General features: G+C 48.0%; 12 protein-coding genes across 23 annotated transcripts in view; 5 read left to right on the plus strand and 7 right to left on the minus strand.

Annotated features, from left to right (window-relative positions):
* arhgef18b (rho/rac guanine nucleotide exchange factor (GEF) 18b) overlaps window positions 1-11,936 on the plus strand; it is a 29,197-nt gene extending 17,261 nt beyond the window's left edge. For all 3 annotated transcript variants that reach the window (XM_029148999.3, XM_029148997.3, XM_029148998.3), the window contains 14 exons: window positions 1-86; window positions 237-313; window positions 517-695; window positions 820-893; window positions 1,107-1,292; window positions 1,481-1,627; window positions 1,889-2,004; window positions 2,483-2,551; window positions 2,724-2,771; window positions 2,870-3,151; window positions 3,282-3,431; window positions 7,109-7,469; window positions 7,801-7,938; window positions 8,466-11,936. The exon at window positions 1-86 is cut by the window's left edge and continues 169 nt beyond it. In XM_029148999.3, the coding sequence (XP_029004832.1) occupies window positions 1-86; window positions 237-313; window positions 517-695; window positions 820-893; window positions 1,107-1,292; window positions 1,481-1,627; window positions 1,889-2,004; window positions 2,483-2,551; window positions 2,724-2,771; window positions 2,870-3,151; window positions 3,282-3,431; window positions 7,109-7,469; window positions 7,801-7,938; window positions 8,466-8,791 (2,239 nt within the window). In that variant the 3' untranslated portion in view covers window positions 8,792-11,936. The remainder of the gene's footprint in view (window positions 87-236; window positions 314-516; window positions 696-819; window positions 894-1,106; window positions 1,293-1,480; window positions 1,628-1,888; window positions 2,005-2,482; window positions 2,552-2,723; window positions 2,772-2,869; window positions 3,152-3,281; window positions 3,432-7,108; window positions 7,470-7,800; window positions 7,939-8,465) is intronic.
* A 6,602-nt stretch (window positions 11,937-18,538) lies between these two features.
* Window positions 18,539-26,765, minus strand: enc3 (ectodermal-neural cortex 3). Its single transcript, XM_029146675.3, has 4 exons — window positions 26,445-26,765; window positions 24,459-25,493; window positions 23,634-24,385; window positions 18,539-19,980 (listed from the first exon to the last, which is right to left on the minus strand). Exons 2-3 carry the CDS (start codon window positions 25,479-25,481, stop codon window positions 23,639-23,641), a joined length of 1,770 nt encoding a protein of 589 aa, XP_029002508.1. The 5' UTR covers window positions 25,482-25,493; window positions 26,445-26,765; the 3' UTR covers window positions 18,539-19,980; window positions 23,634-23,638.
* A 2,513-nt stretch (window positions 26,766-29,278) lies between these two features.
* On the plus strand, window positions 29,279-31,067 carry timm13 (translocase of inner mitochondrial membrane 13 homolog (yeast)). Its single transcript, XM_029146681.3, has 3 exons — window positions 29,279-29,535; window positions 29,656-29,724; window positions 29,918-31,067. Exons 1-3 carry the CDS (start codon window positions 29,416-29,418, stop codon window positions 30,014-30,016), a joined length of 288 nt encoding a protein of 95 aa, XP_029002514.1. The 5' UTR covers window positions 29,279-29,415; the 3' UTR covers window positions 30,017-31,067.
* On the minus strand, window positions 30,007-36,900 carry tmprss9 (transmembrane serine protease 9). Of its 2 annotated transcripts, none has more exons than XM_029146674.3 (16): window positions 36,456-36,900; window positions 35,775-35,932; window positions 35,569-35,696; window positions 35,426-35,493; window positions 35,165-35,340; window positions 35,017-35,061; window positions 34,820-34,930; window positions 34,551-34,716; window positions 34,195-34,469; window positions 33,901-34,043; window positions 33,159-33,447; window positions 32,934-33,047; window positions 32,687-32,855; window positions 32,344-32,609; window positions 32,133-32,269; window positions 30,007-31,730 (listed from the first exon to the last, which is right to left on the minus strand). In XM_029146674.3, exons 2-16 carry the CDS (start codon window positions 35,881-35,883, stop codon window positions 31,569-31,571), a joined length of 2,358 nt encoding a protein of 785 aa, XP_029002507.1. In that variant the 5' UTR covers window positions 35,884-35,932; window positions 36,456-36,900; the 3' UTR covers window positions 30,007-31,568. The 2 variants fall into 2 exon arrangements, with proteins under 2 accessions (XP_029002507.1, XP_029002506.1); XM_029146673.3 differs by lacking the exon at window positions 36,456-36,900 and adding an exon at window positions 36,290-36,430.
* Window positions 36,901-37,441: 541 nt separating this feature from the next.
* Window positions 37,442-38,887, minus strand: lsm7 (LSM7 homolog, U6 small nuclear RNA and mRNA degradation associated). Its single transcript, XM_029146680.3, has 4 exons — window positions 38,763-38,887; window positions 38,417-38,507; window positions 38,255-38,326; window positions 37,442-37,874 (listed from the first exon to the last, which is right to left on the minus strand). Exons 1-4 carry the CDS (start codon window positions 38,766-38,768, stop codon window positions 37,732-37,734), a joined length of 312 nt encoding a protein of 103 aa, XP_029002513.1. The 5' UTR covers window positions 38,769-38,887; the 3' UTR covers window positions 37,442-37,731.
* On the plus strand, window positions 38,507-40,993 carry LOC114853370 (kelch-like protein 23). The gene is made up of 3 exons (XM_029146676.3): window positions 38,507-40,048; window positions 40,181-40,592; window positions 40,666-40,993. The coding sequence occupies exons 1-3, from the start codon at window positions 39,079-39,081 to the stop codon at window positions 40,967-40,969; spliced, it is 1,686 nt and encodes a 561-aa protein (XP_029002509.1). The 5' UTR covers window positions 38,507-39,078; the 3' UTR covers window positions 40,970-40,993.
* A 45-nt stretch (window positions 40,994-41,038) lies between these two features.
* LOC114853371 (ceramide synthase 2-like) lies at window positions 41,039-48,897 on the minus strand. 3 transcript variants are annotated; one of them, XM_029146679.2, is made up of 11 exons: window positions 48,762-48,897; window positions 47,754-47,930; window positions 46,583-46,700; window positions 45,428-45,546; window positions 45,296-45,353; window positions 45,124-45,174; window positions 44,456-44,548; window positions 44,031-44,159; window positions 43,159-43,265; window positions 42,791-42,947; window positions 41,039-42,708 (listed from the first exon to the last, which is right to left on the minus strand). In XM_029146679.2, the coding sequence occupies exons 2-11, from the start codon at window positions 47,927-47,929 to the stop codon at window positions 42,508-42,510; spliced, it is 1,209 nt and encodes a 402-aa protein (XP_029002512.1). In that variant the 5' UTR covers window position 47,930; window positions 48,762-48,897; the 3' UTR covers window positions 41,039-42,507. The 3 variants fall into 3 exon arrangements, with proteins under 3 accessions (XP_029002512.1, XP_029002510.1, XP_029002511.1); XM_029146677.3 differs by lacking the exon at window positions 48,762-48,897 and adding an exon at window positions 48,570-48,733; XM_029146678.3 differs by lacking the exon at window positions 48,762-48,897 and adding an exon at window positions 48,038-48,510.
* A 12,715-nt stretch (window positions 48,898-61,612) lies between these two features.
* On the plus strand, window positions 61,613-102,681 carry fbn2b (fibrillin 2b). The gene is made up of 65 exons (XM_029148775.3): window positions 61,613-61,771; window positions 64,018-64,304; window positions 69,339-69,421; window positions 69,529-69,636; window positions 73,872-73,967; window positions 74,286-74,381; window positions 79,495-79,692; window positions 80,938-81,063; window positions 83,496-83,621; window positions 86,028-86,180; window positions 86,281-86,511; window positions 86,625-86,768; window positions 86,963-87,082; window positions 87,161-87,286; window positions 87,360-87,482; window positions 88,084-88,359; window positions 88,446-88,499; window positions 88,591-88,716; window positions 88,826-88,951; window positions 89,037-89,156; window positions 89,865-90,002; window positions 90,082-90,132; window positions 90,235-90,360; window positions 90,437-90,664; window positions 90,791-90,916; window positions 90,991-91,119; window positions 91,206-91,331; window positions 91,423-91,548; window positions 91,633-91,755; window positions 91,845-91,970; window positions 92,117-92,242; window positions 92,331-92,453; window positions 92,540-92,662; window positions 92,751-92,876; window positions 93,013-93,135; window positions 93,210-93,332; window positions 93,406-93,567; window positions 93,657-93,725; window positions 93,814-93,939; window positions 94,034-94,159; window positions 94,246-94,395; window positions 94,478-94,549; window positions 94,638-94,763; window positions 95,179-95,304; window positions 95,392-95,517; window positions 95,601-95,717; window positions 95,844-95,972; window positions 96,047-96,166; window positions 96,259-96,384; window positions 96,471-96,623; window positions 96,710-96,781; window positions 96,866-96,991; window positions 97,383-97,502; window positions 97,590-97,712; window positions 97,800-97,931; window positions 98,015-98,140; window positions 98,237-98,443; window positions 98,529-98,654; window positions 98,749-98,871; window positions 98,948-99,064; window positions 99,144-99,272; window positions 99,418-99,537; window positions 99,622-99,853; window positions 99,931-100,084; window positions 100,173-102,681. The coding sequence occupies exons 2-65, from the start codon at window positions 64,126-64,128 to the stop codon at window positions 100,548-100,550; spliced, it is 8,667 nt and encodes a 2,888-aa protein (XP_029004608.1). The 5' UTR covers window positions 61,613-61,771; window positions 64,018-64,125; the 3' UTR covers window positions 100,551-102,681.
* A 55-nt stretch (window positions 102,682-102,736) lies between these two features.
* Window positions 102,737-112,353, minus strand: LOC114854472 (cortexin-1-like). Of its 4 annotated transcripts, none has more exons than XM_041070430.2 (3): window positions 112,192-112,353; window positions 104,679-105,015; window positions 102,737-104,074 (listed from the first exon to the last, which is right to left on the minus strand). In XM_041070430.2, the coding sequence occupies exons 2-3, from the start codon at window positions 104,694-104,696 to the stop codon at window positions 103,748-103,750; spliced, it is 345 nt and encodes a 114-aa protein (XP_040926364.1). In that variant the 5' UTR covers window positions 104,697-105,015; window positions 112,192-112,353; the 3' UTR covers window positions 102,737-103,747. The 4 variants fall into 4 exon arrangements, with proteins under 4 accessions (XP_040926364.1, XP_040926362.1, XP_040926361.1 ...); XM_041070428.2 differs by adding an exon at window positions 109,314-109,468 and having other exon boundaries at window positions 102,737-105,015; window positions 112,192-112,351; XM_041070427.2 differs by having other exon boundaries at window positions 102,737-105,015; window positions 112,192-112,350.
* A 9,268-nt stretch (window positions 112,354-121,621) lies between these two features.
* Window positions 121,622-126,541, minus strand: timm44 (translocase of inner mitochondrial membrane 44 homolog (yeast)). The gene is made up of 13 exons (XM_029148864.3): window positions 126,369-126,541; window positions 125,839-125,943; window positions 125,439-125,651; window positions 125,255-125,335; window positions 124,995-125,144; window positions 124,655-124,791; window positions 124,326-124,411; window positions 123,726-123,818; window positions 123,437-123,561; window positions 123,230-123,280; window positions 122,982-123,071; window positions 122,594-122,704; window positions 121,622-122,244 (listed from the first exon to the last, which is right to left on the minus strand). Exons 1-13 carry the CDS (start codon window positions 126,396-126,398, stop codon window positions 122,125-122,127), a joined length of 1,392 nt encoding a protein of 463 aa, XP_029004697.1. The 5' UTR covers window positions 126,399-126,541; the 3' UTR covers window positions 121,622-122,124.
* A 97-nt stretch (window positions 126,542-126,638) lies between these two features.
* Window positions 126,639-133,280, minus strand: hnrnpm (heterogeneous nuclear ribonucleoprotein M). 3 transcript variants are annotated; one of them, XM_055508061.1, is made up of 15 exons: window positions 132,995-133,280; window positions 132,204-132,385; window positions 130,053-130,776; window positions 129,793-129,886; window positions 129,474-129,719; window positions 129,221-129,374; window positions 129,076-129,125; window positions 128,934-128,991; window positions 128,591-128,713; window positions 128,459-128,506; window positions 128,177-128,245; window positions 127,978-128,079; window positions 127,290-127,852; window positions 127,149-127,200; window positions 126,639-127,055 (listed from the first exon to the last, which is right to left on the minus strand). In XM_055508061.1, exons 4-15 carry the CDS (start codon window positions 129,856-129,858, stop codon window positions 126,892-126,894), a joined length of 1,695 nt encoding a protein of 564 aa, XP_055364036.1. In that variant the 5' UTR covers window positions 129,859-129,886; window positions 130,053-130,776; window positions 132,204-132,385; window positions 132,995-133,280; the 3' UTR covers window positions 126,639-126,891. The 3 variants fall into 3 exon arrangements, with proteins under 3 accessions (XP_055364036.1, XP_055364035.1, XP_055364037.1); XM_055508060.1 differs by having other exon boundaries at window positions 128,171-128,245; XM_055508062.1 differs by lacking the exon at window positions 127,978-128,079.
* Window positions 133,281-133,593: 313 nt separating this feature from the next.
* LOC114854449 (DNA methyltransferase 1-associated protein 1-like) lies at window positions 133,594-137,790 on the plus strand. Of its 2 annotated transcripts, XM_055508063.1 has the most exons (11): window positions 133,594-134,078; window positions 134,260-134,351; window positions 134,776-134,971; window positions 135,117-135,275; window positions 135,387-135,554; window positions 135,696-135,881; window positions 136,173-136,244; window positions 136,682-136,754; window positions 137,089-137,250; window positions 137,344-137,441; window positions 137,667-137,790. In XM_055508063.1, exons 1-11 carry the CDS (start codon window positions 133,983-133,985, stop codon window positions 137,724-137,726), a joined length of 1,362 nt encoding a protein of 453 aa, XP_055364038.1. In that variant the 5' UTR covers window positions 133,594-133,982; the 3' UTR covers window positions 137,727-137,790. The 2 variants fall into 2 exon arrangements, with proteins under 2 accessions (XP_055364038.1, XP_029004695.1); XM_029148862.3 differs by having other exon boundaries at window positions 133,596-134,078; window positions 137,089-137,441.
* The last annotated feature ends 119 nt before the right edge of the window (window positions 137,791-137,909 follow it).

The following is a 137,909-nucleotide window of genomic DNA, read 5'->3' on the forward strand; positions in this document are numbered from 1 at the left end:
TCGACGCGAGGACCTGGCACCGGACAGGAGACGGTTGCTTCACGAGGGCACAGTTAATTGGAAAGCTGCCTCTGGCAGGCTGAAAGGTATATGATCTGATACTATATTGATCTACTACTCAGTAAAGTACTAAGACATTAATATTCTGCTATGCTGATCCTTTGCAAGCCTTTAGAATGAATCAGCATAACACCTTTCCAGGCTAAAGATGCCACTTGTGATTTATGTGCCTCCAGATATTCTTGCAGTGTTGCTTTCTGATGTGTTGCTCCTTCTCCAAGAGAAAGATCAGAGATATGTATTTGCCACAGTGGTAAGTGATTTATTTTGTGTCATGCTGACAGAAACATTTTGTCTATCAAAGAAAAATGCTTAAAACTGTGCAGTAACTTTGTCTGTGGAAGTGTGATGCATGACAGTCCTGTTAATGTTATTCATGCATTTTTAATAGCTCTCTTATCTCCTGCTTTACTTCTTCTTCCTCTCCCTACCTCTCTGCTATTATGATTAATCTAGGATAACAAGCCGTCGGTGATTTCGCTCCAGAAGCTGATAGTCAGGGAAGTGGCCCATGAGGAGAAAGCCATGTTTCTGATATGCGCCTCCTCCAATGAGCCAGAGATGTACGAGATCCACACAGCCTCCAAGGAAGAGCGGAACACGTGGATGGCACACATACGACAGGCTGTCGAGAGGTAGGTTTTCTGTGTGTCGATGCACAACTCTGCCATATAAATTTAATGCTAAGTCATGCTAAGTTTGCTTCCTTTGTTTCTTTACCTGTGCATCTGCTCCTGCTTCGACCATCTTTTATCTTAGTTGTCCTCATACTGAAGAGAGGCTCTTTAGTGAGGAAGAGGAGGCACGAGCTTCCAAGTTCAAAGAATTTCAAGGTAAGTACAGATATAAATACAAGTGCCACAAGGAGGTGCTCATGTATTATTTTAACTATTAAATTAAGTTGATTTGTCTAATTCCTATATGTTTGTGCAGATCAAATATGTGTCTTTATAAATAAATGCATGTGTAATAGGGTTGCTCAGAAATGTAGCATGGGGAAAACTGTCACATTGTTACATTTCTTTTTTTTTTTTTCATACTTGTAGAACGGCTGAGCCAGAAGGATGCTGTGATCATTCAGGCTCTCACCGAGAAGCTGCAGCTGTTTACAGAAATAGCAGAGTCTGTGGGAGGTCTGGAGGACACGTCCTCTCGGTCGAGGCTGCTGCTTCGAGGCGACGGCCCAGACCTCCAGCAGGGGGAGACGCTGCTCAAGGGAGCGATTACCGAGGGTAGGACCAGACTTCATGATATGTGTACTTGCTTGGCAGGCACGGCTGACGCTGTGTAAATGTTACACATAGATTATGTCAACTTAATATTATTGCACTGGTTTCTGCAGCTCTGTTGTAGATTAGGCGTTAGTTTCTATATTAAACTGTTAAGTTTATAATCTACGTTACCGTCCCTTTCTATTCAGTGGAAAACCTCCAGAACCTTCTGCAGTCTGGAGTGAGAGAGGAAACTCCAACCCCAAGGCTGGAAGAAGGGAATGGGTCTGGGGTGTTGCCTCGACGAGCAGATACGTTTGGGGGCTATGACAGCAGCCCCACCATCTTCAGCAAGAGTGAGTCCAACACACTTCACTTCCACCTAGACTGTCATCTAAACAGCCCTGCAGTATTTTACCGGCCTTAATACCAATATGCGTACAAAAATTCAAAGTATATCATTTCCCTTACTAATATACTGTATATATGCATTAAACAGTTTGTGGTTCTGTATTTGTGCTGGCCACATATTCTGTAAATTGCTTTGGTGTGCATGTGTTTGTTGTTGTGTCTGTGTTTATTTATGCGTGTCTGTGGCATTGATTCGCCCGTACCAGATGGCAGCATAAAGAAGAACTTCTCTGGCGAGTCCAGAAACAAAGACAGAAGCCAAAGAGCCAGCTCTGACCCCCAACTCAAGGACCTATCTGGCAGCCACACCCTGGATCAGACGGTAGTGGACACACACACACACGCACACGCAATGGTACACTGTGATGACTCGGGGTTATTTCCTGTAAATAGTAATGACAGGACCAGTCATCTGGAGAGTTTCTGGCTCTGTGTTTACTGTAACACTGGTCACGCAGGTTCTTCCATTTGTTTATGAATCATGTCGCCTTGACAAAACATTATTCTCTTAACACTGATGTACATGTACCTTCCAGTAAATCCTGGCACTTAAATGAAAATAATCAGGCAGATAACATATAACAACATGTGACTGAAATCAAACAAGTTGTTAGGAACAAAGCCATTTAAGTCTGATTTACAGTAACGTGTGAAGACCTTACACAGTGTGTGTTACCTTTATGTTTTATATAGGAGAATCGGATCATCAATCTTTTTCAACCTCTTTGTAGTGTGTAGGTTTGGCCAGATAAAATTCTGTATGTATGACCTGGTATGTGCGTGTGACTGTTGTTGCTTAGGTTGATGAGAGCTGTTGCTCTCCTGCCAGATGGAACCGCATCTGGTCCAACTCCTTTCCCGAGGCTGAGGTAAACTCTCCTTCTGATCTGTTGCCCTGTGCTGCACAGTGCTCTGACCTTGTGATATTCCTAGCTATGTCTGCTGAACAGCAAAGATAGATAGATATATAATATAATATAGAGAATGTTATTATGGTGCTTGTGTGTACTTGGTTTTGATGCATCTGTGTATCCCATCCAGTTCTTTGACAGAGTGCTGATGCTCTCCCAGAGGCTGTATAGTTTGCAGGTAATAATGTCAAATTTACAAACTTTACTTTTATTGTAATCTATGTCCTAGTATGAATTGAGCCTTATAAACCTTTTTCTTCGTGTTTATGTCTTCAGGCCATCATATCACAGCAGGACAGTCACATCGAGCTGCAGCGGGCCTCTTTGACAGAGCGAGCGGGGCTACCCAGCCGGCACAGGGGCAATGTCCTCCTGGAGCAGGAGAAGCAACGGACTCTGGCTCTGCAAAGAGAGGAGCTGGCGAATTTCCACAAGTTACAGTCTCAACACCGGCAGGAGCAGCAGCGCTGGGAAAGGGAGCGAGAGAGACACCGTCAGCAAGTAGAGGCCACCGAGGCCCGGCTTCGACAAAGAGAGGAGGAATGCCGGCGGCTGGAGGTGAAGATTCCTCACCTGTGGGATTAGATGTGTCATTTACCTGAATCTTTGGCTACTGGGCGCTATTCCCAATTGGCTCATTTGCTGTCAGTATTTCACAGGAACTTAAACGTGGCTCTTTTTGGTGCAGGAGAATCTGGCTAAAGAGAGGGACGAGCTGGAAATTCAGAGAGAGAAGTACCAGCAGGACCTAGAAAGGCTGAGAGAGTCTACAAGAGCAGTGGAGAAGGAGAAAGAACGCCTGGAACACCAGAAGAAGATCAAAAGGAAAACTATTGAGGTGACGCAATAGTCTCAGAGCACTCAACCCCACAGTCCACCTATTTCTCTAAATGCTTCCTCCTCTTTACCCTTCTCTGTTCTCTTTCCTCCTTACTCTTATTTGTATCAGTGGCAGTACAAAGTGGGCTATTGTTGGTGAGCTTCATGGGAGAGAAGCTTTGACAAGGATCCACTGACTGTAATTTCATGCCTGTTACTAACAGATCTGTCAGACAGCTAGTGTAAAGTTATATCAGCCTTTAGTGCTTCCAGTCCTGTGTCACTGTCACAGTTTAGTCGATTCATCTTTGTTGCCAAGTTTTACCCTGGCATATCTTCTTCACAAACAAGGAGATACTCCTTCACTTTGCTATAGGAGTTACAGCAGCAGCTCATTTCTGATTTTATACTACAAACACTAATTTGTGGCTGTCCAAATTTAAAGGTGCACCACTTGGTAAGAAGAGGATTGTGCTAATGAATCATGCCGCACTCTTAGTCATACACATGATCCTATGATCATTATTAGACCAGATAAAACACAATAATGAGTTTTGTAACTCTGACATAAAATGGTTTTGGTTTTGTTATACGTGGGAAACTTAGTCAGTGAGTCAGAGTTTCTTCTTTCTTTATGCACAAACTGGATCGTTGTCTTCCAAGAAGCTGAACCAGCTGTCTAGTAGTGAAGTACTCTCATACATATGTGCTTCTCTGTGTGACGTCATCGCAGACTGGGCAGTGCCTCTTCATTGTCACTTTGTTGACACTTCTGTTCATTCATCTCTTGACATGTCAGAAAAATGTACCGTGAATTTATTTATATAATTGCACATTCCACTTTTTTATTTCTAGATCTAGAGCAGCACACAAGTTACCATGCCACTAGAAATAGAACATCTAGAACCCCTCAAAGATTTCATTTCACATTAAGAGCTCCTCAGATCAGTCCAAACACACACAGCTGACATGAGTTGTTGCTCCTACCCCTTTTTAAAGACACGAGTTCTACCTAAAAGCCTTCACAGAAACTCCTGGAAAAACCACAGCCTCTGGTCTTGGAAGCCACGCAGGGCTTGGCTGAACTGTCCTAATCTTCCGTGATGAGTAATGCAGAAGCTCTACATAATTACAGGGTGAATATGATTGCTGTGGTTGCTTTGTTTGTTACATGGACTACATGATAAGACCTGAAGCAGGTCAGATCTCGACCCCGTGAGCACTTTATTAAGCCCTGCCCATAATAGTTGAGCTCTGTATTGTACACAGAGATGTGTGTGTTGCTTTTCTTTGTAGTCGGCTCTGCTGTGAGGCTTTTTATGGAAGTTGTTGGTTCTCCCTCTGTGTCAAACACATCAAACAGCCTTTTCATCAGCTGCGACCTCAACTCTGGGCCGGCCTGATATCAACATTTAATCATCACCACCCAACATTAAGACTCATCAGAAAACACATAGAGCTGTGATTATAGCTCATAAAATATCTTCCTCCCTGTGTTAGCGTATGCATTGCTTTAACATGGCTGTCTGAGCAGCAGCGGAACGAGTTGCGACTTGTCCTGACTTCAGAGGAAATTCTCTTTCATCTCATGTCTCATGTGATTGCTGTTGGCCTGTTGATAAGGAATGCGTCGGGCTCAGGCTTTTTTTTTTTTTTTTACGGGCGCTCACACTGGGTCTAATTGATAGTCTTGAGATTGTAAAGTCATAAAGTGTGTACATAATGGAGAATTCAAGAAGAGGAAAACCTATAGCAGCTGCTCATACTGAAGCCTAAAAGTAAAGTTTCCTAAATGTCTTTGACTTTCCTATAAGCAGCCGGTGGCAGTTGCTTTGCAGAGCACACAGAACAGGCTCGAGGGCAGATATTTTCTGTACGCCATCTGTCACTGTAGCTACCTCCCACCTGTTAGCTGTACACGCGTTCAGTACTGTTTGTCTTCAGCTAAAATGCTGTCCTAGCTCTGTTAAGGTGAGACATTTGCTTGGTTTCCACTTTTATTTTTTATAGTTAGGTGTGGGGGGCAGTATGCATCCAACAGCACAACCATATAGATTTTATATAAACCAATTCATATAAATTCTGTTTGTACACGCTTACATGTATTACAGCGGTTGTCGAGTCCTGCTTCTGCAGCTGATATCCCCTTTCCCAGTCCATTGTGTACAAAGCAGCGAATTGTGCAGTGTTGTTGGAGATGCCAATGATATGGGAGTATCCAGGCAGTTTTCAGGATTAGAGGAACCTGGCTGTATAATCAGCCGGTCCAAGCCTGTCATTAACAGAGGCCCCTGGAAGCTTGCCAGTGCTAATTGTTTATGTGCTGTCAGTCAAGCCTCTTTATGCTCCACAGCTTCCGCATGGTTTACTGCTCTGGAAACCTGCTGTTTGTGCGTCTAAAAGCTGTTCACCTTGCTCTGGGAACAATGGAACATCTGTCTGCCAGGATCCGTGTGACCCGAAAGAGGAAAAATGATGGAGGGGACGAAGAAAAGGGGCATTTAGGGGAAGATGTATGCAGACTTTCTCAGTGCTGGGCCCCTCTCTGCCTCAGGTCGTCCTGTCGTGCTGGGCTTTTACAGGGGAAATCTATGCATACAGAGGGGTTTGCCCTTCACGCCTTGTAAAACACAGTCCTCATGCATTTCCCATCGCCACAGGTTGAAGTTTTCATTGCCATCAATCATGTTGCAAGTGAACTGCATCCCAAACACACACCTGAAGTTAACTCTTAGTGCACACAAAAATTTGTTTGATGTGTTTTGGCCCTTAGAAGACAACACAACACAAACTGACCTCCTGTATGTGATGTGACCAGCCAAGCCTTTGACTGCACAGAGCACGTCCTTTTATAAACGCTTGGCTAATGCCACATGTTGAATTAGTAATGCACACAAACACTAGAGCTCTCGGTTATTGTAGCAGTCCTCATCAGTCATTCTCACTGAATGCACACTGAATGATATAGACTCGTCTCCAGATCGTCTTTCCTTCAGTCTCGTAATTAAGCGGACAATGCACCACTGTCTTTATGCGCTGATGTCATGAGAGCCATTTTCTTGTTCTCCTGTTTTGTTGGTCACGCCTTTATGTGCACAGGGACTATTAAGGGTTTTATGTTTCTCATTTTGTGTGTGTGTGTGTGTGTGTGTGTGTGTGTGTGTGTGTGTGTGTGTGTGTGTGTGTGTGTGTGTGTGTGTGTGTGTGTGTGTGTGTGTGTGTGTGTGTGTGTGTGTGTGTGTGTGTGTGTGTGTGTGTGTGTGTGTGTGTGTGTGTGTGTGTGTGTGTGTGTGTGTGTGTCTTTGAGCCTCTTGGCACACATCAGAAGCCAGTTACCAAACTTACCAAAGTGTGTGCTCAGCAGAAAGAGTCGCATGTGTTTCTGATTTCATCTTTAGCCCATAAATACACAGCTCCTCAAAAGGTTGTGTGTCTGCAGTGGGACAGCATCACACAGACAATTTGTAGAGGATGTCTGTGCGTGTTCTCATACATAACCAACAGTGCTGACTGTTCACACACTACATGCAGATATGACGTTTCACAAGTCAGATCCCACACTGGATGCAGCCACAGATATAGATAATTACAGTGCTGAGATGGGAAGGACCCATCCTTTGTGAACTTGCTGTTGCAAACATCATCAAACAAACAATGAGTCACTTCTTCTCAAGTATGGTCTCCTATCTCCTCCAGGTGGCTCCTATGTCTGGGAGCCTGAATGGGGAACTCCTCTTGTCCTCGGGCCTCAGCAGCTCCTCCAGTGTGTCTGACCTGCCCCTGCCGCTGCCCCAGAAGCCGCTGGTGCGCTCCAGCCTGTCCGTGGCACCTGCCGACTTCTCGGAACGTCCCGAGGTGCTGCTGCGCCGCGACACGGTGGGGCCCTCCACGCTTCCTCTGAAGACCGACGTGCCCCTCCATCTGTTCAGCACCACTAACCAGCAGCACAAGGCAGTAGGGGTGCAGCAGCAGATCCCCACTAAACTGGCTGCCTTGAGCAGTGGCAAAGGGAAAGCGGGCAAGAGCGGCAAGGCCTCACATCGCACCGACAGCACAGGTGAGGAACTGTTCAATGATCGCAGGTTGAATCCACACAGAGGGGAGTTGATGGTTTTTATTGCATTATACCCTGTTAAAATGTGCTCACTGTCACTAATATCCAAGCCATCTGTGCCTGGCATGAGTATGATCAGATAAGCGTAATGTAAGTGGCCCATTACCATCACATTAGCTGTCTTCAGTGGGTTAGACCTCATGTATCTAATTGAAACCTGAGAGAGGCACAGCGGTTCACTTTACCCGTGTAATCAAGTTTTCTGTGTAAATCACCTTCTGGCTCTGTTTGTCTCTCTTGTTTATGCTGCCCCCCCTCCCCCTCCCCCTCGCAGCCTCAGTAGATATGAAGCAGATGCTGCCTCTGAAGCTGTCCACCCAAGACGACAGCACCGTCAAAGCCAAGCGCTCCATCAGCCCCCACCAGCAGCTCATGCATCCCCCTCAGCCTCACTCCTTGCATCACCAAGCAGGTACCTTTTGAACACACACAAACACACAGACACACACACCCTCACACACACCCACCCACACACACACACACACACACACACACACACACACACACACAACCTTTGCTCCATCAGTACAAACCCCAGCCTGGTTCTGCCTGTTGCATTATTACTTGGTTCTCACAGACATAAAAACGAGACGTGTGCATTCTCCACCTGGGCAAACCCAACCCCACCCATCCACATTCCTCCACTAAAGCTGCCTCCTTGCCCAGCCCCACCCTGTGTAAACACCTTTCAATTCATGATTAATGGCACACTGTACTGCTGACACAGACATCTTAACACTTAACAACACTGATCTGGGCTTCTTCACAATTACCTCAGAAATAAAACACTGGCATGATTTCATAACATGGAGTGTGATTAGAACAACTAAGCCCATGAGTATTAACCAAGTCCAAATGCTTAATCTGCAGCTAATATTTAAACAGTTCTTGGAGTAATCCCTTGTTCTCCGATAACAACGCCTTCCTTATGTCTGACAGATCTACTCAGTCCTCCAGACAGCACTGGACCAGACACCCAATCCACCTCCTCCATCAACACCTCCCATCACGCAAGTATTCAGAGGCCTCCCATGCCTCCTGCACATTCCCATACTCAGGCGCCTGTGCAGCCTCCCAGTATGCCTCCGCACTCCCAGAGCACTGGGGCGCTCCACTTCCAGTCCCACGCACAGCCGCCGCTTCTCAGTCCAAACGCACAGACCCATGTCCAGGTAAATGCTGGACTCAGCCACAGTCATAGCATGCCACCACCCTACAAGGGCACCGCAGAAGACCTCAGCAAGGAGGATGTCATCTTCTTCTAAGCTTTGCTGTTCTCAGATCAAGTGCTAGTAACAAGAAACAACAGTGTTTGATGACACCAGTTACAGGCTCATCCATTACACCAAGCATGATAATTTTAAGTTTGGCATTCACATTCAACTGGTATTGAAAAATATCATGACTTTTTATTTATAAGAAATTCAAGTTTTCTTTCTAAACTTAAATGGCCGAGTCTAAGAGGAAACATTTGTGGAAACAAATCCTCCTTGTGTGAAAAGGTTTGAATGAATTCTCAACAATCCAAAGACATTAGCTGCAAGAGCTAAAGGTAATTTGATACAAAGGAGCAATGAAAGAGAAATGGCCAGGAACATGTCGGGAGGCTCAGCTCAGGCTGCTCAGTGAAGCATGAAGAGCAAACGTACAGCACTGAAGCCATGTATTAACTGTTGTCTGCTTTTGGACCTGGAACCACAAAAAAGGCGATTGAGCCGAGGCTCAGACATGATCCAGCTACTAATGCGTGAGGTCCGTCTGCTTGATGTTTCATTTGCACAGTGTAAATATTCATCCCTTCCAGTCTTATGAAGGAACATGTGCATTCAGTGGCTGTTCTTTGGTCGAATCGTTGTCAACATTGTGAAAGTTGATTGAATGTGGTGTTGCTGTTCTCCTCCACCATTGCTTTTGCAGACAGTGCACTGAGTCCATTACAATCTACCATCATGTTAATACAAAATATATATGTAATTATTTTGCAGTAGTTGCCTCAAACAGCTAATTAAGTCTGCCTACGTGACCCACACGTACATAATGGAGCGCTGTGTTGTACATCTATGTCTTAATTAATCTGAAATGTCTTCAATCATAAAATTATTCCACTCATTCTTTCTCCACAACTGCTTTTACCAGAACCTACACATACAAATCCAGTAAACTATTAAGGGATGTAGAGATTTATCGGTTGGATCCGCTTCAGGCCGTGTTTTGATGATTGACGACACGACTCTCGTGTCTCGTGTACAGTTTGTCAGAGTGTTAGCGCTAGGTACGACGTGCGTCTAAATGAAGATGTCAGTTTGAATTGTGGTCCTCAGGTCTCAGTGACGCTGTTTTATTGATCGCTGATGGCATTTCATTAGCTGGGTCTTAAATCTCTGTTCCTAACAGAAAAGCGTGTAACGGCCGCAGGAAAAATCAATGGTAGAGATTTTAGTCTTTTAACTTTTATTACAAAAGTAATATGAAAACATGTCACGCGTTTGTTTTCGTTGTCTATGACAAGCGTTTTGATGTTGTCTTGATCAGCTGATCATGAATGTGATTTTAAGCTAGTTTTATGTATATTGTACATATTGTGTCACCGCTTCACCTCCTCATCCTTTTATTAAAACAGATGATGGGCAGATACCATGGTTCAAAGTTCAGCCGAACGTGTGTGTGTGTGTGCGCGCGCGTGCTGTACACTTGAAGTGCACATACTTGGTTGTGTATGTACAATATAGCGCCTTGCTAAACTCGTGGCAGTTTGTCTAAATGAATCAAATGAATGTGTGTGTGTGTATTTAATCTACTGATCTCGTTGTAGCATTGAAGTCGAAGTGCACTGTGCCGTCTTTCTTTCTGCGCCGCACGGTGATGTTCAAGTCGAACATCGGTCTAAAAGATGAAATCATCTGCTCGTTTTCAGTCTGTTAAACCAAAGAGACTGGATTTTTTTTCCCCGGGCTTGTGTGTGAAGGAGAAATGACGCTGTGTGGTCGTCCACACAGTCATTGCTTGTAAAAACATCCTCCAGCGTGTGTGTCCATAACAGATGTGTTTACAGCACATTGTAGACCAGCTCACATCTTGCTCCAGGCCTAATGCTGGGTTCTGCTGTGTGTTTCACCGCTTCACGTCCACTTCAGATATTTTTCCATATACACTCATTAACGTGTTATTAACATGGAAGCCCAACATTAAATAAAGAGTTCCACTTACAGTGGCACATCTTTTTTTCCATGGCCACTGTTGCTGAAGAAACAAAGACCTCTGGGCTATTAATGTGCATGTAAACACACTTTTGGTGGTTTTGAGAGGGTGGAAAGATGAAGTGCTTTAGATTAAGCTCTACTTACTGACTTACCTACAGTACTTAGTGTTTTCCCAGAGCTTTAAACCACTCTTCATCAGCTGAGTCGGTGATTAAGAGCCTAAAACTCAACAGGAGCAAGAAACCTGAAAAGTCACATTGACATCAGCAGCTGTGGTGATTGTGTCAGACTCCTCCCTGATGAAGCTTGTATCATCTGGTAAAAGGCAGCACATTAACACTGACTTAGGATTGGTTTGTGAAACTCTTATTCCTAAGTTATGGTCATAACTTTGATTTCTTTCTTTGCATTTTGCTGTAGTGTCTCCTTAGTATTACTCAACAAAGAAAGCTGGTGTAAGAGCACTTTAGTTGTGCTCCAGGTACGACTGTGATGGGCCTCAGCGCTCGAAGGACGCTGCCTCTTTGTGACGTTGAAGTCTTAAATGTTTGTTTTTGCTGGACTGAACCGTGTGTGTGTGTGTGTGTGTGTGTGTGTGTGTGTGTGTGTGTGTGTGTGTGTGTGTGTGTGTGTGTGTGTGTGTGTGTGTGTGTGTGTGTGTGTGTGTGTGTGTGTGTGTGTGTGTGTGTGTGTGTGTGTGTGTGTGTGTGTGTGTGTGTGTGTGTGTGTGTGTGTGTGTGTGTGTGTGTGTGTGTGTGTGTGTGTGTGTGTGTGTGTGTGCGCGCGCGCGCGCGCGCGCGCACTCCCACCAAAACATGCAACAAACATATCTGACAAACAAGTTTTCAGTTGTGTTTTTCATGCACACGCACGCTCATGTACACGTACTGGACCTGTAATGTGTAAATAATTGTGAAGATATTTTATTTCCTCTGCCAATTTTACACTAGTCACTTTGGATAGTAGCATACTTGAAGGGGAACATGAATGTTTATAATGCTTGTTGTTGTTATTATTATTGTTGTTATTATTATTATTATTATTGCCTGTGAACTTTTACCAAGAGCTGTCTAATGATGTTTGTAGCACACAGCCAGACTGATTTTTTTTTTTTTTTTGTATCGTTGCATTTAATTCACTGCAAGTCATTAGAACACAAACTGCTGCCTTAGAGAGAATATTTAGTAATAAAAAAAATCTTTTGATCGTCTCAGATGTTTATTATTTTGGTTTGTTACGTGCTTTGTTCACAGAAATCAAGGAATGATTACTATTTGTGTGTGAGGATTCCTTTGTTCTTGATTCCGTCCTCACAACAACCACCACATGAACGTGTAACATGTAATTCAGCCTCATTATTTAGATTTCTTTTCACGGCTTGTCAAAATAATCCTGACCACCCAATTAGCGAGCAGCCTATGCGCTGCTCAGCGTCTCCTTTAGACGAGCTAATAACAGTCTATTCCCAGACAAAGCTCTATTTTCAGGTGCTGCGGTTGCTCTTGTTGAGTCCCACGCAGGCCTCGCTAACAGCAGGGCTGCCGCTTCCTGCGTTAATGTCATCCTGGCTGGGAAGACGCTGCAGGAGTGGCCACTTTTTATTGTCTTCTGTCATTAGTGGCTTTCCTCTGTCTCCTCAACAGTTATTTTTCCAGGCTGCTTCCCCTGTGGAGAGACGCTGCATTTGACTCGGCCTTTGTCTCCGGCTCATTCCTTCCACTGCTCTGCCCATCGCATGTCGCGCTGTCTGTCTGTTCTCCTCTCATCGGATGTCTCCAGCCCTCCTCGACTCGACCGCCTCGCAGCTCTGAGCCCTTGTTTTTTTTTTTTTTCATGTAATGCATTTAGCAGGATGTCAGGAATCCTGGCTGTTGTTGTTCTGCATCCGAAGCCCTTCCTGCCGCAAAGTTAAACAAATAGATGCTCGGCAGAGGCAGACGTGCAGACGAACCTCCCTGTAGTCACATAAAACACAAACAAATCACACAGACAGACTCTGTGGTTGGCTTTGTGTTTGTTTTTCTTCTTCCTTGCTCTTTGGCACAGTGTGTGCTGAAACGAGCCATTAGCCAATTTAACAGCAGCTCGTTCAGTGACCCATGAGGGAGAAGCAATATCGTCTAGTCACTATTTGCACGTGTCAAATAAAAAGATTTCACAGGGCCTTCAACCTAATTATAGTCATTATCTGCAGAGTTCACCCCAAATCATACTTTTTGTGCTTGGATCCCACATCAGCAGTAATAGTGAACCCGACCGTTCCTAGTGCATCTGTTTTTGCATATAATGTGTTTGATAGCTGCTTATCACACTCCTGTCCTGCCTGACACACATTCTCCTGTCAAAAGGACAGGTCCTGTTTATTTTTGCTAACACCCAAGGTGATTACAGGAAGGCGGCCAGGAAACAACACGTCTGTCATCTAAGGCTGCTTCATATTACGCTTACCTAATCCTCTTGGCAGCAGCGCTTTGCTCTGAAGAGGAGATAAGGATTTGTGTGTTATCTTTCAGGACTCACAAGCAAGTGTTCGTCTCCTTGGACACTGAAGTGTGATAAATAAACCTGGCGACGCATCCGCGCTGCGTAGGGCTCCGTTTTGCTTGGGATGAATGAGAGCGATTGTTCCTCCAACCTGCTCTGCTGCTCTCCCATCTCTCACTGACTGGGTCCCAGTGGGGGGCGGCGGCAAAAACAAGGAAGCAGAACGGTTTTGCCGAGTGGGAATCGGATCAGGTGGAGGGCTATTGTTCCGCCGTCAGTTGAACTGGAAACGGGGATCCGGATTATAAAGGAAGTGTGCTCTGCGCCGACTCGCCCTTTGTGCATTTTGCAGTCAGCTGGTGATGATCTGGTTTCCGATTTTACAGAATGCGGCCGGTGAAAGCTTCTATAGTGACAGGTTTTTGTTACGCAAAAAATGGAGATATTTGAAATCAACATTGTTTAAATGTATGTTGGTGCGTTTTTCCAGTCCCGCTGCGGCCTCGTGCAGGGTGGGAGGTCCCAAAGGCGCAGAGAGAACTTCCCGTGGAGCCACACAAGCTCACACTCATGCACATTTTTGGTACCTAAAGTCAAACGCCCGCCGTGCCAAGACAAATAGCATCCTGGCGTCTGGCGCGGAAAACCCTCCTCATGTCACAATGTGGAGATGTGGGCAATTTAAGTCGCTAAGCTTCTGCCTGGAAAGGCCCAATAGGGGCTTTGTGTAAAAGTCTCTTCGACATCAACACAGATATTTGAGTCGGTTCCAAGCGCTGGGGCATTTGTGCACTTTTAAGAAAATGGGAAAACAAACGAGGAAAAGGAAAGAAATGCACCTATGTGGAGTAAAAGGGAACAAGCGGCCTCGGGTTCCGTTCCGTTAATCCACCGCTGATAAAAGTGAGCTGCAGGCTTTCAGGTGGAGCAGATGCACTTCGGTCGATGGTGCACTTAAACTCCTTGTGTTGTAGGAAGAGCTCCTCCAGACCACGCAGCCTGGGGGTGCAGCACTTCTCTCCAGGTCCGGGGGCAGCTCCTCCTTTCTAATGTGCCCTGTGGCTGTTTGTGGGCTCCAACATCCTTGTGGAGTGCTTCTGCAACTTTAAGACCATCACAGCAGCGAAAAAAGGAAGAAAGGGAAGAATTCAGCAAAGCCCAGAAAGGAGGAGGAGGAGGGGGGGGGTGAACACAGCCTTTCTGATGTAGGAGCTGGAACAGAGCGGCCGCCAGCTTCCCACCAGAGCTGGCAATACTGGTTTGGCCACTGGGAGACGGGGGGGGGGGGGGGTATAGGAGAGGAGCCAGAGAACCAAAAGGCCACTAACTGCCACCAAACCCAACACCACATTAAGAGAAGTTAGACGGGAAGAAGACGTGATGCTGCGACTTAAAGGTCAGACGCCGCTTCTCCTCCGATGACTGTTACGACGGTTAAACCTGCTCCGGTTCTCAGCGCCGGTGAGAGAGAAACTCGCAGGGTTACGCAAGCGAGCGGCAGCGGCTCGTCGGACCGGTACACACACACGCTGTGTAAACACAGCCGCCCCCGTGCGTTATTTTTTCAAATCCCCGGCTCTTATTTCAGGCCATTAACGTGTCAGCGACATTTGGCAAAGTGTTGACGTGCATTAAGTGGGATAATATTATAACGACGCGAGCTCCAACGAGAGCGCTGTCATCTGCTGGAACCTGCTCCAGAACCGGCTCCACCACTAACAAAGGAAGACTGCACCATTGTTGGAGTGGCTCAGGCCCCTTCCCTCCTCCTCCTCCTCCTCCTTCTCCTCTTCTTCTTCTTCTTCTGCTCATCTTCCTTCAAACATCAGAGCTTCTCTTCCAGGAATCTCCTCAGGTCCGTTTTAAGACCCGTTCCGTGCTCGTGGAAGGATTTTAGGAGTCTGAGCTGCGACGCTGGTCACACTGCAGCCACATGGCTCCCTTCCTTCAATCTGCCTGTGTGTTAATGCAGCGCGTGTCTGCTTCATTAGTTTTGTATAAGCCTGTGCTCCGCTGTGAATGAGGAGGGAGGGCGACACACGTCAGCTCCAGACAGAGACAGATGCAGCCGACACGTCACAGTGTCTCTCTATTGTATTATTCATCGTCCGTGTCACATCTCATCCGAGCTGGTCAGCCGGACGCGCTGCAGCAGGGGCGGCCTCAGACACACACGCCCGCGAGTGTGGCCTGTTTTCCTAAATCTGGCGGCCGAGCCTTCGGGCGACGCTGTCGAGTGCCAGAGGGCAGGAACGCATCTGCCGCGCTGCACCTCGGAGGCCTCATGAGGCCGGACGCGGTGCTCGTCGCTCCACGGGCAGAGAGGGGAGGCGTTTGATCAGAGGAGGACTGTAGCTGTGTGTGTGTGTGTGTGTGTGTGTGTCACTTCAGACATATCAAGCCTCCCCTCAACCCCAGCCTTTTATCAGCCCCCCCTTTAGCCTCACTCCAGCTCCCCTGGGAATTAATCTCTGTTTATTAATGAAAGACAGAGGAAGTGGCAGTTACGCGAAAATCCGGTAACAAAGCAAAACAAAGGGCTTTGCTGTTGTCGGGGACAAAGAGAAAGAGAAATGGATCTTTTGGTGCCATGTGAGTCCGAGTGTGCTCGACCTGTGTGGAACGTCCGCTTTGCCACAGTGAATGAAGTGAAGTACTTGTATGTGTACATTTAAAACCACAGTAGTACCATTACCTGGAGCTATGAAATGTATGTATGTAAAACTATACTTCTGTACATTTACATTAACATTATGTCATTTTCATCCATCAACGGGACATAAACACGTTTTTGTTTTGAGGCCAAGTTGGAATTTGAATCTGGAGGCAAATAGTAAAATGGCTGGAAGTGTATTTGCATGTGTGAGCTGGAGTGTGTGTGCGCATACACACAACTGAGCTCATCAAAGGCCCAAACACTGAACAATCAACTCTCAGATCCATTATGTGACTGCCAGAGCCAGAAAGTGCAGTTTTCTGGGTAATCATTCCATTGTGTAAACAGCTATTACTGTGGCTCAGTCCTGGCACGGCTGAGAGCGCTCTGCTCTCCCAGCGCTTAAATCTCTCTTTCATTCAAAGCCGCAGGTCTTCACTGCACAGACACTCAAAAATAGAAGCTGTGAAATTAATCTGGTGGCGAGAGAGAGGAGCTGCAGCAGGTTCCTCTCTACATCATCTACATTGATTGCAATCTTCACACCTCTCTGTCCAGGTGCAACGGAGCCAAACTATGGAACCAGGTCCGTTTGTAATGTTGTGGTTAAAAAAACAGACTCACTTCCTCAGAGGCAAAGAGGCCAGAGGTGGAGTCCAGTGCAACAACAACTCTATTTACAACCTCTGTCCTAAAATGTGTCATTGAATCTGCACAAAGTTGCATTCACTTTTGCTACATAATCAACATAACTGTAGTTTTATTACTAAATACAAAACAACCAGACTATTTCTAAACACATATTTGACCTTTGCCATTATTGTGTTAAATACTGACATAATTACTACAAACAGCCAATGACGTGTGACAGCTCATTTTTCCTATTGCCAGTGAACCTATCACCCTCACCAGAGTCTCTGAGAAAATAAAAAAATAAAATTCCACGGTCACAACACACACATTGGTTGGAATTTAATACAATAACTCCTTTTTTCATTTGGTGTTTTCATTTCACACACACACACACACACACACACACACACACACACACACACACACACACACACACACACACACACACACACACACACACACACACACACACACACACCTCCTACTTGGCCACCAGAGACAGACAACCACTGGTTAGTGTGTGTGTGTCTGTCTCTCTGTCTCTCGCACTGTTTACTGCTCATTTGAAACCTCAGATTTGCTGCCAGCAGAGATGCCCAGAGCCAGACGGAGGAGAGACAGAAAGATGCAGACGCACATTAAATGCACCGCCAGCGTGAAAGTCGAGGGAAAGGGGACGAGATTGTTCGGTTGTTATTTATTCTTGAAGACTTGGACGAGGCTTCAGTCACCTTTCTTTAATGTCTGTGCCAGTGAAGCTTCATTTCAAAGACGTGCAGACAGAGAAAGCAAATATGGAGGAAGCTGACTGATGTTTGCTCGCAGGAATTTGCATTGAGTGAATAGGCAGTGATGTCAGATGTAGATGTTATTCCTCTAACTCCCGTGTTTTAAATTGAAAAATACACTCCGGTTTCTGTAGATCTCCCAGATTAGGCCTCACTCAGCCAGAGGGTAAATATTGATCTGGCTGCCCACTGTGGGGTTTCCTAAGCATGTCTGCAGGGGCATCAACTAGACCCCCTGTGGAAGGTGAGAGGAGGTCAACTCTGGCGTGATCAAGGCGTCTTTGAGGCCTCAGCTGGGGGCCGGGAGGTCTCAGGCCAGCACACACACGCCAGCGTTTGGGTGGAGGGACCGGGTGCAACGTCCCTGCCGTTCCACACCACCGGCTCCTTTCTCATGGGTTAACAAGACGCCGTGAATGCTACACACACATACACACACAGGCACAAACCTATAAGCACTAAACCACACACATGCAAATCTGTCAGTCCAGGATCCAGATTGTTATGGCAGTTTGTCCTCATTTCTCCCCTTCATCCTCCTCCCTCCACCCTTTTTTTTTCCTGTTGTTTGTGTTTTGGCAGCCTCTGAAGTTCTTTTGTCTCCGGCCGACTTTCAAATGTCTATTTATTCGCCACGGTTTAATTGTGTTGTCGCAAGATCCGTTTGAAATCGCCCAGTCTGCACATTTTGCATCACAATAGGAGCCATTGACTGGAACGGCTCAGCCCGCTGTCTGCTTCCAGGTCCCCCCTTTTCAGACGGGGGTCTCATCTTGTAGTGCGCGTCTGCATTGTGTTTGGAAATCCTTCACCTTTGATGAATCCTCACATGCACAGCGACACAACATTGTCCACATGACTGGACACAGCCTGTTACGGCGATGATGTCACGGCTGCGGAGGGAGGACTCTGGAGCCACAGCTTGTTCACAACCAATTAGCTTGTTTGTTGTTTGGCTTTGCAGAGAATAAACAATGCATTATATCACATATTGTGTAGTATGTTATGGTCTATATTGGGCAGAGTGCTTTCAATAAACACTAGTGCATTTAAATTTGGCAGCCGAGCTCAGACTTCAGTGATGTCGCTGTGACGTTTCGTACGACGGAGCACTGACCGCCGAAAGGAACCAAGGAAAACACCTGAAGCGCTCCCAACCTGCCCTTTGGAATGTTGGAGGCGCATCAGGTAAAAAAACATACCCACGTGATGCTTTAATGACGGCGCTGCCAAACACAAGGAGCAACGATGTGATGTTTTCCACAAGATGACATTTATTGTTATGAGCTGCAGAACGCAAAGTAACAGATGGTGTTATCAGTAATAGCTTAATACCTCAGAATATGAAAAAAAAGACTGCTGGAAGCGAAACAACTCAATTATGTGCTACAAAAAGGCTTCGATTATTCACACCACCCAGCTGGGTTAAGACAACGATACAAAATTAAGACCATCAACAGATTTCTTTGTACAAATTGTGCAAGTCAAAGGCTCCTACAAATTAATAACACAAATATACAAAGTAGACTTCCATTAAAGACACCAACAGGAAATGAAAAAAATAATATTACAGCTGAAAGCTACCTACTAGCACATACTGAGCTTGTACTTAACTCTAGAATAACCCTACAGTTAGCTACTCGGGATTTGGCAATATTCATGTTTAAATATGATCACCGCTATAAAACATAAACCATATTTTCAGTTGGCAAAACTGTAAAAAAGTAAGAATGAGGGAAAGAAGCCGGTTCTGAAACTGATTCATAACAAAAACAATACATTCACAACTGAAGTTTTCACAACAGAAAGGACAAAAGAGAACGACTTGACCCTGAGAGACGAAACCGACGAAAGGCTAAATTGCAGTTGAATGTAATGAGGAACGCGTCTTCTTCGGCCGTGATGGGCCACATTCCTGCCTGCGAGGCCGTATTTTTAAGTCCTGGAGGAAGATACAAATTTAGCTCACCAAAATTGAGGGAAGCCCAAGTCCAAAATCTAAAAATACAGAGCGGAGGATTGTTTCTGTACACAAAATCATACACTTCTCCAAACGTCCTGTGTCCTTCCACACACGCCTGACGGAGAAAAGCTCCGACTCAGCTGATTAGACGTGAAAATAAATTACACCTGAGTAAACAGCTTGTATCTGGATGGAAGAGAGACCGCATAAAGACCAGCCGGCTCTATCTCTTGAAATCCTACATGTCAGTTAAATTGCAGTTTGCTGGGGAGATGATGCACGCGAGTCGGCTGCGCGGAGCGTGGCTCCTGCCTTTGCAGCAGCGAATTCTCTCCAGACGGACTGAAGTTTAAGGGTTTGCAGCAGGAGTCTGTGCAGCAGGAGTCTGTGCAGCAGGAGTCTGTGCAGCAGGAGTCTGTGCAGCAGGAGTCTGTGCCACCTGAGTGACCGCGGGTCACGGCCGTGAGGCGTTCATGGCAACGAGGCCGGCGCAGGCGAAATGATTGCATGGGAAAGTTACACAGGGAGGATAAGTCAACAGATCAGGTGGTCTCTGGGCTGTTTCCAGGTCTCGGGCCGTTGCGCGGAGCCACAGCAGGATCACGGAAACCTTCCTCTCCATCCTCCTCCTCCTCCTCCTCCTGCTGCTGCTGCTGCTGCTGCTGCTGCTGCTGCTGCTGCTGCTCTGCACCCGGCGAACGGACACGACGTTCCAGGCTCCACGGCCGATCTGGGGAAAAGAGACAGAGGGAGATTCATGTTAAGGTCCTGAGAACCCGGAGGAGCTGCCGCCGCTGCTGTACGAACAGCCGAGCACATGACCAGAGGGCGGCCGGGACATTCTCGGGGAGCAGACAGGAATGCGGAGACTCCGCACACAGCTTATCACCATGCCACTTCATCAGCCGTGCCCACAAAGCGTTAACAATGATTCAAGACAGGGCGTTATTCAAGCAAAGTCCCCCTGGCATGTGGGATTACGCTGACATGCCATGCATGTCACTAGGTAGAGCAGCGCCGAGGACCCGCGTTCTGTTACTCCAACGATGAGGCACATGCTGCTAACTGCCATTCTGCTCTATCTGGACTCGACGCCTTCTCGACGTTACATTTCTGAATTTCCTGGGAACCTCTCATCTTGAATCAACCTCAGATGCTTCAGCGTCTAATCTTCCTCCCCTGCTGTTATGAAGGAATGTGCCACTGGAGGAAATGAGGGAGTGGGTGAAGCGAAAGCCAGGCGTGTTTACATCTCATTTGCATGTGTGTGATCGCCATTCACCCGACGGACCAGATGACAGACGTGTGTTTGTTCTTTCATCCAGCTGAAGCACGGTGGAGGTTGATACGAGCAGGATCTGAATAACCTAGAATAACCTGCTCCAGAGACCTCCACTGGACCCACGCAGGACACAAGAGCAACATTTCAATTAGAACCTAAACAGTAAGTTTAGAACCGTCTCTGACCTTAGATGTCAGTTTTAGGCACTCGTCAGTTTATTCTCTTAATCTGTTCCGAAAATCTACTGATGGAGTTTAATGCTGCGTCAGCTTCCGCTCGAAGTCGACAAACATTAGCTGCTCTTATCACAAGCATCCAGGCCTGACTCACGCCTGGAAGTTTCCACTGCTGCTCCCTCTCCGTGTACACGCGTCACTGCCGCCGCCGCTCTGATCTGCGAGATGATGACGATTAGGGCCAACGCTAGAAGCCTGCAGCCGATTCTTATGCAATCCTATGGAAGGAGTGGCCCACGCCTCATGACATTCACCTCCATCTTTCTTCTGCTTTTGTTTTTTCTCTGTCTGAGGCCCAGTTGCTCCACACCGCAGCCTCTTGCCTTCATATCCAGACCTGGGCCCCGTTCACCGACGACCCCCTAGAAACACACTGTGACAAACTGCACGAATCCCTTCATCTACACGACTTTCCGCTGTTTTACTGGACAATTACAAGAGTGTGGAATAAGCTCAGCGGCTCAAGCACCTTGGTGCAGCTGCACGGGTACGAGGCGGCACGCCTTGAGGAATCCTTGTCGAGCCTCCACTTTAAGCCGGGAACAAAGCGCGCCTCTCCTCCTGAATCCACATCGCCACGGAACAGCAAATATCCTGTAATTCTGATTAATTACAACTATCCCAGCTGGCTCCCAGCAGAGGCCCGTGCAACTGTACGGCAGCGCGTCTGTTTTTAAGGGCGTAATCAAATTAGTCTGGGTGATTATTCAAGCATTTTAAGCACCCCCCCCCCCACACACGTTTTCCTTTTTGCCACTTGGAGCGTGGAGAAAAGGCCAATAAAAACTTCATTAGGTTCATGCAAAACCACGCCGCCCGGCCGAGGGGCTGCGACGCGGAGGATTGATGACTCAAAGGAGCGAGGACAAAGTGGGCGCGCACGTGCTCGCGGCGGCGGCCGCGCGTGTGTGCGCGTCTGAATGAGCCGAGGACGGGGCCGACCGCTGTCGTACACAGATGCCACAATAAAAGCCCCATTCAGCGCGTGTTCCTGGTGGCCCTCGCAGCGAGGCATTAATAAAACATTAGTATTGAGTGACTGGGGGCTCTGCACTCCTCCTCCCTGATCCCCAGTGCGACCTTTCCATTTTACAGCAGCTGCCTGGGGGATGCCGAGGGCCCGTCGAGAGCCCCCCCTCCTCCCCTCGCCGACCCCTGACCCTTCCAGGTGTACCCATCACACAGGACCAAGCCCGCCTCATAACGGCCTCGTTAAGAAACGGAGAATGTGGCTTGTGTCCGTGACTTTTTGGAGTGGAGCGGGGGGGGGGCGTTGTAGGAGGAAGGGGTGGGGGTCCAGGGAGAAGGGCCAGGACAACAAAAGATCTAACGTTGATAACAGTCATCTCTGGAGCCGTTATAGCTCAGTGGCTGGAAGGAGAGTGAGACTTTGAGCAGGAATCTCTTATTACACCCCGTCTGCCTGGAGTCTGGTCCCAGCAGCCTGATGCCTTTCCATGCACCACCTCCAAAAAAGCACTGAAGACACAATTTGAGGCTGGAAAGATTCAAAACAATACAATCTGACCTAAAAGGAGATATTTATTTATCCTGTCTAGACCATAACAAATGTGGACCATAATGCTTTAACATTTACAAATACTTTTCCATCAACATTGGGTTGTGGCCCTGGAGCCTGTGGTTAGACACATCTGGTGAAAACGCACAGGGCTACAAACGGCAGTGAGTGGCGACAAAGGCAGAGAGGCTGGTAATCCCATACAGACCCCACAAATTACCAGGACGAGTCCAACGCCCGGACCGCAAGGCGACATTAACAAATCCTCGCTAATGGGAATGCGGCCACACCTTCATTCCTCCCGAATTAGAGCGAGGATGGCTGGCTCTTCAAAAGGCCAGGCCGAGCCAGCGACGCGGCCCCAAGAGGCCGGGGAGCACGGGGAGCGTGTGCGACCGCGAACAAAACTCACAACACTACGTGGAACTGGTGGTTTTCATCCCCGTCAAAAACACGAAGGGAGAATATAAAGACACGCACGCGCACGCACGCGCGCTGTTTTTCTCCCTGAGCCCAGCTGAGAGTCGACAGTCCCGGGAGCAGGAGTATTTTTAGGCGGGCGTTCGCCCCGGATGCCAAAAGGACCAAAATACAGCTCTGCTCCTCCTGGTCTTACGCGCCACCGCGCCTCCTCGTCCACGTGCACGCGTACACGCATCCTCGGACTCACGGAACTCAGTCGGAAACTCACACAAAGCAGCCATATTTGTAGTCCAAAGTGGAGATCAGCAGCAGCTCTCGACTGTAAAGTGAGTAAGCGTGGGTTCTTTATGATGGCATGAGCCTTGTTACTCATGTAACTCAAAGTAAAGATAAAAGGCACTAAACCAGTAAGAGACGCAGCAGAGTCCAGTGTGGATCCAGTGACTAATGCAGCGGTGAAGAGCTCCCAGTGAATGACATCACTGCTGCAACAAATTCACAGGAAGGGCCTCGCGTCATGAGACCTACCCAATGTTAACACATGTCTCACGGTCTTTTGAAGCCGTGACTCACGGCAGGCGATCCGTCAGCACCGAGGCCGGCCTTCGCCGAGCGCCCTGCCCTGCGGCCGCTGCGAGCACAGACCCGATCCCCGGTGGCTCCGTAATCACCGGCCGCGCCGACATTCCTCCCGTCCTCAGAACCAAGACGCCGGCGTGTTTATCCACCGCCCGGCCTCACGGCAGCCACATAATGTGACTGTAGCCACCAGCAACCCGGAAAACCGGCCCGGCCCGGCTCAAACCCATGTTCACCTGAGTCTGTCAAACCACCGGCTGCAGATATTCCCGTTCCCATGCATCATCCCACGATGGGAGGACTATGAATAGAATGTAATTGACTTGTGTGTCTGTGGCGCTCACCGTCTCTACGCCGACAGGTACTTCCACGTGCTGACGAAGGCGGTGGGAATGAAGGAGTAGGGCACGGTGGTCACGCTGTCCCAGGAGTCCGTCGACGGGTCGTAGCAGTCCAGCGTCTTGCACCTCTGCGCGCCGAAGTAGCCGCCGACCACGTAGAGCCGGTTGCCCGACGCCACGGCGTGGCAGCTGATGCGCTTGGCCGTCACGTCGCCGAACTTGGACCACTGGAAGGTCTCGCTGTTGAAGCGGTAGGCGGAGCTGGCCGAGAACTCCGTGTCGCCGCCGATCACCACCACATGGCTGCCGACCACCGCCGCCGCCGTGTAGCGCCACAGCTGCGGGCAGGCGGCGGGCACCGACCACCGGTTCTGGCACGGGTCGAAGCACTGCACCTTGGGATACTTGTCCCGGTTCACGCTGGTGCCGCCGAAGGCGAAGAGCTTGTTCTTGGCGCCGACCACGGCGGCGTTGCTCACGCCCTCCCTGAGCGGCGCCACCAGCGTCCACTTGTTGGTCTGAGGGTCGTACTGCTCCACCTGCTTCAGCGACACCGACGGCGACGCGGGGAAGGACCCCGCGGCCGACGTGTGCCCTCCCACCACGTACAGCGCGTGGTCCAGCTCGGCGGAGCCGTGTCCGAACCGGGCCACCAGCATGGGGGCGGCTTTGGACCACTCGTCGTGCAACGTGTCGTAGACCCAGACGTCTTTGGAGGCCCCGTTCTCGGACCCGCGTCCTCCGGTGACATAAACCTAAGAGGCGGAGAGGTCGCGTGAGCGCGTGTGGCGAACGGACGGAGGCGTGCTCGCGGCGCGCGGAGCTTACCTTGCAGCCGATGGCGCAGGCGCTGCACTCCTTCCGGGGGCTGGGGATGTCCGTCTTGGGGGCGATCTCCTTGGTCTTGTTGTCGATCATGTAGACCTTGTCGCACATGAAGGTCTGTCCCCCCAGCAGCAGCAGGGCCTGGCTCACCTTGCGCGGGCGGGCGCAGAAGCCCGTCACGATGCCGTCGTTCTGCAGGATCTTCATCTTGCAGCGCACGGCGTCCTCCACCACCTCCCGGCCCACCTTGTGGCACATCACCAGCTCCTCGGAGGCCACGTTCTTCAGCAGGTAGCTCTCGGGCAGCAGCGCCAGGCGCACGCAGCGCAGCAGCGCCGGCAGCTCGCCGTGCCGCCGCGCCATGTCCGCCTTGACCCAGTCGATGACCGCCTCGTACACCAGGCTCTCGTCCTCCACCTCCAGCTCCTCGCTGAGGACCAGCTCCTGGACCTTGTCCTTAGGCAGGCGGAGGAAGTCCTCCGTCCTGAAGAGGGCGGCGAAGTTGGCCAGGCACATCCTCCACGACAGCTCGTACAGCCTCTGGCACTGGTGGGCGTCCGACAGCAGCATCATCCCCAGGCAGTTGGACGGGTGGAGGTTCTTCTCCAGGAACTCCGCCGCCGCGTCCCGGATGTCGTGGAACTGGAGCATGTCCCCGGCCTCGAGGAGCGACTCGGCGTTCTCCTCGTTGATGATGACGCGGGCGGAGTAGGCGTAGTCCAGCAGCAGCTCCAGCACCTCCGGGTGGATGGAGTCGTGGAAGTCGACGGCGGCGTCGCGGCTCTCCCGGAGGCCGCCGCCGAACATGGCCTCGAAGTAGCGGCTGCAGGAGGCCAGGACGGCGCGGTGACACGGGAAGCGGCGGCTGCCGGCCGTCAGCACCGCGTCGGTGAAGACCTTGCGCTTGCGCAGCAGGTTGAGCTGGGTCAGCAGGCTGTCGGCGTGGGACGTCTTGTGGAACAGCTGGATGTTCATGGAGCCGGAACTCGAGCGGGACTTCCTGTTTTCATGGTTGCTGACCGACATCTTGCCTCGAACCTGGAGAGGGGGACGGAGAGAGGCCGTGAGCGTGGCGAACGCCGCGAACGCGGCTCAGGTTTGATGATTAAACAAGCCGCAGTGCCAACAGCCGATGAATGGGCTCCGACATACGCGCATATCAGTGAGGAAATGAACTTCAGACTTTGGAGATGAAAGGACGTGCGATAAGCAGCGCGCCTACATGAAACCAGTGTGTACAGACTCACACCATGAAACACACAACGCTGTCAGCGCCTGTGAAAACATCTGTATCTGCGTCAGGTAAGGACGCTTCGCCTGGCTGCGTTCCCCGCATCCCTTCTTTCCACCCCATGCACATTTCAGAGCGGTGACTCGCCTCCAACCACAGCCAGTAAATTCCTGCCAACCTCCTGTTCTCGGCTGGCTCCCGTTCAAGATGGAGCCCAGGGCAACGCTTTCAAGCCCACGGTGGATGCGACACCTCGGTCCTGCTCCTCGAGCACAGAATTACGCAACCGCTGTGCAACCGTTTAAAGAGGTGCACACCTGCAATCGGGAGGCGAGGAACGTCCGAGATCACTTGGAAATCCTGCATTTCATCTGTTATTTGTGAAAAACACCCGGTTTGCAACAATCACACCAGGCACCGAGGGCCACAAAGACTGTACTCAACTTGAAAACGCCCAAAATAAATATCTTCCGCTTAAAATCCTCTATTGTTTCACGGCAGATAAATTTAAGTCGCCTATTCAAAGCCGCTGAAGGGGGAGGGGGGGGGCTGCTGGACTTCCGTGGAGAGACGCGGCGTGAAATCCAATTCGTTTTGTGCAGTAAATGTGAAACTCCGGTCAGCGCTCCAGCACGCGCTCAACTTTCCTCCCAACTTAGCCGCGGCAGCCTGCTCCGGCGGCTCCCACGTCACGGCCCCGTCTCACGTTTCGGAAGTTGGACAAACATCAAACAGGAACGTGTCGCTCGCCCGCTTACCTCGGCAGGAGCGGCGCGGAGCCCGGATCCCTTTATCTCGACCGCGGCTCGTTCCGTCCTCGGCTGCGTTTGAAGTTGCGGTTCCACCGAGCGGAATCAGCTTTCCGACTTTAGATCCGTGTCGAGTCCGGGGCCGCCGGGAAGTAGTTGGGCCATCGGTCTGCGGCGCGAGCCGGTCTCAAGTGTGGACGCGTGGAAACAGAGGAGACCCACACACAACATGAGAAGTTTGTCCGCTGGAAGCCACGCAGCCTGCGAGGAGCGACGAGCCGAGCGGAGCGGAGGGGACGAGCGCAGGCGTCGCTAGTGTTTCCCGACGCTCCTCCCTCCTGCGGCCGCCGACCAATGGGCTGCGAGCGGCGGGAGGCAGCCGGACGCCACAAACACGGAGGAAACAGACGCGCCCCTGAGGCGGTCGGTTACTGTAGGTTGTGTTGATTTAATCAAATTACCCTCGATATAAACTTTATTAGAAGAAGATAAAAAACTAGATGGTGGAAAAAGAACAGTTAAAATATGTACTGTATGTTACAGGTGGGTATAAATAATGTCTACTGATTGAATCTAATAAAAGTCATTGTTTGTTCCAAATATTATTCTTTATCTTATCAGAAAAAAACTTGATTTACTCCAAGCGACCACATGTAACTCAGCGTCTCCGCTCAGTGCCAGCTCCACATAACCAGCAGACTTAATGATCATATGATGGCGGGTTAAAGTCCCTCTGACGACCATGAGATCGCTGCTCCAGAGGAATTCTTGGCATTTTCTGATGGACTTAAGTACTCGTGAGGTTTAGCCTGCAGGAATTTATTAAGAATGTCCCTCGGTTCCAGGCAGGCGTATCAGGCCCGGAATCAGGTCAGTCAAAGAATCGGCCAAGTCCGAGCACATGAGGAATTTCTGTGGCTGCTGACATTTTAAATATGTATTGTTAATGTACAAAACTGCAACAGTACATTTTATACTTATATCATTTCTATACATCAAGTACATTGTGTGTTGTTGGGACATGTCCCAACATGTCTACAATTAACACAATTAACAGGCGTGATTCCAGACAGGAGTCCTAGAACAAGGGTTGGGCTCTTAGGTACACGGCTCATTAGCTCAACTGTAACATGATGTGCTTTTCACGTCCTTATGGATCAAAATACTCCCCTTACATGGAATGAATGAATGAAAGGACAGAGTCAGAGCAGACTGATCTGAGCTGCCACGCTGCTGCCTGTCTTCTCTCACTTGACTCCTCCGCTGTCACTCCACAGCTACTTAGGAAGATTAAAAGCTGCTGCTGTTTCTCCAACATCGGAGTTTACATGTGTGAGTGTGTTGGAGAACAAAAGAGGCACAGTCGGCTCGTCTTAGATCCGCTATTATCAATTGTTTCCTTCCAGAGGATTTCAATTGGCCTGCCACTCAAATATCACATTACCAAGTGTCTTTATTATTGCACTTCAAAGTCGTGAAGTAACTATGAACAGACCGGCGCAACCTCAGAATCTGACACCAATAAACACCCTCCTTCGTAATTCAAACTCACAAAACCATTGTTGCCTCCTCTGGTGGACTGGCCCGAATGCTTTCATAGACACAAGTGTGCCTACAGGAGATTAGGAATTTAAGAAGATTAGATTAATGAACTCATGATTGTAATCTAGGGTTAATTCATTATGCCGCACTTTAACCCAGCTGCCTCTCCACCCCCCATTCAGCCCTGTGGCTTGAAGCCAAATTGCTCTGAGGACTAATGTGTGTGTATGTGCATGTATTTCTGTCTGATATCATGGTTGTCTGGATGTTTTCACACCATAAAGACATTGCGCCTAATACACCACACTTTAATTCGGAGGTTAGACTTGCTTTTAGGGTCGGCGTTAGAATTAGAATCTTGGGCTTTGGCTGAGACACGTGGGCGTATAACTGGTCATTAATTACTCATAGCCAGGCGCGCCACTAATCAGACCCCCCGCAATGATTCCTCAAGACCCCCAGCACTGCGACAGACAATCCACAGAGTCCCGAGTTAGATGACAGTAACAACAGTAACCGTTACTCCATTGTTGCCTGTAGACTCACTGTACCACAGTATTTGTTCACTCAAGGCAGGTGGTCTTAGTGAGGTCATTCTATCTGAAACATAAGCAGAGGGGTCCTTGGTGGGGTGGCTGGGGATGTGTGTGGGGGGGGGGGGGTCACCCTTGCGTCAAGGCCTCAGCACCAAACAATGCAGACCTTCTATTTCTGTAGCTGGCGCCTGCTTTTCCACGCCGTTTCAGTTAATTATATAATATATAAACATAATATATATATATTATATATAATTATATATAACCCACTTTTATATGTTGATATTATTATGTCAATAATTTCTCAGTGCAATAGATTATTTTATCACTGCATTTCCTGTACACATTATTCTAACCACATTTCTAACCAACTCTTCCTTGTGCTTTTCTACAACAATGGTTTTACTTGTTACCAACAGTAGAAAAACAATAGATTTAATATGTTTACAACTTCAAATCCAAGAGCCTGTTGTCTAATGCTTACATCTGTTCGCAGCATATTAGAAAACAGGCTAATCTGGACTGATCCTCTGTTATGCAGCTACGTCAGGATTGAGTGGGATATAGCGCCGCCACGTGGTCAATATGTACACACGCGTGCGTGTTGTTTCCGTAGTAGATGGCGTGTGTGCGCGTGGACTGTACTGTCTGTAAAAAAATATTACAAGCAGGGATTTGAATGCATTCTTACCCACAGCTACTGAAATATGACGCTGTTTCGTTCAACTACAAAAAGAACTACATTTCCCGTCACAGGCCATTTTCCGGAAGTGACGCACTGGACTTCCGCCGCTGTCAAGGGCACCGAACAGTGCTGTTAGCCACACTGAGCAGCCGTTGGTCGCACGTGTACTTGCCAAAAGTCGACAGGGTTAAGGTTTTTGGTATCAACTCCGGTAGAAATGGACGGCTTTGGTTCAGACTACTCGTCGGGAGGATCTGGCGGTAAAATGGACCCTGGTGTCATCATGGAGCAGGTCAAGGTCCAGATTGCGGTGGCTAACGCTCAGGAGCTGCTGCAGGTAAATCAATGGACACAGCGGCTAAGCTAGTAGTTTAGTAGCTAGATTTACCCGCACGGTGCTAATGCTACGTTGAAATACAAACTGTGCTAATTAACGAGCATCTCCCTGATGTTGCAGAGGATGACGGAGAAATGCTTTAAGAAGTGCATAGGAAAACCTGGAAGCACGCTGGACAACTCCGAGCAGGTACGTCCGGCCATGCGTGAAGTTTGTCTGCAGATAGAAGACACCAATTCGTGCTATTTTCGACAAAAGTGCGAAATGTTTAGTTTGTTTGTATTCTGTAATACAAAAATGTTGGTCCAACAAAACATATACATGTCTCTACACAACAATCAGGTTAGTGGCCAATGACACTCACACACTATTGTCTCCACAGAAATGCATCGCGATGTGTATGGACCGATACATGGACGCGTGGAACACCGTGTCCAAAACGTACAACTCCAGGTTACAGAAGGAAAGGGCTCGTATGTGATCGTCTCTTTATTCACCCTTCCTGGAGCTGCTGACCGTCGCCGAGGTGCAGCACAGACCAGCCGTGGAGGTGACGAGCTGTGCCAGGCAGCAGCACATCAGCAGCAGCTGTTGTCCCAAAACCTCACAGACAGGCAAGAGGGCCTGTGGACTCTCAACAATATCCCCGTGGACACTTTCAGTTTGCTCCGAGGAACAGTCCTGTAACAAATGTGCTTTTTTTAAATATTAATTATAATTTGAATAACCTCAGTTAGGAGATGGGTGTAGACGTGAGACATGAAAGGACCTTTGTGTTGCCCAGCGTATCCCAGCTGACATTTTACATGCAGGGATATGCTGTAACCCTGAGTGCTGAAAAACATTAGTTTAGAAACTATTATACTGATCAGTTTGTTGCCTAGCATCGCGTCAATATACCTGTCATGCAATTAGGGTTGAGTCTTTTTTGTCTGTATAATAAGGACACCTGATAACTGTACTGGCATCTCTCAATTTCTACAGCTGCTCCTTAAACACTGTCAGCAGTGTTTTATTTTCCATTCGCTTCACTGTGAAGCCATAGAGACTCATTTGTGCATAGAGAATATAGGTGGCACAACCGGAGCTCTTAAGGGACCCTACAGGGTTTCCCTAACTTGCTCTTGCGCTACTTAAAAATCACCAGGAATATCCAGGGTGCATCCTGGTGTTTTTATAGCTCTGAACCTGACATTCACAGGCCTTCAAACAGTCCTATATCAAAGTACACCTGGAGAACAAAACTGTTTTGTCTGACCTGTTTTCTGGTAGTCACTCTATCTGCTGCCCTCCACAGTAGCAGGCTTGTTTCAGCGGGGTCTGCCTTGCTGTCGACTGGGTAGTGAACCTTTCTCAGCTTTGTCAGATGTCTGGGAACCCAAAACGTTTTCTTCTCCCCTATCCTACTCGGTCTGATTAGGGAAGTAACATCCAGAAAAGCAAATGAATGTGAGTTGTACTGTGATGCAAGGTATGGCTCTGAGCAACTGGAGAGATTTTCATCAGGAAATCATTAAATCCTGTCAATCACATCCTTGTGTGTCAATGAAACGTCACCAGAAGTAGAATTTATCGAGGTAAAAGTTAATTCCTTAAAATCACTTTTTCATACTGAATTCATATACTCATACTGAATCTTCCCCATATTTCAAAAACATTGCATCCTGTGATAGATACAAAAACCAAGCAAATTTCTCTGTACCTATAATTCTCCCACAAATATTCAGAACCCCACTAAAAACACACAGTACAGTATGATTACCAGTCAGGAAAATAAATAACTGAAATAAATACACGAATCATACGTTGCTAGCAGAATGTCCAGTTTCTCCATTTGTCTTCATGTGTTTAGAAAAATGGGTTCTGATGATGGCACAGTATCACAAACAGCACCTATGAAGAGTATTTTACACAGGTCACCACTGATAAAACGTGTGTGTGTGTGTGTGTGTGTGGCATGACTTTAGTCCTTGTACAGTACAATCAATCAATCAGGATAATTCCATCGTGTATTTCCTCGCTGTTGTGTCCCTTCAGAACGGCAGGTGTGTAGATAACCATTTCCTGACCGACGTCACGCGAGTGTAAACCCCCGGAAAACCAATTCTCCCACATCCGTGTCCCCAGCTGGTCACCCCTGCAATGAACCACTGGCCCGAGAGCTGTCGGCAGGTTAGCGGCCCTCCAGAGTCTCCCTAGGCGGCCAGAAACAGAAAAGCACGAGTGTGAGAGCGTCGTTGAATGTGACTTTAGGATCGCTGCTGAGAGGCCAGGTGCTTTCACAGAGAGGAATGCACGTGGGTTTTCTTACATAAGAAGATTACAGAGGGAGCAGGTGAGAAGAGAGGAGATCGAGTGAAAGTCTCCACTCCCCCGTCACATAAGCAGCTCCCACAGATCCCAAAGACTTGCTGTAATGTCCCTGAAGAGGCAACACTTTGGCAGAGTGAAGCGTTTTTATTTCCTCTGACCTGATTAATCATCCACTCTGAAAAGACTTCTCCCCCTGAGGCTTTGAACAGTGACGAGAAAACTGCCTCTGCGATCTAATCATCAACCAGATGTTCAGTCCACAGCTGCACTGCAGGACGTCTTACCAGACAGGTGTCGCGGCCTCCCTCCATGTAACCAGCACACATCATGTTACTGGTCAGCACGGCTCCGTACGACTCCTGGCACTCGGCCTGCTCGATGATGTTCACCGGTGCCTTCTGCAGCAGGTTGGTCAAGGAGCCTGCGGGGAACGAGGTTTGAACACTTGACTGCTGTTTCCACAAACACGCAGCATCTGCAGTCTGCTCCTCTCACCTCCCTCCCGTATGGAGCCCCAGCCTGTGATGTAGCACTGTGCGTTCTTCAGGAAGTGGTGCACCGGGGAGGGCAGACACACCGGCTGGATGGTGTAGGAGATGGGGGCCGGCACCGCCAGCTCCAGCAGCGCGACGTCGAAATCCATGCTGGTGCCGTTGAAGGCCGGGTGCACGATGACCCTCTGGATGGGGATGACCAGGGCTCCCACGCCTGAGCGCAGCACAGAGCCCAGGCTCACGGCCCAGTTAGCCGGGCCGGGGTCGCTGCGCGTAAAGGTGGGAGACGGTTAAAACGCCGCCCGCCGCCGCCACGCGCCGCCGCGCTACAACCTGACAGGCACCTTTTGAAGCAGTGCGCCGCCGTGAGCAGCCACTTCTTGTGGACGAGCGTGGCGCCACAGCGGTGGAGCCTCTGGTACTGGAGGCTGCCGATCCAGGGCCACTCGCCCCTGCGAGCCGTCACGCCGCCCACGATCCTGTGGGAGCCCAGCGCCGGGCGGACGCCACAGTCTGAAGCGAGAGCACAGCTTAGGGGGGGGTCTCGGGCAAACGCAGCGCGCCGCGTACGCGTCCTCGCCGTGTTCTCACCACAGTTCCTCTCGTCCGCCTGGTTGGGGCAGTCCGGGACTCCGTCGCACTCTGGGTTGACCTTACTGATGCAGGAGGTGATGCTGCACTGGAAGTTTCCACTGCAGTTCAAACCTGAGAAGCACATTTAACAGAGGAAGGCGTAAGTTCCCCAAACCACTTATTTACCCTATACCTTTACTACTATTTCAGTCATTTCTAAACAGAAACAAAAGCTGATGTGACCTGGTTGTGTTGGTGCTGGCAGCTCGACCGTGGCTACGGTTCTGGGCGCTAGTGAATTACTATTCAATACCACGTCGACCGCGGTGGCCGGCGCCGTCGGAACGTGCTGGGCGAAACCGTGGACCAAGCTCGGATTGACGTGGCTCAGAATCCAGTTGCGAAGCTTCGTGACCCGGGAATAAACCCCGGGCCTGTTGACCTGGGCACAGCCCACACCCCAGCTCACCACCCCAGCCAGGAAGAAGCGCCCCGGGGTCACCTCGCACACCAGCGGCCCCCCGGAGTCGCCCTGAGGGGAAACCAAGGCATCCTCATGCCGTTACATGGATGACAGCTTCGCAGTGCTTTTCAGTTCATGACTAAATGGTTCAAATCGAACAGAATGAGTCTTTGTGTTAAAAGTGACTGAAGGGAAGAAATCAGTACAGAGATGAATCATATACAAGTGCTGAACTGAATTTGAAACCGCTCATCTGGATCGAACGGATTTAGCTTTAGGGACACGGCCTTCACTGAGGAATAAAGACTTGTTTATCATGTTACTTGGATGCATCATGATATGCTGCGATGGAAACAACAACAACTCTCAGGGTGGGGCCGGCCGTGAAATAAATCTCAGCTGCCGCGACCGTTTCCACAAAGACAATATTAGGTCAGCACAGAAAACAATGTGTAAGCGGATAGCGTGCGTTATTGCGGGTAAATGTCATGTTTTTCACGAAGCTGGGAACGCAGCACTGACCTGACACGAATCCACCTTGCCCTGCAGGAACCCGGCGCACATCATGTTCTGAGTAACCGAGCCGCTGTACACGGACGACTTGTTGCACACCTTGGAGTCGATGACTTTCACCACTGCCTTCTGCAGCGTAGCAGGCGCCTCAGCTGAACGGGAGATCCGAACAAGTCATTTCATACAGAACGCTGTAATCTGCTGTAAGACCCCAGCATATCATATATGACAAATAGAAACGTGGTATTATTCCCCCCTCTCCCTCGTTTGCTTGCTTTCAGTGGTGCTCATCATCAGACCCACCGTTATACTGGCTTAACGCGCCCCAGCCCGACACAATGCAGTTCTGGCCGGGAACAAAGACGTGCGACGGGGAGGGCAGGCACACGGGCTGGATGTAGGAGCTGAAGGTGAGCGGCGCCTCCAGCTCCAGCACGGTCACGTCGCTGTCGGTGGTCGTGGGGTTGTAGTCGGGGGACACGACCAGCGACTTGATGTTGATGGTTTTGGACTGGGGCTCGTCTCCGCCCACCAGGCTGGCGCCCACGAGGGCCGTCCACTCCCTGGAGTCGTTATTCCTGGAACAGGAACGTGGAATGAAGCCACTGTGCGGAGCGTGGACGGGCGTCACCGTGATGCTGATGGGAGCCCGCGCTTGCCTCTCAAAGCAGTGCGCCGCACTGACCAGCCAGCGCTCGCTGATGACGGAGGCTCCGCAGGTGTGGCGGCCGTTGAGCCGCAGGCTGACCTGCCACGGCAGCTCTCCGCGCCGGGCGTCTTCGCCGCCCACCACCCGGCTCGCCATGGCAGGACGTGTCCCGCACGCTGACGGGAGGGGGGGGGGGGGAACGTGGGACGATGCGGAGGTTCCACTCGAACGTGACCCACAAAACGGTGGCGTGGAAGCATTTAGCGTCCTGTCACTTACCACAATGAGCCTCATCCGAGCTATCTGTGCAGTCGGCCACGTTGTCACACTCGGGATTTAACTTGGTGACACATTCCCCGTTGTCACAGATGAACATGTCAGGACACCTGCCTGAGAGCGCAGACATAGAAATGTGGCACAAATAGTACGATCGGGGGATGTTATATGTAAAATACGCATCAGATGAGTCAAGGTACCGATGAGCTCATGTCCAACAGCATAGAATGACTTCCCACTAGCTCCTGGAATAAAAGAAATCAAAGCATTAGACCCTCTGAGCATGACTGATCCTGAAACAAAACTCAGCTGTGAACAGTCAGCTGATGTCAGTACAAGTGTTACTACCCAGTAAGAAGATAGCGCTGATCCGTCCAAACTCTGGCACCAGTAGAGGATTCCTGTCCAACGCTGTGCTGAGTCCTGCTCTCAGCAAGTCCTGAACGTACTTATCTGAATACTGTTGGACCTTGGACACCCTGAAGACCAGTCTGAACGTCGCCATGACGTCACCATTAATGTTACTGGGAACATGGGGAAAAAGAAAACGCTATTTGCTTAGACGTCTAGATGAGGAGAATCATTTGGATCATAATAGCATTCACTTACCCATAGGAAACAATGCTACAGTCGATGTAGTGATGTGATATTGAAGAGGCAGTGAAGACAGTTTTAATCTAAGATGAAAATGAAACATGTAGTATTCTTTAAAATGTAATGCTGCTCTCATCGCAGTGACTCTTAGGACGAACCTTTTTCTTTAAAACCGAGGACAGCACAATAGAAAAAGCGGAGTTTGGATCCTGCAAAACAGGATCATACGTCAGACCCTGCAGCTCCACTGTCTCCATGAAATAATGCTGCTCCTGCACTAGGAACGCTGGCGAGATCAGAGGAAGCGGGGTTAATCATTAAAGATGGCATCTGCACAGATTCATAAAGCTGCCGGTCGACTCACCAAAGAGGAGACCTACAAAGACGCCTAGAAAGAGGAAGAAGAAGAGCGCAGCTATGAACCTGCTCCTGTAGCACCACTGCCCTCCACCTTCATCCTTCTTCACATCCATGTTGGACTCACAGCACCAGCTCCAGTATCATTATGCCAAAGGATGGAGCCTGTTAAAAAGGCAATAACAACACTGGAAGTAATTGGACCGACAGACAGGAGCGAATGCAAGGCCTTAAAGCCGCATATTAAAGCCCAAGCTGTGACTGCCTGGCTGACATTACACCGCTGTGCGTAAAGGAGACCCGAGTGGCCATGTTGTTTGGCGATCACAGATCAGATATGGAGAAAGGTCACGGTGGAAGGAAAAAAAGACGTCCGTCCAGTGTTGCACTTAACTTTAAAATAAACCCATGCCTCCGCTCAAGAGCTTTGCTTCGCCGCGGAATTACGCACGGTGACTCCTGGTTCATCACAGTGCGGGCCGCTGGACAATACGGGCTTTATGTGTAAGTAAACCCACTCACCTCTCTCGTCTCTCATTCCCCCGCACACTGACATTCAACACATCCCGCGGCGGCGACTGGACGGGATCGCCGCATGGGTGAAAAAGACGAGGCACCGCACCGAGCGCCGCGCTATTTGTCGCGCTCGTTAAAGGGGCGTGTCGCGTCCGCTCCGCAGGTAACTCACCTTTGTTTCGCGTGACTTCAGAAATCCCCGACCCTCCTCCCATGGGCCTTGATCCCCTTCGGTTACACCCTCGTGTGCACAGGCATTTCTACTGTCACCTCGGGGGCCGCCTTGATCTCCCGGCAAACTGTGCGCATCCAGCGCTCACGGGCTCACGCGGCGCTCAGAGAAGCGATGCCAGAGGAAATAGTGCAGAACGACGTCGGCGGAGCGCCGTATTCCGCGTAGCTGCTGCCTGTCTGTGCTCCACTGACACGGAGACAGGGCAGCAGAGGAGGGGCGAAGCCTCCTGGAATTCTGGCTGAAAGTCCCTGGCAAACAAGTAGGACCTTTTTAACAGTCCCTCTAATCAGGTGTGTTTAATGGGACTTTTTTCACTGCCTACAAACTGGAATAAATACGACATAAGGTGAAAACCTAGAAGTAACTCATGATTCATGCCTTAACAGTCTCCTTTGATTCTAGTATAGAAACCCATAACTTATGCTTACAGTACCTCCCACCTAAGAAACAAGCCTAACAGAGGTCAGGTGGTTTACTTAAATCATCCCCCACCCTACTTTGAGAAACACAACAGCAGGTAATACAACAAATGTGTCTTTGTCAGTGTGCAGAAAGGCTCGAATGGCTTATCTTCACACACTCTTTCATTTCTTTTGAAGCTTTTTAAAAATAAGACACATCCATCATGTCATTACAATATAATGCTTGGGTGGCTACAGGAGATGCTGAATATAAAGGCTACAGCAAATGTCCAGTAGTTACAAAATAAATGTAACAGACTAGCTTATCCAAGGGAAGTGTGTGTAAATTATTTTCCATTAACTTTCACTTTTGTAGAAAAGCTTGTAATATTGGCAGAGTCAAGTCATAAGCAAACATGAAAAGCCAAGTGCTATTAATTACAGTTGCTACAACTTTCTTGAATATGTTCCAATTTTGCTTTTATACATCCTAACTTAAAGAACAACACTTGCAAAACCAAGTAGTAAATTTTCATTTTATTTTCTTATCAAAAACAAAAACTGTAAAAAGTTGACTTATTCTGGCTAAAACAAAAACAGTACAACACTCTTTACAACTCAAACGTTTGCACGCCACAGACAGAAATCAAATGAAGTGCAGAGAAGTGTCCTTTTGATCAACTTAAGTTTTTCAAAAACAAACTTGCCCATGTTGTATACATAATTACTGATGTGAATAAAACTTCAAAAAAATGTTCAAAGAATGTACATGTTTGTGTGCGTCTGCGAGCCAAAAAGCAACAGACGGTGCGTTAGCCGTCCTGCTGCTGTATAAACGGGTTTGGTATAGCCTCCATGCCATCCTGAGGGCAGATCAGCACAACGGAGGTTCCTCTGCAGACCACCAAGCCCAGCTGTCTGGTGTCTTCTGTCAGCTTCAGCTGGTCATCTGGATCTGGATACAGAGATATAGAAAAGGTTTATGTAAAGGATTCACACTGCAACAGTTAGTGAAAAATGCAAAGTTGATCATCTGAAATGTAGGAGATGCTGAACCCCTGTTAACGACCCATTTCGCTGTATTGGAATTTAGACATTACGCCCCCCCCTTTATTTTAATCTGCATAGAGACATTAATTCAAATTACTAATACACATTGGTTGCATTAGGTAACAGGGCAGGCTACACATCTGAACCCCCTTTTTAATAAAAAAGAGACAAGACACTACTGTGAGTGCTTATAGAGACACGTTATTGGGAGCTATGCCTAGCACTGTGTACAGATTACTAGTTTGAGTAATACTGCCAACCATTAGGGAGTTTATATGCACTTACCTCGCATATATTCGATTGTGCCGTCCAACACTAGGTTTAGCAGAGGATCAAACCCCTTCAGGACACCGCTGGCTGAAGGGGAAACAGTGAAGCGTCAGTGTGGATCAACACAGGGACCCGAACATGCACGTATGGTTTCCACTGGCTAGCGTTAGCACGTACCTTCTCGTCCGCCTTGAAACTTTACCCGAATCGGCTTGTCGATGTATTTTGACAAGTCAAATATACTCTCCTTCTTTTTCTTCTCCTTATCCTGCAGAAAACAGCAACAACAGATATTTTTAGGTTATACGCTCAACAGACAGTCTAACTGCACACTAGCTTCTGCTAGCTTGGCTCAGCTAGCCAAGTTACCAGATGCGAGGAAAAGAAATGGCTGTACTACGCAGTTTTATATCTCGGGTTGTGGCGTGAATTGACTTTGGTCAGCGACGAACAAGCACAGAAACGCTAATAGGTGTAACAATAATTAAATGTTTGAATGATAACGACAACCACACGAACTCACCGCCATGTTAGCTCTGTGACACGGAAGTTAAACCGTGACCTCAGCAACCTTCCGCCAATCAAATCGTAGAGCGCCTGTGGGTGACGTCATGCGTTTCTTGACTATTATTAATTTATTAAACGGAGAAAGTCATCGGAGTTTGTTCATTAAAACATTTGTCACGTGTCTTTGGTCTGTTTAGAGTATAAAAGCCGTTGTGCTTGAATCTTCTGTCCCATGTGTTCAGCCAACAGTGGGTCAGAGGGAAAGTCTATTAATATCGCCAGTGTGTTGTAAAAGCAGAAGCAGGACGCGTGGTGTGGCTGTTTATTGTGACATGGCCTGCGGAGCCGACACTGAACTCAACCTTCAGGGCTTCAGGCTGACGAAAAACAAAGCAGAAGAGGACGAAACCCCTCTTCACGAGGAAGACCCACCAACTGCTGTAGTTCCAGATGTTATTCTAAGAGTAGAAGGAGAGAGTTTTTATGTCAACCGCCATCATCTGGCCCTCCAGAGTCCCTACTTCAGGGCTCTGTTCTTTGGCTGCGGCGTGGAGAGCAGCAAAAAGAAAGTTGATATTAAAGGGGTGGTTCTGCAGCATTTCAAGGCCTTGATGGATCACAGCAGGACATCCAGCCTGCCGCTGGACAGAGAAAATGTTCTTGGCATCCTTCAGGCTGCAGACTTCCTCCAGTTCGAGCAGGCCAGGCTGCTGTGCTGCAAGTTCCTGGAGCGGGAGCTGCACCTCAGTAACTGCCTGGGAATGATGGCCTACGCCTGGCAGCTGGGCTGCATGCAGCTCTACACTGCAGCCCGACAGGTGGCGCTCACACACTTCTCTGCTCTATCTGCTGGAGAGGACTTCCTGTCCCTCTCAAAGGAGTCCATAGCGGACCTTCTTGCCAGCGATAATCTGGCCATTCATAAGGATGATCTGGCCTTAGAGGCCGTACTGCGCTGGGTGTCATTTCACCCTGAACGAGAAGAACATTTTCTGGAGCTAATTGAACTGGTGAGGCCTGAGTCTCTGTCTTTACAATTCATTACTGAACTTTTAACCAGAATGACAAGCTCTGACCCTAAGGCCAAGCTCATCTGCATGCTCAATGACCATTTCCCAGCATCTTGGTCAATGGGCAGGTCAATGAGGAGGACCAGGGCCAGAGAAAGCCTCTTTGTCCTGGGTGGACCTCATGATCAGGAAGAACAGGCACTGTACCAGTTTCATCCTCTCAGTGGCAGATGGCAGAGCTGTGCACCTCTGCAAAGGAAGAACCTCACACAGTACTCAGTGGCTGTGTTAGGTAATATTTAACATATGGTTTGTGTAATTAATGTCTGTCTACAATGTGAAGATGCAGGGTTTCACCAGTAATGTGTTAATTAAATCATCATGCTTGTTAATACTATGTTTTGTTTGTTCCCTCACCATTCAGGAGACAACTTGTTTGTGACCGGAGGCTACTTTCGAGACGTGCTGTGGTTCAGTGTGGACTGGGTCAGGATATATGAATGTGGGAACCAGCGCTGGGTGGATGGGCCTGCCCTGCTGAAGTCCAGACACAGCCACTGCTCCATAGGGCTGGAGTCGATACTGTTGGTGCTGGGTGGCAGCATGGATGAAGGCCTAGTGGCTGAGGTTGAAAGGCTGGACCTGGGGTCAGAGGAAGGTTGGAAGGGGGTCAGTCCTATGGTCAGGGCCGTAGAACGGGCAGCAGCTGCTGCTCTAGGGCCATGTGTATATGTGGCATGTGGACTGGATGAAAATGGGGAAGTGTATGGTGGAATTCAAAGGTATGTGGTGAGGGAGGACCAGTGGGATGTGGTCTCTTATTCTCCATTTCCACGGTGAGTGATCCCACTGCTGTAGCAAGTAGCTTTTCATTCAGCCCAGAAAGGTAATTTTCGGACCCTTTCATAGGTATGACTTGGTCGCCACAGAGCTCAACGGCGCCCTCTACCTGTTCGGAGGCCAGGTCCTGCGTTTCGACGTGGACACGGACGAGTGGACGGTGCAGGCGGAGGACTTTCTGGACAGGAAGTTCTTCTGTGGCTGCGCCTTGGTCAGCGGACAGATATACCTGGTCAGCGAGCGTAAGAGCAACAGGGCATTCCCAAACATGGTGCTGCTCGACCCCTACATTGACACTTGCATTGAGGTCGACGATGCCATACCTTGTCCTGTGCCCATCAGAGGCTGCGCCGCCGTCAGAATGGACACGTAATCTAACTAAATCAAAAAGTATTTTCTTTCAATGTGTACTGGCACAAACACTAAATAAAAACGCAAAGAATAACCCAGCTGTGCTAATTTATTAAAGTCTTCTTCAAACAGTTCGCGTAATGGCCACACAATAAATGAAGCAGCCATGTTCATCATAAAAGAACAGTCAAGAGCCATTTTATTGGAAACCCGACCTCCTGTTCTAATTAAACACAGCGTTCTGGTGTCATACTGTATGTGTGGTCCTCAGCCCTTTTACTCCACAACCTCTTCATTTTAAGCCCCTTGTTGCTCTGCAGTTCTTAGTGCTAATGTTTGTACACATTGTACTTGTCTTAATATAAAACATAATTAGATGCAGCAAACACTTTAACAGCTCCTGTGAAAATGTGATACCAGCTTTTGGTTGTAATTGATGAACACAGTATGACTTTACTGGGTTTTGTGATGGTTTCTGAAAAAGAACTCATTTGTGACGACGCAAACAGGAGTAATGTCTCCGACCTGTGTCTTTTACTGCTTAAAGGTATGATGGAGAACATCTGTACAAAGAAATTGTATTTGCTCAAAGTGTTCCAGTGCAATCTAATTATATAAAAATATGTGGTTCTCTAATATGAGAATCGTTCTTTATGTTACAGTAACTTTTCCTCCTCTGAGCAAAAAGCATTTGACCTTTGTGGAGAGTCTTAATATTTGTCTATTGCTGGTCTGTGTGCACACTTCTGTCTACCAGCCTGTTCTAATAGCACAGTCACAGTAAGGCATGGCCCATAGGGTTGGAAAAGGACTGTACAGTAAAATTATTCACAACAGTGCGCAAAACTCATAAATATCAAGTGCTTGCAACCAAACAGTTTAAAAAACAGCAGCCAAGGCACTAAACTAACGTCCAGTAGAGCAACAATACTCAAACAGAGAATTCATGGCGCTTCAAAGTAGAAAAACACACACACATATTTCTCTGCTCCACGAAGCTGTACACTGTTCTTTCCTAAAGGCCGTTTGGATTTTTCTTCATTCCTCTGAAGGTGGCGCCAAAACTCCTCTAAGAGCTGAGCTCGGCTCTGACTACGTCAAATGCCATCAACGAAAGATAGAACTTTGTACTTTCTGACACAGACGACAACATAAAAACCAGTTGTGAACATTGTTCAGAAAATAGCCTCTAAGGTGGTTTGTCAACACACTTGCAGTCAATATTTTTGTACAACCAACCATACCATGTGTGGAACATGTACTGTCTATCTGTCTGTAGACTTAAAATATATTACACCACTTGTCAGATAAGTGTTTGGGTTTTGAATAAAACATTTAGGTTTTCTTGTTGACATAAATGGTAAATTAAGTATAAATAAACCTAGAAGCACAGTTTCTATCCTTGTACTGTAAGTATTTACAAAAAATACAACACCTGCAGAAACGACACACGTGACTGGATGTAGGAATATTCATGTCTCCTTGTTTTGCCAGATGAATTTCATAATGAGCAATGAGTCCATTTCCAATGGATGGTGAGGGAGGTTTGGTTTTGCACCACTATCTGGCTTTGGGCAGTCTGCTGTTCAGATTCCTCTGGTTCGCCAGGTTGTTCAGGACACAGTTGTTGGCCAGCGATGCCAGCTTAGAGTTAATTGCACCCTTCCTCTGCTCCCAGCTGCACTCATCTCCTTCCTCCTCAGGATCCTCATCCTCATCCTCCACCTCACTCTCTTCATCGCTGCGTTCGTCCCGCTCGACCTACGGACAAAAGGCAAAGAAGCTGTGAGAAACGGGAAACAGTGTGACTTGGAACCCACAACTCCACATGCACCCCTCTCACCTTGCCCATGAACATAAACTTGTAGACCATGCGCAGGATGAGATAAGCCCAGAAGACGTGCAGGACCTGCAGCACTAACAGCAGGACGTTGAAGAAGTAGTAGCCAAAGAAGGGCTCGAAGAAATCAAGCGACACCACCAGGGTTGTGTGGATCACTCTACAAGACGACAGGACAATATGTGATTGGGTAGAATGAATAATATCATAAACATAACTTACACAAACACTCTTCTAGAACTAAAGAACAGTCAGATGGCTTAGCTTCAAGTGAAACCTTGGTTGACATTGCTTCACAGTAATCACTTCATCTATAGATGATTGTCGTTAATAGATAAACATATGTGCAGTTTGCATATCTGAAGTCTTACTTTCCAGGAAACACCACCAGCCTTGTGACCAGGAAGACGGCAGCGAAGATGACAAAGAGTGAGTCACACAGTCTGGTCCAGCCGGCATAATGAAACAGCTTGGCAGACTTTTGCAAGAAAAGGAAAGGAAAAGGAAAAAGGAAGAATTTCATCAATTCATATTATAGTCATTCATAATAAAATAGGAAATGCACAGCTAATGCTTAAACGGAAGCACGTGGGCACCGTGAGCTCCAACAATGGAACAAAATTAAGGGTCCAACTTTAAATCTAAGAACCAGTTGCAACAAAGGAACCTGAAAACTATTTGACTGCAGCATTACTGAACATGACCCAGGTCTCCTCATGACGCGCCAGGCACCAGACGACAGGTGGAGCACCACATGTTTTCTTAGATCTGAGATAACTGATCTCGATCTGCAGACGCTATCTGAGCGTGAAACGCGACGCCCACGAAGATCCACCCCAGAAACCAAGCACAAAGAACCATTGTCTGATTGCAACAGTAGCAGATAATCATTTTACAGTCAGGAACAACATTTTCAATTTCACCACAGCTCATATTGTTCTTTATGCTGCTCAGTTCATACCAGACACACAGACATAATGTTTTACACTGTAAGGGAAAGTTTGAACACGGTGGGTGGGTTCCAGTGAGGTTTCCTGTTTCTGTGGGCAAAGCGTTTTTTAACATTCTCAGGCACAGTGAAGGAGACAACTAACGTATTAATGGAAGCTTCAATATATATCATCCACGGATCTACAATGACGATGGCTTCCATCCTGTTCCCCAAAAACGTGGAAAGAGACAGATGTGATGGAGGAAAAAGCCCCAGCGTCGTTATGGAAACAGGAGAAGCAGGACGTCTTACCTCCAACAGAAAATCAGAAGAGTCGTGTACCAGCATCACCAGTGTGCCAACCCGCACATAGTTGGCACAGTAGGAGAAACCAATAAGGGATATGGTGGCGATGTGATGGATTACCTGCTCCTTGAAATCCTGGAACACACAGACCACCCAAAAGTATAAGAAAGGCGCATTTCACGTGAATCATGAGAATCCAATTTCAGTGTAAAGCTGAAACACCAGAAAAAATCTGTCTCTTTCTGGTTTATGTATAAATGTGAATTTCAGCATCGCTGCAAATCTTTAAAACATGTGTTCTAAGCCCAAACACACGGTCCGCTTAAAGAGTTTAATCTGGTTACAGAGACTTACAGTATGTTGTAACAGCAGATAATACAATGCGTGAGCCTGTGCGACAGAACAGCAGCGTCCTTCAAAGCAACACCCACCTTTCGCTTGACGTCCACAGAGACGCACAGCAGCAGGGACAAATAGAAGCCCAGCTCCAGGACGTAATACCAGAAATGAGGCTTGGACACAGGCTAAAAAAACAGGCGCAGGAGAGAGAAAAACGTCAAAACAGAACATTTTCATAGTGAATGAATCTGTTCTCCACGGGGAGCGCTCGATCATAAGAGCACAGAGGTTTTAAATGTAAAACACTGCACAACAGCTGCAATAAAACAATGGGAGGAAGTCAGACCAGGCAAATAACTGCTAGAAACACATCCTTTCCATTTATCAGAAGCCACAGGAGTTCAGGAAAGGCTAAACGTGGTGTCAGTTATGGCTGCGGGAGCAGTAATCAGTCAGCGAGCTGCGGCTCCACTTTCTCTCATGTTTTCTCTTCATGGTCATGACCCCACAAGGAAGTGTGGCGTCCTGGGAGGAATGCAGACCAGCAGGCCTACCTGAATGCGATCGACGCCGCACACATATCAACTTTCACACTTAAAGAAATCACGTCTGGCCAAACAAAAGGGTTTAGATCGACATCACCATTAGGGAAGTGAAGCAAAGGTCAGGGGTGGATAAAGACTCGCGTCCAGTCGCTCTCGTCTCAGCGTCTGCACAAGCTGCATGGACTTCATAAGCTTGGCTTCCTTTTAAATCTCACCTGATTGGGGAACCCCCTCCAACACTCGGTCTGGTCCCAGAACCACGGAGTCTGGAAGAGAACCGGATGAGGGAGTCTCATACAAAGCTGTAGCCAGCTTATTATTCAAAGGTATCACGTGCTACAATCTGATTCAGTGTTAATTCAGGAGAAGTGGCCAAAGAAGGCTTACGTTGATCAAAGAGGCGAGGCCGGCCGTGAAGGATGCGAGGTAGAAGACGAACCGCCAGCTGCACACATGAGATAATTAGCATCCAGCGTAGCCGCCGATGCTCCGGCTGTGATGTGAAACAACAGCACTTACGAGGCCTCGCAGAACTTCTTGGTGTTACTGGGCCGGTCCTGGTTCCGTCTGTGTCTGAACCAGGTGTGGATTTGTCTCTGTGAGAGTCCACACTGCTTCCCCAGACTCACAACCTCGGTCTGAAAACACACCACACGTACAGTGTTTCGCATATGACAATTAAAGGCCTGGGAACCTTTGTTCAGCACAAATGCAGCTGGTGAAAGTTCATTGTTTTAATGTTTAAATGACTATTTGCTCTGCCTTCTAAAGTCCCCTGCTCTCTCTCTCTCTCTCTCGGTTCACAAACAGTCTTGTTGCTGATGAAAAGCTTCTTGTTCTCATGGAACAAACTCTTGTGCAACCCAATTACAACAGTTTCTTGACACAGAGCCACACGGGGATAGTTTTTGTCATATGTGTAGCAGCACCTCCCTCAAACCTGGGGAAAAACAAACTTCCCCGTTCTGAGCCGATGACTGAATATTGCCAATAGCGTCAGGCTGCTTCATCTGTTTCCTCTTGTGTGTGTGTGTTTGACCTGTCATTTACATAGCAAAGCGCCAACGCGCCACACGGGTGCAGCTCCTCGCACAAAAACGCTGCATTTCCATGTTGTGACAAATGGCCCACAAACTCATCACGACAGGTTCTCATGGACTATTTTATTTTCTAATGATGTCAAGTCGCGTCCTGTCCTGTCAGGTCACAACTCTGCTTGTTTTCAAAGGACTGTCTGTGTCGCAATGTGGTTGTTATTCTCAGTTTGCTATTATCAAGTCTCCTCAGGCAAATGTTTGATTCAAGCATGAACTGTGTCACAAATATATAAGGAAGAATTCAGGCTGATTTCCAAGAAAACTATGAAGCTCTTCAGTCATGATATGATGAACCACACCCCGAACCCCCCCCCCCTTACTGTCCAAGCTGTTTTCATGTTGGTATTTGGATATGCAAATCAGCAGAACACTTGTACCTTTGACTCACTTCTATTAATAAATTAATAAATACACTCTCTGCTTCTGATTTGCATATGAGTGTCAATATGTGAACCCCCCACAGGTACTTTAACTCCTTCATCAACCATTTACAACATTTATTTTGGGGAGTTTGCCAAAGTTAAAGCAGCAAAATTTGAAAACTGACTGACATTTTGTTAAATAAAACAATACAAACTTGTGATGGTTGTCGACTGTTCTGCTTGTAAAAGGTCTCCAACTTTGGGACAGAAGCGGCTCGAATCCGAATCCGATCCTTCACACCTAAATGTCTGCTTAATGGGACAGCAATGACCCTGAGAGGAGAGGAGAGAAATGCAGCGGCTTTAATTTTTATAAACAACTCCATCATTCTATTGGGATGAATGATTAATGGGATCAGCAGCTGCCCAATATGTGTCAAACACAATACAGAGTAACAGGATCGTTCCTCGTGGCAATTTGGATAAAGCAGGGCCACACCCAAAGGCTTATTGTTACAGACAGTCTTTGTCAGTAGCTGATATGGCATCAACAGACACCTGATCTGCATGTGTGTGAGCGACGGAGATAAAGACCGAGCACCAGGAACAATGTGTGTGTGCGTGACCCAGGGAGACGTGATGATAAGGGCGTGTGTGTGTGTGTGTGTGTGTGTGTTCTGTAACCAGACTCTGCTATGACCTTTTCAAACACTGAGATCCCCCCTCCCTGTCCACTTCAGGATTATTATCAGTGAGATAGAATTACACACACACACACACACACCTCCCAGCTGACTGATCAGACACTGACTTAAATTCTATAATAGGATGAAAGTTCTAATGGTTTTTTGAATTTGTTCTTCAGATAAATGCATAAATAGCAAAAGATAAACATTAACACACACACACACACACACACACACACACACACACACACACACACACACACACACACACACACACACACACACACATTTTAAAGGGTTGGATCCAGTTGGAAGGAATGGCCTTTGCTTTGTCAGCAACTGTCTGCTGCTACTGATGCGTCTGATCTACAGCTCATCCTCCATCTACGGGAGCGAGAGCCGGGCACAAGGAGGCATTATCCTCGGCCACGCAAGCTACTTAGCAGGCAGCAAACAGCCGCTTAATCAGCCATGACAAACTAGATGCAAGTGAAAATGCAGATCCCTTTGTTTCTTAAAGATTTTCATTTCTGTGGCAACCGTTTCAAAAAAAGGAGCCACGATGCTGGAATCATCGCTGACGTTACGTGAATGCAAATATGGCCTTTCACTGTAATGCTCACGGGTCTGCCACAAATAGCAACAACCTACACCTTCAACCTCCCAAAGCACCGCTTGCTGTAATGACAGCTAATCTTACCTCTCAAAGACATATCTGACGGCTATGAAGGCGAGGGCCAGCGGCAGAGTGTAGACGAGATCTCTGGGAAGAGGAAAGCGCCCCTCGTCCTCGCTCAGCGTGACGTCCTGCCAGCGGATGCCGGGAGGAAGCCAGTACTCGTCCTTCCACAGCCACTCATTCAGCAGGGCCTCCATGCTGGGGAGAGGAGAGGAGGGCCGGCTGGTTACAACACCGATGCCAGCGAGAAAGCCAACGAATACACTAAAAGACCTGAGAAGCTTTTGTTAAATGGTATAATTCACCGGCAGTAATTATCGTAATTATTCTGAAAAAAATAGGAATAAGGAGACGCCTGCATTTCCCACGTGGTGCTCTTGTTGTCAAGCCGTTGATCTAAAACCAGTTTATAATCACATCATCACACTGAGAAGCGGGGACAGGTGTGGCATATTTGCCAAAACACATGACAGACACTATCAATTATGAAAATGAACGCTCGTGAGCTTCCTGCTGGTCCAGGATGCACCAGCCGATCGGCGGTGACCATACAGATACAGACAACCATCGTGGGCCCAGATCCAAGCGTGCATCTCACGCGCACGCGCACGCACACGTTACGAAATGCAACGCTCAAAGCCGATCGGGATTGCGTCCAGCCTCACGTTGATTGGCACAGATTACAGCGGCGATGCACGAGCGCCTCGAAGCTCTTACGCAGTCTCCGCTGCAGCGACAAATGCGTGGGAATAACAGCGAGGAACCGCAGCGGACGCGAAGCAAAGCGGAGACAGCGAAACGAGGCCATGAGGAACAAATACGCAATAACACAATTACCAATTACAACGATTAACCCGCGAAATCTGGCGGCGCGTCGGTGTAAAGCGCATCCCTCTGCAGCCCGGAGCCCCACGGCCCATCGGCCGACCGTCCGGCCCGAACCTGCTCCACCTCCATCCGCTGCATGTGCCAGAACCCGCAAACGTGCCTCCTTTCTCCACATTCCCAGAAACGCGACCACGCATTTACCTGTGCGACCTCCCGCGATGAAGATGCGACGCGTCCAGCGGTTAATGGGAGAGGAGGAGCGACACGGACGAAAGCTGCTCCTGCTGAAGGCGGAGAAAGAGAGAGCGAGAGAGAGAGGGGGAGAGAGAGAGGGGGGGGGGAGCGAGAGAGAGAGGGAGGGGGAGAGAGAGAGAGAAAGAAAGAAAGAGGGAGAGCGAGAGAGAGAGAGAGAGAGAGAGAGAGAGGGGGGGAGAGGGGGGGGGAGAGAGAGAGGGAGGGGGGGAGAGAGAGAGAGAGAGAAAGAAAGAAAGAGAGAGGGAGAGGGAGAGAGAGAGAGAGAGAGAGAGGGAGAGAGAGAGAGCGAGAGGGAGAGAGAGAGAGAGGGGCGCTGTCATCACCAGCACCGTTCTCATCCTACCGTGGTTTTGTCGTGAAGATAAGCGGTTTGGTTTCACGTCTGAACACATTCCTCGATCATATCGTCGCCGTAACAAAATAACCCATTTTGATCAGGACGTGAAAATGTTGTACAGCAAATGTTGTGGTTATGGTTTCGGGCACGTGGCGTTTGTTTTTGGCTAAATCAAAGAAAAGGACAAAAATACATGTCACTGACTAAATCAGGTTTGAGTGCACCCACGCACTCCTCCGTGTGTGTTTCAGCATTCAGTGTAAATGTGGTGAACCACACAGAGACATTTATGTAAGTCTGTCTTCAGAATTCTTCAGAAAATCCAACTTAGTGCCATGTGTCACATCCTTTCCTCTGCATTTACCTCTCCAGGTGAACTGAGGACAGGAGCGGGTGAAGGCTGTGACATCATCAGGTTGTAGGAAAATGAATAACGTCGCAACAGAGAACATCCAAGATTAATCATCCAACTCATTTCAACCTGAATCCCTCTAGAACCAGAGGTGCTCATGTGTGTGTGATGTTCCCACACTGGTGAGAACACCCTGGACGTGTCAGGCCTGCGCTGACACGATCAGAGCATCATCACGCATGCATAAACCCGAGGACCTACCTGATCACGCGCGCCAGACCGAGACTTTACCTGAAGCATTTACTTTGAGGGAGGCTTCAAGTTCCCAAGACGTAATTATGTGGCTCCGTGATGAGTAACTGTAATATGTGGTTCGATCGATCAGGACACAAACTGACCCTGACGAATGTCTCACTGAAGCCATTTAAAACTGAGACCATGTTATAATAAGTGCATGTGTGATAGTAATGACCAGACCAGTATGACAGGCCCTTTCCAGCAACAAACGAGCAAGTCTGTGGGTGAGATACCAAACACAGTGTATTTATTCACCTACAGAGTCTAAATAAGGATCACTGAGGTGCACGTGCCGACGTCCCAACACTCGCTGCCTCCGCGGGACCTCGGTGACCTTCACAGCTCGATTCCTTCACAATAAAAGCTTTTTTTTCTGTCTTGCTGTGACCTGGAGCCGCACCGGGAACCACAAGATACAAACGCAATACACAGTGTAAATATAGGCCGCGTGCTCTATAATTAAGGTGGCAAGCGAAGTGAAAGGACTCGCCCGTAGAGAACACATGTCGGCATCCTCACAACAGCAACGCTAGCACCCTGAAACACAAAGGTGTTTACACTTTTTATTTTATTAGCACTGAGCCTATAAGCTCAGCAGATTACCACCCCGAGTCGAGCGGCGCGGCCCTTTGTCAACAAAACAACAATAACAGCCGTAAACGACCAACAAAGGTGGGGAACGCACACAGGAAGTCAGCAGCAGCAGCAGCGGCGGCGCCGCTGGGCCGGACTGAGCCCAACTGGACCACAGTCACGTTTGAGCCACGGCCGGGGGCGGAGGGGGGCGGAGGGGGGTCTCTCCCCGCAGTGTGGGGGAAGATGGCTGATCCCGTGGGCCGCATCCGATCTATTAGCACACATAAAGGCTAATTAGCTCAAGCTGTCGTTCAGCTGATTTCCGCTGATCTCTGAGCGCGGACACACCCCGACTTCCCCCTTTTCCTCCCTTCGTGCCAGGTGTTCCATCGACTCCCTGCAGCTGCCAACACAGCAGGACCTCTGATCTCATCTCCCTGTCGAAGTCTCCCGGGAAGCTCTCACGTGCACGTTCCCCCTCTTTTCCCCCTCCCCCCCTCCCCCACTTATTTCTCTCTTGGCGCATTCCTTGATCTTTCCGCTGTTTCTCATTCTTTTGTCTATTGTTTCTGGCGTATTTTCTCCCTCTGACCCCCCGAGTGAAGCCAGCTCTACTGCTCTCCAGGCGCCGCACCTCCTCGTATGAACACACGCTAAGCTCAGAGACAATTGGAGGCGCACAGTGGAAGCTCTGCTTCTGGGGCAATTATCTCTCACAGACAAGATTTGACCTCATTCCAGCGAGGGCCAAGAGACGTAATGCCACATTGTGCCAGCAGAGGGCGCCGGATATCACAATCTGAAAGGAGCCATGTTGAGATTTGCCCCATTCATAGAAAACAATTCTTTCTTCATTTGCCATTTAACCAGTTGAAACTTAAAGGCCTGGTCTTATTAATGCAGCTGTCTGAACAAACATCAAATAATTAATTTCCAGACGAAAACAACAAAAACTACCTTCTATGTGGCCTCATGTGATGAAGCAATATTACTTTCATGTGCACTTGCATGCAGGAGAAATAAGGAGCATTCATTAATATGTTGTGTGGTAAAAGTAAAGGAGCAGCTGGTCCAACGGCTGTATGTGTATCCCTCCCATCGCATTTGTGTTTGTGCATGTGCGTCCTCCCATCGCATGTGTGTTTGTGAGACGGGCCGTGGCTGCGCTTCCACTCTTCAAGGCGACCTGAGGAGGTAAACATCATTAAACCCGCGAGGGAGTCTGATGGTCGAGTATAAAGTCAGCTACAAAGCCTCTGTCACCCACCTGTTTACGGCCTCAATTAGCAGGCAAACGTCAAGTCAGATGGAGGCTATGTCATCGGCGGTGTCTGGCGGAGGGTGGGGGCGGTGGCTGGCCTCTCACTGTAAAAGCATTTAAATGACCCCGAGGTCATAAAACATCACCCTTCCGGAAGAAGCAACCGACGCTAAGTTCGTGTTTGACACAGTATGAGGAGGTGGAGTCCAAAAAGCAAATTCAATTTAGTCTGACTTATTAAATCAACTCTAAAGGTCAAATGTGTGTTCGCCAAACCAGAGCAAACAGTTCCTGTGTCAGAAAACAGAAAACAGAAAAAAGGTCAAAGGTTACACTCTGTAGAAGTCTAACGTGACTGATTGTAAACTCAGACATGATTGTTGCTTGAACTTCCATTTGATACTTGTACTTGTAGTGAAAAAGTTAGACATTCCTCCCCCTTTGGATAAAACGTGGGAGCCTCAGACAGAACAGGACACCGCGTCCTGTCGTCTAACATTTGCCTGATGAGACGCGTTTGCTGTTCCGTGTGTGTCCTAAAATAAAAATATGACGCTGCTCCACCGTCTGAATGAGCCTGTAGCACATGCTTGATGTTAGCGGCGAACAGGGCTCCCCTCTAATAAACGGGCCTTCGTGCTGTGCCCTGTGGGTCCTCATTCATCCCCGCTGCCTTCAGCTGCGTCTCCGTCTCCCTACAGGTCGCGACGCGCTCGGCCGCTTCTCATTGTCTCGCAGTGACATCATCAAATTACTTACAGCAACAGGGCTTTCATCGTCACTGCCGTAATCATTATCATTATCATACGAGCATCACGGCCTGTCTGACTGCATGGCATTTGGCTGACTTCCTTCCCTTTCAGGAATGAAAAAAATAAATAAATACAAAGAACGCCGGGATTAAAATAAATGGAGGCCGCGAGGGAGAGCCCGGGTTCAGGTGGCGTCGAGGCCCGTGGGGCGGAGCGCGGCGGATGATGGATCGGCAGCGGGGGTGAGGGTGCGGAGCTGCCGAGGAGCAGATTGTAGCGGGCGGTGATGAATTATGCCATTCTTGAAGTCGTCTCGTCATTATCACACAAGCATCAGCTTTATCATCACATCGCCATTATCTGGTGTCATCGTTCTCACGGGGCGGGAGACGCGTTATCACCAGCTGCTGCTCTGACCCCCCCGTCCCGGCACATACCACAGCGGTTACTGTAGCTCACGTGCCGCAGCTCCGGGGCAGTGGACCGTACCGAGGGCTCGCGGCCATCCGACCGGTCTCTCCACAGCAGCCGGGAAAGTGTCGCGAATGCCTCACAGTCATGCACGCGAAGCCTAGAATCTGCATCAGCCGCCGCCGCGTTTTGTCCGTTAACCCACTTTTCCTCTCCTCCTTTCTCCTCCTCCTGCTGTGCGTATGAAGCTGAGCACGATCCCGGTCAGGAATTTGCCCTATATCACTGGAACTGGGGGCCGTCGCTGCAAATCACATGACCGGTACCCGGAACAGGCCTTAATGAAGACGGACGGGCTGGAGAGAGTTGTCAGTGGGAGTCGCATTCCTCAGGCGAGTCCCCAATTACAGTGATCACAGGCACACATCCATACATGCTCACACGACTACACTATGGACCAAAGCAAGAGGTGACACACGTTACCCCACAGGCCTGTGTAATATGAAAACACACTGCAGCTCTGAAACATCAGAGCAGTAAGTACATGTGGAGTTTTTACTGATCAAGTCAACTTACATGGAGGATTTCTGACTATGCGGAGCACAATCAAAGCGCCAGACTTTGCCAGATGCTGGAGACCACACACTCGCAGTCACTCAGCTCTTTGCTGTAACTTCCATGTAACTCTACAGAAGGATTAGGCCTTTGGTGGCCAAGTTTACGCTGTATTAAGTGTTTTTCAAAGCTTTGGAGGAGTGAAAATTGAAATAACCGCAAACATGATGAACTGACCCCCGAACAGCCTCGCAGACGTCACACTGGGTCTCAACCGGGTCTGGGACTCAACCAGACACACGAAGCAACAAATATTGACGCTTCAGAAAAGGCAGAGCAGAGCAAACGGCCTTTCATCTTGACCAGACCCCCCCCCCCAACATCCCACCCCCCGGGCACTGCTTTCTCTACGTGGGGGGCCCTCCACACTTCAAAGGGCCCCGTGTGGGCGCCGCATGGGGCGCCGCAGCCGCAGCCCAGCTGAGCCGGGTGGCACTTGTCAAGCAGACAAATGTCTGAGTGTGACTGACTTCTGATTAGAGGTGAGGGAGTTAGCGAGCAGTCATGCAGTCCTTGCAGAGCAGCCTGCTCCGCTCACCTTTCTGTTTCATTCCTCTCTCCTGTTCCACACATTATTTGGTGACATTAAACGTCTCGTTAGGCCTCTCTGTGTTTATGCTAAGCTATTTAAAGAAGCTAATGAGCTCTTAGCAGAAGTGACTTCCCTTCTTATTAGGCCCTTTTTCCCAAACTACCTCTTTAAAGCTCCCAGCCTTAAACACAGTAATTAGCCACACTGACACTCGTCTTAGGAGAAGCAACAACTGGCCCTGACCGTGAAAGTCAATGGAAATGTGACATTGCTGGAGTTTAGAGCAACGAGGTCCTCGTGCACTGACTGCAGGCAGGATAGTAACTGTGTGGGTCAGCGCTGGATGCAGAGAGGACACACGTTATATGGACGATGTGGCAAACACAGCTGCTGCCTGTGTGTGTGTGTGTGTGTGTGTGTGTGTGTGTGCGTGCGTGCGTGCGTGCGTGCGTGCGTGTATGTGTGTGTGTGTGTGTGTGTGCGTGCGTGCGTGCGTGCGTGTGTGTGTGCGTGCGTGCATATGAGGGGACCGTTTGTATATATTAGAGGAGAGGAGTGTGAAACGTGACTCATCTCTTCACGTCTCACCACTTGTCACTGCATGCGCTCGGTGCCTCTGCCCTAAGTGCCACCCGGGCTTTTATTCTGAAACTCCTGGGTGGTCTATTGATACGCTCTCCTAACAGGCCTCGGCGTGTGCGTGTCTGAGAGCAATAGAGGCCTGACCCTAAACAAATGATTCACAGACACTTGTGGGGAACAACATCATTTATTTGTGTTGATAGAGGGACATGACTTCAGTTTCTCATGAGGGGGATCACTGAGGCATTTTCTGCATTTGTTTTATTAGAACTCATACAGTATCTGCTTTGGGTTTGTTCCACCGGGGCTTTCAAAAGGGTCTCATTTACTTTAAGCCCTCCCTTTATCCCCCTTTCGTTTTCGTTGTACATTTGGCAGATACGTCGTCTTTACCTGTGACTCCCGGTGAAAACAGCTGCGGCCGAGCGAGAAGCGAGGCAGCGGCAGGAAGGATCCGAGGGAGGGATGGAAGGAGGAAGGAATGCTGATAGGCAGGTAGGCGAGGAGGATGTTCCAAGTGCCTCAGCATCTGTTGTCCAAGCCTCTAATGATCGCAGCGCAGCAGCACCCGGCTGCTGGACGTCCTCCCTTCTAGTCAGCACAGTTCTTTGTGGCTTATTTAAACAACTGACAACAAGTAAACAACACACACACACACACACACACACACACACACACACACACACACACACACACACACACACACACACACACACACACACTCTAATAAATTGGCCGAGCGGGTTGTGTGATATTAAAGATGAAATCATTCTACGTGAAGGCCGCTGGCTTTGATGAGCACATTCCCCGCAGCTGCCTTCACCTGTGCTGCAGACGGCCAGTTAACATTTATGGATAAACATTTATTCTTAGCTGACAGAGATCGAAGTGTGTTTGAAATGGGAGACAACCAGTGTCCAGATGGAGCCAATTTGTCAAATTCGCCTGCAATAATAAAAAAAGGGCTGTTATGTTTAGAGTATAACGTTGCTCCGCTGCAATATTTGAGCGCAGCTTTAATCCTGGTCATCCAAGGTAATCCTCTGGACATGCATGCGCCAACTCAGCAGGTTATGGTAAAAGATAAAAAACATGCTTTGTTACATTTTATTATGCTGTAATTATAACTTGCAGCTGGAGTTTGTGCACCGAATGACCTTGAACGCCTTGAATTTAACTACTGTTTACGTCCTGTCTGCATTGAGATCCAAAGATTCTCACGGGTGGAAGTCGGGATAAAATGTAAATTTATGTTGCGCAGCCAGATGCTGTTTTGCACAGTTTTGGAAGAAACGCGATACATTCCTCCCTGCTGCGATGTTAACTCTTACTGTGCCACTGTCCCACATCTGGACAGTTTGCTGCTGATGTTATTACAACGCGTCCTCACAAACGCTCAGTGGGACATACTGTGAAAAGGCACTCTGGACCGTCCTAGACAGAGCGGGTGGAGGAGTCAGTGTCTAAATATATACATATATGTGCAGCATTGGTGCCAATTATTCGGCCACTGGAGCAGAACTGACACGTTTACTGCCGACTCAAGTGCAAACTGCCTTCAGTTTCCACAGCCGTTTCCTGCGGCACCGCTGCCCCGGCGTCAAAGCCTAGAAAGAGACCTAGGAGGTCTGGACTCCATGGTTCGGCCATTTTCTTCATCTCAGTGTCACAAACCTGTGCAGTGGACCAGAGGCCAAGGAGGGTTTGTGAAAATTTAAATTAATTTAATATATATATGAATCTAAATCTATAAAGTGCTTTTGAATATGATGAGGGCACATGGTTCATATTATTTATTGTGCATCAGGGCTCCTCACAGAGAATTGGCCCTCGTTAGTTGGGCCGAACAGAATCCGCCTGCGAGCACAGAATCCGCTTCACAGCACATTCTGCTGAGCGCGGCGGCCGTGGTGGGAATCTGTGGCTCGCGATCGAGGACTCACAACGCGCACGTGGTCGAGAGCGGAGAGAGGCAACAACTGCAGTCGGCTCAACGGTCGGCGTGAGAAATGACCTCACCTCATCAGAGTCGCCGCTTCCTCAGGAAAGCACAGGAAACGGGGAGGAACCCCCCCCCCCCCCAGCACCCGCTGGAGAACCCCCCCCCCCCCCCCCCCCCCCCGAGAGAACGCTGGAGCCCGACAGAAAAGCATGGAACCCGAGCATATACGGACTGTTGGACCGTCTGCGCATGTAAAACACATAATATGAGAAACATGAGCGAACGTTGGGGATAAACATTTAGCTGCCGCTGCTGCTGGGACAATGTGCGAATTCCTGTCGCTGTTTAAATTCCTCTGAGAGAGAATGTTTTATGCTCCTTTGAAAATACAAAGGACTTTGCAGACATCTGAAATCCATTAGCGCCTCAAACCCGGGCAGTCTGAGGATTCTTTCCGCTCTCTTGGAACCTGCCTGCACTTCTTTCTTCGCCTCTTTAAGGCTTTTCAGTTCTCCCCTCGTTGGGGGCGACTCGCTCTCTGCAGCCGCGGGGGGTGCGGGACATCAGAGCCCTCATCCACGCTGTGGTTGCAGTAGAACCGAGCGCTCCATCTGCAGCTCGCACAGCCCCCCCCCCCTCCGGCCGCCTCCCACTGTAGGCTTTCACGGCCGTTACCGTGGCCAGACGAGCTGTGCACGTCGCTGGGGAGCGACATCACGTGCATCACGCCGCCTTCCCCTCCCCCGGCTCCCACTGAGGGGACGTGTGAGGCAGGTTGCTCGTCCTCCACCTCATCCTCTGCGGCCGATCTGCAGATAAACGGAGCAGCGTGTTCGTGCGTCGTTTTATGAGAACACATATTCTCATCCCCTCTGAACACTACCACTCTCTGTCCCTGCTCATATTAGACTTTGAAGTCCCGCATTCCTGTGTCGCTGCATCACCAGGGCAGCACAGCTGCACAGGGCCGGGTCTCTGGCTGAGGAGGAGCTGCGCTCAGGTTAAGGTGAGGCCAGGAATGCCTTCCCGCTTAGCAAGCGCTGGCGCTTTTGTGAATGGGCTTGTGTGTTTGTTTGTGTGTCTAATCATATTTTCATCCATCCAGGGGAAAAAAAAACACCGGTTGACCACGACCACATGATTTCCAGCTGGGAGCATCTCAAGACCCAGTCACACTCCACCCTGACCCCACAGACTCCAACCACAAACCCCAAGACCATGATGACACTACAAACCACAGTCTAATTCCCTCAGCCCCACCTCACCACACACACACGCACACACACACACACACACACACACACACACACACACACACACACACACACACACACACACACACACACACACACACACATGCGCTCTTATGACCTTAACATCACCTTCGGCCAAAACCTACGTGCTGTGTGGAAAATCAGAACTATGATGATGTGCTGTACACAAACAGCTGGATTTCTGTTTTTCTTCCATCGTTGATGACTTCATTTGACTGGTCTAGGACTGAAAACACGCGTACGACCTTTGTCCTCCAATGCGTCGGGCAGCTTCCAGAAGTGTTACATCGCTTTTAATTATAAGAATTTTTGTTTCACCATTTAGTTGCTTGTTCTCTTGAGCAAAGGTGTATCAGGTGCTCATGACAGCAGCCACTCTAGCTTAGTGTGAGTCTGTGTGTGTGTGTGTGTGTGTGTGTGTGTGTGTGTGTGTGTGTGTGTGTGTGTGTGTGTGTGTGTGTGTGTGTGTGTGTGTGTGTGTGTGTGTGTATGTGTATGTGTGTGCGCGTGTGTATAAGTGTTCACAAGTTCCAAAACGACCGTGTGGAACATTTTGTTCAGACCTGAGGTGAAGGCTTTTAGAATCTGAAAACTGTTTATGGATTCATATCATCTTACAGTCAACTTGTGTCAGTAAACGTCTCGCAGCGATGTGACAAAGTCGAACTGGTTTTTGCTGCTCTGATGTTGTACTGTAACACTCCAATGACCTTGATGACGTACGCCGTGTCTCAATGGGACCCCCCCCATCATCACTATCATCAACCATCCTATTAAAAATAAATCACAGAAAAGCAGAATCTGAGCCGCGGGCGCGTCTCAGTTAATTGCTGCTGACAGGGACTCACCTACTTATCTGTCCGAGCGTGACCGGCTGCTTGCGTGACCAGGAACACGCCCCGCGTCACGGCCCTCGTTTCTCAGGGTAACACTGTATTTGACATTATGAAGGAACGTTCAGCGTGTGTTTGTAGCTCATGTTCGTTCCCTCTTAGCGTCAGTAACGTATGTGTATACAGTATTTAACCTAAACAGCGTGACCTCCTCTATATCCGCTGACCCACATTTGCCCCGTGGGCAGCGCTGCTCTGTGACTAATGCTGAGCGTGAAGCCCTCCCCGCTGAGAGCGAGGCTGTCGTGGAGGCGATTTGGCCCCGTGATGTCTCATCTGGCCGGACTGGAGACAGGCTGAAGGCCCACATCAGGCTCCGCTGCTCTCCCCTTCTGCAGCCAGCGATCGGGCACGGCTTCAAGAGCTCATTCAAGGCACGAGGGTGAGACAAAGTAAGACACAGGTTCCAGTTCCGTACTAGGGTGAGTCGTACCATCGTATTACGGTCCCGCTGGGAATCTGGGCTGTGTGTGAAAAGTGAGCGAGATGCAGGATTTAGGAGCGTGCACGACTTTGGTCATGTGAGGATGATTGAAGCCTCGTCTGGTTCCTGCCCGTCATCCTTTATTCCACGTGAGCTGCACAGGGGACCCTGAGCTTGGCAGCACAGCGACACCGAGCCCCCAGCTTCCTGCTCTACGAGGCCGACCGCATGCAGTCATAGCACAGTCTGGTCCATGTAAAACAAATGACTTGCCTTTGTCAATGCAGCCGCCACAGGCCTCACCGCACGTCTCGCAAGAGCCATTATTCTGTCACACACTTACAAGCATTAGACCTGAAAACACGAGTCCCGCGTCATCTTGAAAGCTGCCGCTGACGTTGCCGCCGTGTTTGCGTGTTTGAGGATCATCCGACAAACACAGGCTCAGCGCACACAAACAGAGACGTCTCCTCCTCCACTTTAACGGCCTCCGCTGGAACCTCCAGCGCCGTGACGGACGCGCCGCCGCTCTCGGCTGCTTCAGGCGGCCTGTGTTTACCTTAGGCCGAGATGCGGCGCGTCTGCGAGCGCGCGGGTGTTTACGCGTGACTAAACAAACGTATGCGCCGGAGACGGGAGTAGGAGGAGGAGGAGGAGGAGGAGGAGGAGGAGAGGAAGGGAGGGCCGGGGAGCCAATTTCCCTGGACGGGGAAAAGCACAATACCCACAGACAGTGAAGTATTCGGCCTGATCGCTGCCTGGAGAAATGTGGTTCTGTTTAGAGTGGAGAGGGAGGGACGGCCGGACGAGCGAGCACAGAAAGAGAGAGAGAGAGAGAGAGCGAGGGAGAGAGAGAGAGATAGACACACACACACACACATCTAAGGGTCTCCTGCTTTGTTCCCATCCATCCCAGGCTTTCACTGTGTCAGTGTGAGACAGTGAGACTCCCTCAGAGCTTCTGCAGCACACCACAAATCACCCGACCCGGCTGCACGTCCAGCGCTGCATGTTCCCCATTAGAACGACGTGCCGTGTTGAACGGGCCGGAGCGAGAGGGGGTCACACGTGCGCCGCGGTTTGGGCGTCGGAGAATGTAACAATGGCCGAGCGTGATTTAAAATCCTCCCCGGCTGGTTTTTACCGCTCGCTGATCAAAACAAAGCCAAATGCTCATTTATCAGTGAGCGCAATGTGGAAATGTTCATGTTTTCGAATAAATTTAAGTACTTCCCCTGATAATTAGAAGTGGTTTTACATCATCTTCTCTCCGGAAACCCCAGTCCTGCACATGAAGTTCTGTAAATGTAGGTCATGCCAAGTCCCGTAGAGACAAACAGTGTCACACACATGGTTGTAATCACACGACTTTGTTAATCTTTGTGTTGAAAACTGGCTGAAGACGATAAAACAAAACAGCCGTTTTCAGGCTCATCCGATGATGCTGAGGGAAATAAATGTAAGTGCTTCCAGGTAAGCTTCTAATCCACATAAAGCCCTATTGTGTAAAAACTATTTATGGCCTCGTGAAACCCGTGTGTGTCGACTGGTCGACTGTCCCCAGCAAGCAGGGAGTGTGCTTGTGGTTCCAGCCACACACCGGGCCCGGATGATGGCTGCTTCTCCTGGGGACCCATCGGGTTCAGTGGAGGAAGGACTAGAACTACAGAAGCTGTTCCCGTCCATTTATTGGCATCATTAGTGCTTCATCGTGTGATGCTCCAAGGCTGAATTTGCTGAATTTCATGGACGTTGATGTCACTTTAGTTGGAGGCAAAAGAGTCTTTTATTGGTTCAGCAACAGTGACGTTCGACTACAATTAGCTTTTCCTTCCTGGAAACCATCAATTGTGTTGCACAAATGCATGAAAAGTGAAGTAATCCTGTGGATAATGAAACAGCTGAAAGATTCCAATGAGAAAATTAAGAAGAATTAACTCAAAAGCAACATTTTCCACTAAGTTGCATTAAATATGCATTTAATCACATTTCATCTCCTACACCACATCTTATTTAAGTCAACCTTTATACCTTCATACAGTTCAGTGAGGCTATTTTGATGGGAGCTCAGCTGCTCAGCCGCCAATAAACCACCCAGCTTCTCTCTCTGTGTCTCTGTTGACTGCCACCAAAGCACAAGGATGCGCCAATCAGTCAGACTGGCTCAGACTGAAGCCGTGGACCACTGCATTGGAGCAACAGGGAGAAAAAACTGTGGATCAGGCTATGCCATGAGCCTTTGTCATATTTAAGTTTACCTTCAGCATTAATATGTAAATACGCCCCATTCATATGAAATAACGTGGAGTCTCCCTATTAACAGGCTCATCTTCCACAGCCCGGTGTTTTACCTGCTTAGCAGTCACCAGAGACTGTTATCTCAGGCTGAAGTAGCCCGGAGCGGTGCTTTTTCCAGGGTGATGATAGTGGAGCAGACTTATCCACAGTGGGAAGCTGTAGCTGCTCGGCCCCTGTTATAACAACTCTAGGAGTCTTGAGGAATGTGGGTTTGTCCTGCAGTCCATTACTACCCCCTCTCTCGTCTCTGCCTCGCTCTGTGTCCCCTCCCCTCTCCCAAACAGGGCAATTCCCTAACTTTTCTCCTTTTTCTCACAAGGCTATAGTCAATATTCCATTCCGGGGCACAGATCCTCCCTCAAATTCCGACTCTGGGCGCCTCGACGCAGAGACACTCCAACCGTTGCAAGGTATTGTGCTGCATTATTGCTCTCTTGGCATAACAATGGGGTTATCAATGCTTTTGATTGCGACTATTGTTAGAACAAACGCCGTTTTCACGGGGTATCGCCTCTCCAACCAAAGCCCAATAAATAACCGTGCGGCGTCAGTTTGAAGGATAAAGACGCGTAAAAGCGGATGAAAAAAGTTTAACGGAAGTTGCATTTTACCGGCTTTTTTTGGGAACTGCAAGGCGAGAAAAACCCCCGGACAGGCGGTCACGTTTCACAGTTCGACTGCCGCTCTCTTGGACTTTTCCTAATGAGCGGTCCTGGCGAGCACCGCGGAATAACGCAGCCCACTGACCCAGTTCGGCCATCTGGCATTTCGTCGCCTTTCACCGAGCTGATGCTGCGTTTTTCTCCATTCATAAAGTCGGCGGTGACTTGCGGGGCCGGCGGCGCTGCGAGATCGTGGAAAAAACACGCTTGGTTTCCTGTCACCTCGCGACAGACTCGTTAAAAAAGGTGTTTCATACCTTTCTGGCGTGGGAGCTGGTGTCTCTGCGAGGCTACGGCCGTTTAGACTGGAACGTGCCTCAAAGTGACACTTTATTTATAGGACAATATATTTACTAGTCATGTGTGAATTATAAGCTGCATCGGGAATATTTTTTTATGCTCATAATAAAATAATGCTACTTTGTAAAGACAGAAGGGTTCGCTCCAGAGATGATTATGATCATGAGAGGATTCATGAGTGCTTTACCTGCGGTGGTGTTTTGACAGCAGTGCTCCCACTCGCTAATTGACCCAGCATTTCTTTTGTTCCGCGCTGATCCCGCCTCCGTCCATTTCTCCTATTGGGAGCAGCTTCAGTTTTTATGGTGGGCTTGAAACAGATGTACAGTAAGAGCATTAAACAATGGCAGATAAAACGGGGCACAGCTGTGTAGCTGGCATTCAGGTAGGCCTCATTATTGTGCTTTCAAGAAGGCTCGAAATATGAATTATGGAATAATTATGGACAATTACAGGCTGTGTGCACATAGACTTTCTCAACATCTCTTTATTCTGTGGGCCAGACACTTCTCATCTGTCTCTTATCTTGCATTGAAAGTCGTTCTAGTCAGTGGGATGTGCAGACATATTTCTTTTTCGTTTCTTGTCCAGCCCAAATATATAATATGGTTGGATCCATGGCTGGAGGGCTGAAGGCTGGTTCTGCTGAGTTTTTATATCACCGGGGGCCCACAGTTCACTCTGAAACCTGTGGTCTATAATGAGGTGGAGAAGAGAAAATAAACCTCATGACAGCCCAGTCCAGTTGGACTCTGCGTGTTTTTATAGTTTAGTGTGCCTTCGATGGGCTTGTGAGATTACTTCTGGGGGTAGTTACTTGATTTAGAAATTCACCTACTAATGGGACTAATTCAATTCTGCTTGTTTATGTGAATAATTATTTGGGTTCCAACTCAGCTTGTGACCCAATAAAAAGCAGTTTCTACTTATATTCATCATTTTGCACAGAAAGGGGCTTGTAAATTGGGTAAGATTGTAAAAGTAGTCTCACCAGATTAAGACAACTTCTTCTTTTGTTTCATATTAGGAACATTCTTGTAATGACACCAAACATGCGATTAAAAGCACTGCTGATCCCTGTCATCGGTTCACTGTATGACTTTTCGCTCTCTAGTCTGTACATACACTATTTGGTGTCTGTGAAGTGATAAACCACTTATGGGAGTGCTTTGAAGTGCAGCACAGTGAAAACAGACTTTTGGAAGCCGGGACTTCTTTTATTTTCTCACATGTTCTCCTATATTCACTCCCAGCTCATATGTTTTCTCTTATCGCAATAAAACCAGCAAGCACGTCACAGGCACGAAGACGCAGTCACTGGATAATTCACTTTTAAACCTTTTTACACAAGGTTTTCAGGCTTAGAACGTACGGGTTGTAGGACCTTTGAGAGATTTGTTCTAATGGTCTGTAAGTGTGTATTTGCAAAAGTAGGTCTTGCTGTTGAAGTTGTACTGTACGAGGTCTCGTCTGCTCCCAGAACACACTGCTGCTACTTACTCTTTTAGTTGGTCATGTGCAAGAAAGGCACAAGTGTGTTTTGTTGTAATCAATATTCAATGCTAACTTACTATAACAACAAAATGTCTTCTGCAAAGCTTGCACAGTTTTTGCAAAAGCAAGTTTGGGAATCATATTAGGGCAAGTTTGAGAGGTATTTCCTATGTCTGAGGTCTTTTTTTCTCTGTGTCCAGGCCCTACTGCACCAGGACTTGGTCTGGGTCCAGATCCCTTTGCTCAGCCTGGGTCCATACTGTGGAAGGAGACTCAGAGTGCGGTCGGAGGAATAGCCAGAGCAACCAATGGGATCAGGGAAGCAGGCTCAGGTGCTGCTGGGATGGGTGGCCGCGTGTCTGGCGTCGGTCCACGTGGCGGGCGCTGAGACCGGGAATGGACCGTACCAGACCAGCCGCTTCACCAGCACCGTGGACCAGAGAGAGGTGCAGCGGGTCCGACGCCGGGGCCAGGAGACGCTGAGAGGGTAGGAACCGAGTCACTGTCTGAGCTCAGCCCAAATCAAGGGCTGTGCATTCAGCCATACAGGTAGTTTTGCATAGTGAGTTCAGGAATCCTGTTTCAAATCCAGTAAAATATAGATGGCTTTCCCATCTTTACTTTTCTGGCCGCTCTCTTTCAACTGCTGTGCTTTCTGGATCCAGGCCCAGCTCGCCTACTAAATTATTCTGCTGAATACTACCACATTGTTTTCTAGAAAACAGCACGTGTTCCACTTTAACAGGCAGGTTGGCTCACTCCACTCGATTAATGTATTTACAGCAAATTAACATTTTCATGGGAACGGATCACAGGGGAAACTTTTTTTGCATGACCTGAATCCTAAGTGTAATAGTTAAGCTGAGGGATGTGATTTAGTTCAGGATTTATGGGGGGGGGTTGATGTTTAAGCTTAACCACTGGGGAAAATGACGTTTGGGTACAAATAAACATACGCTTGCATATGTGTGTTTTTAGAGGTGTTGTTTATTTGTTAGTATGAACGTGGGGGGTATCCAGTGAAATGAACTGCAGGAATCACATCCCCTCTCGCCAGCTGCAGCTCCCCTCCTTCACCCGTCTCCTTTCACTTTGTTACTTAAACAATGTCTGGGTGTGGGATGTATGTCGATGTAGCAAAGAGCTTTCTCTGTATATTTCACCACTTCTCAAAAAAAAACAAAAAACTAAGAAAAACAAAGGATGTTTTGTTGGGGCCTGTTTTCGGTGTCTGGATCAGTTGTTCCAATCAGACTCCCCCATCTGTCCCAGCTTATGGCTCCCCCAGTGCCAAGCCACAGGAAATGAGGTATTCCTATCACCCAAGGGGGGGGGGTATGAAAAGGGGCATTTGTTTCACTGCTGTAGGTGACAAAATGGTAGAGGGAATGACAGAGGAGGTTCGAAAGGATGCTCAGAGATGAAAGAAGAATGAATAAGTAGACTTGGCGCCAGTCGAGTGTTGGGTCGGTGTTAAATGGTGATAATGAAAAGACTGATTGCTGTGATTCATGCTATCTATCAAGAAACAAGCTTTATGGGAGTCATTCAGTCAAGCCAGGAAACATTGCACAAACATATTAGAGCCATCAAATACCGTGTTGTTTCATGAGAACAACTGTTGAAATGAAAATACCCAAGCAGTGATTGGGACTGTTTGACAGAACGCCTTTGTAATTGTGTTTCCTGGATTTCGAGGTGTCACCTGGCAACCGTCGTTTCAATTATGCGAGCCGTTAAGGATTTGCCAAAGCAAACGTCTGTAATTTGCTGAACTGATACTCGGTTGCTGTCGTTATCTGAGTGTTGCTGGCCTCAAACGCGCGGCGGTCCGAGCGTTCGGCCCGTTCGCGCAGCAGCGCTCGCCTGAGTCTCCCGTTGAGCTTTGGTGTAAATCTGGCACCACTCACGGTGGACCGGCAGTAGCGCTGGCTGGGTTTCACATATTTGGTGTGGGAGGTGGAGGGAGGCTGGTGTAATGACGGTCATTACGCCGGCCTTGAGCCGGGGAGCAGTGTTTATTTTCTGGCTCGGTCTCCGTATCCCATGGTCCGTCTCTGGCAGCGCTGACTGACTCTCATTCATTAGCCCTCACAGCGCACTGCCGGCCGGGCGCGAGTCCCCTCGCTCTCCGGGCCGCTGAGGCCACGTGTGCGTTTCTACCTTTGGCGTTGCAGTTATAGCTTTCTTTTGGGCCAAGGGGTTTCTACAGTTGCCCGTCAGCTTGGCTCAGCGGAGACGTTTGGATGCTGGCTGCTCTGGTAGACGTTACGCCACAGAGCAGACACGTTCACTCATGTGGCTCCCAGGATAATGTCAATACCACTCTGGAGGGTGCTCTCGGTTCCGACTGCCATGGCATCAGGGCTGTGGCCACTCCAGGTACCAACCCAGAACCTTTGGCCCCTCATTCACTTTAAATATGGGGGCAGTCTGACTTTTCAGCCAGTCTGACTCCAGCAAACAAGCAAACTATTGAACATTTGGTACTATTATCACCTTTATGACAGTTACAGATGAAAAGCTTAGAATAATTACCTTGTAAAAGTAAAAGAAACGAGAGAGCTGCTGTGTAGGACTGGATTAGACATAAACAGTTGAAGGGAAAGAATCCACCCTCAAACCATCCAGAGATGACAAATTTATATTAGAGATGAAAAATTGCCAGGTTCCACTTTAGTTTCGTGTGCATTAGATTTTCACTTAGGGTTTTTCTGTGTCCTCGTCTTGTGCTTATTTACTTGCAGCCTAGGACTGAACTATACAATAACTATACCGTAGGAGCGTCAGTCTACTGCCTACATTAGACACAGACTGAAACAAACAGTCCCAAATGTAGTGCGTGAGCCTCATTATGTGCCGAGCTGCATTTGATTAAAGGTCATTAGAGCTGATCGTCAACAATATGAATCTTTCCACAAATTATCTCTTGAGGCTGGCCATTTATTTTTATGGAAACAGGACAATAAGCGTATATGTCTGAGGTTCGTGTTAGTGGACCACAGATGAAGCTGCAATAAAAGAAGTAAAGCATCATTAGAACAAACAGCGTCGCAGTATTTCGTGTCGATTTTGTAAACAGGCTTCAGGTGCTGTGCTACAGTACCTCAGCGTTTTCCTTCTATCTGAGGGGTCTCAGATGCCAGGCCGGTGACCTTTGACCTGAGCCCAGTAAATTGACATCCACGTACACTGACAGACACACTGACACAGACGCCTGACATGCGGCCTGGCAGCTGAGAGCCTCTGGTTTTTATGGAAACAGACTGTCTGTTGTAATTTGCCACGCCTGCTCTGCGCTTCCTTGTGGGCCAGTGGTTCACTGCTGTGAACTACCCTGACCTTTGACCTTGTGGATTCCTGGGTGGAAGCCCCTCAGGCCACAGCCCCAAACCAGCTTTGTTGATGCTTCTGATTTTACGACTCTAACTAAAGTCCCAGAAAAACTACAGAAACGTCATCATAGGTGAAAATCAAATTAGATCTAAGAACTAACTATACTCATATACTTGGTCATTTTATTCTGCTCCAGTATCTATTTTTGCTTGATTCTGCGTATCTTCCCTTGAATGAGGTAGCAGCCATTATCCCTTTATTCCAATTAATGGCAGTTAACAAGTGATCCACAGGCTGGAGAACAACTTCAAAGGCCACAGAAGGTCTAATCTCCTTTAAATTGAGCCTGAACAGTAGGATTCTTTAATGTCGAGCTAAAGTCCCGGAGCTTAAAGAAAGTATTTTCCTGTGTGTTACTTTCTGTTTTGCTTCAGCCTCGTCTCTGTGATAGGACTGGCATTGACCTCAAGGACCCAGAGCGAAAGGAAGGAAAACAAAGCAGAGCTCTTCGGGGTCAGACCCCTTTAATCCTTCATATATTGACATCCCTCCAGACTGTAACTGTGGAAAATCTTTAACACTTTGTGGAAAAACAGATCGGAGATGAACCCGCCTTTGTTGCTTATGAAGTGTTGGAATGCATATCACAAAGCCCTGTTTGCTTTGTGCGTTTGCCCCCAAAACGCAACCCTATGCTGCTCTCTCCTACATCTCCGTATCTGTTTTCCGCTTCGCCTCCTCCTCCTGCTTCCTCCTCTTCTCAACATAAACCTCTTTTGCTTTCCCTCCCACTGATCTCCTGTTCCTTTCCCACCGTCCTGTCTTTCCTACTTCTAACCTTCCCATTCCTCTCATTCTCCTCACACCCTCTCAAACCCACATTCAAGTCTCTCAAATCAAATGGTTCCGCTTCATTGTTACCTCCTCTGCTGACCTGAATGTCTCTCATCTGTTTCTCCACCTGTTTGCCTGTTCCTCTGTCCCTCACACCATCTGGTAATGTGCTCGGAGTTGTGTTTGGGTCTTCATCAGAGATTCAAACCCCAGCTGTCATCGCCGTCCTAACAGCCCCACGCATACATAGCTACATGTAGACAAGGTGCTGAGGAGCTCTGACATGAAAACCTGCCAGGTATCGGCAGATTTTTTGTAACCCTTGACGGCTTTGAGCTTTTTCAATTCTCATTCCTCTCTGAATTGTTAAAACAGCTGAAAGTTGTGTCAGTGCATCTTTGGAAGTGTTGTGTCTACTTCGTTCTTCCCAAACCTCAGTCAGTGTCAGGAAACACCAGGTAGTCCAGCATCACTTTAAAGCGCATGAATTATATACTTGAGGACGGAGACCTTCAACACTAATGATGAATAAAGACGTGATCCTCCACCATGAGCGACTCCATGAGCGTGTGGACCAGAAGTATTTACCAAGCTGTGGTCTCCCCAGTCTTACTCACGCCACCAGTAACTGCAAACAACCAACCACCAGCAGGACGACCACAGATTCCCCCGTCATTTTAAGCTCTGAAGGGTCAGTAAGGATGTCATTAGTCCAACCGCAGAGAGCGTCTTGAGCTGCTTTATGTGCTTTTGGTGTATTTCCCTTGGGTGCACACGCTCTTGGTTCTGAAACTAGTACCTTCATGCATATTTGCTCTGTTTTTAAATAAACCTGCTATAAGTAGATGTGTAATTATTCATGGAAGATAAAACCCGAAGTGATCTTTGCATTAGCTTGTGAAGCAGCTGCATGTTTATGTGTGCTTTTGTGAGTGTGTGAGCACAGCCAGCCGTCACTAGATGTGGTTTAGCCATTTCCTCAGAGGAAAGCTTTGTGGCTAGCATGTCAGGCCAGTCACACTGACTATAAGCTATGATGACTCTTACATCTGTCAGAGGGAACAAAGTTAGCTGCAGCAGAAGGATTCATGACGAGCTGTGGGGGGGGGTCTGAAGCGCTGGATGTCAAACTGCGGCTCCAACTTCACCATCAGCCTCGAAAAAAAGATTTTTTAGCCGCATCCCCTCCGCGAAAACACCTCCATCCATCACTGGAGAGGACTTTACATGAAAGCTTGTTTTGTTTATCCTCAGCTCAGAAAAGAACCCGTCGCTGTGCATTTTTGTGTTTGTTTTGTGGGGAGGTCTGGGTGAGTAGTGAGTTTGTTTGTTCTTCTCTTATCGGTCTCAGACCCAACGTGTGTGGCTCTCGCTTCCATTCATACTGCTGTCCAGGCTGGAAGACTCTGCCTGGAGGGAACCAGTGCATCGTCCGTGAGTGACTCCGCCTCACGCGATAACGGAGACGATAACGAGATGAACGTTCATTCATGAAAGATGCATTAACCAGTTAATGGCTCAACGTGTCTCCTCTTTATCAGCCATCTGCAGGAACACCTGCGGCGATGGCTTCTGCTCCAGACCAAACATGTGTACCTGCTCCAATGGCCAGCTCTCTCCCAGCTGTGGAGCAGGAGCGGGAGCAGGAAGTGAGTACACACACACACACATACACACACACGCACGCACGCACGCACGCACGCACGCACACACACACACACACACACACACACACACACACACACACACACACACACACACACACATACGCACGCACGCACGCACGCACGCACGCACGCACGCACGCACGCACGCACGCACGCACACACACACACACACACACACACACACACACACACACACACACACACACACACACACACAGGTAACAGCGCCATCTGACATCAAACCCCATCAACAGGAGACAAACAGCACACAGGCAGGAGAACATCAGTTCAAACGAGTTTACATTCATGTCACTTTTATTACATGTGATGGTTGAAACCACTCCCATGTGGATCCACGTCCAACTGGCTGCTTGTCTAACAACTGGGCGGCATTCAGGATATTAAAGGAATGGAATGTAAGTGGATTAAATGGTTACTGCAGCTTTGTGCGTGCTGGTAGCAGAGAGCTTTTATAAATGTATGCTATTCATTGACGAACAGATTGAACAGTCTTTTAGGTTCCAGACTGAACATTACGGCAGTGCTGCCTCCTTTTAAAAAGTGAAACAACAGGATTACATGGAGTTACGAAGGCTTTCTTTAAAATAGGTTCCCACTGAGTCTTTTGTTGGAGTTTTCCCGTTGGCTGCCGTATCTGATGCCTCTCTGTACAGGAGGATTGCTTGAGCAACGCAGTCAATCACTCTAAGCAGAAACTGGATATCGGCGCTATTCTTCCAAACAGGAAGCTTACTGTACGTGACTTTGCTGTGCGATCCTGCTAAGTTGCCCAAATCACCGGGCGAAACTGTGCCGCGTGACACAGCGAGCGCCGTCTGCTCCCACTCGCCCAGTTGCTCTGCTGTTTTCCAGTTGCAGCGGCTCCACTGGTCTCCCGGAGCCGGCGTGGTAGCGGCGCGGAGTCCCAGGCATGCGCTGCAGCCGGCGGGTCACAGGGTTTGTCAGGATTAATGCGGAGGACCGGCCTCCCCGCGCGGCGCCGTCTGCTGGGTTCAGTTACAGACCACTCAGGACATCTGGGCGTGCGTGTGTCTGGACTGGCGCGAGGTGTTTTACTGCGCATGCTGAGTGTGTGAAATCACGCTGGTGTTAGCGAGATCGCTGCTCTGCAAATGAGAGGGGAGACGTGTGCAGGACACGCTAAAAACATCGTCGTTAAGTGAGTGTCAACGTGTTCGGCAGGCCGAGGTCCCCCCCTATCTCCCCCCTCTCCTCCCCCCCCCCTCCCCGGCGGGACCCTTCACACATGCCCGCATTCCATCAAGCCTGTCCAAACGCACGCACACCACTGTACGCAGACACATACACAAACCTGGGCCCCAGAGGCGTACAGTGAAGGAGAGGACGACCCCACCGGCGACCTTTGACCTGTGAGGCAGGATACGCTGAGATCTCCTGCAGATTTAGTGCTCTGGCAAAAGCCATGAAACGGTGTTCCTCGGGGGCAGGAATGGCGCAAAAGGGCCAAACGAGCTAGAAACAGTCTCCAGGCTCTTTGGTAGCCTTAAGAAAGGTCAGAGGTCAAATAGCTTTATGGCCTGAGATAAAGTAGCAGCCGTCAGTTTGGACCTGAGGAAGCCTTATTTAGGGTCACTTCACCATCACTTCTCTATATTTCTGTAAATTAGAGTAATGTGCACTGTGTTTAATGAAACACCATGTTAAACTGGATCCGTCTCAGGTTCCAGGCCATGTCAAAGAGCACCTGAACGCCTCTCATCGTAGACGTCGCCTTCTCAAATGTGCTACCTCCCAAATTCAGCTGTTGGAGCGGGTCCACTACTTAATAGGATAATTTAGTGCAGTTGGAAACAAATTGCAGATCTGTGTGGAAACACCAATTTCCTTTGCCTTAATTATACAGGCTGATGCTAACACCCTGGTCTGCCGGGTTATAGATAGCATCTTTATGTCTCACGTCTTGCCTGTGGAATGCAGAGGTCTAAATAAATCAGTAACACATTTGCAACTCTGCTACATGTAATCCATATGTTTGCGATTACTGTTGTGTCCACACAGACGGTTGTCTATTATTATTTGAACGACCCTTTTCCTGGAATCGTGCACGTGTTGTTGCGAGCGGCCTTGCAGACCTTGAGGAATTTACACATTTCCAGAAATAGAAAAAGCAAAATCCAGCAACGGGACGAGCTCACGCTTGGATTACCTGGTGCTCCGCGTCACTTCCCAGACAACAAGGGTGAGCGTCAGAAACCTGTCTTCTAATAAACCCTGACAGCTCAGGGCAGAGCAGCTGTGCCGAGGATCCTATGGGATTATCTTTATAACCTGGTCTTCTCATAACCATAATTACATAATCATTAGCATGAATGTTCTTGTCCCATTGCTAAGAAACAGCTGTGTTCACGCTGACAGGCCTCCATTGGCTATTGACTAGCAGCACAGGTGAGTCCTGGGAAAGACCAGAGGGGGCTCTTTAATTAGAAGCCCCCTTGCTCTAATGTGTCCCATGTACAAAATTTACTATTTGGACGTGGGTTTCCGAGAGTGGACACCAGTCTTTTTTGCATTTTTCCCTGAACGTCTTCAGCAGCTAACGAAGCGTGGGACTTGTCCCTGGTCCACTGGGGTCCTGGAAGTCCGTACAAAACACAGCCATAAAGCTGCTCAGCGAAGGCGGTCGCCCGTACGCGCCTTCACCCACACATGCACCGCGCCAGCCGGCCTCCCATAAAACACACACACACACACGTGCGTAGGCGAGCGGCTCGTCGTCATCTCACCAGAGCACAGAGGCGCTTTGTGGCTTCGGCCGAACGCTTGCGCTCCGCGTCTGGGGAACTCGCAGCGCGCTGACACATTTCCCTCCTTGTTCCCCGGCACGTGCAGCTTTCCAGGCGCGGGTCACGGGGGCAGAGCGTCTCGCTCCACCTGCAGTTAGCCAGTGAGGTCATCTCCTCCAGACGTCCAGCTAGTTCCTATTACAGAGAAAACACATGATATAAACTGACCCCTTGTCCCTTGTATTCCTTTATCTTTCCATTACCTGCCCGTGCTCTGTTCCTGAGAACAAAGGCCTCAGTGACTAGTCGCTAAGAGAGGCCCACTGTGATGTCTGTGGCTCCCAAAGCCAAACTCTTTCCTCATACCCCCTTAAACCGCTTAAAAACCCATTTTTCACGGGATGGCGACTTGAGGAATTGACGCGCTAACCCAAGCGGCCCTCGGCTTCGGGGAGACTTGCATCATGCTGGAACGGCCTTCCTCCGCCGTTTGTTCCACGGCAGGATAAACCGTAATCACTCACTGTACTCATTATTCATGCTTCACGTTGCCATGAGTGAGAAAAGAGCGTGCGTGTGATTAATCGCGTCTCCAGTTTGAAACTTTAGACGCCGTCTCGACTAAGAAGAAGTGAAAGAGTCACTGCAGCAGTGCTTCACATCAGAAACCCACCCTTCTTAACGTTCGTTTAATTAACTGGAACTCATTGATTGTAGCAAATAGAATGAATTTACTGAAACCACACGGTCCAGATCCAAGATTTGCTCTGTTGTGGCTTGACTCATGTAACTTAACACCGCGCTGTGTAAGCTACCAGTAAGACATGTTTGAGTGATCTCAATGAAAAGCTGCCTTAGAATATATCTACTCATTATGACTCATGGTCGTTTAGTAGGTGTGGGCACCGCCAGAATAAGTGGGTGGATCAGAGCAAGTGAGCAGCCTCCGAAAGTCTCTGTTAGTGAGCTACTAAAACAGCCTCTCAGTGATGCCAGAAATGGGAACTAGAACTAAATATGTGAAAGACGCACTGTCTACATACAGATACATGTCTCCAATGGAACAAGGCTTGGCAGGAAGCTGGAAGACCATCGTGATGGACGCTAGAGCTGCTACTGAGTCTGTCACCCCGGCCTTTCACGCTCGGCCCGTGGGGCTCCTGGTTCACGTCATACCGGTACCTGTTCAGAGTCACCCCCCACCCCCACCCCCAGCCCTCTTCCCTAGCTCCACTCTGAACACATTCCTGACTGAGTGACTGACTGAGGCGCACATCTGGCTCCAGTTATTACCTACCTGCCTGCTTGATTAGCTTTGTGGCCTCGGGGCCTTGTCTGACGATCTAAAGCTGCCAAAATATTGCCAGCGCTGTGCAAACCCTGCCGAAGTGGGAATGCTTTTCATTTTAAGTTTGAACTCCCTTTTCTCTCTCTCTGCCCTCTCTCCCACAGTTCAGTCCTGCAACGTCAGGTGCATGAACGGAGGCAGCTGCGCCGAGGACTCCTGCTTCTGCACGAAGGGCTACACAGGCAACCACTGTGGACAGCGTGAGTGGAAACCGCTGCGGAGCCGACGCGCCTGGATGTGAACGTGTGCGAGCTCCTGTGTGTCGTCAGAGACACAGTCTGCAGCTTATCGTCACTTTCACAGATTCCAGCTTACAAATATATAACAGTAAAACACTTAGCAAGATGGATGCTGTCCATGCAGTGATGTCATGCCTAGAACGCCTCCATATATTTATAACGCAAATATACAACACAGAATGTGTTTATGTGCGATACGCATGATTCTGAGGTGAGGTCATTGGAAGCTTAATGAAAGGCCTGCGTTGGATTTACTCTCCTCTCCTCTGTCTCCTGTAGCCGTGTGTGAGAACGGCTGCCAGAACGGTGGGCGCTGCATCGGGCCCAACAGATGTGCCTGTGTCTACGGTTTCACTGGCCCGCAGTGCGAGAGAGGTGAGAGCTCATCCTCGTCTTTGTGTTGACACAGTGTGTTACGCTCCACAGTTCTTCCTCGTGTAGATGCGATGTTATTCGACACACTGGTTTTTGCTTCCCCCTATGAATATGCGTTTTTCTATGTAATATAAGAGAGACGGGCGCTGCAAACTGAAGGACTGCCCTGCTTACAGCAACCACTGCAGTAATTGCAAAAAAGTGCCCTTATAAGGCATTTCCTGTAAATGAAACACGTTCATGGTGCCTGGAAGTTACAGTAACACGCTCTGGGTTTGCTCACACACAAGTGGATTCCAGGCAGATGGCTCGGATGGGCGATAGACCATGTTTATCACTGCTGCCGCCACACACACACACACACACACACTCACACACACACACACACACACACACACACACACACACACACACACACACACACACACACACACACACACACGCAAAGGGTGTGAAGGAAAACATGATAGAGGAAGGCTTTGATGTGTCCGGTTGTTGCTCCAAGCCGTCCTGACGTACGTTCCCTCCTCCGGCGCTTGCTCTTACGTAGGCGCCCTGATAAACGCAGCCCAGACGGGCGGTGGGCATTTGTGTCTGGGGCGCTGGACAGAAGGCGGGGAGCGGTGCGGTTTGAACAAACCTGTGAATTCTTGGCTGCACATCGCTTTGGCTGTTCTTCAGTTCACCTTTTCAGACACGGAGACGACTGTTAAACCTTTGGATATACTTTCTTGGTCTTTAATTTCATCCACCTCATCATCATCATTATCGTGATCATCTTCATCGTCTTCATCTCTTATACTGTAGAGCAGTAAAAGCATTATCCTTCTCCCTGACACCTCCACAGGGCTGCGACATAGACTTTCTTTGTGGAGTGGCTGTGGCGCAAGGCAGGGCCAAAAAAAGGGGGTGAGAATGAAAATGGACGCCCCAGCTGTGTACACAAGGCCTGGTGGAGCGAAGTACAAACACTCCTCATGTTGGAGGAGAATAGAGGACCTGCAGGAAGTCACGGAGGAAGAGCTGTACATTTGAGTTGTAACTGCACATTAGAGCTGCAATAAATAATCAACGTCCTAAAATTTATGTATCCATGTTGATATTCAGTAATGGCTGATTCCGTGCAATGATATAAATCCAAAATGCAGTGACCAGTATGAATTCGTACTCAAACAGGAATTGGAAAGACAGTGCTTTATTTCACTTACTCTGGCTCTGTTACACTGGATGTGTAATGATGAATGTAGGATTATATGTTCCAAATTAAATCACCATGTTATGTATTAAGCTAAATTTGGAACATCACATATAACAAGCTGGTTTTACTGTCTGCTTTTCATGAGGGTACTAAAAGTTGATGAGCCATCTCATAAACAACAAAGTTAAGGAAATGATGAATCGCGGTCGCATGCGGAGGTTCTGGTTTGTTCGTGTTCGACCTGAAGTCGCCTCGTGAGACGCTCTGTGACAAAGACCTTCCCTTCGCTGAGTGAGTAACGCGTCCCCGGAGTGGCAGCTGTTGACGGAGCCTGGAGTCTGCTTTCGCCCGGTGGTGTCTGCTGCATTGTTCCGCTGCTGGACGGCACCGTGTTTCCCAAAACAGACGAGAATAGCCGCACAAATCAAGATAGAATTTATAAACCGTGGGTGCGATTTAGGAACAATGACGGAGGAACTGAGGCACCGTGCAGTGATGCCACAATGCAGCGCATGACATCATTCAATAGGATAATGCAGAAATGCACAGTTGGGGGCGCGCAGTCCTGAGAGCTGCGTGCGGTTTGCCTCACACACAGCAAACCGCACCTAGTGGTTTCAAGCTTTTGGACGTTGGTCGACTGTCGACTCGTTCCCCCACAGTTAATGGCGCTTGTACGTGTTGCGTGGGCGCTTTTGTTCTCTGCTAAACACTCGTCACGTTCCATTGGCTTCTTCTGCTTTTGCGGAGAAAATGAAAGGGGACTCATTGAAGAGTGATTTGGACCCATGGAGATGAGAGAGTCCAGGCCTGTTGATAGCGATGCCGATAACAATAACATGGTTTGCTATGGTTGGCTGGGGTGGAGATAAACTTCCCAAACAAACACGCGCAAACCAACAACTCCCCATGTTCCGTTTATTTTTATCTCCATCGGCTGACGCAAACAATGCAGTGCAATCAGAAATTCCACAAAAACCACCAGACACGCTCAGTCTGTCACACACACACACACACACACACACACACACACACACACACACACACACACACACACACACACACACACACACACACTTATTCATTTGACCTACTGACCTCTTGTCATAAGAAACTCAGTATAAATGATAATGGCTCCATTTCTATGCGGCCTGCTCATGTTTCATGTTTCTTATCTTTCCTCCCGGGACCTTTATAAATACTGGAGCATTTAATTATTCTAAAATGAGGTTTTCTAGTGGTCAGGTCGTCCAACAGCTGAACAGCACGATGGGAAAATGTTTTCCTCGAAGGCCGTGCGTTCCAGACAGAATTAAATATTCCCTCACTTCAACATTTAAAGTCATTTATGTTCCTGTATTTGACAGAGCACGTTTCTGTGACGTCGTAGTACCGAACTAGGTCAAAGGTCAAAGTGCAAACCCTGGGCCATTTTTCAAGTACCAATGCTTAGAGCCTGATTTTATTAGGTGCATATAAAATGAAAGTATTTTAAGAATGAGTCGACTCCATTAAGCTTGACTCAAAGAGGACACGTTGTTATTATCGTTGGAAAAAAGGCTTCATTGTTATGTTTGCTGGCTGTCTCACATAGCACTAAGGTTATGAATGAAACTGGAGATGCCTGGAGGAGACACAGAGGTTGCTAACAGCACATTTGGGCCCAGTGGACACAGGATAGAGGAGGATCCAGTGAATGTTTTTGATCTGTGGAGCAATTTGAGCACAAATTTGGTGAAATTGCTTCCGAGTGTTTTCAGCCGGACTGAGACGGGATCGTGCTCTTGGCCGGACCGGCTCTGCTCGTGCCCATCAAACGTGTCCAGGGACTTTACTGGCATAACACACAGACTTTCTTACCAATGCAAGCTGACCTCTGGGATGAAACATACACTCACAAAATAGATTTTTTTTTGCCCACACAGGCATTTTTGCTTGACAAGCCAACATAAACTCCATCTCAATATTGGGACAGAGTTACAAATGTAGCTGTTCTTCATTCTTTATTTTGTGCTTGTGAAGAAAGTTGTTCCAGGCCTTTGTTTGGCTCAGCGCTGAGGCTCAGACAGATGCCATGTTTTCCACTTGGCCGTGTTTGTCGTGCATAGACAAATATGTGGATTCCTGTGTGCAGTTGTGTGCGTAGAAGACACGGAGAGCAGTGTTTGACAAAGCATGTGTATGCAGATATCTTTAATTAGGCACACATGCACACGCTGCTGAGCTTGGCGGCTGCGTGTGGTTGTCTAGTGCTGGTGGATGATTAGAGAGTGAGAAAGTCCAGTGTCTTGGCAGACACGGATTCTTCTTCTTAGTCACTGACATGTTCTTTCGGTGCCATGCAGAGCAGCGCTGCACTTCATTGCATTTGTAGTTAATTATACACGCATCATCACAAAGAAGTCCCAGACAAAATGTACTTTTTGGTTTTATTGGAGAAGAGGTAACAATTACAAATGTTTTTGCCATTTTGTACAGGATCTGTCTGTCTTCTGATCTGTCTTCTTTTCATCTTTCGGGTTTGGGGCTGAAAGCCACAGATATTAAAGCTGGAAAACATCAAGACTAACTTAATTGTTGCTGGTTTGGGTCTTTTTATTGGCTTTGTTGACAATGAGAAACATGCTAATGGACGCCTTATTGCTAAGCTAAGGCTAGCGTTGCGTGCGGACTAAACAGGGAGCATGTATATTCTTTGTGCATGTTCAGTACAGTTTCGGTACAGCTGACCTGCACGCTCGCGTTGACCCACTTTTCTTAACACGTGTCTCCGTCTTCTGACCGTGTCCTGCTCTCCGCGAGGCCCTTTTCATGTAGCACCAGGAACCAATGAGGGCGATAAGCGTTGAGAGGGACTCCCACCACTGATTCCTATCTCTGAACGGGCCTTTCTCCTCCACATCCCGCTGTCACAGCCTCGGTTGGCCAACCAGGCGCTTTGCCTTTCATCTCCACTGCAACAGTGTAGCAATCTATGGGGGCCTGTATTAGGTTTGGCGCCACTGCGGAGAATTTAATAAGGGCACATGTGTTGTTTTTGAAAGGACTGAACAGTGTGCGGCTGAAATGCTTCCAGCGTGAGGAGGTGCCGTCAGGTGATCGATGCAACGCCGCCTCCCTGCAGATTCAGCCTCACTGTTGACGGCCTTTCTCGACATGCGGTTGCATTGTTCCTGGGTTCCTGGGTTAAATGTTTGTCACGGGGTGAGCGTTACTGACAAGCTGACCACCACCTCCTAGTTAGCGAAGGAATGTGCTTCAGTTTTCGTAGCACCAGTGTGCGTGTGTGTGTGGGACGTGTTTAATTGGACGGGCCCTGAGTTTACTCGGCCTGACATCCGTCGTCATCCTGCTACCAACTCACATATTGTTCTTCTTATGTCCTACTTGTAAATACTCCTCTTTGTTAGCTGACGTCGCGCCGAAGACTCTTGGAGCAATTAGACTGTGCTAAAAGACTTGCGTGAGTCATCCGGTGCCAGCTTCCTTCACTTCCATTCTTCCCTTTGTTGTTTGAGTGAAATTAACCAAGAAAGAGCGTAAAGATCCTTCAGCCAGTCGGTTATATGTAACAGGAAATATGCTCCCTCCACAAAGAAGAAATTCCTCATCTGCTTTTAATCCAGTTTCACTTAGTGCAGATGTGTTTAGGGAAATGAATCATTGTCTTATTATTTAATCAATCAAACGTTAAACCAGTGCCTCACTGACAAAGAATTCGATGCATCTTTGAGGTATGTCAGGTCACTGTAAATGTACAGCGGGTTAAGGAGAGATGGTCCTGTCTGTCATGGGGCCCACAGATTTATGACAGCGCAGCCTGGTACCCACCGTGGGGCCCAGATACGGCTCATCGTAGGAATGCTCACCACTGAACTCCACATTAGTGACAGTTTGGTCTCCTTCCCGCCGCAGACTACAGGACTGGGCCGTGTTTCACGCAGGTGAACAACCAGATGTGCCAGGGCCAACTCAGCGGCATCGTCTGCACCAAGACCCTGTGCTGCGCCACCATCGGCCGCGCGTGGGGCCACCCCTGCGAGCAGTGCCCCGCCCAGCCGCACCCCTGCAGACGAGGCTTCATCCCCAACATCCGCACCGGGGCCTGTCAAGGTAGGTCAGCGCGAGGACGACGCACGCGTTCACGCGCGCTCGCCACAGTAAACACTGCAGCCATTACTTTATCTGTCATCGTCTCAGCTGCAATTCATGCCCACAACATCCTCGAGCTAGTGTTAACAACTCGGAGGGTGTTTACATGTACACAGTAGGCCGGATACTCGCTCTGATTTTCCTGTTAAGGTGTTTTCTGGCAGAAGCTGCGGTTAAGCTCCACTGCATGTGTCTCAGAGTTAGAATATTCACTGGTGTCAGGTCAGGTCAGTCTCTGGGTGGAAGATCAGACAAAAACGAAGACCCGGTAAATGACACACGTAGAGGGTTGAACCACTTCTTCTGGGCCCCAGCTTGTAATTATAAAAGCAGGCATGTATCAAAAAAATGCGGCATAGTTTTCCATAACACGTCTGTTCACATTATAGCAGCATAATTCAAAAAGGCTTATACATCTGGGATCGGTAACTAGTTTGTATTTATCTGCAGAACTTCCTTCCTTGGAGATGTGCCTGCCAGGCTGCTCGCATGCTTGGAGAAAGCTACAGTAGTGAGACTATCGCTCGTCCCTCTGCGCGCTTCTGTCTTCCCTCATGGCTGCGTCTCGCTCACAAACACGCACACACCAGAGACACCTAATCGCCAGAGGGCCTCGGGCAGTGTCTTGTTGGCAGCAGTACAAAGCACACATGACCATGAATCCAAATGTAGGGGTTGAACTCCAGGCTCCACATCAGGACGTTGGCCTCTAGACACCAGACAGTTTCAGTTTCTTTATAGGAAGCAGAGGCCGAAAGCTCGCGGTTGATTAGCACAGGCTGTTCATACGTGCGCGTGTAGGTATATACAGTATGTGCGACTGTTGCAGCCGTGAATGTGCAGGTGTGTGTTTTTTGTCGTGGAGATCCTTGGACTCGTCCCAGTGGCCGACTGTGAGTTGGATGGAAACCTCATTGTCGCGTGGACATAATCAGAGCCACAGTGTGCACAGACTTTACGGGAACCAGCCGACACTGACTTATCCCCACTACCAGCGAAAGTGACTCACGTTGAATTCTGGAAAATACATACAATTAGAAGCCATTTCCTGTTCACATTAGAAGTTGATGGGTCTTTCTGGAAGTGACCTTATGACTGATGCCATGTTAGTACTTGTTTTTCCCTCAGTTTCAAGCCGAAAAGTTGAATTTAGTTCTAGTGAAGTAACACGTGCCACCGTGCTGTGTCTCCGCTTCCTTCTCTTAGATGTGGACGAGTGCGAGGCCGTGCCGGGTCTGTGTTCAGGAGGCAACTGCATCAACACTGTGGGATCCTATGAATGTAAATGCCCCGCTGGACACCGACAGAGCGAAACCAGCCACAAATGTGAAGGTGAGTCGGAAATTAGACTCATAAAGTCTCACCAAGAAAGAAACAAAATGATAGGATGATATAATGAAGATAATGAGAAATAAACTCAACCCTTAAGACACACGTCACAAAATGATCATCAGCCAGAAATGACATCCAAAGAAAACAGTGTAAATAACATTAGCATGTTGATTCTGCAAGGTTAGCTAAGAAAACAACATGCTAATGTGAAACAATTACAGACAAATTGCTGATTTAAGGACCCGCTTTGCTCAGATTCTGGGAGATGTTATCTAACTGCCATTGGGTTCGGTTGTGTAAACGCAGACTGTTCACGTTCTGATCGCTGTGGGATCAGTTGACAAATCTCTACAGGCATTTAAAAAGTGATGACTTGCAGAGAATTGCCGTGCACAGATACAGCGCTCGGCGGAGTGGATTAACATTACAACGTGGTGATTGGATGGAATTTAAATGACACCCAGGATGGAGCGCTCGTTATCCAGGCAGGGGATGTGTCTGTTGGACGGGTTCCGAGCCTTCTGAGGCGATTACGGCAGGAGCCGTGAGAGCCAGACGACACCCATTCAGCTCGAAAATACCCAGGACGCGGCCGCCGTCCCAACGTATCCAATCACTACTATTCCGACACAGCAGAAACGCTGAGAGCCCCTTATTTTCTCTGCAAACAGCGTCTCCACCTTAAGATTCTCAAGAGGCAATTACCGTGACGCGCGCGGTGATTTACGTCTGAGCGAGCGAAGGAGGGAACAGGAACGCTGACTTCACTAATTCACCAGGGCCCCGGTTTCAGTTGTGGGTTTGGGGCAGCGCCACGCTGGTTCAGGACTTACTGTAAGGGAGAATGACGGCTTCCAGAGATGCTGAACACGGCCCAGATGTGGGTGTGGATGCAGTCTCATCTTGGGACAAGGTCGGAACATCAGGAGAACGTCTTGGATCCCTTCACTCCTCTGTTGAGCTTATTGAATAATGTCATACAGACTTTTTCATTATTTTACTTTTACTATTATTATTTTCACTTAAGTGAAAGTATGATATCTTTCTCAGGAGCCTATTTCGTGTGAATTCCCAACTTGTTCAGCAGCTGCTGTTCACAAACAGCGATTTCTTCGATTCCATGATTTAGTGTGTTCTTTCGGGAGGTGGCAGAGGTCAGCGTTTTTCGAAGGTTGGGAAAACAAAAGAACGCTTGTGACGTGCATCTCCAGCCGCGGATCTGCAGGAAAGTCTGTTTAGTGCAATCGCACAAACAATCACCTCAGCTCCTCTGGGGAGAGCGTTTATTGAAATGCCTTTCGCGATAATGCACAAACAGCCTCTTTCACGCCGAGGGTTTGGAGCAGTTAAGATAAGCAGTCAAGATGTCATGGGAGCGTGCTTTTCTTTTTTTGGGGGGGTGGGGGGGGGGGGGGGGGGGGGCATCACAGGGCATCTGGTTTTATGGCTGCCTCATAGCGCAGGCCCAACAGTCCGACAGCCTCCTCCTCCTCTTTCAAACTTCTCCCTCCATTTTCCTTCCATAAATACAGTCCTTTGGCTCAAAACCAGCTGTCAGTGTGAACAGCATTTCTGAGACTTTCTAATTACACACACACACACACACACACACACACACACACACACACACACACACACACACACACACACACACACACACACACACACACACACACACACACACACACCATCACTTACTTTGAGTAAAAACTGGAAATGTTCAATTATAAGAATGCCAAACAAAGGTCTTTCTTGTGGCTTGGTGGGTGATATAGATATAAAGACATTTGTGGAGGTCACACACTTCCTTCGGTCCCGCAGCCCGTGTCTGCGTGCGGCCACGACTGCTGCTGGCACAGATCTTTGGGCTGGGACTTTTACAGCCTCACTTCTGGCCCCGCTGTCAGACAGGAGTCAGCGGGAGTCTCCCGCCCCACCACCAAACACACCCCACTCCCACAAAGTAAAACACTAACACACCCTTCACTTTTCTATGTAAGCGCACATATTACAGGTCTGCGTGTGCAGCAGTGCTGTAAACGGGCCCCGCGCCGGTGCAGCAATTACGTATGCGCGTATAAGTGTGACACGTCGTAAAACCCCCCAAAACCCTCTGGAACTTCACTTCTGGGTCCCCCTCATCGAGGGACAGCGAGGCCCCTGCTCACAAAATCATACGCTCAGTGGCGTCATACACTCCATCGCGGCGAGGTGGGCTCTGCCAAGCTCCAGGCCCAGGTTCTCCCACAATCTGGCTCCTGAACCAGAATCCAGAAAGCGGATTTTACCCTCCAACACGGGCATTGTGTTTCCTAGTGAGGACAAACATGATTATTCTGTTGTACATTTGGTTCTTTTAGTATTGGATATGTGGCCACGAGGCGCTCGACAGACGCGAGCGAGCGTTTAACAATTCGACTGTGTGCCTTTAGACGTCGACGAGTGCGGCACCATTTCCGGCGTGTGTGACGGTGGGGAATGCACCAACACCGCTGGGAGCTACGTGTGCACCTGTCCACGCGGCTACATCTCCAGCACCGACGGCTCCAGATGTGTGGGTGAGTGGATCCCATTTGTCTTGATGAGTCAGGCTGGCCTGCAGACTCGTGGTCCCCGGTTGTAGATGAACACACTCTGTGTCTCTCAAGGTCATTAATCAGGGCTAATGTTTGAGCTCAACTGACTCATTCACACACAATGACACATGCTGTATTTAGTTAATGGCTCACTGACAGGTCCCAGGAATCATTGTGAGGCATTCATGTATTCCTGCAATCCTCGCTCCGCATGGCAAGCTCAGAATCACAACCAGGTGGTAATATATTATTTCAAGATTTTTCCCCACACCTGACTCACGGCCTTTCAGTTTCAGCCCTTGTCCAATAAAAGCTCCTGTAGCAAAGAAAACCACAGGATTGCTGTAATTCCCCCATAGTCCTGTTTTTTATTGTATGTCCTGTTCCCCTCTATTTGTGTTGTTTTCTAGTCTTAATTCATCTTCTCATCATCTGTAGGAAATTATAAGCTTTTCAGGGGGTTTGTGGAAAAAATGTAAGAAGAACAAGGCCAATGAAGCGAGAATTGATCCAGAAAGGTTCAGCTGCAAATAGAAAAAATGAGAGGACAGCTGATGAGTCACTTGGTGAATGGAGTGGCAGGAACAAGATGTGACTTGTTTGCCCACATCAGCAGGTGGAGCGGGGGGCAAAAATACTCGGGATCCCATCAAAACAAAGTACCACAGTAGCTGGGTAGTTGCCTGCGCTGGTCTGTTCCACAGTGCGGATCAGACCGCTGCCCAAAACTTCACCTTTCTCCATCTGTCTGTTTTAATGCACATCTGTATTCTTTTCTGTATTTTTTTCCACCATAGTCCTCGTTCTTCTTTTTCCCTGAAGTGATATATCACTCCTCTCTATACAGTATGTCTCACTTTCTCACTCTGTTTTTCATCTGTATGAAACGTGAATTAGTCCCTCCACTAACAGCTCAGTGATTTACATTACAAAGATCTGGGAGTTTTTGTCTTCTACTTTCTTCCCGGGCTGTTTAACTGTTCGTTTTCACCTTTATCTACAAAATTGAAGCATTCTTGCATCACATTCTCCTTATCATTTCCATTTGGCTCTTTTTTCCCCTCCCAGCGTCTGACATCTGGATCCTGCACCTCACTTCCTTTAGTTGTGTTTTTCAGTTGCTCTAACGGAGAGGAGGGAGAAAAAAAGAGAGACATAAAACAGGTGCCAGACACATTACCCTATATCCTTCCCGTGTCCCTGTCCTACTTCTAAATGGATAAAATGAGGCTACAGAGGTAGAGATAAGTGGACCCAAACAAATGTTGACCCGAATGGGACAGATCCAAACGCTTTCTAACTGATGCTGAGTGTAACTGTATGGTGGTGAAGTAGGCCACGGAGAGCTCTTGGGGGGCTTGTAATTAGGGCCTAGTGCTCTGTCACATGGTGAAAGCTTGAAAAAACAATAAAGAGCCCCTTCCAGTCAGTCAGTCTGTAAAAGCACCTCACCCAATGAAAGCCTCCGCTTGTGCAGTGCAGCAACGCGAGCGAGTAACGCACGGTCTGGATCCAATTTAAGTCATCATCATCCTCATCAGCAGCGCCCCCCCCCCTTCCTCCACCGTGCCTCCAGCTCGGTCATTCCTATGGAATGTTTGCCTGTGTGCAGTGTGTGCCCATTTATACTCATGTTCTGTATTGTGTATATTTATCCATGGTGTGTGTTTGTGTGTGTACAGTATGTGCAAAATGCATATCTGAATCAAAATGTACTTTTGCGTGTGTGTGTGTGTGTGGGTGTGGGTGTGTGTGTGTGTGCTACTCCCTGCGCTCCCAGCCCCTCATGTTCTAATTGGCAAGAATTGCTCCACATGGAGCTGATTAATTCCAGACTGCTGGCTCATTAGTGAGTTAATCGACTTGTGCTCCTCCCTCAACCCCACTGCCCCCATCGTAACACATGTACACAGCCGCCCCCCCCCCCCCCCCCCCCCCCCCCTTCTGTAGATGCATATTAAATTCCCTTTCACATATGTTGCTCACTGTCTAACTCGGTACACATGCATTCTCGCTCTTTTACTTTCCTGTTACACTTTCCCTAAATACCCGGAAGCCCCATTTTCTCCCTGTGCACGCTCTTTGAACCCGAGCACCCTGTCATGCCCCATTGACCCTGACCTGGCTAACTGTATCAAATAAGAGCCCTTTTTGGAGGCCCTTCAGAAGCCTGCACTCAGTGGAGACCTCAGGGAACCTCTCCTGCTGCTAGCCCATAAAGACGCTTCCTCCTCAGCCACCGTAGAAAGGGCAGAACCGCCTTCTAACTTACAACGCTGCTGTTTTTCACCTGTAGCCTATCCCTACATTACAGTATGTGGGGATAGGCTACACACAACGCCGGCCGCGTGCGGCATTGAAGCTGAAATCTGCCTCCTTTCTCTGCAGACCAGCGTGTGGGCTCCTGCTTCTCTGCGCTGGCTAATGGCCGCTGTTCTGGTCAGCTGAGTGTTCAGTTCACCAAGATGCAGTGCTGCTGTGAAACAGGACGCTGCTGGGCGCTGGGGCAGCTCCCCGAGATGTGTCCTGTGAGGGGTTCTGGTTAGTACGCAGACATAGAGACGCTGTCAGGAGTTGGTTTGTCGCGCTTGTAGGACTGACCCATGTGACCTCTCTCTCTCGCTCTCTCGCTCTCTCTCAGATGAATTCAGGCGTCTGTGTATTGTGGGTGTTCCCCAGGCACATGGTTTCCCTAACGGTTACCCCAATGGACATGGCAACGGGTTCAACTACGGTCCTAAGTTCCCCCCTAATGGTAACGGTAACGGTAACGGAGGCTACGGTGGAAACGGTGGAAACGGTGGAGGGAACTTTGGTGGGAACACAGGGGGCTTTGGCGGCAACGGAGGAAGCCTTATGACCCATCAAATAGGTTGAGTCTTAAAAAAAACACTTTAATTACACTCAGACTGGAAATGAAGCAATGTTGATGTAGATGTATTCTGTGTTGTGTTTTCATTGGCCTCTTTGTACGCGCGTCCTCAGGGACTGTGACTGTGAACGACACCATTGACGTGTGCAAACACTTCACCAACCTGTGTCTGAACGGACGCTGCATCCCCACCCCCCTGAGCTACCGCTGCGAATGCAACATGGGCTACAGGCAGGATGTGCGCGGACTGTGCATCGGTAGGAAGCTCGCTTTGTGTCTACTCTTAGTCGTGGACTAGAGGCACATAGGCCGGTGGTAATAGTGAGCATTGCACTGCCATCTTCTGCTGAGTTAAGGAACTCTACTCCAGCATATGATGAGGCCTAAAAGAACAATCTGACAGCGACTTTTTTTGTTTTTATCCACTCTTGTTTTATTTTTCTCTCTCCAGATGTGGATGAGTGTGTGAGTAATCCGTGTATCAACGGAGACTGTGTCAACACACCTGGATCATACAACTGCAAGTGCCACGAGGGCTACCAGGGAACACCTACCAAACAGGCCTGCATCGGTATGTCTGACCTGCTGCGATGATGTCTGATGCAGAGGATTGAGAGAATGAATCCCTGCCTCTGCCCGCTCTCTCTAGATATCGATGAATGCATTGTGAATGGAGTGATGTGTCGCAACGGCCGCTGTGTCAACACGGAGGGAAGCTTCCAGTGTATATGCAACGCGGGGTTCGAGCTCACACCTGATGGAAAGAACTGCATTGGTGAGGAGCCAGCACAGAGCCTCTCTGTGACCCTTGACCTCTTGACGTGACTCCGGTTTCCGTTGCCCATCAGATCACGACGAATGCGCCACCACCAACATGTGTCTGAACGGCATGTGCATCAACGAGGACGGCAGCTTCAAGTGCATCTGCAAGCCTGGCTTCGCGCTAGCGCCTAACGGACGCTACTGCACTGGTAGGTGCGACCCCCTGGGTCAAACACAAACACGGAGCTCAAGGCTTCGGCTCAGTCAAAGAGCCACTCCGAGGTTCCGTGATCAGCCCGTTTATGCACAGTTATGGAAGCTGAGATTTAAATGCGGCCATAACAGAGGTAGCACAGGGGAGTACACCACATGACGTAGCCGTCTGAGCCCACTGAGTCCAAGAGAAAATGAGCCACTGATGACATGACTCGTTAATATGCAATCATTACAATCAGTCATATGAATGAACACATGGGAGAAATTTAACAGATTGTCAGGCTGTAATGTTTATTTAGTAATTTATCGTTGCTAACTAAATGCATATTTTCCCTCTTATCTTTTAATGTGAGATTAAAGATCACAGTTCTCAATATACTTCTGGGAAAATATTAATAAATAATCTGAGCTAAAATAATGACTAGCATAGCACAAGGTGACTGGAATGTATGATAATAACAATGTCTCCCTCCTCCGTTTCCTTTGCTTGTTGACTTTCTAAAGTAGTTTCTGGACAAATCGTATTCATGATGTCAGCTGTTCCGCCTTTTGTCATAAACACTGACGTGTGACGCTGTGATTCCTTTGCATCAGATATTAACGAGTGCCAGACATCCGGAATCTGCATGAACGGCCGCTGCATCAACTCCGAGGGCTCGTTCCGCTGCGAGTGCCCGACGGGCCTGGCCATCGACATGGACGGGAGGGTGTGCGTGGACACGCACATGAGGACCACCTGCTACGGCGCCATAAAGATGGGCACCTGCTCGCGTCCGTTTCCCGGAGCCGTGACCAGGTCTGAGTGCTGCTGTTTCAATCCCGAACACGGTTTCGGGGAACCCTGCCAACCGTGCCCGTCCAGAAACTCAGGTGGGTTTGGAATGTTTGTCCCTTTGATGAGAGATTAAAAAGATCCTGTTCATGAAACTGGATTTTTGTGTGTGTGTGTTGTTCAGCTGAGTTTCAGGCCGTGTGCAGCAGCGGCATTGGGATCACAACTGATGGCAGAGGTAAGTGCATTCAGAGAATAGATGCTACCACAGTATTAAGGAGACTCATTAGTGTTTAACTGCATCTGCTGGGTGCTGGCTTTTCCCTCAGACATTAATGAGTGTGCACTGGACCCAGACATTTGCCAGAACGGCATTTGTGAGAACCTGAGGGGAAGCTATCGCTGCAGCTGTAACCTTGGCTACGAGTCCGACACCAGTGGCAAAAACTGTGTTGGTGAGTAGCTTATCCAGCAGCGTGCTGTTTATTCACAGTTCAGTGCGGGTGGTTTGGATCTTCATTACTCGACCTCTCCAACACGTGGCAACCGATTTCCTCCTTTCAGACATCAACGAGTGTGCGGTGAACCTTCTGCTCTGTGACAACGGCCTCTGCAGAAACACTCCGGGCTCCTACACCTGCTCTTGTCCCAAAGGCTTTGTCTTCAAGCCCGAGTCAGAGACGTGCGAAGGTGAGGACTCACACAAACCTTTATTACGATCCACACAAATGCGTCTTTCGGTGCCTGACCTGAAGTGTGTGTTTGCGCGTCTTAGATATCGATGAGTGCAAGTCCAACCCGTGCATCAATGGGCAGTGTCGCAACGTGATCGGCTCCTTCAACTGTGAATGCAGCCACGGCAGCAAGCTGGACTCCACCAACACCATCTGCGTGGGTGAGGCATCCGAGGCGTTTGATTTAGGCTGCAGGGTTGGTGAAGCAGTTTGTGAGATGACGGTTCCCCACTGACACTTTATGAAAAATAACTGGTGCAAGTGCCTTTTTAATAGGTTCACAGTTTCAAAGAAACGCTGGAGTAGTTAATGTGTCTAGAAGTCATTACGGTCCAAAGAACACACGGATGATTAACTAACTACTAGCGTGCACAGCTTCAGCTCACAAAGCAAGCGCTTCCCTTCATAGAGCTTTGATATGTGGTACAGTGTGTGCCGAGGTTAATTATTTCGCTCCAGCAGACGTTTGTTACTTTTGGGAAATCATTGTGAGAAAGCTGCCTGTTAATACAGATGTGATTGTAAGTGGAAGGCAGAATGAGTCACTGAATGAATGTGCTCGTTGATGGGGCATGAGCTTCTTCCAAGTTCCACTGGGTTGATTGTTTTCTGTGTCACGGTCCATCTCAGTGTGGTTAGAGGGGAAGAGTAAATGGAGGCTTCGTGTTCGAGCGGCCTTGTGGTTTTGGATGAGCGCTGCCACTGCCGCAAAAACTTACACTGCTTCAATTCCCTACTGTATAAAAAGATAATAATGTATCGATGCGGTGGCTGGACACAGATCATCTGAGCAGCCGCAGACAAACCAATGGCTGTCAAGGTCATTTAACGTGAGCTTTGTTCACATTCTTGTTACTTGGGCTACGCAGACAGCATGAAGAGCACGTGCTGGCTGACGATGCAGGACAACCGCTGCGAGGTCAACATCAACGGGGCCACGCTGAAGTCCGAGTGCTGCTCCACGCTGGGGGTGGCCTGGGGCAGCCCCTGCGACCGCTGCGAGATCGGTCAGTTCACACACACCGGCGCTGACCCAAAACAGCAGCACGTTCTCATCACAACTCTCTGTTTCCCACGTCTCCACAGACACGGCCTGCTCGCGGGGCTTCGCTCGGATGAAGGGCCTCGTCTGCGAAGGTGAGAGCCTGTGAATGCTCGCTGTGACGAGCACGCGTCCTCTGCGCCCTGTTTGTGTTTCGCCCTGTGTCCACGCTTCTCAGAATGTCCCTCTCCCCCTAGACATTAATGAGTGTGAGGTCTTCCCCGGAGTGTGTTCCAACGGCCTGTGCGTGAACACTCAGGGCTCGTTCCGCTGCGAGTGCCCGAACGGGCTCACCCTCGACAGCACCGGGCGCACCTGTGTCGGTAGGAGCACTGGGCTTCAGCCCGTTTCCTGTTGCTAGATGAGCACGAGACCAAACCTCTGAGTCCTTTCCTCTAGACATGCGCAGCGAGCAGTGCTACATGAAGTGGCACGAGGATGAGTGTGGGGCGCCGCTGCCGGGGAGGTACCGCGTGGACATGTGCTGCTGCTCAGTGGGCGCCGCCTGGGGGATAGACTGCGAGGAGTGTCCCAAAGCGGGCACGCCCGAGTACAAGACCATCTGCCCAAGAGGCCCCGGCATCGCCAACCGAGGAGACATCCTGACCGGCAGGCCCTTCTACAAAGGTACCGCCCGGACCTGGTCCATTTGAAGTTGGTTGTTTGTTTTCAGAACATGCAATCGCAACACATCGCACTGTGACGATGATGAGTCCTGTTCCACGTGGGTATTGACGAGCTTTCCTCTCTCAGACGTCAACGAGTGTAAGGTCTTCCCGGGTCTGTGCACGTACGGAACCTGCCGAAACACCATCGGCAGTTTCAAGTGTCGCTGCAACAACGGCTTCGCTCTCACGGCTGAAGAGAGGAACTGCACAGGTACGAGAGAGTGACGCCGCTGCGTGGCTACCGTCGGCGGCCATTTAATGGACCTCATTCCTCCTGTGCTTCAGACATCGACGAGTGCCGGATCTCCCCCGACCTGTGTGGCCAGGGCGCCTGCGTCAACACGCCGGGCAGCTTTGAGTGCGAATGCTTCGAGGGCTACGAGAGCGGCTTCATGATGATGAAGAACTGCATGGGTAAGTCGGAGACAAACTCGCAGTCAGACTCTAATTCACGTTTACAACATGAATCCAGGACCTGATGCTTCCATTCACTCACACAGACATTGACGAGTGTGAGAGGAACCCGCTGCTATGTCACGGAGGAACCTGCCTCAACACCGAGGGCAGCTATGAGTGTGAATGTCCCACGGGATACACCCTCAGCCCAGATGGTTCTGTCTGTGAAGGTGGGTCACATGTAGATTAAAACACGACCAAACCTACTTTAGTAGCTTTGTGACTATTATTTGTGACATAAACCCACGTTTATGTGTTCAGATCTGAACGAGTGCCAGCTCAGTGACAACCTGTGCAGGAACGGCCAGTGTGTCAACATGCCTGGAACCTACCAGTGCTCCTGCAACACGGGCTACCAGGCCACGCCCGACCGGCAGGGCTGCGTTGGTGGGCACCTCGAAGCCTCTCCCTGGAAGCTCACGCTTTTACGCTGACTCACCACACTCAGGCTGTTTCCGTCTGCCTTCGCAGATATCGACGAGTGCACCATCATGAACGGGGGCTGCGAGACGCACTGTACCAACTCGGAGGGCAGCTACGAGTGCAGCTGCAGCGAGGGCTACGCGCTCATGCCCGACCTCAGGACCTGTTCAGGTGAAGAAGCAGCGAGCGCACCTTCAGGACACTCTGGATGTCACTCCAGTGTAAATGCTTTACTTAGTTTTCTCTGCTGCTTCCGTTAGATATTGATGAGTGTGAGGACACTCCAGACATCTGTGATGGAGGCCAGTGCACCAACATTCCTGGGGAATATCGCTGTCTGTGCTACGATGGCTTCATGGCCTCCATAGACATGAGGACCTGTATAGGTGGGAGAACACGCCACGTGTCTTTAAATCTATTTGTGTGTTGTCTTTTAATCGTCTATTTTCTTCTTGTTTGTTTCTTTGGGGGGGGGGGATTCCCTGTCAGTCTCACTTTTCAGTCTAATCTATTATCGCCTGTCACTTCCCAGATGTGAACGAGTGTGATTTGAATCAGAACATCTGTCTCCACGGCGACTGCGAGAACACCAAAGGCTCCTTCATCTGCCACTGTCAGTTGGGCTACTTTGTCAAGAAGGGATCCACTGGCTGCACAGGTACACCGGCACAAATACCCGGGCACGAGCCATCACCGTGTGTTCATACCTATCATTTTTAACTGAGAGAACCCCACTGTTTCTTCAGATATCGATGAGTGTGAGATTGGAGCTCATAACTGCGACATGCACTCCGCCTGCATCAACGTTCCCGGGAGCTTCAAATGCCGCTGTCGGGACGGCTGGGTGGGTGACGGCATCAAGTGTGTGGGTGAGTGTATGAGTAGAACGCCTCGGCTGTATTCTGGAGTCCAAGTCGTTAGGAATTCTGTGACTGCGTTGACTCTCTGTGTGTAGATCATGACGAATGCTCCGCGGAGGACCACAACTGTAACCCCAACGCCGACTGTGTCAACACACCGGGGTCCTACAGGTGCACGTGCAAAGAGGGCTTCAACGGGGACGGCTTCTCGTGCTCTGGTGAGGCTGCCGGGCCCGTCGGACCTTTTAGCGCCGCGGCTCCGGGCACGAAGCTGAGCCTGTTGGTCTGTTGGTCTGTGTGTTGCAGACATGGACGAGTGCGCCGACAACGTGAACCTGTGCGAGAACGGCCAGTGTCTGAACGCCCCCGGCGGCTACCGCTGCGAGTGTGAGATGGGCTTCACCCCAACGGACGACAGCAAGGCCTGCCAAGGTGCGCACACACACACACACACACACACACACACACACACACACACACACACACACACACACACACACACACACACACACACACACACACACACCATCCCAATTGTTCAGTCTAACTCGCGCCCTCTTTGCCACAGACATCGACGAGTGTAACTTCCAGAACATCTGTGTGTTCGGAACCTGCCAGAACCTCCCAGGGATGTTCCGCTGCGTGTGCGACGATGGCTACGAGCTGGACCGCAGCGGGGGAAACTGCACCGGTGCGTGTCCGTCACAGGTACCTGTCCGTCTCAAGCCCCGTGGGGCGTTGCTGAGTGTTGTGCCTGTGCTGCAGACATCAACGAGTGCGCCGACCCCGTGACCTGCATCAACGGCCTGTGCGTGAACACTCCAGGCAGCTACCTGTGCAACTGCCCCGCCGACTTCGAGCTCAATCCCACTGGAGTCGGGTGTGTGGGTGAGTCGCTGTGGAAACGCTCAGTTTTTCACCCGCCTTTGCAGATTTAGGGGTAAACGTGTGCGTTTCTCAGACACCCGCGTTGGCAACTGTTTCCTGGACATCCTGAACCGCGGCGACGGGGGAATCTCCTGCAGCGCAGAGATCGGCGTGGGCGTGACCCGAGCCTCCTGCTGCTGCTCCCTGGGAGGAGCCTGGGGGAACCCTTGTGAACTGTGCCCTGCGCCCAACTCCAGTAGGCTCTACGTCACTTCACATCTGCTTGTTGTGTTGTGAAATAAAAAAAAAACACATTCATTTGCTGCATGTCTTTTTTCTCTATAGCCGAATACAAGACTCTTTGTCCAGGAGGGGAGGGGTTCAGACCTAATCCCATCACTGTTATCCTGGAAGGTGAACAGTCCAGCTTTCTATTGTCATTAAATTAAAGGCGATAAGTGCTGCTATGATCTAATAATGAATAATGTGAATCGTCTTGTAGACATTGATGAGTGCCAGGAGCTGCCAGGTCTCTGCCAGGGGGGGAGCTGCATCAACACCTTTGGCAGCTTCCAGTGTGATTGTCCACCAGGCTACTATCTCAACGAGGAGACTCGCATCTGTGAGGGTAAGAAGCGAAGCACCACTTACTCTGACTTACGCATAACTCCTGATTATTCCTGACTGTTTTTTTTATTACGTGTCGTTTCTGTCACGCGCAGACATTGATGAGTGCTCGTCTCACATCGGCATCTGTGGACCCGGCACCTGCTACAACACTCTGGGCAACTACACCTGCGTGTGTCCACCCGAATACATGCAGGTCAACGGAGGAAACAACTGCATGGGTGAGTGGTGGTGGTAGTGGAGGGGGGGTTCTCGCTCTGGAAGCCAGTTTTTCCCGCAGACTGACTCTCACGCGTCCTCAACACAGACATGAGGAAGAGCGTGTGTTATCGGAACTTCAATAACACGTGTGAGAACGAGCTGTCCTTCAACATGACCAAGAAGATGTGCTGCTGTGCCTATAATGTGGGGAAGGCCTGGAATAAGCCATGCGAGGCCTGCCCCACCCCCGCTACCTGTGAGTGCCAGTCAAGAGACTCAGACTCTGTTCAGGCCCCGCTGTCAAACTGCTGCCACTGAGCCCTTTGTGTCTGTTACAGCTGACTACCAGTTACTGTGTGGTAACCAGGCTCCTGGCTTCATCATTGACATCCACACGGGCAAGCCGATAGGTGAGGTCAAGAGAACGCACAACTGCGTTACACACGTGTGATGCGCTGCAACGTGCAGTAATGGAATATTTTTAATGCTTCCCATCAGACATTGACGAGTGCAGGGAGATCCCAGGCATCTGTGCCAATGGAGTGTGTATCAACCAGATTGGGAGCTTCCGTTGTGAATGTCCCATGGGCTTCAGCTACAACAACATACTGCTCATCTGCGAAGGTAAAAACCAGATCTGGGAATTCACTCCATTTTAAGGACATTGATGTTCCAGACTAAATGAGGCCAGAGTTTGCTTTAATCCAACCGAACAGGCTGGATTAGTGTATAGTTGCTGCTGGAACAAATAAGAAACCCACACACAGACACTCACACATAAATACAGTAGCACTCCCTCACGGGGCAGGAGGCACTTTACAAGTCTTCCAGTCAGCTGAGTTAATGCCGCCTTTTCCCACATGACTTATGCCCTTGTACAGTGGCTCTGAACGAGAGCAGCTGCCAGGACCCTCCATTATCCAGAACCTGCCAGCCAGAGCAGCGCGCTGTGCCCTGTCCTGCTGTCCACAGGCTTCGTGCTCTGACCAGACATTTACAAAGCCTCTGGCTGATTTCTCTTTCCGTTCCTCCGTCGTAGACATCGACGAGTGTAACAGCGGGGACAACCTGTGTCAGCGTAATGCCAACTGCATCAACATACCGGGCAGCTACCGCTGCGAGTGCTCGCCCGGCTTCAAACTGTCTCCCAGCGGGGCTTGTTTGGGTGAGTCCAGTCAGTCCGACGGGCCTTACTGGGGCGGACCGATTCCGTGTTGGAAATGGGAGGGAAACTCTGTTTTCTTCTTCGCAGACCGTAACGAGTGCCAGGAGATTCCGAACGTCTGCAGCCACGGAGAGTGCATAGACACGCAGGGAAGTTATCGCTGCCTCTGCTACAACGGCTTCAAGGCCACGTCCGACCAGACCATGTGCATGGGTGAGACACTGGACTCCACCAGCACACGTTAACGTCGGTACAGCTCTGTCCTTGGGGCCTAAAGTTTCCTCTGTTTCGTTCAGACATCGACGAGTGTGACAGGCAGCCGTGCGGCAACGGTACCTGTAAAAACACCGTTGGATCCTACAACTGCCTCTGCCACCCTGGCTTTGAGCTCACGCACAACAACGACTGCATGGGTACGAACGGCCCACTGCCAGACATTAACATTAAGTCTAGATGCCTGTTCACTTTTAAACATATATTCACTTGCATGCAGACATAGAACCGGCACCTAAACCCTCGTATTCCTTCCAATCACGCAGACATTGACGAGTGCAGCGTCTTCCAGGGCCAAGTGTGCAGGAATGGACAGTGTATCAATGAACTTGGCTCATTCCTGTGTCTCTGCCATGAGGGATATGAGAGTATGCCGGATGGGAAGAACTGTGTTGGTAAGTCAGCGATTAAATGAACAGTACGGCAATATATGCACTGTTTTCACCCACACACTGTCTTGTTTCCACAGACATCAATGAGTGTCTGAGCCTGCCCGGCACTTGCTCTCCGGGAACTTGTCAGAACATGGACGGGTCCTTCAGATGCATTTGTCCTCTTGGCTACGAGGTGAAAAATGACCAGTGTATAGGTGAGATACTAACACACACCCATTCAAGGATATATAACGTATATATATACACGTTGAACACACACCCTGAGTCTAATTTCTGATTTTCTCAGACATCAACGAGTGTGAGCTGGAATCCAACAAGTGTCAGTTCGGTACTTGCACCAACACCCCCGGCAGCTTCCAGTGCTCGTGCCCACCAGGCTTTGTTCTGTCTGAAAGCAAGCAGCACTGTTACGGTAGGAAGGTTCACTTGCTAACGTTAAGGGGTTTTAAATGTTATGTTAAACCCTTCACCAATGCTATTTATTGTTTCTTTTGGCAGATACCAGAGAGAGCTTCTGTTTCACTAAATTCGAAGCCGGCAAATGCTCCGTGCCCAAGGCCTTCAACACGACCAAGGCCAAGTGCTGCTGCAGCAAGATGCCTGGAGAGGGCTGGGGGCTTCCGTGTGAGCTGTGTCCGCGAGAGTCCGATAGTAAATACAGCTAGACTGTGACCGACACACACAAAATGCTCCCAGCGGTATTTGTAAAACAGTGACACTGACCCTTTCTGATGTAGTTCCAGATGCATTCAAGGCTCTGTGCCCCTACGGCCACGGGATCGTAATTGGACCAGACGATGGTCGTGAAGGTGAGTCTAATCCTACGATGTCATCTAAACTAGACACGAGGGGACTTTTTGTGCAGATGTAATGTTTTCATTTGCCTTGTCTAGATATGAATGAGTGTCTGGAAAACCCAGGCATCTGCCAGAACGGAATCTGCATCAACACCGATGGCTCCTTCCGCTGTGAATGTCCCTTTGGGTACAACCTGGATTACACTGGGGTCAACTGTGTTGGTGAGACGAATTTTAAGTGCCCAGTGGTCAATGTTTGTTTCATTTCTCATACTTTATTGCCATCGTGTATAATTTATTAGTTGTTTCACGAGAGATCAGTCGTTTAACAATTTATTTTAAAACGGCTGCAGAGGAGTTATTGACTGCAGGACTTCCTGTTGTTCATATCAGTGACCTCTGAGAGCTTTATTGCCATGTCTTCTCAAAATCAATAAAACTGCTGTGGTCTGATGTTATTTTAGCACCACAGTGCATTTTCTCTCTTGCATCGCAGCCCCATTTATTCCAGGCCCATGCTACTAATGACTGCTTTTAGAATCGAAGGTACAGTATAAATGTTTTATTATATTTAATTGCTCCCTCTGTTTTTCTCTGCCTTTTATTTCTCCAGATGCCGACGAGTGCTCCATAGGAAACCCATGTGGAAATGGAAACTGCACCAATGTGGTGGGAGGTTTTGAGTGCTCGTGCCAGGAGGGCTTCGAACCCGGTCCCATGATGACTTGTGAAGGTCAGACACAAAGCCTGTGATACAAAAGGCTGTTTTCCACATCATTTGAAGTTGAAATGAACCGTCCTTCCCTCATCCGGATTTCAGATATCAACGAGTGCTCCCAGAATCCTTTGCTTTGTGCTTTCCGTTGTGTCAACACCTTTGGCTCCTATGAGTGTATGTGTCCCGCTGGGTATGTGCTGCGAGACGACCAGCGCATGTGCAGAGGTGGGTGAAACCCTTCCTGTGTCGGCTCAAACTGGACTCATGAATGATGGTTTCACCTGTTGGCCATTTCCTCCCATCTCATGACAGATCAGGACGAGTGCACAGAGGGTCTGGATGACTGTGACTCCAAGGGTATGACCTGTAAGAACCTGATTGGCACCTTCATGTGCATCTGCCCTCCTGGCATGCAGCGCCGTCCAGATGGAGAAGGATGCATGGGTGCGTAGCAGCGGATGTGGCACACGTAGAGCGTGACTAGACGCTGTTTTCACTCCCATGTTCCCTGCACTGTGTACTGGCAGACCTGAACGAGTGCCGGGCCAAACCTGGAATCTGTAAGAATGGCCGATGCGTCAACACCGAGGGAAGCTACCGCTGCGAGTGCAACGACGGCTTTGAGCCGAGCTCCACTGGAACTGAATGCATCGGTGAGATCACGGCTGCTCCTGCGGAAAGATTGATAATAAATACCTATGCCTTTTCGTCCATTTTTAACTCCAAACAATCTCCTTATTTCCATGCAGACAACCGAAAAGGCTTCTGCTACACGGAGGTCCTGCAGACAATGTGCCAGCAGCTGTCCACCAACAGGAACAGCGTGACCAAGTCTGAGTGCTGCTGCAACGCCGGGCGCGGGTGGGGAACCCAGTGCGAGCTGTGCCCCCTGCCCGGCACGCTGCAGTACAAGAGGATGTGTCCACTGGGACCCGGCTACACCACCGACGGCAGAGGTCAGGTCACAAAGCGGCTCAGTGAGCCTGGGAGCAGTTTTTGCCTCAGCTCCCTTCCCTCCGTCACACCATCCTGTTCTTGCAGACATCAACGAGTGCCAGGTGATGCCCGAGCTGTGCAAGAACGGCCAGTGCGTCAACACCATCGGGTCGTTCCGCTGCCACTGTAACGTGGGCTTCAAAACCGACTTCACCGCAACCGCCTGCGTTGGTACGGACGATCTCGTTGTTGTTTGAACAGCAGGTGCATAATGATCCTAGCATCCATCTGCAAAACAATTGGGTCCATGTTCTTAATGTTTCAGATATGGACGAGTGCGCTCTGTCTCCGAAGCCGTGCAACTTCCTGTGTAAAAACACGGAGGGCAGCTACCTGTGCTCCTGCCCCAGAGGATACACCCTGCAGCCCGATGGAAAGACTTGCAAAGGTGGATGGACCTGCTTCCATGCGTGTCTGTTTTATGTGTTTTCATGTACAATAACAGTTCCCTCCTTCCCTCCAAGATCTGGACGAGTGCTCAACCAAGCAGCACAACTGCCAGTTCCTCTGCGTTAACACCATCGGAGGCTTCACCTGCAAGTGCCCCGGCGGCTTCACGCAGCACCAGACCGCCTGCATCGGTGAGGACGCCACCGTCCGCGCCTCGTTTTCTCACGTCCTCCGGCAAATGCTCAGCTCTCAGCTTGCTTCCCTTGGCAGATAATAACGAGTGCACGGGTCAGAGCAGTCCGTGCGGTTCCCGGGCCTCCTGCGTCAACACGCCCGGCAGCTTCAACTGCGAATGCTCTAAAGGTTTCTCTCTGGACACCACGGGCATCGAGTGTGAAGGTGAGTCGACCCAGTGACGATCATTCAAACACACAGCAGGGAACAGCAAACCCATGCCGCATTTCACACACCCCACATTTGCTGCTCACCTTAACTACTTTTACTACCTACCTGATTTTGTGCTTTTGATGGAACCTGTCCTCAGATGTGGATGAGTGCAGCAACAACCACCGCTGTCAGCACGGCTGTCAGAACATGCTGGGAGGCTACCGCTGTGGCTGCCCTCAGGGCTACGTGCAGCACTACCAGTGGAACCAGTGCGTGGGTGAGTGGCTCACTGGGAGCAGGGCGGACTGACCCGCGTCGGGCGCCTCCATCGTCATCACGCCGTTTGCGCTCTGTCCTCCAGATGAAAACGAGTGTCAGGGCAGCACGGTGTGCGGCTCCGCCTCCTGCTACAACACGCTCGGCAGCTTCAAGTGCGTGTGTCCCTCTGGCTTCGACTTCGAGCAGGGCGCCGGCGGCTGCCAGGACGTCAACGAGTGCTCCTCAGGCACCAACCCCTGTATCTACGGCTGCTCCAATACGGATGGAGGCTACCTGTGTGGCTGTCCTGGAGGGTTCTTCAGAGCTGGACAGGGGTGAGGGGACATTTACACATAGCATGGGGTATTTCTGTCCCTATAATCACCACACTGATCTTTCTGTGTGCGCCCAGTCACTGTATAACAGGCTCAGGTTTCCCAAGCCAGTTAGGAGAGGGTGAGGACGACGACAGCCTTTCCCCGGAGGCCTGTTATGAGTGTAAGATCAACGGAGGAGGAAAGAAAGGCCGACGCAAGCGCGACGCCGATGAAAATGACCTGAACCAGGTACATGAGTGGACAAAGCCTTGTTGTCAGGACACTGCTGTGATTTGCAGGAGAACACAAAGTCACGCTGTCCTTGTCGTCACTATAGGAGCCGGCAGTGAGCATGGCCAGTGTGGACACCCAGGACTCCATCGCCATGAACTTCTCCCTGGCCTCGCTGTTCAACAAAGAGCCTCTGCTGGAGCTCCTGCCCGCTCTGCAGCCCCTGGAGCATCACGTGCGCTACGTCATCACCCACGGCAACGCCCAGGAACACTTCCGCCTGCTGGAGCGCCGCGACGGGAAGAGCGTGCTCCGGCTAGGCAAGAGGCCGCCCCCGGCCGGGACCTACCGGCTGCAGATCGCCAGCCTGCCGCTGTTCGGGCCCCGGAGACTACACCAGCTGGAGCATCAGCATGACAGTGACTACCTACAAGGGGAAATTGGAGACGCCCTGCGCATCAAGCTCCACATCCACCTGCACTGAGCTCAGAGAGTGCCCCCGATCCTGCCCGGGACTGATTTCCAAAGCCTTTGAGTTTTAACCTTCCCTTTTATCTAATAACCCCCCCTCCCCCTGCCACCAGCAGCGGGTCATCAAGGGGCTACGAAAGACTGAGTCAATCAGCCCAACTCTGCCACCATTTTGTTACAGTTTATGTTATTAAATGTTCATGTTTTGTGTTTTGTTTTGTTTTTTTATTTTTTTTATACCTTATCAACACTCCGTCTTCTATCTGACCCAGCACTCGTTCTCTGACAGATCCAGTGAAGGAGACGCCAGAGAGGAGTCTCGTGCTTGGACCGCGTCACCACATAAACACAAAGTAGCAAACAGATTCTCTTGTGGCCTGAACTACCTTTGTCCAACGTGTCGCCGCCTTCATGTAGTGTTAAAGGAAGTGATCTGGATACAGGTTACTGGTCATCATGGTCCAAGGACTCCGTCGCCTCTCTGTCACCGTCCCAAAACTCCCAACGCTGGTGAATAGGATTAGTCACATCTGCCCCTGTCCGTGTTGTGGTGCGTCATGTAATGTATTGGTGCTGTTTGAAACATGTTATCACAAAAGGACAACATGCAACATTTACACAGCATTTCAGGTTCTTTAGTACATATCGGTCCGTTTCGTAGCTGGATGCCAACCAATCATCAGAAGCCATGTTCCACTCTGATGTGACTGACTTCTGTCAAGCAGGGATTAGCGTGTTTGCTGCGTGTGCGTGCTGTCATGCTTGGTTACCTCAGTACTCCTCAGCGAGCGTGGGCGCCATGCCGTGATGCTGACCGTAGAACAATAGAGGGTGCTAGCGCACCTCAGCATCCGCCACGAGCAGGGAACTCACCAGTGACTAACTCAGAGGCTAAAGGAAGATAGATCAGGTCACATTTCGATTTATCCTTGCACTGATTCTGGACCTGAGAGTCTTTGTCCGCTGTCGGCTGTCAGAGGCTTATAGTTTCTCTTGACTGAGCAGTCCTGCTTCAAACACAACATAAAGGTCTCAGGAGAACGGCCCTGCAGCCAACAGTTGGTTTTGGGAGGCTAAACTTGACAATAAGCTGACTTTATCTGACTTCTTTGACTTTTTGGTGATGTCTCTACCTCGACGTTTGAGGTCTGAGCCTCATTTCCAGCACGGAGAGCTGCACAGCTAACTATGGGAACACATAGTGGCACATGGCATGGTAAGACAGCGCTTGGCCAGAAAGAGCACACACCGGTGACAGGGGACCTCACGGTCAGTCAGGTCACCGTTCATTTCTCATGATTTTTTCTCTTAACGGGAAAAAGGTGCTAGAAGAAACCACCTCTTACGCTGTACGGAGACGGTGCAGTCTTGAATCCGAATCGCGAAGTCGCTAGGTTTACTGTCGCGTTCGTCTGTCTTCTGTATTGTCTCAGAGCTGAAAATACGATATTATCAAACTTGCTTTGTGAAAGATAAGTTGCATATGTAGATGTTTTTTATGTCAGGTTGCCAAATGAAAACAGTAAACCTAAGACTGAAGGCCTTTAGTGCTGTCGCCTTTGTTTTGTTGAGAAGATAATTAACATTCCCAATGTCCATTATCTCGTCCACACTGTCTGAATCAGTGAAAACTTGACCACCTGCACCCGGGACACATGGTGCTAAAGCATGTTTTTCTTTAACACTCGAGGTTGCTGCACTGTTCCACAGGCTAAGCAATGTTTATATCTCATACTGTAACCATTTTTTTCTAACACGGGAACCTTTGTATACTTTGTATCTTTATTGTCAGCTTGTGATTGTTTTCCCAAAGGCATTGTGTGCTAACTGTAGCTCAGCTTCAGTGTCGCCATCACGTGTTTGCATCCAAATATCATCGACTTCACCGAGAAAAGGAAACTAAACGCATAGAAGTTTTAATGCTATTCATACCACAGACTGACTGAAAGCTGACATGACAATCATCCAATCACAGCACGTCTGCAACGTGGACGACCGTGCAGCCATCACAGAACACGTCTCCGTATCCTGAATGATCAGCGCCGAACCAAAGAGTTCTAGCATCAGTCTGTAAAGGTTGAGTGCTTCACACATTCATCCGGTGGCACAAAATGACAATAAAATATTGTGGGTTATATTTTTAAGTGTTGTCACCTGAGTTTGACCTCTTCTCGCCGTGGCTGACAAACCACACACATGACGAGTAATCAGTCACTATTTTATTTTATCTTGAGTAACTGGGAGAGAGAAAACCTTGTTTATTTTCACAGGTCCAAAGCAGTGTATCAAAAACGAGCAGATAGTCAGAAAAGTATGTAGTTACAAAAACACAAATAAAGCAAAACTACTTGCTTCGTCTCCTTCTAAGACTGCATGGCTACTTCAAAAACTCACAGTCTAAAGATCGACACAGGCAGAGGAAGAGGACGGAAATATAGCAAAAAGACTCCCAAACCTGAGTCCAGAATAGAAAAATAAGGCTTCGTGAGCCTAAAGGTTGCTTCTGCTTCATCACCACACAAAAGCAAAGGACACAACCCATCAACAGAAACTCTACTTGCAGTTATATTACATTTACGTTTCAATATGGCTTCTCAGGTACAGACATAATAAACACACCGAGGTAAATGGAGATACGACTAAACTTCCTGCTTAGGCCTTAAAAGCATCAGGAAATGCAGCGCTGCTTCAGAGGTGGTGTACGACAGTCTCCTAGGGGTTTGTGCTCCTCGGTCGGCAACGCGTGGATGCTCTGCTATGGAAGCTGGTGCGTTAAAGGGGCGTCTGCGTCAGTGTAAACTCTGTCGTTTACGCTCTCCGCCGGTCCAGTGTAGCGCTGAGGTTCTAACGTGTGGCGTGACTGCAGGCGGCGGGCCCTAAGGTGATCACGGGGGCCGGGTACAGTCGCTCAGGTTAAGGCAGCTGTGCAGCTCGCGTGTCCTGTCCATCAAGATGGAGCGTCTGCGTTGTGTGGGTGTTTGGTTTGCAGGGTGTGCCTCTCTTTATTTTACAAAGGGCTCTAAAGCCTCATATTTACACCAGTACACGGACTGCAGTATTGGAGGTAATCGCCAACATTATTGACCATATTTGCAGCTCGGTTGTTAAAAATTCCTCTGTGTGTGTGTGTGTGTGTGTGTGTGTGTGTGTGTGTGTGTGTGTGTGTGTGTGTGTGTGTGCATTGAAGTATGTCCCCCCCCCCCTCTCACCCTACACCAGTGCATAATCAAACTGACCCCTCTCCAGCCCCTCCTTGTGGTCAGTCCAGGATGATGCGGGCATGCGACTGTAGGGGTCCAGCAGGATCCTGAAGCACCTGACCAGCAGGAAGACCAGGAACAGCATGAGGAGGCCCACGAAGGCCAGTGCAGTGCGCTGCTCGGTGTCCACCACCACCAGGGACAGAGGGGGGCTGCTGCTGCCGCCGCCAGGGCTGCCGGGGAGGGAGGAGCTGGCCGGAGACAGCAGCACTACGTAGTCATTTGTGGACACATCGTTCATCCTCCACGGGGCCCGAAGGCAGGGCTTGCACACGGACTGGATGGTGGGTGTGTTGGGGGGAGGCGCGGAGAAGGACGGGAAGGTGTTCATGAGAGGCAGCGCAAAACAAACGTATGTTACTATATTAGTATGTTACGTCCTCTGGGTGGGTGAAGGTTATGAGAGCTAAAAAAGAAGTGAAGTCAACAACGTCGGCTATTTGATCATTTAGTCATGTCTAGTTCCATCACCCAGAAAGGCCTGGCCTTAATGTGCTCTGACAATGTGAGAAAGACACACACACACACGCACACACACACACACACACACGCACGCACACACACACACACACACACACACACACACACACACACACACACACACACACACACACACACACACACACACACACACTCTCGTCAATTAAAAGGAACTACTTTTGTTGCACATTTCGAGGAACTCGACAGACTCCTTCAATTTGAGTAATCGAGTCTAGGTATCTATTAGCGCTGCTCTGCCACATCAGCTCTCATTCTCACTCTGGAGAGGTCTGGACACTATAAACACGCAAATATGACATTTAAGGTCAGGAGGTTGGTGTCCAGGTGTTGTGTCAGCGGGTCAGTGGATCAATCGCCCTGAAGTGAAAATATAGGATCACCTTTGGAGACGTCGTCATTGAAATGCAAACTTTTCTCTTTGCCCAGGTAGCTGGAGAGTGAAGTGGGTCAAGAGCTGTCAAGTGTTGAAATGAGTTATTTCACTCTTTCCCTTTGGGATGGTCCTGTCAAAAACGGCCGCGCTTGACAGACAGAGAAGCAACAAGAGGTAGAAAATGAGTCAGTGGCTTCTGGAAATCTGCCAGTCCTGAAAGTGGCTTGATCCAGTTGGATCTCCCGATCACCTGTGCTGGGCTTCTCCCACGTGTCTTCAGGTAAAGGCCCGTTCAGGACGTGGTTCTGGGTGGAGAATCACTGCAGCGCCTTCTAATTCACCACCTGGAAACATAAAGGGCACCTGGTGAGACACACGCGCAGACAAACATCTTATGAACAAGAACCTGAGGTGCAATCTAACTCTAATTAGAATCTAACTCTAACTGACATCAGTACACCAAATCCCACCAGCTATTGCAGAGCAGCTCATAGTGTTTATTCCTAACGTGGGTCATATAGAAAAAACTGTTCACTCACTACATTTCATCATTTAATGTGATGATTATGGCCGCATGCTCAAAATGTGAGCGCTGCACTGACATTAGCCATCTGTGGTGAGAAAACAGCCTCGGCGCCCCCTGTGACGTCTATTAGTGATTACAGCGTCACATTAGCCTGTAATGAATGTGTGAATCTGAACAGCGATAGCACATGACATCACCCTCATCCCTCAGTGCACGGCTGCAGCAGAGCGGGGGTTCACCGGCTGACCCCCTTTCATTTTTCACATAAAGGAGGAAAAGACAAAGCGAAGCGCCACGGAGCCTCATTAATAATCTAAAATCACATCTCCTGCAGCGGAGCAAGTTTGAAAACGCTTGGGAAACATGAGACGCAGGTCCACTTTTACACGTTCAGCCGTCTGAATGAAGTGGTGACTGACCGATGGGCCTGGAACGCGATCCAGAGCGTGAGACAAAGACGAGGGGATGCGGAGGAGGACGACTCATGAAACTCAATAACAACTGAATATGTTCGACAGAGATGAAACCAGGATTCAACAGTTTGACTGAATGACTTTATCAGTCTCTGACATCAGTGTAGGAGAATTCTGCTCTATTGCGTCAAGTTATAGGTTTTTGGACCAGGTTTCAGATCCTGAAATTATATTTTTGGTTGTAACTTAAAGTAGGAAGATGTTCAGCATACGTTTGAGCCGATGGAGCGGAGCATGATGAACTTTAAAGAGGGTTTAAGGAAAAGGAAACGAGGACTGACTGATGAACAGAGCAGCCTTTCCATGTTACTCCGTCCTCAACAGGTACTGATGCACAACGAAACACAATGAAACCCACACAGTCGGATCCGCAAAGAACACAATGCATTAGTATTTAGATTTAAGCAGTGAACTCTCCAAGTATCAATATGAACCCTACACACCATAGTTGATTAAAGGATTTCAGTTTGGCCGAGGTTTTGTGTGTGTGTGTGTGTGTGTGTGTGTGTGTGTGTGTGTGTGTGTGTGTGTGTGTGTGTTGGGGGGGTGGGGGGGGGGGGGGGGTAATGGGGAGGTAGAGGGAGGGCAGACAGAGATGCTCAGCTTATTTTCCCCCTCGTTAAGTCTCGCTCCCACCATCACCTTTCATCACACGCGTCTTGTGTCTTGTTCATCGGCCGCGTCCCGCTCCGCTTCCACTTCTGCTAAGCACCGGCGGGACCCCTGTGACCAAGGGGAGTTGGTTTTTGACTGAAAAGGCCCCCGAACGGACGCTTCGCTTGCTCTTATGTACATGTGCAAACCACATGGGTATGGACGGGCTCAAACACACACACACACACACACACACACACACACACACACACACACACACACACACACACACACACACTGACATCCTCGGGCCAAATGAAATGAGGAGAGTGGGGATGTGTCTCCGGCCACTTCCTGCCCGCTATCTTACACACATCTGTATTTTAGTAATACTTCAGCCCACAGTAATTTGCATTTATAAGCAGTAGATAGATTAGTACCTGTTTACATACAGTAGACAAGCAGAGGACAGCTTCACTTTAAGATCTGAGCAAGGACCTTTCAACAAGGAGCCACCGTCCGTCCCCATCAGGCCCCAAGACGCCGACCCACCCAGGCCCACGCGGAGCCCAGAGCCGAGCCAGGCCTGACTTGCTATTTCTCATAACCGGAGAAAAGCCACTCTCCAAAAGTAATTACACTTTAAAAACAAAGGCAAGGCAGAAAAGAGCGAGGGAGAGCCACAGCAGAGAGAGAGAGAGAGAGAGAGAGGACGTAATGGTAAATGTTCCCACTGTCAGCCGCAGTCTGAATGAAATCGAATTAACTCTTTAGAAATTGCTGCTTATAAAGATAAAGTGGGGCTGAAGAGAAAGCAAAGGGGAGCTGCAGGATGCGCAGAGTCAGGTGGGCATCGCTATTAACGTAATGACGTCTACACAACAAACGCGGGGCATTGAGGGACACACACACACACACACACACACACACACACACACACACACACACACACACACACACACACACACACACACACACACACATAAATGACAGCAGGGCCCTGCGGGAGCGTATTGATACTATCCATCATCAAGCCCTATTGATATGTTTGATCCACTTTTCGCGGTGACTCGCGGCTGTTTGTCCGGGTTTATTCGCCACCTCGGGGAGCTGACACCCGACGTGTGTTTATGGCTAATGAGGACAACAGGGACCAGGTAACCTTGAGCTGTGTACGACAATAAACGTTCGGCAGCGCCACAATCAATAGCTACCTTATCTAACTTTAACATGAACGGCTTGACCTGCACTTCACAGGGAGGAAGCCCCCCCCCCCCCACACACACACGCACACGCACGCACAAACACACACACGCACGCACACGCATGCACGCACGCATGCACACACAGACTTTTTTCCAAGCACAAATACGGCTGCGTTATGGGTATTTTTAGCACCTTGAGAGACACGACGAGTGCGTGGAGTCATTCCTCTTCACACTTGGCCGGCAGCTTGGCTCAACACCCAGCCCACGACTCAGATAGCCCCTATCATAATTAGGCTGGCAGACAGTCAGTGGCTACAGTAATGGTGATAAACCTGGGCAATTAAGTACTCTGCTGTTCCAGAGCCGGTCTTTGGGCTCAGCGTATTTTACTGAAAGGTGTCTATCTGCCTGGGAGAGAGAGAAAGAGAGAGAGAGAGAGAGAGAGAGAGAGAGAGAGAGAGAGAGAGAGAGAGAGAGAGAGAGAGAGAGGGAAAGAAAGAGAGAAAGAGAGAGAGAGAGAGAGAGAGAGAGAGGGAAAGAGAGAAAGAAAGAGAGAGAGAGAGAGAGAGAGAGTGAGAGGGAGAGAGAGAGAGAGAGAGAGAGGGAAAGAGAGAAAGAAAGAGAGAGAGAGAGAGAGAGAGAGTCTCCTGCTCCTTGATAACAGAGCCGAGAGTGGACATGACCCAAGTGCGCTGACCTTTTAAAAATAAAAATGTACAGCGACCCAACAGAGAGGGAAAAGCACCGTACAATGATGCGTTCATCAAAAATCCGTCTGTCACCATCAACATTCACACTGCACCCCCCCCCCCCCCTCCGTTCACCCCTCATCAGTTTGAAGTATGGATCTCACCCTCTGACGTTTCTGAGGAGAAAAAGCTGTAAGAAAGTGTTCACATCAGCTCAGAAGGAAAAGGTACGTGGCAGCGAACCAGGAGAGAGGAACGAGGGCTGGAGACATGGAGGGAAAGACAAATGGAGCTGTGCACAGATGAAGGAGCAAAGGGAAAAACAAGCCCTTTGTGAGTCCCAACAGCCGCAACACAGCCCAGCAATTCCGTCTTCCAGGCTGCCTACAATCTATCACTTTATCACCGGCCCAGAGGAACACGAAGTCTATTTTCTCTATCAGCACATTTAGGGTTTCTCAAGGTCACGCGTGCATCAATATTCAAAGTATTCCAGATTAAACATCAGTATTCATTTTGAACAAGACAAGCGTTCCGTTTTAGGCAAATACAACAAGGCCTGATTCAGCTGCAGCTCCACGCCGACCCTGTCAGGGTCACGTCCTGCACGGAGGACTGCACAGAAAGACGGTGGAGAGAGAGAGGGGGGGGGGGGGGCTGTCTCTTTAGTCTCCAGCGTCTCCTGGATGTTTGTGCCACTCCGGCTGACAGGCGGCCACGGGGGAGCGCTCAGAGGGACGGGGGGGGGGGGGGGGGGGGGGGGGGGGGGGGGCGACCCCTGACTCATAAGAACGCACGCTGGGGCTTTCAAGGGGACTTTTGCGCGCTCTTGACACCCACCTGCTCCGACGCGCGTCCCCACAAACAAGAAGTCTTTTTGGAGACACTGTGGGTTACATCATGTCTGGCGTCGGCTGCGCTCCGTTATGAAGGCGAGTGTGTGGCAGAAATTATTACCCGCTATAAAAACACAATAAAGAAGACAAATACACGCGCTCACACACACGAGGCTGCCGGAGAGTTTTACGCCGCCTCATCATGACTCTCTACGCTCTAAATGTGATTTCTGTTGTTACCAGGCACTTGTGTGTGTGTGTGTGTGTGTGTGTGTGGGGGGGGGGGGGGGGTCACTTAGGCAGCAGATGAAATCACCTTTCTCTTCCCTTTAACACCACTTTAATCAGCTCATCGTTCGTGTCTCTGACATCACTGCGTCCTCGTTTACCGTCGCCTCCACGCGTTCTTTTCTGTCCGCGGCCGCCAGTCAGGGTGAATAAACGTCAGCCGTCGTCACGTCCACCTCCGTCCTATATTTAATCCACAAAATCACAAGCATGAAATATTCAAGCCGTGATGAGGATGAGGAGAGACGGGTCCATAGGTGGCGGCGGCGGGTCAGCGGAGAGCGGCCCCGCGTGCGGATGGTTGAGTCAAAGATCGAGTCAGAAGGTGTTAAACGGGGGCGAGGAACGTTTTAGGTAAAGGGCTATTACGTATCCAATCAGAAAAAGAGCAGCCGACACGGACAATCGAACTTTATGGCTCACCTTGAAAGACACCCTGCTCCCGTCAACAGCCAGTGTGGCCCACGGGGCTAAAGCGGCACCGGGACGGAGCAGTGGGGGGGCGGGAGGATGTCGGCTGAAAGGCAAAGGCGGGGGAGGAAAGGGGGAGAGCGGAATGGTAATGCCTATGATTCACACCTGCCTCTAGACGGAGCAGGGGTCTGCAGCTACCTGGGCACCGCGGGGGGCATTAATCATATACATGTAGAGGGAAGAAGTCATGGAGGTGGGACGAAGGGAAGAAGAACGATGGGATTGAGGGAGGGTGGCAGCGGGAGGGGGGGTGGGGGGGTGACGGGTGAGGCAATATGGAGATGTCAGCACTCTCAGAAGACGGCACTTTCCTTCCATCAGGCACCTGCTCTGTCAACTCCGCTGGAACAGAACAGCCCGTGTGCCAGGCAGTCGAGCGGCCCGCGACGAAGGCCATATAAATTACGCGCCCCGCCCAGACAGCGCTTGCTCAAGAGCAAGAGGAAGCGGAGGCTGAGAGAGTCAGAACCCCGGCTCCACGTCACACGAGCACGCGAAAGTGCAGCATCCCTCCGCAGCGACCCCGTGATTCTGCTCCTCTACGTACAAAAAAAAAGAAAAAAAAATACCCAACAATAGCAAATCGCTGATTCAAACTGTGACGCTGGAATAACTTTGCTCAGCAGGGAGCCGCCGACTGCTCCGATCCCCTGAGCACGGATTAAACACAGGAGAAGAAGAAGCCTCACACAGATCACCTTGCTGGAGCTAAGGTAGTGTTTCCAGCTGGCTTGATTACTGCCCATTACAGCAGGGGGGGGGGGGGGGGGGGGGTCCCAGCTGACCCACACCACTTTTTCTTACTTTCTGCGCTTCATCTCATTTCACAGCATCTGCGGCACTTTCCTTTTAAGGTGAGTTCATGCACCCTGTGTCGACCACCTATTATGGGATGGATGAAAATTATTGTTCAGCAGGAGCCCACGACGGTGGCGGCCTCGTCCTCCCGCCGGTTTTGTGGTCACGTGAGCGCCATGCGCTTTTTTTTATGCCACAGCCAATAGGATGTTTATGACCCCGCGCGCGTTGTTGCCACGTTATTTACGGCCGAATCGAATCACGCTCGCTGTGACATCGCTATTATGTCTGGTGGCGAAACGCCGACATAAAAGGTGATTTGTTGTGCACGCGGGTCCGCGTGCAGAAGCCGTTTCCAGCGGGAACCACGTCGCAGCGTGAGATTTAAACGCGGCCTTAAAGAGACGATAAGCGATAGAAGGCGTGTGAGGTTACTGTATCACACACTCACAACTCTGTCCATTTGCATTAACAGCGGCCTCCTCCGTATTTATTAGTGAGCCGAGAGCGGCCATTGAAGTAAAGTAGCCGAGCACAATTGACATGCAGTTAGTTTCCTTTTGGAAGAACTCCACATCTCTGTGCTCCGCTCGCTGACCTCCATCACATTCAAGATGCCAAAACCTCAGATTACACGTTACTGTTAATTATTCGAAAGCTGAGACTGAAACGCGAGACGACGCGGACGGAAGCGTGCGGCATCCAAGACTGCGGCGCACAGATTTAAGCGATAATGTGTGGGATGGTTCAAAGCCCACGCCTGGATCCAATTGCACAATTACAGAGGGGAGCCGATCGCAGTGCACCGAGGACACGACAGCATCGGCTGCAACCCTAAAAAGAAAAAAGGGAAAATTCATCAAGATAAAAAAAAATGCTGGGTTTCACTCTGAGTGACGGCTTCGTGTTAATTCAATTCACCTCCAGCTGTTTAGGATGTGTGCACCTGTGCTATCTGACCTAAAGACCCACGGGAGGTTCTGAGGGAGGAAGATCCCCCACCTCAGCAGAATTCAGACGCACGTCGTCAAGGTGCCTTGTTCGAGGCTAACGGGGGGAGAAGGAGCCAGTCACACTGGTGCTGTCACGGTAATTTCATGGCACACTGGCCCGTGATGTGGCAACCTGATGGCTTTAAATAGCATCAAATCAGGAAAACCTCCCAGTGCACAGGTGTTAATCACTGCTTTGGATTTAACTCATCAAACACCAATTAAAGTCACAATTACAATAATAATATTATTAATTACATTCTATAGTATTTTTTGCAAATAAATAAGCACAGCAGTCACACATGCCAGTTAATGCTGTGCCATTTTGCTCCACTCCATCGAGCCCCATCGTTGTTTACTCCAGCTGTATTATTTACTGTTTACTGCTGCTGTAATGACGGGTCTGCGCAGCGGTGACGACGGCGCAACTTCGAAAGTTTGACGCGATAAACCGCGGAATCAACGTCAGAGTTGGGTACGCGTCGGTGCGGGAGCCTGCGGCAGCGAGCGGCGCCCGGAGTCGCGCACGTCACCGTCGGCATTTCGCATCACAACATCCCGTTGAGTGCACACCCGACACAGATCTGTCACCTTTGCGGAACTGGCGCACCAGAAGCAGCGGGACGTCCCCTCTGCACCAACCTGACTCCGCGTAAAGGGGCTCTCGGCGTCCGGACAGCTGCAGCCTGAAACTTTGTGACGCGATCGCCTCGGCTCCGTCGCCTCCAGCTCCTCCGCCGTCGCCGCCGCTGCCGCTGCTGCTGATGCTGAGCTCCGCTCGGCTCGGAGACGCGACAGGAAGCAGGCAGAGAGTCTCTTAAAGCTCCCCACCCACTCCGGCCTCCCCCAAGGGCGCACAGCCAATCGCAGGTGTACCCACAGCACAGCGGCGCGTGCACATACAACACATACTGCACAACATCTGTACATCTGACCCAGAGATGAGAACTGTTTTGGTAAATTCGGCAGCTTATGAAACACATATGTTTCAGCTAAAGCTAAAATTATTACAGCTTTGGTGGAACTGACTCATCCTCGCTCTATGGGGGCCATTAACCAACCATTTTTATGATTATGGCCCCACAGGTCTCCACAGCCAGACCAGAGAGTTAAAATCAGATTAAAAGAGGCCTGTGATATGCTGTAATGTAAGAAGGATGAAGGTCGTTAATGCATCTAATCAATATCAGTAATAAAGAACCACTGTAGCTCACAGTTCATCTGTGTTCACACAAATAACCCTTTCATGTTTCTGGGAACCATCGTCGTCTTTCATCTCCTCTTTTTGTGCAGCTTTCTGCAAAATCCTCTCCTTAAAGAATCAATCTGCAAAACCAGATGAATGCAACTTTTCCACAAATAAGCTACGGTGCAAAGGAAATAGCAGAAGGTTCATAAGAGCAAAATGAAAAACAAGCCACAGATTTATGAGTGCAGCCCACCTGTTGACTCATATTACACCATTTTTTTCATGAAGGTGTGAACAAACCAAATTAATTTTTTTATGTCAGGTTTGGGGTTCTTTTTGTGTGTTGCTCTGCATCTGACTCAGCAGGCGACAGGGTCCCTTTAGAGCAGAGCAACAACAGCGACATGGAAGACTGCAGAGCTGAGGAAAAAGACTCAACAGAGGTTCCACGCTTTAGTTTAAATGTGTGCATCAAATTAAAATAAAAGGATCGAACACAGCTTTAGATTCCTCAGCGCTGGTCACAAACACACACGGCTTCATCCGAACACTGTGAATGCGACAATGAAAAGGTTTAAAGTCAAAATGGACGACTGAGCCAGCAGATTTCCCGCTGGTCCGTCACACGATGATGAGAGCGTGTGGGCTGACGCAGTGGAGTTTGCAAACCTCTGACAACCCAGCAGGACGTACATCTATTATTACACTGCTACTTTTAATTAAAGCAATTTTCTCTGGGAACAAAATGGCAGCTTGACATCAGGGGCTGGAAATATCCATATATCCCAGTGTGTGTCAGCACCCGTATGCCTCTATATGTGTGTGAGTGGAGCATCTTTGAAAATGATATGTGTGTGTGTGTGTGTGTGTGTGTGTGTGTATGCGTGTGTATGCGTGCGTGTGCGTGTGTGTGTGTGTGTGTGTGTGTGTGTGTGTGTGTGTGTGTGTGTGTGTGTGTGTGTGACATCCATCCTGGGCCTGTGTTTCTGTGTGGGTGGAGAGACAGGTGGGCATGACCAATCAATAAGGCTGATAATGAGATTTGAGGGGTGTCATTATAGCAGCTCCTCGGGCATGCGACGCCTCCTCTTCCGTAAAGAGCACCACCGTCTCCTCTCCACCGATTTCAAGCCGGCGCGTCGGCCAGACGCCGCTCGCGTTCTCGCAGCACGCTCGGTTATTTGTAGCATTGACGCGTTTTCGTGACGTGTTTCGAGAGCAGCACTGTTCACATAGCTTCAATTAAAGCATAAAATCCAAGTGGTATACGTCGTCATCATCATCATCATTTGATAATATATATATATATATATATATATATATATATGATACATGTTTCTCCTTTGATCCTGTTTTATGTTGCTGTTGATGATTTTCCTGCTAGAGCCTCAGCCCAAAAACACCCAATAGCTTCTGTTTTCCAAGTGAAAAGTGACGAGTCTGTGTGAAAGTCATCAAACCCCCCAGAGCTGACCTTCAGACTCCCGGCGGGTGTGAATGCGCGTCCGTTGACCGCGGGGGCTCGGCCTGACCGTCCTGTCACCGCCCCGGTGCCGTAGCTACCGTTACACAACCCGGTCCCAGAACAGGAGTGTGTGTCTGCGCGTCCTCTGCTGTCGGCGCTGCTGCGAGCGGGGCCTGCGTGGTGCAGGTGGCTTCATGCAGGCTGCAGGGCGGGTAAGCGGTGAAAAGGCTCTAATTGTCCAGTAGCAGCAGTTCCACCCTGGACTGACACGTTCCTCACACGCCCTCCCGTCCGTTAGCAGCTCCTCTTCGGTGGTCGCACTTGACACTTTCATGTTCTATTATAGTTTGTGAGTCCGCGTCTGCAGCTCAGAATAACTGAGCATTAGCGGATTCAACTGATTTAATGGTACAGCGATAGCCTGGACGCTACGATAGCACTTAGAGCCCACTGAGGTCAATTTTGCCCTTTGTTTTGAAGTTTAACAACTGCCGATCAATACCTCGAGGCCGTCCATAAATCCCCATTCGCTCATGATGGCACAATGGGGAAATTTGTTTTAATGAGACATTAGTTCAACCCCTGACCTTGGTGAGAGCGTTGGGAGGATTTATCGTGTCTCCCGAGGGAGACTGTCGCATCCCTAAATGCACGGTCTTAGTTATTCATAAGAGCTTTAATTATGCATTATGCGCGTTAGTAAACAATCGCTGTGCGGCGAGAGAAAACACCAGCTTTCCAGAGTAAGACTAGGTAGCTGCTTGATGGGATTCTGAGCCTGGGGACATTTATTACTCCAACAACTGGAAGCAAATGATTGATGACGCTTTGATATCAGCTTTGTAAATTAAGTGTAAAGCTGTAAAGGTCCGATCGCGTCGGAGAAGCAGACAGCGACTGGAGGAGTTTGTCAGAGCAGGCTGCCAGAATCACTTTGTACTGCTACTCGCGGTGTAATTTTCCTCCTCAGAGAACAAGTGGGAACAAGAAGAGGGAAGGGGCTGTGGGGCGGAGGCGGATTGAATTAAAACCAGAGGACACTTGGTTCAGATAACAGAGTCTGATGGAGCAAAGTGACTGATGATGCAGCGTTTCAAATTCCCCACACGATTAGCATCACCAGAGGATTCATTCTGGCTACATTTAAAGTGATTGATCATTCCTATAAATTAATGAAACAAATAATAAATATTTTAATGCCAAATGAGGGATAATTCTTGCCAGAAAGGCAACCAGCCATTTTACTGCAATGCATCACCTTCATATTTGTTGCGTTTTCTATGAAACCTCCTTCACTACTTCACAACCAAATACAGACAGTTGTTTGTGCAAACACTTTCAGAAGTAAAGCAATGCGGACAATGTGAATAATGAGTCATATATGAAGGGATGTTGGATTGTGGTCATTATGGAATTGACAAATTAATCATTTTGAGACGTTATTGAATAATTGATATTTTCAGATATGTTCCACTTTATGTTATTTTCAAGTTGTACAGTATTACCCTTTTCAAATTGTGCCTCCATGTGTAGTTGTGGGTCTGGCTGTCAACCAGTAGTGGTGAGTTTTTGTGTGATGTCTTTAACCTCGTTTTTAGAATAACCAAAATGAATAAATACATTGATGTAATGTCACAAGAAAATGTCAAAGGTATTCAGAATTTAACAGTTGCATTAACTCTTTTTGATATGACTTTAAAATATTAGTTTGACATTGTGGGAACTGGGAAACATTTACTTTATTACTGACTGAATGGCAAGCGCTCAGTCAGAGATTCATGAGAGAGCGAGCGCAGAACGGGAGCGAACCTGAACTGTGTGAAGTGAAGCGAGTGCACATGAACTTTTTTTTTTTTTTTTGCTGAGACACACCGCTGCTGGACATGTGCAGGAGCCTAAAGGAGCCTCATTAAACATTCAAAATAGCCTCTGTCCTCTTCATCAGTCACCAGAAGAGGAAGCTAAACAAGCGAGGACGGGGATTAGTTTTGATATTTTTTGCCTGGGATTTAATTTCCTCTCTTTACATATTTCATCAAAAGCCCCCCTCTACCTCCTTAACCCCCCCACCACCACCGTCCTCCACTGCTTTCTGGTGTCTTCTACTCGCTATCCGTCATAAGATCTGACTTTAATATGCTTTACAGAGGAGTTTAAGCAATTCATCACAGTGTGCCAGGGCCCAGGACACTGCCATGCTGCACATTTCATAGGCCAGTAAGCCTCAGCAGTAGCACGGGCCAGATGCACAACTGCTAATGCCTCTATTTATTCCGCCAGACGAGCCCGGTACAATCCGTCACTCCAGGAGCAACGATTTTATGGAGCCACGGGCTTTTCCTCAGTAAACATCTGTCCAGTCACCTGATTGGTCTTTTGTTACGCCTGATGGATGAGCGCATTCACGTAAAGCAGAGGAGTGATGCAGGAGACGTCCAGCCGAGGAGGACGGCAGCAAGACAAACTGGGAGCGACACAAATGCTCGAAATGAATTGATGTTAGCTGGCGATGATGAGGAGATGACCCCAATTTCAAATTCACAGCAAGTTGCCAATAATTATAAATGTCATGCTTTTGTCTTACTACCCTAAAAGAAAACATGCGTCTTGATATAGATTTGACATTAAGTTCACAAGCTGTCGTGAGACCCCACAAAGTCCTTGCCGGTGGCGAAAATGAAGCATGTGGAGGTTGACTGGGAAATACGAGCCTGTGGGGAAAACGAACTCGTATTATGAAATGCCATTCACACATTCCTTTTAAATGACTGCAATTATTCTTTGAAGCATGATTAGCCCGTGGAAGATCCTCACGGGAGCCGCGCGGTGGATTAACTGTGTCAGCCTGACACCCTGTAATGTGGCAGAAAACCTCAAGCGGGGGAACATACAGGACATCGTGTACCGATGTGACTTAGGTTTCAGGCTAACAAATAAGCTTTAATGTAAAAATGTGATTCAAGTTATTACAAACTGTCACAGCGACGTGAAATCGCGGGTCAGGCTAATTAGCGGCGCTGAACCGAGAGTCCCAAATCCTCACGTAATCTAACAGCGCTGATCCCCAGTGAACTGATGAAGACTTGTTTGGTGAATCGTGATCATTTATCAAGATGACTCCGCTTGATTACATCGCTCATGAGTGACCGGCCTTTGTTCCAGCGGAGCCTCACAGCTGAAGTTGAACACGGGGAGTCTGCAAACACATTACCGTTGCGCTGCGTGGCTGCGTTTTCCTCCTGGGATGAGTTTGAACTCCGACGCCCCCCCCCTCGAGCCTCCTCGTCCTCCCCCGTTGCGCTCTCGACGTTCCCCGCTCGCCCCTCTTTCACGCTTCGGCTTCTGCCTCCAGCGATAAATCACTGCACTTGTTTGACTCTTTGCCCCTGACCTTGATAAATACTGATGAGAGGATGCAGCTCTTCGCTCGCGTCCCGCCGTGCTGATGGAGCGAGAGGAGCAAACCAACCGTAGTTCGTGGCCCCACGCACTCACCCTTCGCAAGTGAGGGGACACAGAATTCCTTTGGCCACTTGTTGATCTGGTCCCTTTCATGACATTTTACAGCATGCTGTTCTCCCAGTGAGCAGGCTGCACATTGGCCACATTTAGAGGAGCCTCAAAGTGCTTGTGTCGTCTACACTCACGTCCCTGTTTGACTTTTAAACTGTCTGCTGATGTTTTCCTTGCCGAGGCTAATTCCAGTCATTAAATCTCCTGACATATCAGACCTCAGAACAGTGACCGTAAACACGGCCGGCTGGAGGGAGGACTGTGACACCGGCTAATCAATAGAAACAGCATTTGCTCCCATTGCTTTTCTTCCTCTCAGCACAATCTGCATTCTCATAAGGAATGTGCTCTTTGCAATTAAGGTGGGCTTACTGATGGTGTCGGGGGTGGACAGAGGATTAGATTTAGAAATTAAGGGTGTGGTGAGGAGGGAAAATGCATTGGATTGTGCACAGAATGTGCCGAGCTTAACCTGCAGAGTCTTGACTGATCATGCCAGTGAATCTGAGATTTATTTCCATACACCCATAAACCTGCTGATTTGTCTGATGGTCTGGTCTTTGTCAAATGCTTGCAGACAGAAAACTGAATAGAAATTGACAGGGAGCCCGATCAAAACAGGGAAAAAGCATTTTACATCAAGGGAAATCAAGTCAGGCTCTGACACGGAGGAGGCCGTTTCATGACCCGGGGCGACCTGTGGTCTGCCCATGCTGCATATTATCCAGCCTGGGTGAGGCTGATCAGCACAAGTGCATGCAGAAACACATTTCTGCTGTAATGCTGGGCCTAAGAGTTCCAGCACGTCCGCCGCCACATCTCTGCTGGTCCCTGGTGCACGGCTGGGGGAAACACACCCTCCCACTGCTTATTGGTGGCCCACCTGACCCTCCATAGATCCGATGCCTGCTTTGCCAGACATTTACAAGCACTTTGTGTCTGCCTACCACTCCGGGCCTCATGTCTCTTTCCATCCCCACTTCCTCCCATTTTATTAAAGGTAAAATGATTCTCTCATAACAACTGTCCAAGTTGAGTTCCCCTTCTGTACTTGATAACACTGCCTAATCTTATGGGACTGGAGTGATATATGAAAATGAGATAAGGATACACTGACCACTGACTCTCACAGGAAGACGAAAAAGGCTCTCAATATTAGATCCTGAACACCGTTAGAGTTGCAATAACAAGGTGAGCTTTATGAAAAGATGAGGAGGATAACATTCCAAAGAAAAATGACACTTTAATGTGAAGCAATATCCCCAAACAAAAGATCTATTACTGAACTGTCCCCAATCAAAGGCACCTGAGCTACTGCACATGGTGCATCAGAATAATCAAAGGGAATTTAAGGCATCGGCAGGCACATGTTTGTAGATGCATATACATCATGTAGATTTTATACAACAATACCAGTGTAGTGCAATCCTGTAGAGTTGGACATGCAGACGTGCTCAGATGCAGAAACTCCAGAGAAATAATAGCCCATATGCAGAAAGGCGGAGTGTTTTTATGGCAGCTCCCTGTGTAAACGTGACCCTCCATCAGATCCCACACATGCCTGACCATCCCACACCATCCCTCCCGACCTTTACGCACACTGTTGACCAGCCACCTCCATGAATATAAGCGTGAGTATGAACCAACAGTGGCCCAGTGGCCCAGTGCTGTGCTGAAACTGGGTCAGAGTATGTGTACACACACACACACACACACACACACACACACACACACACACACACACACACACACACACACACACACACACACACACACACACACACACATACACACACACACACACACACACACACACACACACACCTTGGTGGCCTTCACTCAAGCTTTTTTCAGATTCATTGTGCACTGGGCACATCAGACAGCTGCCGTAGCAGCAAGAGCTCAACCACAGATCAAGTAGGAACAATGTCATGTTGCATTAGGCCCATCTCAGAACATCTGAGGCATAAAATAGTTTTGTCTTTGCCACTCAGTGTAAGCAGGATGGCTACAGCTGCCTGTCACAATACAGTCACAAACAGGATACTGTACAGGTTGCAAACCTGTACAGCTGAGCCCCAGCAGAAAATGTGTTAAAATAGATAATTAGACAGAAGGAGGGCTGTGGAAAAGGACAACGCCGGTTGAATTGAGACTAGACGCCTGGGGAGCTCAAGGACAGCATAGTTAATGGGGCATCAGACAGATGACAGAGACGAAAGGAAATGGGGCGGATGTTAAATAAAAGAATGGCTGGCAGGCAAGAAACACTTGACATGTGTTGGGAATTTGCATTTGAGAAATAAAGATGAATAGTCAGTCTTCGCAGCAAGGAATAATACAGCCGTGACCTCATAAGTGTAAGGAAAACAAAACCACGGTTGGTGATGACATCATAGTTCCAGCGACTCAATTAATACTCACTTGATTTCAGTTTTTTGCTTTGTTTGTTTTCTAAATAATTGTTTTAATATATTCTACTGTTAAGGTTGATTCTCTATCAATTATAATATAAACATATTTTATTTCGATTTGATTTTCCTTCCACGTTGAGCACTTTTCAGCGTGTGTCTACTGGCTTCACTTCTTTTTGAGCAGCCGTCAGGAGGCTGGTAGTTCTGCCAGCGCTGCCACAGCAGATCTCAGGTCATCGCGTGATGTCAGCAGTCACCCATCGAGTGATAGAGCCTGTGTGACACTTCTCCGCTTCCTGGAGACCTGGCACCACATTTATTTATATGTGCTACTGTTACCTTCACCGCTCTTCTGACAGTGACGTGCGTTTTCTGTGTGACTAAAATCACACACGACGCCACATGACACATGAACTGAGGGACAGCTGGTTGTGCATATGTGCTGCATGTATATTTTCTGTCCGTCCTCTTCCTTCCTTATGAACCAGATAAGTGAAATGGAGCAATGTTAAAACAGCAGCTATTGGGACATGCAGGTAATCTGTTCAATTCCTGCTCTGTGAAAGATGATGCAAACTCACAAACGAAACCAGTCTTCTACATTCTCTAGATGTGAACTCTCACATGTGTGAGTTGCAGCGCTGCATCCTGAGCTACGGGCACCACTCTGGGGAGCTGCAACCTCAGCACAGCTCAGCAGGAGGATCCATCACCCGGGTTCAGTGCTGGAAACGTAAAGCTGCTGGTTTACACCTACAGGGACAAATACAAGACACGTGCAGCAATGCACAACGTGCAGGTTTGCTGATAATCCTCTTTCTCACCAGAGCTGGTGTGATGGCATCCCGGTCCAAAAGCACGCAGCACTGTTGAACATCCCGACTGGCGCCACACCCCTTCTTCTGCATGTTGCACAAACGGAGAGAGGCGGATGCACAAAAGAAAAGCGTAGCTGTGCAGAAGAAGTTGGAGTCAATGCCATTCAGTCTGACAGGAGCAGGCTGGACACCACTAAATCAGTATGAAATGGACCTGTCCTTGTTTTAATGTAAATTAATGGTTAAAGTAGGACACAGCAGGTTATGCTGCCATCAAATATTTTCTTCAAGGACAACAATTCAACTTCAAGTAGCAGTGGCTCATTACATGATCCTCCACCAGACAAAATTCTGTTTTAACCCTGAAAAGAACTATACACGATGGCAAATCAAAAGCTGAAGTCCTACAATGGTGAATTTATATTAAATAATACATTTAAAGCTACAGACCTAACCTTGTTGTTTTAACCAGGTTTGAGATTTCATGTACAGCTCACTAAAATAAGACCAGATTAAAGCGAATTTTACTAGGAGCTTCTGCTCTGCTGTGGAAACTTAACTGGAAAGCAGCAATTTTCCCCAACCTTAATCTTAATGTTCAGAAAGAATTTTATCTGAAGCAGGCTTTTCTAGCAAAAATATTTCTTGATAAAAATTTATTTCCAAAAATATCTGCTGGTGTGAAAAACAAGGGCAATTTTATTTTTTCATAATAAATATAAACTTTTCTCAGTTTAACAATTACATTGGATAATTATTATACATACAAAGACCAGCAGCCACTGGCCACAACACCCTCTTCAGAGGGGAAGAGAAGTTATGAGGAAATGAGTAAACAGAGAAAGGAGAGAAAACCCAGGTTCATCTTGTTTATCCCTTCAAGCCAATAACAGCTACTTGACAACTCGAAAAACCACACAGCACACAAACAGACAGTTGGTGAAACTCTACCACCCTCTAGTGTCAAATGGAGAAATTGCATCAAGAATCTCCCGAAAACCCCAACCCCCGTGACGCGTTCAGGTTGCTGTGATGAACAGCGGGCATGTCCCCATGTGTCTGTCCTTCAGTTCCTCATTGCTTTCTTCCCCTTTATTTCCCAATAAGCTCCAGGACCAGCTCAGGTCCATTATGTTCTGCCCTTGGATGAGTGTGTTTTGTGAACATCAAAGAGTCTTATAGGATCTGTTCGGTGCTAGAGGCAGAGATGTCAAGTAGTCTCCAGGCAGCATTTGGATTAAGCTCCTCCTGATCTCGACACAGAGCCCACACGTACATCATCCTGAGCACTTTGTCCTGAAAGAAGTAAAACAGACGGTAGTTCTTGATTTGTTATTTTAGGGTAACAAAACATCTACTTTTTGTTTCTGATAAGTCAAAAAAAACTTTCTGCATAGCCAGTCATTGAGCTGAGGGGATACTTTCACAAAACTGGAAAAAACAGCCAATTTACATCTCAAACCTTTAGTTGTTGAACAAAATAAGAATCCAAGTGGCCCAATGGTCTCATTAATATTAGTTGGATGTACTCAAAAGATTAAAACTAAGTGAATACCCAAGCATGATCTACTTTGATCCCAAACTGATCCGACCACATCAAATCTTTTTCCTGTGGTGTGTGGTTGTTGGTGTGTGGTTTACTTACAGGGTCTCCCTCGACAACATCTCCATTGGTGTTTCTAATCACCATAACTAACTGAGCCTGGAAGGTGATAATCAGCACTGGACCCTGGTCCATCATCTTCCCCATCGCCAGCTAGAGACGCAGAAACACATACTGAAAAATATGGGCCATCTAAAATAACAACTTTAGATGCCATTCACTTATGAACTTAGCTAATCATGGCTTTGATGTTGGTACTTTTACTAAAGGGTACTTCACCTCCACTACTGGTCTCTCTTGCAATGAAACCTATAGCTAATCCTCCTCACTCTCACCTTTTGGTAATTTTGTGGTCCATTGTTTAGGGATTCACCCTTTACTGTGGAGTGCAAATAAGTGTCACAGTGGAATGTTTTCTGGAAGAACTTACATCAATATTGTCTATGTCCAGGATCTTAGAGTGAAACTTGAGTCCCATGGCCTTGGCTTGCTGAATTGGGTGTGCGAGCTGGCTGTATGTCTACAAGATGCCAAAAAAGGAAATGAAGTAACAAACATTTTGTGAAAAACTACAGTTTAAAGACAGTTCGTTGTAATATCACCTTAGTCCAACCACTGTCTACAGGTCAATGTTAAAGAAACATTTAATCAAAACACAGTTGGTGAGTGAGAACTGACCGCTTCATAACACCAGTCCTTCAGTACGTCCAGCTCTCCCCTGATCATTGCCTGCAGGGTGACAGAATAAACGGAGAAGACAAATCCTAGTCACGTAGTTTTAAAGGTCAATCTGTTTTATATTACTAAATCATATCAGTAGCATCACATCAGTATATAATATACTTACTATTATCTGGTTTGACCGTTGATTCCAGTCCAACTTACCTCCAGTATATTGGGAATGATATCTTGTTTACACTGTTTGAGGAAGGAATCTTTGTCAAAGGATGGATCCACCTTCAGAATTTCTGTTAGCACCTCAGACATCTCTGTCTTAGAAAACAGCCCACCTAAGCATGGGCGAAAGTAATAACAGGTTTGAAATATTAAATATACATAGCTTAATGCTACAAAAAATATGGCAATAAACATAACACTTCTCTGCTTTCATAAGTACTGCTGGACCAACTTTTCAATGTGTTTATTAGAGACTGTCAAACCCAAACTTTCTCACCTATGATGTCAGTCATCCTATCAGTGACAGCACGGGACGCTCTGATGAAGGCGTTGTCACTCTCATCATATTTCATCTTCATCTCAAAAAACCCTACGGAAAATAAAGAATGTCAGATTTGAAACAGAAACTATCTCAAGCACACACACACACACACACACACACACACACACACACACACACACACACACACACACACACACACACACACACACACACACACACACACACACACACACACACACACACACACACACGCGCACACACACACAACAATAATAATGACCTCAAATCAGCAAATGCTTTCAAATACATGTTTTTTGAATGTTGTACATTTCGCACTGTTCAACACAGACCACAATAAATCGTCTCCCCGTTCCTAGTGACTAAAAGTGCTTGTGCTGCAACAATAACAAGAATAGGAATACAATCAAATCTTAACTCTGCACTGTTTTTGTTTCCAAAAAATAAAATTAAATATTCCCCAAACCAATGTACCTAATATCCACTAAACAAACATGATAATTTAAAAAGAATCTAAAAAAGATTTTAAAAAGCACAGTCTCCAGGCTAGACAGCAAGACATCACGTATTTCTTACTGTTGAAGACAACGTTATTATCTTTAAAGTCCTTCCACTGTTGGTACCATTTTGAGTCTTTGTGGAGCACCACACCCATGGCTTCTCTGAAAAGAACAAAATGTAGCTTCAAAAATCACAATCACAACAATAAAAAGCATAAGCATTAACACTACTACCATGGCCTGGGACTAAAACAATGGCTGCAGTATGATGTCTCAGATTCACAACAGACTAACGTAAACATAACATTAACAAATTAGAGGTTCTCTTGGTTTCTGGCTGGATAACTGTGATTAGTCAGTTAAGGTAATTTAAGGTGAGGTTAAATAACGAGGACAATAACATACTTGTTGGCTTCAAAGACCTTGTTCTCCTCACCGGCCCCCTTGGAGGAAAACTCACTCCTCTTTCTAAGTTTGGCAGGAGGTCGATAAGGGCCCATGTGACCAAGGTCACCAATCTCTTTTTTCACACTCTCCATGCCCTAATGTTGGATATATATATAAAAAAAAGAAAATTATTTTATTATTACAATATATTCCAGTATGTATTCAATATATATAGCTTTACAAGGAGACCTGTGTAGCGTAAAAAAAGGAAAATGTATTTACATGTCTGTATTAACACTTGGGGGGTATGCTTTCTAATGAATGAAACATATTTGTACCCGCTCAATAACTACTATACCTGAGATATTGCCCTGAACGCGCCAGTCTTCCCCAGCTTCTCCCCACTCTTAGAGACACTTTCTGCAGAAGTCTTGGCTGTTTTGGCCGCTTCCTCCATTCCCTCTTTGATTTTCTTCCCAATATCGGTTCGGCTGACCTCTTCTATCCCCTTACCACACACACACACACAGACAATTTACAAAAAGAAATTAATTTATTAACTGAACGACCCAAACATTTGATTACGTATGACCTTTATGTGGTTTGAATTACACCTACCTCTTTTACTGTCTCTGAGATATTACCTATTGTTTTCTTTAGGACCTCAGATGTTCTCACTGTTTCAGACTCAATAGTTTTCTGGGACAGAAACAGACAATCTAATAAGGTGTTAAATCAGGATTTCTGTTCCATGTTATGAAAATAATAACACTGACAGTAAAGGTGATTGATGTATACTGACATATTTCCTTCGAGCGTGTTTCAATGCGTCTGACTCCTCCAGTTTTTTGGCCTCTTCACGAAACTTCTTGATACTTTCTTTCATTTCCTTGTTCTTGTTAAGTTCTTGCTTCAGGCTGTCCAGAAACTCCCCCAGGAAACCTTTCCTGCCGCCACCCTTTTCCCCTGACATGTACCTTACCTGCAGAGAGGGTGACCGGGGCACATAGTAAATCTGAAACAGGAGAAACAAATATGAACCCCGAGCTGGACTCGACACACTACACTTTGTTATTTTGATTCACCACTCACATCTCTACAGTGTGTCTATTCATAGTCAATCGGTGTTAACTGGACCAAATAAAAAGGTACAGCTTTAGCATAACCACGTGGCGCTAACAGCATGTGTGATGTGTTTGTACCCGATGGGAGCTTGAGACGAACCCACGTATCCTGCGGACGTTGGGTCTGTTGTGAAGCAGCAGGAAAGACGAAGGGAATGCTAAACAGACCCTTCTTAGATATGCCTGGAAACAGGTGCAACAGGCAGGCTCAAACCACATGTCTGCTCAATTAATTGTACATAAAACGTTGGAATAAAATGAAAAGTCTCTTTAACTGTGGTGTTGGATAAGCGTCGCACACTTGTTCTAGTGTTCATTGTTGATACAAAAATAACCTATTTATTAGAAGCGCTAAAGCACCCAAGTTGTACTTCTGCCTTGTTAAAAGCTAAACTTTAAAATTAAATTCAAAGTCCAAACACCGGCTGCTTCTCTTAGATGATAGCTAAGTTAGCAAGCTAACAGGAAGCTAGCAGACGCTGAAGGAAATTAAATCTAGTAAATGTTGTGGAACACACTCGTAGAAAAACAAACGTTAATCCCTCAATTTACTTTTCTAAAGACGCTGTAAGCGTGAAGCTGCGGAACAAAACGTGCAAAGCGCTCACCTGATAACACTGAAACAAGGGGGCCGCCATCTTGAATGTAGTGCCTGTGACCTTCTTCCGGTGGTGACCCTCTTGGCTACGGAGGGAGGGTCTTCCGATGTCGTGTGCTTAAATCCACAACACCGAGCAAACATCTATTTATTGAAAATCCTTATCTGACTAAATGCATCTTGTTTAACAAAGGACAAACAACAGTCTTCACTTAAAACCATTGCCACGCAGAAATATGAATGTTGCATCCTAAACATTAAGAGGCAATGACACAAAAGACACGTTTCAAATATCAAGGTTTATTTATCAAAACAACAAAGGCAATGACAGGTGAACGGTAAGGAGGAAAAAAAATTAAAAGTTTGGTCTCTAAAATAAAAAAAAAAACTTGGAAACTAAAACAGTTTCATTGTTACAAATTTCTAACTAAAAACATTTTCACCATCACAGATAACAAACTGAGTCTAATATGCTGATGAGTGATTCAGATGATACAGAGAAGCACATTGCTGACTATAAGCTATAAGATAACTCATGCATTACGATCAATCCTAACATCGATCTCTCTTCCATTCAGCCGATAGCCATTCATGGTTCGGCAGGCACGCTCAGCTGTTTCAGGGCTGTCGAAGCGGACTACTCCACAGCCCTTGGACTTCCCATTCTCCATTTTTATATCGGCATATTGGACCATGCCTGTATGGAGACAACAAAGAGCACCATTGTCATTAGTCAGTTCTTATACTATACTTTAGACACTTTCTCGACATATTTGTAAGCTATTCTTACCACATGTGTTAAAGGTATCCTTTAACATCTTCCAGGTGAAGTCAAAGGGCAGCTGCAAAAAAAAAGCCATTCGGAATTAATGAAATTGAAGGTGAGAAGGTAAAAATAAAGTAAATCCATTTTTAATGAACAAACACTTACATTTCTTACAAAGATCTGGCAACCCTTCCTGACATTGCTTCCTCCAGTTCCAGGCCCACCGGTTCCAGTTCCTCCAAAGGAATTGCCACCAAAACCACGATCCAAATCACCAGAGCGATCAAACTGGCCACCTACACCTCCAGATCCCATCCGGTCCATGCCAGAGCTCATGCGGTCGAGGCTTCCAGAAGGGAAACGGTCAAAGCTGCTGCCCATTCTGTCAAGGCTGGTGTTGCCCATGCGATCCATATTCATTTGGGACCCAAAGTCCATGCCAGAACCCATGCGATCCAAACCAGACGGGCCTAAGCGGTCAAACCCAGTTGGTCCAAGGCGATCCATGTTGGAGCTCATGCGGTCCAGGCCAGGTCCTAGCCGGTCCATACTGGGTCCCAGCCGGTCCATCCCTGAGCCCATTCGGTCGAAGCCGGACCCCATTCTGTCCAGGTCGGAGCCACGGTCCATCCTGTCCATGCCCAGGCGGTCCATTCCAGTCATGCGGTCCATGCCAGTTCCTAGGCGGTCCATGCCAGAGCTCATACGATCCATGCCCAGGGAACCTCCTGTAAAAAAAAAAAAAAAAAAAAAAAAAAAAAAAAGAAAAGAATTAAATAAACAAACAACAAAAAAGGCCAGTCACCTGTCTGGGCCTAGAGAACGTTACACTAAGTAAACCTGAAATACTAACCCATTCCTCTTTCAAACGAGTCTCCAAAATTATTACGAGACATTCCCATTTCATTTCGCCCAAACTCCCTGTCAAAAGCACCACCAATCCCCCGGTCCATCTCTAACAATGCAAGAAATTAAACCATTAGAAACATCAGGCAAAACGTGAAAGCGATTCACGTTTGCTTTGGATACTCATCTCAAAAACTCACCCTTACCATTCATTCTGCCCATTCCTGAAGAACCAAATCGATCCATATTGTTCAATCCTCCAAAGTTGTCCATTCCTAAACACAGGAGAAACAAGTTTAACATCAACATTAATAACAGGAAATCTACAGACATGTTAGGTATGTAAATCATTTGTCTATTCAAATTCATAGTTCTCTAATGCCAAATCTCCTGTTGGGCTGCTGTACATACACTGTGATCATTTAGAGCGAAGTGTATGCTTCAACAGCAGATGGGACAGGTATAATAGTCACGGTTTGTGTACGTACCTCCCCCCATGCGACCTCCCATGTTGCCAAAGCCCATTCCATCCATTCCTACAAAAGACAGTGAAAAGCAGAGCATTTTGTAGTTTATATTCAATTATTTGAATGAATGAATAAATAAATAAATGTCCTTACCTCCTGGGCCCATATTGCCCATGCCTCCACAACCACCACCACCACCACCACCTCTGTTAAGTTGGGTAGCATCGATGGGCTGGCCACCAGGCCCCAGGCCCAAACCAACACCACTCAGGCCGCCTGGGACAATCAGGTGAATAGAAATAATATTTAATTACAGTTTTGTATATGAACAAATCCAATCGTGTCAAACTAAAGCTTTGCGTAATAGGTATGTTACCATACTAACCATGGTTGTTACCACCTGTACTAAGATTGGTTGTAATAATCTACTGCCCCAAATAGGTTGACTGGTGTCCCTTTGTGTACTAGTTGCTACCATAAAAAAGTGTACACTTACGGGGAAGAGTATTAGCTCTCTCAGGAGGACCAAAATCTTTGGGCAGGGACTTCTCATCCTAAAGGAACAACAACAACAACACATTTAGACAGTGTTCTCAGATCATTCAGAGATCCAATAGAGAGCGGTATAGGCAACATACCAGTTTAACATGCATGACCCTGTTGAATAACAGCTGTCCATTGAACATAGCTGCAAAGCCATTAAGGAAAGTAATAAATCATGAACATAATTACACTCAATTAACTCCTTATTCAAGGTTTAGTCACAATGCTTTAAAAGGATACAGACAGCTTGGACTGCTTCAATGGGCATATCAAATGTCACTGTGCCCATGCCTCTACTTTTCCCATCCTTGTCCTCAAGAATGTCAGCCCTCACCACCATACCAGCCATACAAAAAACCTCTTTCAGCTTCTTCCAGCCCACTTTGTAGTCAAGCTATAAAAACAAATACAAAAAAAAAACTTGAAGAATGCCATTTGTGTCTGGATTATTAACATAAATTTATCAATTATATCTCTGTAAACAAAGCATTACATTAGCCACAAACACAGTGCTGCCAATCCTGCCAGCCTGGAGACCATGGATGATCTCATTAGGGATGTTGGGGTTGTTCATCAGGCTTGGTGGAATGTTGACCATGGAGCCATTTGGTCCAGGACCCATTCGATCCATGTTCATGCGATCCATTCCACCCATTCCCCCCATTCCACCATGTCCACCTGGAGGGCCTCCACCTTGTGATTTATTGATTTCCCTTTGAGCAATCACACCATCAGGGTCCTAGCAAAAGAAACATCACAATATTAGAGAGTTCCACACCTTTTGCCACAACTCTACTGCTGCTGTTGCCTACCTCTTTTACTTTCAGAGGTCGTCCATTGAGGTTGTGCTTGTTGACCTTCTCAACAGCTTTCTTCATTAGCTCTTCAGTCCTGAACTCAACAACACTGACATACATACACACATATTGCCTAGTTAAATCCATTACAGTGCCTACAAACCACAAGCATGAGTTACACCAGTTAACACACCTATAATGTCATTTATTATGTCAACCTGATAGGGTTTGTTCATTGAAACAACTGTAAATGGGAATAAATCGACAATACTTACGCACAACCCTTTGAAAGAAATCATCAGAAGAGGCCGCACCAAAATTGGAGAAAAGTCAAAATTAGTAACAGCAATAATTTGAACAGATGAAGACACAATGAATACATAAAAAATTCTCATGCACATTCAAGAATTCACACAAACCTACATCCTTGGCCACAGCTCTGTTCTTCCAAATAAAATTACATTAACAACTCACATTTTTTCCATCATTAACACAATCCAGGCAAGTGGTGAATATGAACACTAATTTTCCAACATCCAAAAGGGAAGAAAATCCACAGTGAAATAGGATTCCCCACTAAGATATTGGAGGTGACTTCCAGTAAAACAGTTCAAGATAAGTTACATTTAACAACCTTCTAAAACAGCCTTGTAACAACCTTTTGCAGACTAGGAGGAATTCCAGCAACCAAAAAGGACATTATCAGCTACAGCAATCCCAAAGGATTGGCTACAAAGAAGCTGTCCTTTTATAAAAGAGAATCAACCCTCCAGGGCGCTTCGAGTCATTGCCACAGGCGACACCATAACATGCCTGACATGTCACCATTTCACACTCCGCCAGTTTTCTGAACAATTCCCAACAAGGAAAAAAAAGAAACCAAAGCTGACACAAACAGCTTTGTCTAGGTTTATTCATATTTTTATTTGTATGTATTTGCACTTACCCTCGATTTGCCTTCTGCGTCCATTAAGTGTTCCACGTACGTTACCTCACCCACTACAAATCAGATTCCAGAGACGACACACACCAAGGGGAGAGAAGCCGAGAGAACAATGGGGGTTTAGAGCAGAAACACAAGTAGGGTGGCCAGCGACTGAACTCTCCTGAGCCAGGTCCTGAGCCTTCCCCCAGCACCTCCGCAGCAGCACAATATGGTACAGGTCTACAAAAAGCAAGCTTATGTCTCAAAGACCTCTTAGCCTGTCCTTGTTAGATTTCTCCTGAAGCACCAAAAGCAATAGACTGATGACAACAACTGTTAAATGGCCATCAGAATTCCTAGAAGGGTATAATGCAGTGAACACCACCATCTTCATGACCATAATTAACCAAAATTATTTCAAAAGTTGGCAAACCCTGTTGAGTGCCTCAGCCCATTTCATTGCAAACTTTTCATACTTTGTCTAATGTCACCATTTAAACCTCAGGTTAATGATTCAACACATTTTCCCATCAGCCAAGCCTTAGCGGAGACCTACAACTAGAAAACTGACCCTAACAAAAACTCTAAGGGGACAGAAACCTCTCTAACTACAAACATGAATGTAGAGTCAGAATTTTGATTCAGTGTCGACCAGCCACGCTTTCATTTCAGATCACATCTGTTCAATTAATGGACATCAGTGACCAAACATTTGGAGACAAGGACAGTGCGTAAGAAGTTGCTTCATTTTGTAGACCTGTACCCCAAAGAAATCCCCAACGCATCGCCGTTTCTGGCACAACATGGAGATCTGCTGAGAAAACATTTGCTTGTCAAGGTCACACCTAAAAAAGAAAATGCAATTTAACTCCAGTCAGAAAAGCTTTCGAATATCCCATAACTAAACAACTATTTTCACATGACTAGCAGCACATAAAAACCCATAAAAGGCAATGAGATAATGCTTTATACAATATCTGCATCGCAAATATCCTAATCTGATATTTTTCAAAAATGCTGACCAATTTACAAATGAAGCTTGAATGTTCAAGTTTTTCCCCATTAATCACATGTTGCATGAGAGCAAGTCATTCCCTGTGACTAAACAAAATTCAGTTATAGCAAAAGTACAGGTTTCATTTCTTAGAGGTACGTCTCATTATGCCACTGATGATCCCAAAACACTGGATATTCACATTGGTGTTACCAACTTTACACATCAAAACGTTCAAACTTCACAAAAACCTCTGTAGAAAAATGTTGAATGCAACACACGATTCTACTGCACTAGAGCAAGTCTGCAGCAACTCTTCAGTTGACAGACAAATAAGAGGGACCTCATCCAAAGCCCTGATTCCCATGAGATCGCGAGCAACGTTGTACCACTGCTATTCCTGCAAAAATCGCCCAAAGCTTTTAAAGGCTGCAGTGGTCAAAGAAAGTCACCCAGGATCTTAGTTAGATCCAAAGCTGAGCTTGGAAGCTTATCCGAGTACCTTACCTTTGTCTTTCATCAGGTCTTTTAGGGCCTGCCACTTCACATCATACGGGATGTTGCTGACAAAGACGCGGTATCTTTTGTTTGCATTTCCATAGGGCTCGTAGCGCCCACCTCCACCTCGCTTCTGGGGCCTCTCCTTCCGGCTTGAATTTGGCTCATGCTTGGCTTTTCCATTCAGTTCTCTGTGCAAAATGAAATAAAATGCAAACTGTAATGCCTGGGTTAAAGTTAAGGACAAAGCTAAAATTAGCACACCATGACAACCTAATTCAGCAAAAATAATCGTTTTCATAGATATTAACAGCTTTTCGACCACCTGGTTAATACGAAATACTGCCGGAAATTGAAAGAAGTTTAATGAATAAAGTGTAACGGCCTCAAGTCCAGACAACTGCGCCTAGGCCGCATGGCGAGGCCGCTCATAGGAAACAGATTAACGGTATAACCTACGTACACGCTAATCAAATAGACAATTGGTTTATTTTCCAGCATAGCTGCGCGTGGAAGAATAAAAACAATGCGAGTGCATCAAAGATTAGTCGAATTGAAGCAATGGTGAAATACATTCTTTCTGGAAATAGACGGGCCTCAAACACGCCATTAACCCGTAGACAAAGGCTTATAGCAACTACCTGTAGACAAGGCCCGCTAACGTACAACTACACCACATGCCATTTTTACCTATTTAATACTGCTCAAATATCACACGACATATCGATTTCATTTCGTTGTAGATCTACACGATCGCGACTAGCTACATATGTTAGCAGAAGCCAACAAAGAAGCCATACCCTTGCTGCGGCTGCTGGGGCTGCTGCTGCGGCGGTGGCGCCTGCTGCTGAGGCGCTTGCTGCTGAGGCGCCTGCTGCTGCTGAGGCGCCTGCTGCTGGCCTACATTTTCGGCGGCGCTTTCGGTCTGCTCGGTAGACATCTTCTGAAGTAGTTTAGCGTCTTACGCAAGTATGTAATTTGATTTAGTTTTCAAACGGCACCGAGGCACAAGATAAAAAGAAGTAGCTGAGCGATTCAGGAGACCACTTCTGCGACAGAAAATGGCGACGAGAAAAGTCTCTAACTGACCAAAGCATGCTGGGAACTTTTAAACTACTTCTTCGTGATTTGTATTGATGAATAGCAGTTAACACAACGGTGCATTACCGCCACCTACTGCGCTGGAGCGTACACAGACGGATGAATCAGAAGGATGAATCAGAATCTTTCTGGTTGATGGATGTTATCGCTTTATTTTTTTTGTCAGATTAATCCGACCTAGAATTAAAATATTTTTGAAGCCCTTTTGTCTAACATTTATTAATAGGACTTGAGTCAGAGGATTGCGCTAGGGGCGGTAATGCACCGTTAAGGTTGCCGGCCGCCGTAACCACGACGAAGAAGAAGACGTCAGCGGAAGTGGAAGTGGATAGACAGTCTGTACCGATTGCTAGCTTACTACTATCCATCACCAACAACAGCCTTAACCATAGCGTAATATTTTTTTAAGAATTGAGGTTAAATTTGTATCGTTCGCGCATGGTAGATACTTCAGCGGCAACACAAGTCCGCGGATTATATAAATTTGCTATTTTATGCTGTTTTGTGAAAAAGTTACGTTCCTTAGCAATGGTAACGTTAGCAATAGCTTTTAAGCTAGCTGGAAGCGGAATCCTTGGATAGTAACGGCGCCGCATCACTCTTCCTGTCCGGTCCTGTGAATGAACGAATCGTATTCACCTTTAATTAATACGTTGTGGCACTCGTTAACTAAACGCGTAGTAAGCCATGGCTACTGGTGCAGATGTCAGGGACATTCTGGAGCTGGGTGGAGGGGAAAACGATGGTCCCATCAGTAAGAAAGACCTCATCAATTCAGACAAGGTGAGACAACGTAAATTATTTATATGTACAGAGTCTTCAAATGCATATCCTCAAGTGCTACTTTACTTTAGAAATAGTAGAGAATTTGTGTTTAACAGCATCTTGAGGCATATTAGTATCTATAATTTTCTGTTAGATTTTTTTTCCTTTAAGAAATGACTCCCTCTTTTACCTGTTTCAGAAAAAAAACAAGAAGTCCACAGAAACGCTGACCTTCAAGAGACCAGAGGGAATGCACAGAGAGGTCTATGCTCTGCTCTATTCAGATAAGAAGTATGGGTTTTGTTTTGGAGTCATGTCCTGAAACAGTACATTCACTCTGCGTCATAGAACCATTACTTAATCTATAAATACATTTAATTACATGGTTTAAATGTGTATATTTAGTTTCTTTATTATGATTTAAAATGTAACAGCAACACGACAACTATGATTTTATAGTGTTGAAACCCAAAGGTACCACAACAGCTGGCTAGAAATGGAATGTTTCAGCAAAGGGAAAGCTTGTCTATTCTATTGTACACATATTGTAAAAAATGGTCTCTCTTATTTTACGCATTGTTTATATGGTATTTTACCACTTACCTGTGTCTGCAAATTGTCCCAGTAAAACTGGCAAAAGAGATGAAGCAGATTTGACATGTTTTAGGTATATCTGATTTTGTTACAGTAAAGACTTTTTCCTGTTAAACTACAGAGACGCACCCCCTCTCCTGCCAAGTGACACGACTCAGGGCTACCGAACGGTTAAAGCAAAACTTGGCTGTAAAAAAGTACGTCCTTGGAAGTGGATGCCCTTTACGAATCCAGCTCGCAGAGATGGCGCTATATTCCACCATTGGAGACGTGTGGCAGAGGAGGGCAAAGACTACCCTTTTGCCCGCTTCAACAAAGTAAGGATAACTTTCCCTTTAATTTCAATCAGTCAATTAAAATATGATGCACAACTTTTTTCATTACGTCTTTAGGTGTAAACACTCCTTTTCTTTATTCTTCTTGATTTACAATTATATATGTGTTTGTTTTTCTGCCCTTTAGACCGTGCAGGTACCCGTGTACTCGGAGCAGGAGTATCAAGTTCACCTTCATGACGATGGCTGGACTAAAGCTGAAACAGACCACTTATTTGACTTGTGCAAACGCTTTGACCTGCGGTTTATTGTTGTTCATGATCGTTATGACCATCAACAATACAGAGTAATTATTCAGTTACTCATTTTGCTACAGCACTTAATTAGGATATATTGCAAAATCCTGTACATTTAAAGCAAATATTTTTCTGTATCGTCTCCCAATTGTGTTTTTTAGAAACGTTCTGTGGAAGACCTGAAAGAAAGGTATTACAGTATATGTGGTAAACTGACAAAAGTTCGTGCAGCTACAGGGACAGAGCCCAAGATTTACATCTTTGATGCTGGTCATGAAAGACGGCGCAAAGAGCAACTAGAGAAACTCTTTAATCGAACACCTGAGCAAGTTCGTAATCTTTTTATAAAACACGTTTTTTAAATATAGTTTATTATTTATAATATAAATAATTTGTATTTATCAAATTACTATTTTTTTATTTTGCAGAATTTTTAAATGCTGTAATTTCTTCGCTCTTTTTTTCTGTAGGTGGCAGAAGAGGAATATCTTATTCAGGAGTTAAGAAAGATAGAGAACAGAAAAAAAGAGCGGGAGAAGAAGGCCCAGGATCTTCAGAAACTCATTAAGGCAGCTGATACAACCACAGAGCTACGACGAGCTGAAAAGAGAGTTTCCAAGAAAAAGCTCCCACAAAAAAGAGAAACAGAAAAACCGGTATGTTGTATGATACAAAAGGCTATAAATGAAGCTTTTGTACTTGAGGAATACTCTTTACCAAATTAAAACATTTTTTAAGGAGCTTGAATTCTTTTATTATTGCTACGTAATGATCTGTAATACTTAGGTACAATATTCTAATGCACTCAGTTAAAATTCAACTGTCTTCATATTTTCTGATCATCATTTTATATTATTTTGATGGAACAGCCGTGTGTGAAAGAAACTGATGAAACCCTGTGAAAACAGGTGTCATTTGTCATATTTTACAAGACATTTTTTTCCCAGGCTGTTCCAGAGACTGCAGGCATCAAATTCCCTGACTTCAAATCAGCGGGAGTCACACTGCGCAGTCAGAGGGTGAGTACAGCTAGATCACACTGACACATTAAAACTACAAAAAAATAATATTTGAGTGAATTTTAGCGTAGCTTGACCGTGCAGTTGATGTATGTGAGAAACCGGAGCGTCTGACGTGAGCCGACTGTCTCTCATTAGCACTGTGTTGATTAATTGTATTACTGAGTAGCTAATATCTCTAAGATGTAGCAAGGGGGCTCTTATTCATCTTCAAGACTGATGAGGAGCTGCCGCTCTCCATGGAAAATGCATTAGCATGGCTAAAGAAGTGTAGTGCCCCTGTAGCTAATCTGTCAGACAGAGTTCGGTGGATAAAGACATTTTGATCTGGCTGAAGTGCATTTCATACGAATTAAAGCCCAGAGGTGAAGCTGTTTATTTTAATATCCCTGGCACCTTAAATCACATTTTTGCATTTTTGTGTGTTTGTGACTCAGATGAAACTTCCAAGCTCAGTAGGCCAGAAGAAGATCAAGGCTATTGAGCAGATCCTGATAGAGCAAGGAGTGGGTGAGTGGGAACATCTGCAGTCCAACATTTTTAAGTTTTGCATTTTGATAAAAACAAAAATGGAACACAGTTTCTCTTCTCATTAATGTTAACAGCATCAAGGGTCCTGACTGTATCTGCTAAACTTTTAATCTAAGTTTCCAAAAAACGCTCTGAGCTGTATATAACATTAACCTAAAAGCTCTGTACAAAAAATATTTAGCAAATTGTACGAGTCACTTTTTACACCAACATGCTCAAGTCATCATGATAATCTCCAAGTTGTATACCAGATGCGTGGTGGTTTAATTCAAATTTAACTTTCAATCATCCTTACGTTATTTTTTTTTTGTAGACCTTAACCCAATGCCCACTGAAGAGATTGTACAGATGTTCAATGAGCTGCGTAGTGACCTGGTGCTGCTGTATGAGCTTAAGCAAGCCCACAGCAATTGTGAATACGAGCAACAGATGTTACGTCACCGCTACGAGGCACTACTGAAGGCTGGCACTGGAGGTGGGTGTGGAGGAACTATAGGGACCGGACTCACTGCTGCATCACTGGGTGGTGAACTCAACGCCACCAACAGCATTACACTGTCAACCCCAGGGGGTGAAGCTCTGTCTTGGCCCAACACAGATGACATCAAGGTGGAAGCCAAGGAACAGATCATTGATGTTGTAGGAGCACCCCTTACCCCTAACTCAGTAAGTCTGCACAGTATACACTCCAATTATCAGTAGTTGAGAGAATGCTCTATTTTCTGCTAGTTGTGAATTCATTAAATTTATTAAACATTAATAGTGTGACTTTGTATGACCACATTCCCTGAGGTGTATTTGTAATTGGCCATTCACCTAACATCACACTGACATTACAGAAATTGTCAGAAATCCCTTTTTAACTTTTTTTTTTTTTGTTTGATATTGTAGCGCAAACGGAGAGAGTCAGCATCGAGCTCCTCTTCGGTGAAAAAGGTAAAGAAGCCTTGATGAGGACAAGAAGAAGCTGATATATAGTGTAGAGGCAAAAATCAATAAAAGCGCCAAAGTTGTCTTTCTGTGATTTGTTCTTGCAAGAAGAGAAGTACACAAACAGTGCAGTTGCCCTGCGACAGTGTATTTTGAAATCTCTCACTCTCTGTGCCTCCCTTAATATCTCTATTGTGTCTAGGG

Source organism: Betta splendens, chromosome 4 (assembly GCF_900634795.4).
Source record: "Betta splendens chromosome 4, fBetSpl5.4, whole genome shotgun sequence".
Taxonomy (NCBI): Eukaryota; Metazoa; Chordata; class Actinopteri; order Anabantiformes; family Osphronemidae; genus Betta; species Betta splendens.

Excerpts from the sequence above, each read along its gene's own strand:
- LOC114853370 (XM_029146676.3), top strand. The coding sequence starts at position 39,079 with ATGGCCTGCGGAGCCGACACTGAACTCAACCTTCAGGGCTTCAGGCTG. Across the intron at positions 40,049-40,180 it reads GTACTCAGTGGCTGTGTTAG|GAGACAACTTGTTTGTGACC; the intron begins GTAATATTTAAC and ends CTCACCATTCAG. Across the intron at positions 40,593-40,665 it reads TCTTATTCTCCATTTCCACG|GTATGACTTGGTCGCCACAG; the intron begins GTGAGTGATCCC and ends ACCCTTTCATAG.
- LOC114854449 (XM_029148862.3), top strand. The coding sequence starts at position 133,983 with ATGGCTACTGGTGCAGATGTCAGGGACATTCTGGAGCTGGGTGGAGGG. Across the intron at positions 134,079-134,259 it reads ACCTCATCAATTCAGACAAG|AAAAAAAACAAGAAGTCCAC; the intron begins GTGAGACAACGT and ends TACCTGTTTCAG. Across the intron at positions 137,442-137,666 it reads CACCCCTTACCCCTAACTCA|CGCAAACGGAGAGAGTCAGC; the intron begins GTAAGTCTGCAC and ends TTGATATTGTAG.
- timm13 (XM_029146681.3), top strand. The coding sequence starts at position 29,416 with ATGGACGGCTTTGGTTCAGACTACTCGTCGGGAGGATCTGGCGGTAAA. Across the intron at positions 29,536-29,655 it reads ACGCTCAGGAGCTGCTGCAG|AGGATGACGGAGAAATGCTT; the intron begins GTAAATCAATGG and ends CTGATGTTGCAG. Across the intron at positions 29,725-29,917 it reads CGCTGGACAACTCCGAGCAG|AAATGCATCGCGATGTGTAT; the intron begins GTACGTCCGGCC and ends TTGTCTCCACAG.
- hnrnpm (XM_055508060.1), bottom strand. The coding sequence starts at position 129,858 with ATGAAGAAAGCTGTTGAGAAGGTCAACAAGCACAACCTCAATGGACGA. Across the intron at positions 128,992-129,075 it reads GGGTCATGCATGTTAAACTG|GATGAGAAGTCCCTGCCCAA; the intron begins GTATGTTGCCTA and ends TTGTTCCTTTAG. Across the intron at positions 128,080-128,170 it reads GGGCAGAATGAATGGTAAGG|AGATGGACCGGGGGATTGGT; the intron begins GTGAGTTTTTGA and ends TTGCATTGTTAG.
- lsm7 (XM_029146680.3), bottom strand. Across the intron at positions 38,327-38,416 it reads GTTTCAAGGCGGACGAGAAG|CCAGCGGTGTCCTGAAGGGG; the intron begins GTACGTGCTAAC and ends TTTCCCCTTCAG. Across the intron at positions 37,875-38,254 it reads CACAATCGAATATATGCGAG|ATCCAGATGACCAGCTGAAG; the intron begins GTAAGTGCATAT and ends CTCTGTATCCAG.
- fbn2b (XM_029148775.3), top strand. The coding sequence starts at position 64,126 with ATGGGATCAGGGAAGCAGGCTCAGGTGCTGCTGGGATGGGTGGCCGCG. Across the intron at positions 91,756-91,844 it reads CGACCTCAGGACCTGTTCAG|ATATTGATGAGTGTGAGGAC; the intron begins GTGAAGAAGCAG and ends TGCTTCCGTTAG. Across the intron at positions 96,385-96,470 it reads AAGCAAGCAGCACTGTTACG|ATACCAGAGAGAGCTTCTGT; the intron begins GTAGGAAGGTTC and ends TTCTTTTGGCAG.
- timm44 (XM_029148864.3), bottom strand. The coding sequence starts at position 126,398 with ATGGCGGCCCCCTTGTTTCAGTGTTATCAG. Across the intron at positions 125,336-125,438 it reads AACACGCTCGAAGGAAATAT|AAAACTATTGAGTCTGAAAC; the intron begins GTCAGTATACAT and ends TTTCTGTCCCAG. Across the intron at positions 123,562-123,725 it reads TAGGATGACTGACATCATAG|GTGGGCTGTTTTCTAAGACA; the intron begins GTGAGAAAGTTT and ends GCCCATGCTTAG.
- tmprss9 (XM_029146674.3), bottom strand. The coding sequence starts at position 35,883 with ATGGATGTGAAGAAGGATGAAGGTGGAGGGCAGTGGTGCTACAGGAGC. Across the intron at positions 35,494-35,568 it reads CCTCGGTTTTAAAGAAAAAG|ATTAAAACTGTCTTCACTGC; the intron begins GTTCGTCCTAAG and ends TTTTCATCTTAG. Across the intron at positions 34,044-34,194 it reads CGCGTTAAGCCAGTATAACG|CTGAGGCGCCTGCTACGCTG; the intron begins GTGGGTCTGATG and ends TCTCCCGTTCAG.
- LOC114854472 (XM_041070428.2), bottom strand. The coding sequence starts at position 104,128 with ATGAACACCTTCCCGTCCTTCTCCGCGCCTCCCCCCAACACACCCACC.
- enc3 (XM_029146675.3), bottom strand. The coding sequence starts at position 25,481 with ATGTCGGTCAGCAACCATGAAAACAGGAAGTCCCGCTCGAGTTCCGGC. Across the intron at positions 24,386-24,458 it reads CCTGCGCCATCGGCTGCAAG|GTTTATGTCACCGGAGGACG; the intron begins GTAAGCTCCGCG and ends TCCGCCTCTTAG.
- LOC114853371 (XM_029146677.3), bottom strand. The coding sequence starts at position 48,652 with ATGGGCCGTGGGGCTCCGGGCTGCAGAGGGATGCGCTTTACACCGACG. Across the intron at positions 45,547-46,582 it reads ACAGTCGACAACCATCACAA|ACCGAGGTTGTGAGTCTGGG; the intron begins GTTTGTATTGTT and ends GTGTGTTTTCAG. Across the intron at positions 45,354-45,427 it reads AAGAAGTTCTGCGAGGCCTC|CTGGCGGTTCGTCTTCTACC; the intron begins GTAAGTGCTGTT and ends TCATGTGTGCAG.